Genomic DNA, 144,179 nt, shown 5'->3' with positions numbered 1-144,179 from the left:
CTTCCGTGCTGCCGTTTCGCGTGTAATCATAATCAATTGGATCGCCAACCTTCGGAGGGAGACGGCGTCATAAGAAGAAGAAGGGCTCTAGAAATCATTTCGTAAATTATTAAAAATCCTTATTTTAAAATTTAATGAACTGATAATTACCAATTTCTCAGAAACTAACGTCTTAGGAAAATGAAAATTATACATACTACAAAGGATAAGCATAAGATCATTCATTAATTTTTTAAGAACTTGAGTAAAATAGTTTGGTAATTATCAATTAATAAAGTTTTAAAATATGGATTTCTTAAAACTTACGAAATAATTTCTAAAAACACTTTATGCAAACTGTCTAGCTACAAAAATGGCGTTTGGAAGAGATAATCAAGCTCTATGAGCCACTAAAAGTTTACTGTCTTATCATGCATATTTCTTGAGATAAATGTACCTAAATCAGACACATTTAACATTGTCAGTATACAAGGTACAATCTCCCCTTAAAGGAAAATAACAAGTGGCACGGTAAACAATTGAGAATAATAATCCAGACTGAAAATGGCACACTAGCTGGAAAAGGTTCGCCATCCCTGTTCTAGGAGGAATGGTGAATATTCATTGATGTGACGGGAATGGTCATTTGGAGCAAAACCTTCATATGGACATGTGCCATATTCCGAATAGTTTCCGAAGATAGATTTAATGTACGGTTTTGGGCTAGTGAAGCACACGTATGTGTCTTACCCACCCAACCTCTTTGACGTTTTATTCCAGCCCAACCTACCTCGTTGCTTCCAACCTCTTTGCTCCGGATGTCTTTCTGCCATTAAACTAGCCGGTTGTCCATGGTGTGTTGTGAGTGAAGTAGGGCGAGAGGTTGAGAGCGTATTAGAGAGAAGCATCGGTTAACTGTCTTTGTACGCGCGCTGACTAAAACGCCACACATCTACACCAGTGACGTCTATGCTGTGGAGTCAATGGTAGTCTTCTGAGCGGACGCCGGGAGTGCAGGCCTCCTTCAACCAATCGACGGGAAATTGTTCTGGTCGATATTGGAACAGCCAGGGTGTCTTGCACATGCTGAAGAATGGCGGTTGACGTGGCGTGCGGGGCTGCCACCGCTTGCCTCGCGTGCTGACGTCACTCGGGCTGCGCCTGGACCCCTCGCACGTGCCACATGTCCCTGCGCCAACCATCTTCGCCACAGGCGCTGCACCGTGGACACATCCCTATGGGTATCGGCTGCGATTTGACGAAGCGACCAACCTGCCCTTCTCAGCCCGATCACCATAGGCTACCCCTCGTAAAGTCGTCTGTCTGCTGGAAATGCCTCCGTTGACGGCGGCCTGGCATTCTTAGCTATACACGTGTCCTGTGGCACACGACAACACGTTCTACAATGACTGTCGGCTGAGAAATCACGGTACGAAGTGGGCCATTCGCCAACGCCGTGTCCCATTTATCGTTCGCTACGTGCGCAGCACAGCGGCGCATTTCACATCATGAGCATACCTCAGTGACGTCAGTCTACCCTGCAATTGGCATAAAGTTCTGACCACTCCTTCTTGGTGTTGCATTTGCTCTGTCAGTCAGTGTATATAACATAAGAGTTTTTTCTGTACATTGCTCAGAATTTAAAAAGGATGGTATTTCTGTATCAGTCATGCTCACAGTAACAAGGAAATCCACTTTTTACTTTTCCGTAATGTCTGTCTGTCTGTCTGACTGTCTGTATGTATGTATGTATGTATGTATGTACACGCATCACGAAAAAACGGCGCATTTGACTGACTTCGATGACCTATATCAACTCGTTCTCTCCTTGGCACTGTAATGAACACTATAAAACGACACGGAATTGCTTTCACAGTCACTGAATTCTGTCGAACTTACCTTGAGAACTTTACAATATTGAAATTTGCGGTTATGTCTAAGCCTGCAAAGCCAATTTATCTTAATAGAATGGCGGATGAAAATGAATGTTTGCAAAATTTAATTCAGTTCGCTTTAATTAAATATATTCTCAAAAATCCACTACCCTTTTCTTTACGAAAGAACGATTTGAAATGTAATAAATTTCACGCAACAGCACGGGATGAATAACAGTAGTTGTACTATGGTGCAGCTGTTTCGCAGTGTACCACGAGCGCAATCTATTGAAAGTAATCGGAAGTGGCAATTCCTATACAAAATTACCAATTTCGATTTTTCGGCTGTTCCTTTGGGTTGTTCGTAATGTTTTTTCCTAAACCACCACAGCATTAAGGCGAACAAAACAAAAAGAATTCAAATCGGTCGGGTCATTTTCGAGGTTTTGTGAGACTAATGCATATATATATATATCGGAAATATGTCTTCACTGTTGTATAACTTACATACAGTATATGTAATTCTTGGCGGATAAATGGTACAAGTTGACAGCATCTTGTGAAGAGCTTGTATCACAACTTCACGTCTCTGATCGATTTTTGCGTCCATGACATCCCCTATGCGAGTACTCTACAATTTCTAGAAAGGAAATGGTGCGTTTAATGCTTTTCGTGAAAATATACCTGTGTGAGTGTACCTTTATGCTCTCACACAAATGAAAACGAAGTACATAAATAGAACTAATGTAGAGGCTGAACATCGGTTCGAGTGACTACGCTTGTAAAACAGCACCATTGATCCAACAACCCCATCAAGTGAATTTTCCAGATCCAGACTGTTGTAATTCTTAGCCAAGTATTTTATACAGTAAACTATGTTCATGTAAATAAAGTTACATCATGTAAAACAAATTCAGTAATTCACAATTATAATACAAGAAATGCTAATAATACCCACTGCACTGTTATCCATCAAAATAAATATGGAAGTAATTCTATATGGCATTATTGTGTTAGTCTTTACAATAAAGTGCCGGAGGATACAAAGAACGCCTCTTCAATACAAATGTTAAAAAATAAGTTAAATAATGATATTAAGTAGAAAAAAATTAGATTTAAAATAAATTTTGAAACTGAGTGTTACATTTTCCTTTTTGTTTATTTAGCAGTTTGTTTATCTGCTTGTTTACTCTTACAGTGTATCATTATGAAACAATTCAATTATATAAAATAAAACATATATGATTATTTTATAGGATAAATTACTATTTTAGGATACTAATGTAACTTATGTGTGATATGTAGTACTTAGACCTATTCATGTAACCAAACTTATTATTAACTAATTTGATGTAACAAACTTATATTACTGGAGTGTATTAATTTACTCTATAAATACTCCGTAGCCATGATCATATCAGAATGTACTGCACCACACTGACCTTTCGCTCAATGCCTCGGCTAATAAATAAATAAATAAATAAATTAAATAAATAAATAAATTAAATAAATAAAAAAATAAATAAAAATAAATAAATAAATAAATAAAATAAATAAATAAATAAATAAATAAATAAATAAATAAATAAATAAATAAATAAATAAATAAATAAATAAATAAATAAATAAATAAATAAATTTAAAGTTAAAGTAAAGTAAATATTATTTCTAAATTATAAGAATACAATCAAATATGGTAACAATAGGAAATTATGTTTTTTGTTCACTGAATTCAGTATTATGTTCTGTGGCTACAATTCTGCTTGGACGTGAACACTTATATGCTAAGAGGGGCTCAGTCACAAAAAGTTTCGGAAACCCTGATTTAGATTATTACAAGTTAGAGGCCAAGTTTATTCAACCTCAGTTAACAGTTAACTGCAAGTTAAAATAATTTAACAGTGAACTTAACCTAATTAGCAATTAATCAACATTTGTTAAGGCTAACAATCTGTTAAACTCTCAGTTAACTTAACTGCCCAGGTTCAAGCAGTTAAATTCTCTGTTCGCTCGAAATATGGCAGGTGAATTAGATGCAGAACTTCTGTGATTTGAATATGATAGGCCTTTTCCAGAAAGAGAAACAGAAGAGATGATTTTGATACAGTTCTTCTTCTTCTTTTGACTTTGCTTGCGCACTACGTCAAGTCACTGGTTTGATTTAAGTATTACTATCCAAATAATAAACGGAAGTACGAACTATTTTATAATTTGGAATATCATATCCTTTTAGGGTTAGTAACAAGTAGGCCTATACATTTGTTAGTTATATTTATTTATCACAGGGACATAAGGTTCTACATCTTCACGCCAGTGTGACGTATCACGGCGTCTTACTACAACACACAAACATGATCAGATCACAAATAAGGGATTCAGGATCTTTCATATTATATCGTGACATTACAGTCTTGTTTCAGTTGTTTTATCGTTCGTTGGCTAACGACACGTTTACAAATTGAATTCAACACAAATTTTCTGCCAAGCGTTACCTTTAGCTTTGAGCACGTTTGCTTACTTTATATAATAGGTATATACTTGGAAATACTTTCCAAAATAAGGGAAATTTCAACCACGCATTCTCTTCCCGGCTTTTTTCATATTTGTCAACTTCTTTCATATTTGTCTACAGAGCAACAGGAAATTCACAGTTTGCGCGCCTTGGTTTACAGCTGTTTTTAAACAAAAGCGTATCGGAGCGCGCTCAAAACCTACACAGTTCTGCCACTGCCTTCTAGTTCTCACTGATCATGACTCTCGTGAGAGTTAACACTGTGTTAGCTAACAGTTTCCAGAAAATGTTTGGATAAACGCAAGAATTTTAACATGCTGCTAAATTTTTAACGCTATGTTAACAAACAGTGCGTTAATGTTATTTTAACAGAGACTGAATAAACCGGGGCATAATTTCACCGAAATACTTACATTTAACAGCAATTTTGATTTCATTTTCATCAATAATAATTTTATTTCCAAGTGGTAGATCAGTTAACACGATTTCAGTTTTTTAAAAAATTTCGAAGATCTATTTTCTGTGCTATTTACTGGAGAATAGATAAATACAAAATAGAGTGTCTGGTAGTGAAGTTCATTTACAAAAAATGTTCATAATACTCCCGTCAGCACATGAGCTTAGGGAATGACAACAAGAAGTTTGTAAATTGAAGCTATTCATAAATACCTGGACGTGAGCTCACCGAGTATTACTTCACAGTAGCCGTGCTGATGTAGCTCTTAGGTTCGTGAATGGTCTTCGCCAACTTCCGGACTGTCTTACATAACACGTTCAAGAAGATTACAGTTCACCGATATTGTAATATTTTGAGAAAACAGAATTAAATTATTCCGGTAACATTAAGCAATATTCGTAATATTCCCTGTATTGTGCTGGTGAATTGAACGTCATGAACCACCACGTATTCATCTGGAGCTGTACCGTGATCTACACGATTATATTGAGTGCGCAAGTGAGTAGAAATTCAAGCAGAAATGAACATTTACCTGGAATTATTTTTAGATTAGGACTATGCAATATGAGAAGAAAACATGGTTTAATAATAGTCAATATTAAGTAATTAGTTGTTTCATGAGTGTATAAAATTATTTCGTTCAATCTCCAATTCTACGTTTCTATTCCATTCTGTATCTGTTCACATCATTTTCTCATAATCATGTCCACTGTTATCATATTTATATCTTGATCTCCTCTACCATCTTCTTCTTCTTTTCTTCATGGGGCCTCTAAATATTGATTAGTTTATAATTAGCATCGACCTGTAAAATATATTTTGCTACCATGTTTTTCCTTCATTCCCACCTAGATATACCTGCTCCCTTCACAAAGCTGCAGGTTGTTCTTATTGGGTCTTCCTGGATTTCTTTTTCTCTCTCTTCGCCTGGTAGTTCTAGAGTGAAGGGTCTGATTCTACCCAGCGCCTCACATTCGAAAAGTATGTGTTCAGCAGATTCCTCTGTTTCATTGCATTTCCTACATATGTTGTCTCTTATTACTCCAATTCTATGTAGGTGTTTTTTTCAGATGGCAGTGTCCTGTCAACAGTCCTACTATCCATCTTATATTTTCTCTGCTGAATTTCAACAATTCTTTAGCATGCTTCTTGTTTGGTCCTTTTATTAGTTCTTTGCAAGCCTACATCCTGGAGTATTTTTCCAGTTTTCCATTTGTTTCTTTTTGTACCCATTTTCCTATATAGTATCGAGCTTGTCCATAGGAAATCCCGCATACGGGTTTTGGGCTTACAAAATGTGTTTCTGCCCCTTTCCTGGCCAGTTTATCTGCCTTTTCATTTCCTTCTATACCTGCATGCCCTGGTACCCATATTATTTTGACAATGTTGTACTTTGAGAGCGTCAGGAGAAGTGAGTGGCAGTACCAGACAATTCTGGATATTATCCGGACTGCCTTAATGGCCGCTTGGCTGTCCGTAAAAATTTAAATATTCTTATTCCTATAGTTCATTTTCAGATTTTCTTCAAGACATGTTGTGATAGCTATCATTTCAGTTTGAAAGACTGTGGTGTGTCTGCCCAAGCTCATCTGGATTGATCTCTCAGGTCTTCCCCCGTTAATCCCTCCTCCTGTGCCATCCCCAGTCTTTGAGCCATCAGTCCACCACACTATATTTTCTTTTTCAGTATTCCATTTGTTGATATACCAGTCTTCTTTTTTTATTATCTGGGTCGCAAACGCTTTTTCAAAGTTGTACTTTGGTATCAGATGATCAGAAGGCATGTGTAGAACTTCCTCTGTTATTACTCTGTTAATTTTACAGTGTCCTCCTCTACCATAGTCACGTTCATATCTTGACCTGCTCTATCACAGTCATATTCATATCTTGACCTGCTCTATCACAGTCATATTCATATCTTGACCTGTTCTATCACAGTCATATTCATATCTTGATTTCTTTTTCTGGTTAAATTTAGCCAAATCGTTTTCCTCTCGCCAATTCGATTCAGTATCTCTTCATTCGTGATTTGATCTACCCATCTCATCTTCAGCATTCTCCTGTAACACCGCACTTCAAAATCTTCTATTCTCTTTCTTTCTGTGCTGGTTTTCGTCAAGGTTGCACCCACACTCCAGATGAAGGTCTTCAAACACGTCTTTCTAATTCCTATACAAATGTTTGAAGTGAGCAAATTTCTTTTCTTCAGAAAGCTCTTCCTTGCTTGTGTTAGTCTGCATTTTATGTCCTCCTTACTTCTGCCATCGTTAGTTGTTTTACTACCCAAGTAACAATATTCATCTACTTCCTTTAAGATTACATTTCCTAATTTAATATTTCCTACATCACCTGACTTCGTTCGACGGCACTCTATAAATTGTGTTTTGGATTTCGTATTTATTTTCAACTTGTAGGCCTAATCCTTCCACAAGATTGAGTTCATACCATTCAGCAATTTCTCCAGATTTTCTGGAGACTTAGATAAATTAACAATATCATCGGCAAATCTCAGAGTTTTGATTTCCCCTCTTTGGATTGCGATTCCCTCTATCATTGTCATATTCATATGATGGTCTTTCTGGCACTGATGCCGTTAGAAGATATCAAACTGGAGCGTGTGATCCTCTTCAAATATTAGTATAGGATGTATTTTTGAAGATCATCAGTATAGTAGAACTGTGGCGACAATGATTTTCGTTTTAAGCGATGACACAAGATAATTATATCTTCGAAGCATTAACTGAAGGAGGGAGACCACTCCTTCGAAGAAACCGCAAAAGACCACGAAGAACATGAAACTCAATGGCTCAGTACTCTCGGGATCGAAAGAGAACCGCAATGAAGTTCGATATAAAAGATAGGGAGTTAGGAGGTAACCATAGTAAGTGGAAAGAACAACAGTTTCACAGCTTGGCGCTTAGAGTGTCCCAACCTATGCTCTCTCAACTTGAGAGCACTTGAAGATAATCCCTCATGCCTCATACTTGCCTGTTACGACTTACAAGTAGTGACAGCATAATCGATTACTTTTAATAATCGAATAACCTCCATCCAATTGTTTAAATAATCGAATTCAGTAGAGATGGGGAGATTCTGAACGAGTGATTCATAATGAACGAATCATTGCACTGAACGATTAAATCATGATTCAGTGAACGAAATGAATCGACTCGCTTGTGAATCGAAAGGTGAATCGATAGATGGCACTCGCAACTCGTTCCTTGGTTCCTCATTCCTCGTTCGTTCTGATTCATTTCGTCAAATTGGGTATCCACCATTTTTGAATCAATGACAACTTGTGAAGAACGATTCTGTTATTTTTTATTTAACCTGAACTAAAAGTCCGGCTCACAAGTCAAATACTTCTAAAGTAAACTTACATGTAAATAAATAAATAAATAAATAAATAAATAAATAAATAAATTAATTAATAATAATAATAATAATAATAATAATAATAATAATAATAATAATAATAATAATAAATTATCACATCGTTTCAAGTCACTTCCAGCTTATTGCGAAATGTTAGGTTAAGTTTACTTCAAGGTTCCCGTTCCCGTTCTCGAGAACTACTCTGAACTAACGCGTGGAACATGGCCACAAAAATGTTCGTATCTACTATAAATTTCAAATTCGATAGTCGTATAGTTTTGAATGGTAGCTACTTAAGTTTAGAAAGTATTAGTCGGACAGTTGTGTAGCATTTTTCGACTATAACCTGTAAAAAGGAATGGTTCATCTGTTATTCTGTACAGAGTCTATGGTTTCGCCAAGACCGACTCCAATCCTCAGACCTTAATGCTACTCTCGATCTTCAAAGATGGTGAATCGAGTAGCCGGAATTGTTGGAAATGTGGGTTTGCTTTGGTTTGTTGTTATCGTATGTAGTCGGTGTAATTTAATGAAAGTTGACGATAAATGTTAGTTTCTTTGTAGAATATAAGTGTGCGAGTGTATTTATATGAGTCAGTGGACACATAGGATCTGTAATTGTACGCAGTAATGTGAGAATATGCTTGTTTTGATCGTGTTTTTACCCATTAAAGAACATGAGTTTGCACTAGGTGAACCAGGTTTTTAGTCTAACTATGGCAATGCCTCTCATACAACTATTCTTAAGTTTCCTACGGAATAGAACATTAAGAGAGAAATGGATTAGGAATACACATCGTGATTATTTTGAAGTCCATGACAAAACTGTAGTGTGCCTACATCATTTTGAGAATAAGTCTGAGGTTAGGGAAGCCATTTCTCTACTTCCAAACTATTCGTGTTCCTCGAAAAATATTAATTTAGATAGAATATAATTGATATTGTGTTATTCCGTCAGTGTCTATGTGCTTCAAAATGTCGAGCGATTTATATGCACGTGTATTTTACAATAATCTGTGCTTTGCCTGCGGAAATGTTCGGCTGGATCTTGGAGTATAACAAAACTTATAAGTGTGACAGGTGGAGCAATGTGTATCCTGTTGTCTGTCTGCCAGATCATCAGCCCAGAGGCTGGTTGTACACAGAAGAAATAGTGACTTAGAGGGATTAGCTGGGTTTGTAACGTAGGGTTTTACACTACCAATACCTTCCGATTCATGCTGTGGTTATCTGTTATAAAGCAGACTGCGTCGAACTGAGGCTCGTGCATGTGGTTAAATATCAATGTTTAGTCAATAGAGTTGTTGCAGTCATGTTATTTAATGGGTAAAGACCTATTAGGGCCTATATATTTAGTGTCTGAACGTTTCATTACGAAGGTTACTATCATTGCGTGAAGTGCTGCTACGCCATATGTTAACATTACCAGGGCCATTCATTGGGTTAGCATAATCATTTCGGGTGTACTTGGGCTGAGTGGCTCAGACAGTTAAGGTGATAGCCTTTTGACCCCAAGTTGGCAGATTCGATCCTGGCTCAGTCCGGTAGCATTTGAAGGTGCTCAATTACGTCAGCCTCGCGTCGGTAGATTTACTGGCACGTAAAAGAACTACTGTAGGACTAAATTCCGGCACTTCGATGTCTCCGAAAACCGTAAAAAATGTAGTTAGTTGGACATAAAGCCAATAACATATTTCGGATGTACTTCCCATTCATCGGGTGCTGAATTTAAGAAATTGTCCACCACTTCAAAACTAAGGCAACAAATATGAAACAAATATGTTTCATAGTTCTCATGAGAGCGAATAAATCGAGAAATTTCGCACTTTAATTTATTTTGAAATATTCAAAATGATGTTAGAAATTTCATTTTAACAGTTTTATCATGTATTTTCATCTATCCAACAAAGTGAGGTAAGGTAAGGGTTATTCTGCCCGAAGGCAGGTCCGAACCTCCGCAGAGGTGTTCCTGAGCCGGAGTATACGTGCGGTAGGGTGGCCAGTTCGTTTCCGATCCTCCATTCCCACCTACAGCGCGTGGCAACCCATCCAACTTCTGACCACGCCCAATGTTGCTTAACTGCGGAGATCTCACGGGATCCGGTGTTTCAACACGGCTACGGCCGTTGGCTAGCAAAGTGAAATCTAAGAGAAAACGTTATTTCACGAATTGAAATTTCTAAATAATCAGCTTGTTAGTCTCTTTTCTAGTAGGATAGCCTATATGTGATTCTAGTTGATTATATGTGGTGCGTACTTGTTAGCAATGCGTTTTCATACTTTTCATACGTGTAGAAGTGATTTTCCCTATGATGTTACATTTATCATGTTAAATTACCGCCGTTTATATAATATGTACCTGATATTTCCGTGTTAGCCAGTACCAGCAATCCGGCTACTTCGGCCGCCATGTTTTTTTATATAACGGTCTGAGGACTGCAGTAGGTCTTGCTCGTTCCTCGTTCGTTCTGATTCATTTCGTCAAATTGGGTATCCACCATTTTTGAATCAATGACAACTTGTGAAGAACGACTCTGTTATTTTTTATTTCACCTGAACTAAAAGTTCGGTCCAAAAGTCAAATACTCCTAAAGTAACCTTACATGAAAATAATAATAATAATAATAATAATAATAATAATAATAATAATAATAATAATAATAATAATAAAATAAGAAATTATCACGTCGTTTCTAGTCACTTCCAGCTTGTTGCGAAATGGTAGGTTAAGTTTACTTCAAGGTTCCCGTTCCCGTTCTCGAGAACTACTCTGAACTAACGTGTGGAACATGGCCACAAAAATGTTCATATCTACTACAAATTTCAAATTCGATAGTCGTATAGTTTCGAATAGTAGCTACTTAAGTTTAGAAAGTATTAGTCGAACAGTTGTGTGGCATTTTTCGACTATAACCTGTAAAAAGGAATGGTTCGTCTGTTATTCTGTACAGAGTCTATGGTTTCGCTTTCGGCTCTCCGTCATGTAGTAATCGAATGAACGAATCAAATGAACGAATCATTTTGGTGAATCGTTTCAAATGAATCGGTTCTTCTAAATGAATCAGATTCCCGATCTCTAGAATATAGTAATCGAATGAGTTTTAAATATCGAATACTTTTAATATTTGAATAACCTCCATCCGATTATTTAAATAATCGAATACATAATCGAACAAAATAATCGAATGAGTTTCAAACTTCATTCACTTGTATCGCATAGAATATTCGAATGCGTTGTGAATAAATATTTCGGTTTAAGTGTGTCGGATCGATAATCGATTGAAATAAGCGAATAGATGAACTCATATGAAAAATCGAAATACGCCTCTTCCCAACTTATCTCCGAATGTTGAAACTAAATGCGTGAATTAACTGTCTTAATAACATTATTTCAAAAGCATTCAATATTCAATTGTCTCATTCATTGTAATGCAGTTCCGAATAAATAATGGAAAAATTAATCGAATCGAAAATTCACTATTCGATTGCCTCATTTTTTCGAATGGAGTTTCGAATGAATAATCGAAAAAAGAATCGGATGGACAAAATATTCACTATTCGATTGCCTCATACATTCCAATGAATATTCGAAAAATAATCGAATGGGAAATATAATCGATTAATCAAATAAAATGAAATAATCGACGAAGCGAATATTTTGTATTCGATTACCCCATCAGTACTGACAGGGCTTTCCAACACTATTGTTATATATAATAATTCGACAAGTAGTGAGGATGTAAAGAAGAGGGCATATAAGTCTCTGGTAAGATTCCGAGTAGAGTGTGGTTCCAGTGCATGGGGCCCTCGGAAAACTGGAAGAACTAGAAAAAATACAAAGAAAAGAAGGTCGATTTGTTCTGGGTGATTTCCGACAAAGTAGTAGCGTTACAAAAATGTTGCAAAGTTTTTCCCTTTAATTGTTTTTTTTGTTTTTTTTTTGCTAGCTGCTTTTACGACGCACCGACACAGATAAGCCTTATGGTGACGATGGGATAGGAAAGGCCCAGGAATGCGAAGGAAGCGGCCGTGGCCTTGATTAAGGTATAGCCCCAGCATTTGCCTGGTGAGAAAATGGGAAACCACGGCAAACCATCTTCAGGACTGCCGACAGTGGGGTTCGAACCCACTATCTCCCGGATGCGAGCTCACATCTGCGCGCTCCTAACCGCACCATGTTGCAAAGTTTGCGCTGGGAAGACTTGGGAGAAAGGAGACGAGCTCTTCGACTAAGCGGTATGCTCCGAGCTGTCAGTGGGGAGATGGCGTGGAATGGCATCAGTAGACGAATAAGTTTGAGTGGTGTCTTTGAAAGTAGGAAAGATCACAATATGAAAATAAAGCTGGAATTCAAGAGGACACATTAGGGCAAAATTTCGTTTATAGGAAGGGGAGTTAGGGATTGGAATAACTTACCAAGGGAGATAAATTTCCAATTTCTTTGCAATCATTTAAGAAAAGGCTAGGAAAACAACAGACTGCCCTAAATGCAGATCACTAGTGATGATGATTGGTTTACCTTTTTTTTACATCACACCGACACAGATAGGTCTTATGGCGACGTTGCGATAGGAAAGTCCTACGAGTGGGAAGGAAGTGGGCATGGCCTTAATTAAGGTACAGTCCCAGCATTTTCCTGGTGTGAAAATTGGAAACCACGGAAAAGAATTTTCAGGGCTGCCGACAGTGGGATTCGAACCCACTATCTCTCAGATGCAAGCTCACAGCAGCGCGCCCCTAACCGCACGGCCAACTCGCCCGGTGAGTGGTGTTTTTAAAAGGTAAGGAAGATGTCGATATGAAGATGCATTTGGAATTGAGGAGGACAAATTGGAGGAAATAATCATTTATAGGAAAAGGAATTGGGGATTGGAAGAATTTACCAAGGGAGTTGTTCAATAAATTAGCAAATTCTTCGCAAGTGATTGAAGAACCGTTACCACATGCGCGAAGAAACACGAGAATCATTGTGTATTACAAACACATAGACACACAGTGTACTTTTTAGCTCCGTTACCTGATACGAGGTCGGGGACGAGGTGAGATGAAATTATATAGCATATATTTTACGGCCGGATGCCCTTCTCGACGCCAACCTGAGTTGATGAGCTAAAGAATGATGGTGAATGAAATTGTATGAGGAGGTCTAAAGAATCGGATGTGGCCTGGCATTTTCCTGAACGTGAAAGCGGAAAACTACGGAAAACCATTATCAGGACATCTGACGGTGGGTTTCGAACCCACGCGTCTCCCGAATGCAAAGCTAGGTATCCCCTGCCTGTCGTAAGAGACGAATAAAAGGCGCCCCAAAGGCTCTGAACTTTGGAACGTGGGTTGGCGACCATGGGGCCCTTAACTGAGTCCTGGCATTGCTTCCATTTACTTGTGCCAGACTCCTCACGTTCGTCTATTCTATCCGACCTCCTTTGGTCAAATCTTGTTCTTTTCCGACCGCGACGCTATTAGGGAGTCTTTCATTTTCGCGCCCTTCGTGGCCCTGGTCTTTCTTTAGCCGATACCTTCATTTTCTAAGTATCGGATCCCTTCCATTTTTCCATAACAATAACCACCACCACCGCATGTTAAAGGAGTGAGCAAGGTCACATAATACAATAGAGCAAATTAAATTTTCATTTTCATGAAAATGTATTATTATTTCTTTTTACAAGCGAATGGACCACTAAGGATCACGCTACAACTCTATTTCTTTCTCTTCGTGCGGAGTTTTCTCTGTGTCCAATACTCCTTCATGCGTTCGCTGGCATGCTTCCGTTGTTCATCTGTCCAGGCTCTTCCGGTCTTCCTAGTTCTTCCTGCGGCTTGAACACCTTCCAGATTCTTCAGTGTGTTCCTAAACGTATTCCTTTCTAACAGCTGGTCTTCCAAGATGCTTAACCTTTCCATATTATTCTTCGTTTCCTTAATCCATGCTGTAGTGGTCTTTTTTCCCTCCAGAAGTAATCAAATATCTGTTTGCGTTCATTCTGTACAGATATCCGAGAAACGCCACCAGTCTCCTTTCCTTAGTCGTCTCTGAGATTCTTTCCACATTATTATTATTATTATTATTATTATTATTATTATTATTATTATTATTATTATTATTATTATTATCATCGTCATCATCAACATTGATAGGTCACCGCGACGGTTCGGATGTCCAGGAAAATTAATACTTTTTCCCGTCTTCCGTTTTGGCTATTTGTTGGAATAAAGCACGAATTGGACGTTTCTGATCATATTTAGCTGTTTTAAGAGCATATTTGGGCGATTTTTAGATCTTAAACACCCGAAGCCTTTTTCTTCTTTCTACTTGTCTAACGTTGCACTAATGCACTGCAGGTTTTCGGCGAGAGGAGAGGGAAAGGGGAAGGCAACGGCCGTGCTCATAATCAAGGTACTGCCGCAATACTGGCCTGGTGTGAAAATGGGAAAACCACGGAAAACCATATTCAGGGCTGTCGACGGTGGGCTTCGAGCCTACGACCTCACGAACGCAAACTCACAGCAGCGCGACCCTAACCGCACGGCGAACTCCGAAGCCTAATCATCACTGCTTTCATTAGACTGTCGAAAAGGAGCTACTACAGTAGCGGTGTCCTCCCTAGAGAAAGAAAAGGAAGACTGTTCGGCAATATCGAACTTAGGTGACTGACTTTCAGCGCGCAGTTCACTGGTAAATGTTTCCAGGTTCAAGATAAGGCACGGCCTTTCCAGCTTCCGACCGATGACATAGTGCGGGTGAGGGGGTTGAGATGTAAGGGAGAAGCGCGCTGCTGGATGGTTTCGGGGGAGAGGAAGGGTGCGGGAAGAGGCTATCACTTGGGCAGAGTCCGTAGCAGTGTAGCAGTAAAGACGTCCTCACAAACCCCTATACGAGCATGCGCCAGCCAACTCTCCATGGTCACATGCAATAAAATTAAATAATAATTTATGACCATGTTTGCCCTATTATTTATATTCTAAGAAGAAAAATAATAAATAATTATATTGATATGTAATATTTAAGACGAGTAATTTTGTTTCAAATTGGGCCTCTGGCTTGCATGATAGCGCTGGTACTGGTCAGCAGCAAATAAAGAGTTGGAAAAAGTACTGTGGCCGCCCCCCGACCTGGGAGTCCATCGGCCACCACTGAGCTACTATGGCTGTTTTTGGATTCACGGCAATAAATTGTTTTCGGTATTCAATATTTATGTACTCGGAACCTTATTTTCTGATTCTGGACGACCTTGTAACAAAAGTATGAGGTGAACGTGAATAACAGTTGAGGAGACAACATGTAGCGTCATCATAATATTAACCATGCGTGTTCTGACTTGACAAACAATCAACTCCCAGTGCCACAGAATCGTCATACAAAACAACAAAACATTAGAAGTAAATATACAAACAGCTTTGAAATACCTCCTGATTGTGCAAGGTGAGCTTCTTGCTATACAAAACACAGCGTGTTTCCTGGACTTTCGCTGTTCAACTGACTTGGCTCTATGTGACGGAGTTGTATTTCCAAATAACTTCTTCTTCTTAATCTGTTTACCCTCCAGGGTTGGTTTCTTCCTCGGACTCAGCGAAGGATCAAACCTCTACCACCTCAAGGGCAGTGTCCTGGACTTTGGGTCGGGGTTACAATGTAGGAGGAGGAGCAGTACTTCGCCCAGGCTGCCTCATCTGCTATGTTGAACAGGGGCCTTGTGGATGAATGGGAAGATTGAAAGGGATAGAGAAGGAAGAGGGAAGGAAGCGGCCGTGGCTTTAAGTTAGGTACCATCCCTGGAGGAGATGTGGGAAAGCACGGAAAACCACTTCGAGGATGGCTGAGGTTTGTATCGAACCCACCTCTATTTAGTTGCCCTCCCGAGGCTGAGTGAACCCCGTTCCAGCCCTCGTACCACTTTTCAAATTTCGTGGAAGAGCCGGGAATCGAACCTAAGCCTCCGGGGGTGGCAGGTAATCACACTAACCACTACACCACATAAGCGCACATTTCCAAATAACATCTTCCATTAATAATAATAATAATAATAATAATAATAATAATAATAATAATAATAATAATATACCGGGCGAGTTGGCCGTGCGCGTAGAGGCGCGCGGCTGTGAGCTTGCATCCGGGAGATAGTAGGTTCGAATCCCACTATCGGCAGCCCTGAAAATGGTTTTCCGTAGTTTCCCATTTTCATACCAGGCAAATGCTGGGGCTGCACCTTAATTAAGGCCACGGCCGCTTCCTTCCAACTCCTAGGCCTTTCTATCCCATCGTCGCCATAAGACCTATCTGGGTCGGTGCGACGTAAAGCCCCTAGAAAAAAAAATAATAATAATAATCGTATGGCCTCAGCTACCGTGTGCAGACATTTCAATTTTGACGCCATCTGGCTGTCTGCTCGTCAATTTCGACGTTCCGTTTTACTCTAGGCCCACTAGATGGCAGATCGAGTAAACCGAAAATCTCTTGGGCGTCTATGGCTGAGATTTAATGAATTTTGTCGGGTAAACACCAAATGTGTCACCAGAGATCTTTTACATGCCAACATCTTCCATTATTTCCTTGGAACTACATGTTTTCATTCCTCCCCTGAGGGTGGAGGCGGGTCTCCTAGACGGCGACGCCGTCTCTCAGTCCAGGAGTTTTGTATCGGAGAAGGTGAGGGGGTTGGCGGCCGTGCCCTATACTAGGAACTGTGCTGGCATTCACCTTGGTGCAGGAGAATGGAAAACCATAGAAAACCATTCTCAGGACAGCCGACCGTGGGGACAAGCTCCTCTCCGTCTCCCGAACACAGAGACGTGGCCACCCCTCCTCTGTTCGGTTGGCCGATCGGAGTGCAGAGCTGTCCGACCAGCCGTAGTCACGCGTGGGCCGAGACCAGTCTGACCAACTGTTGAAGGAAGGAATGAGGGACAAGACAATAAAAAAGGGGGTCATTCCACAATTTTGGGGGACAGCTACATTATTAGCTGTAATTTTAAAAGGACAGAAATGTTAACATTGTCAAAAACATTGTGTTGCCAGTTTAGCACTTCCTTTTGACCAAGAGTACTCTTACTGAAGTACATAAAACAAACCCCATGGCGCAACAGCGCTGAAAGGCCATAGCTTACCAAGCGACCGCTGCTCAGCCCGAAGGTCTGCAAAATTACGAGGTGTCGTGTGATCAGCACGACGAATCCTCTCGGCCATTATTCTCGGTTTTCTAGACCGGGATTCATCATCATCATCATCATCATCTGTTTACCCTCCAGGTTCGGTTTTTCCCTCGGACTTAGCGAGGGATCCCACCTCTACCGCCTCAAGGGCAGTGCCCTGGAGCTTCAGACTCTTGGTCGGGGGATACAACTGGGGAGTATGACCAGTACCTCGCCCAGGCGGCCTCACCTGCTATGCTGAACAGGGGCCTTGTGGAGGGATGGGAAGATTGGAAGGGATAGGCAAGGAAGAGGGAAGGAAGCGGCCGTGGCCTTAAGTTAGGTACCATCCCAGCATTCGCCTGGAGGAGAAGTGGGAAACCACGGAAAACCACTTCCAGGATGGCTGAGGTGGGAATCGAACCCACCTGTACTCAGTTGACCTCCCGAGGCTGAGTGGACCCCGTTCCAGCCCTCGTACCACTTTTCAAATTTCGTGGCAGAGCCGGGAATCGAACCCGGACCTCCGGGGGTGGCAGCTAATCACGCTAACCACTACACCACAGAGGCGGACTAGACCGGGATTACTGAAGTAATAACATTAAAAATAAAAATTTCACTCATCTTTACAATTCTTTTCCAGTCTGCGGGTTGAAGACCATTCATCTAAATGAAAACACTGAACGTCTTCTTCCAAAGTTCACAAAACGTCTTGTGGACGTTACTTCTAAAAGGAGGTAAGTATCGCGAGTTGGTTTCCCACTTCGCATTATATACACATACGCGTTTAGTTTTCCCTTTACCGGGCGAGTTGGCCGTGCGGTTAGAGGTACGCGGCTGTGAGCTTGCGTCCGGGAGATAGTAGGTTCGAATCCCACTGTCGGCAGCCCTGAAGATGGTTTTTCGTGGTTTCCCATTTTCACACGAGGCAAATGCTGGGGATCTGCCTTATTTCAGGCCACGGCCCCTTACTCGAACTCCTACGCCTTTCCTATCCCATCGTCGCCATATTACCTATCTGTGTCAATGAGACGTATAGCCACTAGCAAAATAAAAAAAATCCCTTTTGTCTTCTCGGGTTTAAATGATGGCTTTCTTTTTTGTGACCAAGTCGAAATACAGTCCCCTCTATCCGGCAACGAATCAATTTCAAAGTTCACAAAACACCACTTAATGCAACGTCTATGTTGATGCGCTTCGTGCTACAGAATGGCCATGGACTAATGGTAACTCGGAAGTTGGAAGGCAGATCCTCAACACTTCTCCAAAGATGCTGTAACCTACTTCTTTGCACTTTCAAAGATCGTACTGTTGGCAACGATTAAGCTATGTTTAGTTGAAGTTACGTGGCAGGACAGTTACGTATTGTGAACATTCGTACCGATGACAATAACACTAAAATTCGTCTTCTTGTTTATAATTAATGGGCTTCGCTGAAACAAAAATTCTTCTTCTTGTTTATAATTTAATGAGCTTCGCTGAAATACTAACATTCTTCTTCTTATTTATAATTTAATGAGCTTCGCTGAAACACTAAAATTCTCCTTCTTGTTTATAATATAATGGACTTCCGCTGAAATACTAACATTCTTAATCTTGTTTATAATTTAAAGAGCTTCGCTGAAACACTAAAATTCTTCTTCTTGTTTATAATATAATGGGCTTCACTGAAACACTAAAATTCTTCTTCTTGTTTATAATTTAATGAGCTTCGCCGAAACACTAAAATTCTTCTCCTTGTTTATAATATAATGGGCTTCACTGAAACACTAAAATTCATCTCCTTGTTTGTAATATAATGAACTTCACTGAAACACTAAAATTCATCTTCTTGTTTATAATATAATGGGCTTCGCTGAAACACTAAAATTCATCTCCTTGTTTATAATATAATGAACTTCACTGAAACACTAAAATCCATCTTCTTGTTTATAATATAATGAGCTTCGCTGAAACACTAAAATTCATCTTCTTGTTTATAATATAATGGGCTTCACTGAAACACTAAAATTCTTCTTGTTTATAATTTAATGAGCTTCGCTGAAACACTAAAATTCTCCTTCTTATTTATAATTTAATGAGCTTCGCTGAAACACTAAAATTCTCCTTCTTGTTTATAATTTAATGAGCTTCGCTGAAATACTAACATTCTTCTTCTTGTTTATAATTTAATGAGCTTCGCTGAAACACTAAAATTCTTCTTCTTGTTTATAATATCATCGGCTTCGCTGAAACACTAAAATTCTTCTTCTTGTTTATAATATAATGGGCTTCACTGAAACACTAAAATTCTTCTTCTTGTTTATAATATAATGGGCTTCACTGAAACACTAAAATTCTACTTGTTTATAATATAATGAGCTTCGCTGAAACACTACAATTCTTCTTCTTGTTTATAATGTAATGGGCTTCGCTGAAACACTAAAATTCTTCTTCCTGTATGTAATATAATGGGCTTCACTGAAACACTAAAATTCTTCTTGTTTATAATATAATGGGCTTCACTGAAACACTGAAATTCTTCTTGTTTATAATATAATGGGCTTCACTGAAACACTAAAATTCTTCTTGTTTATAATATAATGGGCTTCACTGAAACACTGAAATTCTTCGTCTTGTTTATAATATAATCGGCTTCGCTGAAACACTAAAATTCTTCTTCTTGTTTATAATATAATGGGCTTCACTGAAACACTAAAATTCTTCTTGTTTATAATATAATGGGCTTCACTGGAACACTAAAATTCTTCTTGTTTATAATATAATGGGCTTCACTGAAACACTAAAATTCTTCTTGTTTATAATATAATGGGCTTCACTGAAACACTAAAATTCTTCTTGTTTATAATATAATCGGCTTCACTGAAACACTAAAATTCTTCTTGTTTATAATATAATGGGCTTCACTGAAACACTGAAATTCTTCTTGTTTATAATATAATGGGCTTCACTGAAACACTAAAATTCTTCTTGTTTATAATATAATGGGCTTCACTGAAACACTAAAATTCGTTCAGATAGAAAACGAAACAATTGCGGGGAAAATGACGTCCCGCGCGGGACATTTATGAAATACCTTAAGATACGGAACAGTTGGTCACCCTATCAGGGTCTTACTAGAGACTTATTCGCCCTCTCCTTTACATCATCCTACTTCATCATCATCATCATCATCATCATCATCATCATCATCATCATCCCGTCAAGTTTCTCACATCCTTAAAGTATGTAATCCTTGGTCTTCCTCTTCGTTTCTTCCTAATATTTTTCCTTCAAAGACATTTACTAGGAAGTCATTATGTCTCAGGATATGACCAACAAGTTTTAACTTCCTTCTTTCCATATCCTTCATCAGTCTCCGTTGCTCATTGACTTCCTTTAGAACATTTCGAATCGTCTATTTTTAAGTCCACAAAGTCCTCGTGATATTCGTCGAAATCCCATTTCAGTAGCTTCCAATGAATTTCTTTCCTTTTTCCCAATAGTCCATCTCTCACAACCATAAAGCAAGACACTCCAGACAAAGGATTTTACAAAAGCCTTTCTTGTTTCTAACCTTATATGGTATTTGTCAAAAGGTTTCTTTTATTTTGAAAATCCTGTTTAACAAGAGCTATTCTTCTTAGTACTTATTTCTCAATATAAATACCAATTTCATCTGACCCCTCAGCCCTTTTGTGAATATGGTCACCCCGACGGAGATGCAATCATATTTGTCCATTAAATCATTCAGCACGAGAAAGTTTTTTTCAATCGCCTTGTACAGCTCAAATTTTCTTTGCCTACCAGCGTTTCTTGTTTACTCTATAACCTGACACCTAATTTAATTACTACTATTAACACATCCCTTGATGTTCCAACCTCACTTTATAAATCTATAAACTATTAATCTTTCAATTTTCGTGTTTGTACACTCTTGACTCCCTTTGTGTATACAACATTTTTTTTTTTTCATGTGACTATCCACCAATTATGATAACTTCCGTCTAGCACTGACGTCATCACGTAGTTCCTCTACGGAGGCGGTGTTACTTGCTCAGCTCGGGACGGCTGTTTGTCACATGGCAGGAGAGCAGCGGACAGGCGGGTTGCATACCGTGCCCGTACTATACCTTTGCGCCACTGGTCTTCAGTACGTACTACGTCATGCACTTCCCCTACTTGCTCGCTAAGCTGCTCTCATTCCTCGAGAGTGGGGAGCAAACTGGCTCCGAAGGTATTTCGCTCTCTATTGACGATGCCTGGTCTAGCACCTGACACTCAGGAGCCGTCATCGGCTATACTCGCTGTCACTCGGCTCATGGTGCCGAACGCATCGTGTTGTCACAGGTCCCGCTTACCTTTGATTACTTGCGAATCTTGAAGTGAAACAAATCAAACTAGTGTATTATTTAATTCTAAAATAGACAAGAATAACTTCCTGTGCCCAGTATGTTCTACCCGTACTTCCTTTTATTATAGACAAAACTTTCTTTTCTTTCTTGTAGTGTACGCATTCTAGAAGATCCCGCGCGAAAAGATGCTTTCAATCAGTAACCTGCAGCTTGCGGTAATGAGGTGAAGTTTGTTAAAACGTGGACTTGAGTTTTTTCTTTGAGAATTTTCAGTGCAATTATTACTTAAGCTAGTGTATTATTTAATTCTAAAGTAGTTGTGAATAACTTGGTGGGCTCAGTATGTCAGTATGTTCTATATCCTTTAATTATAGGAAAACTTGAATCGTCATTTTAAGACGAAACATTCAGGCGAAGAAGTGATATTTACAAGTCACTTCTTCACCTACAATATGACATGGTCCTCCATCATAAAGATATAAATATGATAATATTAATATTTGTAAGTAGATGTAAGTGTTTCATAATAATATTAGCCTCTTAGTTTCTCTTTAAGGTGTTAGAAATAATGAATGTGTACCAAGTAGCATTAGAACCGATTACAAATTGGGCTCGCGATAGCATTGTGGGCGTTCAATTATATCACTGAGCCTGTAATTCTGTTCACAATAAACTCTGAACTCGAGAAAAGTGAAAAATCGTAAGTTCTGTAAAGCTCAATCAGAGGGAGAGTGTGATTATTATTATTATTATTATTATTATTATTATTATTATTATTATTATTATTATTATTATTATTATTTAATGTGTATCTTTCAAATATGTGTATTTAGCCGTCGCGGCATGGTAACTCTAATAGGAACTCTCATTATTATGGATACTCTCTAAATTTTATATACTCTCTATATTTTATTTGGGACTAGTGTGTTTCGATCACTCAGTTTATCTCCCGGTTGTGTACGTGACGATTCTCCGAGCGGGTGTTTACGTGTTGACGGAGCTGAGGTGGAAAATTCCAGGAACTGTGCTATTTTAGAATGTCCTTGTGTGGGCTTGGACTAGCGTGGAGCAAGCTAGCGTCTGGTCAAGATTCTCAAGTTGGAGCTTGCAGTGCGCAGATGTGATACTTGCTTTCGTTCGGAGTGTAATAAGACGTGGTTTGAACGAGTTGTGGGGAGATGTACCAAGCCATGTTGGGAGTTCGAGATCTGCTGTTGACGGAACCAGGGAGAGAGATGCTGGAGTGTGACAACATTCTATGATTATGAATGTCTACATAAGGTAACGTGTTGGGCCTTTTCCAAACTATATCAACGCTATCAGCAAAGTGGAGTCAATTCTTGTAAAAATAGTCATGACTGCGTGTGAAAATTTTGCGTTTCGGAATAAACTGAGTACCAATTATTGAGAGAGAGTTACTTCATAATTAAGACATTAATTATTTATATCAATATTCTGTTTATTTTGTTATATATGTTCAAGGGTGTATCACGACGAGCTATGCTCAGATTTCAAGGTAAATACTGGTTTAATTGACCAAGTAAATTGTATGAGATTAAGATATATTCTGTTTAATTTCTATGGGTGGGGGAAATTACCAGATGGACTCCTTTTCCAATATTATTTTTCAGGTATCAAGTGATTCAGATCTCCTTGTCACAAGGCAACGACCCTGAAGATGAGTTTCAACAGCCGGCAGTTTTAAGAATTATTTATTTATTTATATCTTTCGATGGCTCCCAAATTCCTTTATTCATTATCAGTTATTATTTATTTAATAGAAAAAATTTCAGTGGTGGCTAAATATCCTGCTACGACGATCATGCACGAACATAGCCGATGACGGCTCCTGAGTGTCAGGCGCTAGAACAAATATGTTTCACACTAGCTTTTGGAGTTGCCCACTACGCGCCTCTTATCCATCGTACCACATAAAGTTACAATCTTTTATCAGGTCAATAGTTCGTATCCCATTATTTTGTGCATAAAGCAGTGTTACCCTCGGATGTATAGGCTATACAGTGTATATAAAGTGTTCTACATTATCCCAAGATATCTGACTGGGAAAAAAATTAAAGGGAGCCCAGAAAACCTTTCACGAAGAATAAAAAGAAGCTATTCTTCTTGTAATTTCCTTGGTGCATCTATTGTCTTCAGTTATAAAGATCCTTACCACAACCTCAAATATCTTCTCGAGCGCGCTACCGCCAAAATGGGGTCTTATTGGCGGCCATCTTGTTTTGACGTCACAATTCTTTTGGTGTCCAATTATAGTTTAAGAGTTCGTCTTTGCAACGATATAATTATAATGGCGATGTATTAAATGGGCCTTCGTGATACGTTTTGAAACAGGCGTTTCACCGCTGGGCCAAAGAGAACAACGTTTTCGAGTTAAAAGAAGAATGAGTGCATGGAAGCGCCTCACAGTTACATTCTTTTCTCAGAAACAACTGAACCTACAGATGTAATGTTAGTTGTGGGTGTCCACAGGGTTTGTATCTATAAGGCAGGTGAATTATAATTTGATAATATTAAAATTAAGGTTGATGAAATATTGAATGCGAGTAACATCAATAGCATGTGTTCATTTTTTCTGAAGTGACTATCCATGGTTATATTTATACCGTTTTAATTTATAACTAGTGGACTCGCGCTGCTCCGCAACATTCCATAGGAATAGGTCAGATAACTCGTCTTGATATGTCTGGCGCAGTCATATTGTTTTGCCTGCCCTTTTCAATAGTTTCATGAGCACTTAATACCGGTACATAATAACTCATTCATTCGTAATATAGTATCAAACACTTCTTTCCATACAATATTCTCTATGCTTCGACCATTCGGCCGTATTTGGATCTTAATATCTTCGAACGATTTTGCCCAAGATAGTGCAACAAACAATTGGCTGTCACTGAATACCGTTTCGGGAAAGTAGACTATCAACTTTTTCAAGAGTTGGTCCCTGCGCTTTATTAATGGTCATGCAGAGAGCTAGTCGACTTGATACCTTTCCGTCTGTACCAAGACCAACTACAATATCTCAGACCTTAACCGACCTATTGAAACTGTCCATAATGGCGGCAGCTGGAGTGCTAGCATGCGTTTGTTTTGACTTGTGTAAGCCGTGTTGTTACCAAATATTTATGGAAATTTGAATATTATTAATCGTACATTATATTTATTTATAGTCTTAAGAAGATTATAGATCCTCTTTCAGTGCCGTAAGAAGCTGTTTGTTCTCAAAGAGCTTATTTATTCCAACAATGTCGGTGGTGATTGGGTTAATTTTGATTCTCGTGTTCTTCTCCGAAAGTACTTTCTTTATTTTTAGTTACCTATGCAATATGTTTATAGTTCAATGTGCTGTGTGCCTGGATGTAAGTAAGAGCTCAGTGTTCCCGTTTCCAATAGACCTAGTATTAAGGCAAAATTGGGTTAAGAGCATTCGTAAGGAAAACTTCGAAACGAATCATAGGACTAATAATGTTGTGTACATTAATGATTTTATCATTTTCGAAATCAAATGTATTCTGAGGGAAGACATATACCTATGGAAGGTGGTGATCTAATTCCAGTGCCGCGCAAACTTCCGAAGTTAAAACTAATGATGCCTATCCTAGCATTTACCCTATCAGCCAACGTACCTTATTACAAAGAAAATTAAGTCAGTCCCAGAAAGATCCGGAAAATCATGACCAAGATTTATGATTTAGAGACTAAATTAATCTTAAACGGTGGTGCAAGAATGATGTAACTTAATTAATTTTCAACGTTTTACAGTGAACATGCGTAAACTAAACCTAACCCCATTTCCCACGAGTTAACGTGAGGATTATGTTCTTTTTTATATAAAATACAATTATGCCATCAATTCCGATGAGTTTTAAGGTGACGAGTGCTTTAGACGGTCAAGTTTATCATACAAATATCGCTTGTACCTACTCAACAATACAGGTGGATTTTGGAGGGTTGAAATTTTGTTGGGGAAATTTATTTGCGTGTTTTACATGATGGGCTGTGGTTAATGGTGGTGTTACATAGTATTTCACGTAAGGTTAATAATGTACTTTGTTGACATCTATATATCGTATTTGCTGACCGGAGATTCATATGTGAAATATTTTTAGACTATGTGTTTCAACCTGACGTTAATACAATAATTCTTCCTTCGTTTTTTCCCCTCTGAAATTTTATTTAGACTTACAATACGCGAATACGCTACTTATGGTGTTTAATTATTCATATTTTGAGTTAGTGAGTTGCATTTCATGAGGTTCGACTTGTGATATTTTCTTTCCCTCAACCTCTCATATCGCACGCCGATGTCCGCCATGTTTTTTCTGCATTAGGGTCTGATGTAATTGTAGTTGGTCTTGTCTGTACGTACGTCGATTGCTTTCTCTTAGCTAGAGGCGCAAACTATCGACAGTTATCGATAGCAACCACTATCGTCATACATCGATAGTCAGTTGCCCATTATCGATAGTCAAAGATAGTTCTTTTTTCCCCGTCATTGGCTTATTTTTCGCGCTAACAGTAATTGTACAGCTGTTTGCAGTTAACTGGTGAGGAATTTGCTCCAATTCATAGGTGTGCATTTAAGTATCTCTGCGTAGCTGCGACTTCAGTGCCGGCAGAAAGACAATTTAACATTTTGGAAGGTGGGATTCTCCATTCAACCTAACCTTAGTTGAGTTTAATGCCAATACGGGACACCAAATAGATTTGTATGTTGTCAGACACTGTATGTATTATTTGAAGTAATTCCACATACTGTATATGAGTTGACTATGTTTGTAAGTATAGGAGATATTATAAGTAGAATTTTGTAAACAATATAAATTTATTAAGGATGATCTGTTTGTTTAATAGAAAAAAATTGTTAGTATAAATTGTATATTATTGTATTCTAGAAAAAAATCTTCTCTTGTTAATTTAAAATTTAGTGCTTGACAATAATGTATTTTAGTGTACCATTTGCCACCTCATTTGCAAATAAAGAGATTTTGATTTTGATTTGATGTAGGTCAAAGACTTCATGAAAGCAATTGAAAACTCTCCTGCCGTCTATTGAGAATGCTGTAAAACAGTTTTCCAAAGTTAACCCGAGAAAATGTCGGGCAATCGGAAAATGAACACTGCAGCTGAACGAGAATTTCTCGGGAGGTCACGTTATGGGCAAGCGCGTGCAGATAGAGAATGTCTCGGACGTGCCGCTGAAGAGATTTATGAGTGATTCCGATTGGAATTTCAGAAATTACATAGCATGAAATAGTTGTGCTTTCTACTGATTTTTTTTTTTGTGGATTGTGTATAATAAATGTTCTATTTTCGGGCATAATGATATGATTCGTTCCACTTTTTGAAAGCTATCGATAGTAATCGATAGTAGAGCTCATAATATCGGAAAATATCGATGGCGATTGTTATCGATAGTTTGCCGCATCTACTCTTAGCACCATATAAATTATTAGGAATGTTCTGCCATCTGTTGAGTATATTCAGAAGCTGGAGAAGTTCAGAGAGTCAAATAATATCTAGCAGAGAAAAGTATTCTTCCATCAAGAGAAGAAGTGTACACTCTCTGGCTTGACAGGCAGTAGTCAAACATGGCTGCTTGCAATGACATTACTAAGGATGAAAATCACATAATTAGATCAGAATATTAATGAAAGTGTTAGTCATTTAGCAACCTGCTAAGTACAGAATGTATTGCAGGTTAGGGTAAGCCTTCGCCTGCAATTATTGGAGTGATGATTTAATGATTTGATTTGATTACTAAAAGTTGGCCGAACTTTGAGACATAAAAGTGCCTCATGATTCACGGGCAGGTAATTCCGGAAGGAATAAAACAGAAATGAAGCAAATTGGTCCAGTGGAAGGGACGGTCGGATGTAGCAAAGCTGTTTTTAGTAAACTCTTTTAATTTTTTTTTTTTTTTTTGCTATTTGCTTTACGTCGCCCCGACACAGATAGGTCTTACTTATGGCGACGATGGGATACGAAAGGCCCAGGAATGGGAAGGAAGCAACCGTAGCCTTAATTAAGGTACAGCCCCAACATTTGCCTGGTGTGAAAATGGGAAACCACGGAAAACCATCTTCAGGGCTGCCGACAGTGTGGTTCGAACCCACTATCTCCCGATTACTGGATACTGGCCGCACTTAAGGGACAAAACTCTTTTAATATATAGATAGCTTGTATGTTAAAGCAGTGCTTCTGACATAAAATACAAGCGGGTTCCGCCCGCAATGTATCACGTTGTTCATGTTGTAAAGTTGACGAAGTCTGTATAGGTCAGGGATAGCAAACCTTTTCCCACTTACGTGCCAATTAAGTTATTTTTAATTAATTTTTGCTGTCTAGTGTGCCACCGGTTATACTTACCTAAAATTATCATAAATCCCTCATTTCACTTCATTTAGGTATTAGATTGCATAACATATAAATCCATTCGAGTGAATGTTCCATTATTTTATTTTGCAAACATCACTGAATGTTTTTGCTTTTACCTAATACAATTTGTGAAAAATATGGCCATATAATTAATTGCGACACATTTCTTTATTAATTTATTAAAGCGTAATATTAATATATGCTATGTTGGTAGATTTTTGACGTTAAAAACATTGGTGGTATTTGTGCAGGATACAGGTTCGCCATCTGGTATAAATTGTATAACCAGACTTAAGAAAATAAAGTAATCAGTAAGTACTCATTCCAGACAATAAATTGCTATTTTGGTATCATAGAGCCAAATCTAACACCTCTAAGAAATCATTCGATACGCATTTATGGAAATGAGATTTTATCACAGAGCAAAATGCAGGCAAGTACCAACGAAGAGTTTAGTCCTGCACCTGTATATGAGGTTTGACCATATTTCTTGCAATTCTATTCCATGCTTTTCGCGTGTCAAGTCTATTCCTTAAGAGCTTTGGTATCAAAAATGGTGTCAACGCATAAACCCTTCTACCCCTATAGCTGAGCCCACGAGAGTTGAAGTCTGACGTCTAGCGCCACCAGCGAGAAAAAGTTGACCAACGCTGCTCGAAAATGGTCTGTTGCTATGGCAACGATAACATAGATGCCACATTTAACAACGCTATCGCCACGTGGGTTGGCTTGCTCTCAGTCACTTTTGTGGTATTATTCGTAGTAGTACTGAGTTAGCTGCGTTAGTTGTTGCTGGTTTACTTAATATTTGAAGTGTTTGTTTCCTGAATATTATTTTCGTTCTTAGTTTATTTCTTGTAAGTTCATCAGTGGCTAGTTCTACAGTTCTATCCTCTATTCGACATGTGCATTAGTTGAGGTTATTGTCGGTTTAGTGTATATGAAATTTTATATTTATCGGCAATGATGTGTTCTGTCTTAAAGGCCGGAATTATTAGCACGAGCTTAGGAACGGGTCAAAGTTTATTGAACTGCATTAGGCCAACATAAGTTTATTAAATATTCAGCCTGTATGAAAGGGTAATATGTCGCAGAGTGAGGTAACTATGACAACGCAGCGTACTTCGTAGTTACTGCGTTCGCCGCTCAAATGTCAGACTTCAACTCTCGTGGGCCCAACAGTATATCACATATTATGACTATTTTTTTTATCATTAAATCTTTGACGATATACTGTAATTATCTCTACGACTCGACCAAGTGCTTCGTGAGCAGGGGAGGCGTGTAGATTTGTATAACAAACAAACTTATTTTTGAGTTTATATAGATGTACTGACCAGATGTCACTACAAGTTCAATAAAGAGATTGTTTTGTTCCAGCTTCTTGCAGACGGACTAGTCATGGAGTGCAAAGCTGTCGATGGCGAAGTCTGGCGGCCGTCAAGGGACACTGGAGAGTCATCTTACGAGGTCGATGTACGGCGACTTCGGCAGAGAGTACACGACATGGAGGATACAGAGGAATACGACTCGTTCGAATCGAACAGTATCGAAGTGCGCGACAATCGTGTTGAAGGACAGAGAGCCATCTATGATCTCATAATCGGTGTCCTGGACACACTACGACAGTCTTCGGAACGGACCTTGCGTCGGCTCAAGCGGAAGAGGGAAGAGAAATTTTTAAATAAGCTACGGAAATAGGACGTTCAGTGGAGAATAGGACATGCTTGAAAGAAAACTATCAGCTGAGTTCATGTCTGGCTCCATAGCTAAATGGTTAGTGTGTTGGCCTTTGCTCCAAGGAGGACCTTCATTGGTTAATGCTGATGGTTTGGGGGCTGGGTATGTGTGCCATCTATAGCATTAGAATTCATCATGAACAGGGCCCCATCCTTACTGGTGCGTAGGTCGCCTATAACGTGTCAACTACAAAGACCTGCACCATGCTGAAACCACCTACGTATTATAGGAAACTCGCTTACCAAATTTAGGTGCAAGTTTTAATTGGGAGGTTCCGAAGTCGAATGTTGAATATGTCACATGAAAGCAGTGAGTTAGCAGCAGTTGAACATCCTTGAACACTTCTATATATGTCTTTCCACAAGAGTTTAATCCTGATGTAAACATGGCATGTCCACGCCTCCACCAAAGAAAGAGTTGTGATTCGCTGAGCGTGTAGTACCGACCTCCACGCCGTCAACGTCTCGTGTTCGGACGTACAGGGCTGCGCATCGCATACGACAACAGTGCGAAGATCTGAACTTAAACGACTAAACCTGGATTCTGTTCACTTAGTTTATTGAACACATTCACAATGCACTGCCTATGGTCACTTCTGAGCGGTTTTCCTCTTTTGTGCTCCATTACACGCGATGGTCCTACCTCTTGCTCCATTTCTCTCACTATGAATACTGACACTGACTGCTGCTGCAGGATGCAACACCTTATGTCCACGCTGTACAGCTTGAGACTTTCCCCCGCTGTATTACACCACGCCTTGTGCCTTCATTTCTCGTTATTTAATCACTATTTTATATTTTAAAAACACATATATACCGGTATATATGACAACCATATTATATTTGATTACGTACCCTTCCAAACTCTCTAAATGTAATAAACTCAAATAATATAAAATAAATGCAACGCACTACTTTTCTTCGAGTTCGCCTATTATCGGCGCACTTTTTCTGGATAGATTTGTGTACGGGGGTGAGGAGTAAAGAGGGAGCTCTCCTGGTTCTGGTAGTGCTGCCAATTGAATGAAAATGAAATCTGAATTGAATCGAGAATATGATCGATCGATATGAAGTTTCTAAACCGTTATTATCTAAGCCAACAACTGTGACACACACACATTATATACCATTATATAACATTTCTCGATGCGGATCTTGTTCCTAGCATGAATTCTATAGTTTGGCTTTGCTGTGTAAACAACAACAGTACTAGTACGTAAAGTGTACGCCAGATGTCACACAGCGATGCCTAAGCGATTCTTGCCAGTACGAATCTCGAAGATTGCCTAAGTCGACCGATTCAGCACTAGAGTGTAAATCTATCCAGAAAAAGTGTGCCGATAATACAGTCGAGTGAGTGCGACGGTTGCTTCTCGAATTAACTACGTCTATATCCACGTGTAAAGGCAAGGTGCTCCACCTATTTGTTTACATCAGGATTAAACTCTCGTGAAAAGCGGTATAGATACTTGAGCCGTGCAAAGCAAATTGGAGCTCATTCCGTCTCTTCTTCTACTACTCAGCTCGTTTGGTCACAGAACGAACTGCTGCTAGAACGAACAGAGAGAGAGAGACTCGAACCAGACTCATCGCTGCTCAGTCGCAATGGGTGATTTTGAACAGTGAGCAGTGTGAGTCAACCTAAACTCGATAACAGGCTCGGAGCAACAGAACACTCAATTGTCTAAGTCACTTGGTGGGTGATCAAACTCCGAGCTGTTGCTATTTTGCTGCTTCTGTGCAAGAAAGATCTGCGGAGAACGAATACATGTGAGTCACCTGAACTTCCAAGCTGCTCGACCTGTCCAGACTCGTTTCTGCTCATTGTGATCAGATAGCGTGGACAGTTCGCTAGACTCATTTCTTCAATTGAGGTTGAGCGTCTTCCAAACACTCATAGAACAGAGTGCTCGAGAAGGAAGCTCAGAACGAGTCTAGACTGAGCTCGATCCATTCCTTGTCTACACGTCATTTTGCACAACTCTACTAGACACGCGAACAAAGAGTATATAATAAGATCGAGATGAAACTCAATAATAAATTTCGGTTCCAAGCCAGATGGCCATCGTAGTTTCGGTCCGCAATCAGAGATTGCGCCACAATTCGTACTATGTGCAATACCTTACTAATTATAATCAACCACTAACGTTGCCTACGTGATGTACAAGGCCTGGAAATGCTGGCCAGCTGATAGGGTCGCGGCGAGTTTGAAAATATGCCGCTAGATGTCATCTTTATGGGCTGACCTACACAATGCTCTTAAATGGAAAAGAACACTAGTATATTGGTATTCATTTGATAAACTCATAAAAATTCTACAAGGAAGGAAAAATTTCCAAAAAATAAATTGGTTTAAATCGCATAATACTTATTTTCGTACCTGTCGGTCTATAATATTTTGAAGAATAGTTTAAATTTGCAAGATGTTCCAGTCTCTTCGTTAGTGTAGCCAAGGTAATTTTAAATGTATTCCTGTGTGGAAGTTTTAAGCGACCATCTAATTAAAATATGACCATTAGGTGCTTTTCTATGCCACAAAACAGTTTTTTATAGTAGTCTCACCAAATTTGACGTTTTTCTTTCCGTACGGGGTCTAGCAGATCTACTTTCTTCTGGATTTTGTTGTTGTTTTAAGCGACCATCTAATTAAAATATGACCATTAGGTGCTTTTCTATGCCGCAAAACAGTTTTTTATAGTAGTCTCACCAAATTTGACGTTTTTTTTCCGTACGGGGTCTAGCAGATCTACTTTCTTCTGGATTTTGTTGTTTTCGCCTTCTTGTTCTCAGATTTTAATTCTTTCAGTTCTGACGAGGCTTATGAATTACTTTCTTATGCCATTTATTGATGGATACAGTACTTTTGCATCCATCTCTTGGCACAGGCCAGAGCAAAGTGTAGTTTCCACTGAAGTCCCAGTCTCACCCATGCCTGTGACAATATGGAAGCTGCTGGGGTGTGGATCGTGCTGAGTAATGACATTCAGAGCACAACCAGTGCGTCTGAGTGATGTGAAAGGTGTTGCTCATAGGGTCAGTCGTACTACAATAGCACTGCCTGGCCCAGTGAAGAAAGCAATGGCAAACTACCTCACTCCTCGTCTTGCCTAGTACGCCTCATTTAGGTACTGCCATTGGTTTTTGTGGTTTTCCTAAAACTGCATAGGTTTTGGTGGTTCTATTTGAGGATCCAATCAACCTCTGGGCTGATGACCTAACAGACAGACCCATCAATTGACTTCCTCAGTAAGATAAGTTTCCTTCTGCTTCTATTGTATTTAACTATTCGGGGTGCTTTTGTAGTTGGGTGGATAGCAGAATTGCTACTTTTGTCATAGGAGGTTGAGGGTTTTGTCCGAAGGTGAAGCTGTCATTGATTAGATTCTTCCTCATTTAGATGAGTCTAATGTGGGGTAGGATCACTTCTGCGTTCGGCACATAGGCCTATTTGTTTATGAGTGAGGTAACCACTAAATATGGATGATATTTTACTTGGAAGACACTCCGCCTCCCGATTGCAGAGCTGCTAGGCCTCTCTGTTCAGTCAATATGAATTATTTGTCAGGCTAACACTAAAATCAGATTCAAGGAAATGCTTGCTATACAACTTCAACGGTCTTGTTGGTAACCATTAAAAAACCTAGCTTTTTGCCTTACCTCAAAACGGCAAATTTCCACTTCTCTAGTAAGGTTGGACCAGTAAGAAACAGATGGAATGTCACATTTTTCTTTCTTTGCGCTGTTTGAAGTACATCTTTAAACAAATCAGTGCACCATTTTTAATACTTTACTCACATTCCCATGTTCTACACGAAGGTACATTACATGACTTGGCCCTGCAATAATGATCACAGTATTGATAGTAACACCACACTATTCGTGGCTGCCACAAAAATACTAAAGGAAATCTTAGTGTTTTGGTACAGAAGTAGACGAAGAAACAACCTATATATTTTTACTACTATTAAACGTTTCCATTTTGTGCCCTGTGTACCCCTATTCCCCTTATGGGTGCACCTGATTGAGTAAGGCGGGCCTCTTTGAGGGCTACCGGTACGCACGTTCTTAGGCCAAGGAGATTTGAAGCCGTGATTTATGGTGCGGAGATGTTGATGGGGTGGAGCCAATGGCCAATAAAAAGATATGTACAAAGATTTGCCTTTAGTGCAGGAGAATGGAAAAGCACGGAAAACCATTCTCAGGTTCGCCGACGGTGGGAACCACACACTCCGCCTCCCGATTGCAGAGCTGCAAGGCCACTCTGCTCAGTCAATATGAATAAATTACAAATAAAATAGGGGCCGATGGCCTAGATGTTAGGCCCTTTAAACAAGAAGCATCATCATCATCATCATCAAACTACAAAATAACCAAGCGGATCAAAACCAACTTATAGACTGAATAAGGTGTAACATTATTAACGTTGTAATAAATTGAAAGAAACGATAACAGGATGCATCTATAAAAGTTCTATAATCCGTACAACTATAGCACGCCAAAAGACACAACGAAAATCATTAATAAACTGCAAACATATCACATATTTAATGCGAATCTTATACAAGTTACGTCTCTAATTCACCGACAACAGCCCATAACCCTGACATCTACCGGTAAGACTAGAAACCTAAATGTTCGCGCTATTCTGGCGGAAAATCGCCCGTTCTTCCAGGCCTTATAGATTAAGCAGGCAACGCCACTAATTAACAGAGAAGTGATTTACGCCTTAGTGACGTACATCCGGTTATGCTCACCACAGCTCATGCCTCCCTCCCTCTACCTTCTATGATGATTATAATGCATCTCTACTATTTCCATTCCCAACACATTATAATTCATATATTTTGATTCTCACATATTTACTATGTTGTAAATAATGATTCTACCAGCCCTGGCATACGGTTTGGAGCTAATGTGGGAGCATCTAACTCTATCTGACCTTGGAGTTATTGAGAATGTCAAGGCTAGATTCTTGAAAAGAATTTTAGGTATTTCCAAAATGTCACCATCAAGATTTGCTTATGAGCTAGCCAGAGAAACCTTCCTTATGGAAGACACAAGAATGAGACTACATTTACCTTCCACACGACATGAACAGGAACTACTTCAAATTAGACTAAGAAAACGAGCGGAAATTGACTTGGAATTTCACAGGACGGACGCAATGATTAATCGAAGCTGGACTGAGCCGAACAACGAACGAACTGAGGAGTGCTCTGAACAGACTGGCCATACATGGTTTCCATCACAAACTGTGCTTTTCATGACCCATCTATGCAGTGCGTGTGTGTGTTATGTAACAAACGATGTGATCGATACCATTTTAGTGAATGCTGTAAAAGAACAATTTCCTTATTGGATTACTTTAAAATGTAATGTGCGCAAATTATCTTATTAAATAATGATCTGATACCCCTAGTTCGTATGAATACTATGTTATTGAGAGCATAACATCAACCATAACCTCTCACCATAACGTAGCTTTACCTGACACATTAACATAAAGACTAATAATACATCCCTTCAAAAGCAAGAGAGCAGAGCACAGCATACGCAAGATATGGGTATAACATCATTATCCAAGTACCGTAATTATGAAAATGAAAATAACAGAATTAAATGCACTGAGACAGGACATATATAGAAATACATTAATAGAACCATTCAGCTTCTAGCCCCTGAGGTGTACTCAAACATGAAATACAGGATTTCAGGAGGACTTGAACAAGCCCAAGGAACAAAGATTTGCAGCACAGGCACACGGGCACTTGGAATTCAAACAATACAAATGGCATCATGAGAACTATCGCTTAAAATCGATGAGTGGATCGATCAAGATTAATCGATTGGGTAAAGTAGGATTCAATGAAATCCAGCAATATGATCCCCACAATACTTGATGTTATATTACTAATTCTTTCTCAGAAGGGCCCGCTGAATGAGGTTAGATTTTGAAATACTTCACCTCGACTCAAACAGCCTCTATAAAATCCCTCATGTCATGCCTACTTGTCTGCCATCTACAGAACCTGACTACAACTATCAACACGCTGTGAACGACCTCCAACACGATCTAAGAAAAGTGACTGGAACTACCTGAAGCTTGGAACCACTAGCCCCATTTACAGTTTCACCGGGGTGCAGGCGAACGAGTGGTGGGTCACACGTTTGATCTCTGCATGTGTTCCGCCAGTAATCGAGAGCTGTCCAAACGTAACTCTGCCATACCAAGCAATTATACTGTTATGCTTCTCAGGATTTCCCTTTCGATTTCGGAACCTTTCATTTAAAATTTGGAACTAATTTTGACATAAATATGTCTTATGGCTGGCTGTCATCTGAAATTAGCAGACGTTGATGGATGGCCATGACCGGGAGACATATTATTAAAGAAGGACGTTAGATGTGGTTGATGTGATCTTGCAGGCTGTGATGTGAAGTATTGATGGATAGCCATGACTGAGATCATCAAAAATGGGCGTTAGAGTACAGATGGTCGATGTAATCATGCAGGTTGTGATGTGAAGTATTGATGGATGACCAGGACAGATACGTATGGAAGAAGACTCTTTTATCCAAGAGACCTCATCTCATCAAATTCCAGAGAACTAACTCTTTCATTTGTGGCAGTTTCATAGGTTCTGCGTCAATTGCCTACTTTCGATGCACTGCACTACACTTGTAGACTCCAAATTCCACACAGACATCTCTCAAAAACATTTCGTTAGAGACAAATAAATTAATCGTTACTAATTTGAGTTTCCCAAAGAGAAATTAGAAAACATGTTTTAGTACTTTTTACAGCGGCAGATCCTGAACACATTTAAGAGAAGGCCCAACGTGGGTATGTTTTTCTCTCTCGAAAACTTGCGCACTATAATAGGCGGTTCTTTAGTTTGTTTTTTGAAAAAGCTGTCTTGAAGAACTATTTTACACAATATGAAGTTTACAACATATGCCGGTCTACTTTGTATGTATTTTTTCTCCAGTATGAACCCCAAAGTTGTGTGGTTCCTCTTTCACTTCACGTATATTACCTGGCAGATCATGTACACACATAAAGAAAATAAAATACCTCTTTATTGAGGACAAGTAGAAAGGTCCAAAGGAAGAAAACTGTACTACCATTTCGAATTTTCGAGGTTACCCAGAGAGTTTCAAATATCTACTAAAGTTACTCACACTCGCGAGGAAACAAGCCTTCTATTTTGGAAGATAAAAAGAATCTCCCAAGTTAGAAGAAACTACCACATCACTAATTTAATTTCAATTTAGACAGCTCCCTAAACACGTTACATGTAAATATCAGGTCTGATGCAAGTTTGATTTTTAAATGTGTTTATAATTAAATATAACTAATGTTAAACACACAATCAATTTATTAAAGAATATACATGCGTGTTCTCATGTTTGTTTCTACCGTTCTTTTTTCCTTACTCCATGTCTCCTTGATCTCGTGAAATGATTAGTTCTACGAGTTTCTATATTTTCTTTCATAGGGCCAAGACGATACAAGTCTAAACAATTCACGTTTAAAACAAGTATTATAACAAGTGTATTTTCCCGATTTATAACATAAGCTCACCGGACAAAAAATTAGTCATCCTAGTTCACACGCACAGATGGATCAGCGAACGAGTCCCATGCTCGACCGCACAAGGCAGTGAGACACTGATGTATCAAGCGGATGGGGACATGGGGAGATGTAAGAAGAATGTGGCAGAGTGGCAAAAAGGGGTAATCGTGTTTGGCCGTGCGGTGCGTCAAGTTGCTGGATTTGTTGAAGTTTCCCAGCAGACTGTTCAACGTGTCTAGAAGCAGTGGTGTACGGTACTACACGTGACGTCAGAATTGTGGTCGGTGAAAGATCCTGGCTGAGAGAGAACGTTTCACGGCTTGTGAATGAAAAATCGCTTCCAAACCCGACATAAATTGCTGCAGCCAGTGAATGAAGGTCCATCCCAACTCATTACTGAGAGAAAATTGGAACGGGAACTGCATGCAATGAACATTCGCAGTCAGTCACCTCGCAAGACGCCACTGCTCACACAGGCACGTAAAGATGCGGGTCTTCAATGGGCTAGAAATCATCGAGCCTGGACAGTAGCTGACTGGAGGTACGTAATATGGTCTGACGAATCGCGTTTTTGCCTTATTCCAATGATGCACGTCGTCGAGTGTACCGAAGACCAAAAGAAGCATTTCATCCCGGATGTTTGAAAGGTCAGGTTCAAGCCGGAAGTGGGTCTGTGACGTTTTGGGGCTGTTTTTCGTATCATGGATTGGGCCCGATCAATGAGATGCCCACTAACATGCCCCAGCATGTTCATTTAAACATTCTGGCTCAACAGATGTTGCCTTTCATTCAATATCTGTATGATGAGTATGCTAGTGATACCCCGATTTTTCAAGATGACAACAGCAAAGTTCATTGGGCTGGACGCATATGTGACCGGTTTAATGGACACTCCCCCACCTGGACTGGCCAGCAAAGTCACCTGACTTGAACCCTACTGAATATCTGTGGGCCATGTTGGAACAGCGGGTAAAACACCAACATCGGCATCCCCGAAATTTGATGGAATTGCGCGATCAAATCCTCAGCGAGTGGCTTAACCTGGAAGCGACAACATTGTGAACTCACTTCCTAACTGAATCCAGGCGGTTATCAAGTCCAGAGGCAGAGTTACGCGGTATTAAATGATGCTTGTAATGATTTCTCCCCAGCGATGACTATTTTTTTGTCTGGTGGGTTTAAGTGGCAAGAAGCCACAAGGAAGGAGCCTGGACCTCGAGCGCAAAAGAGATGAGGGGCCCTTTGTAAACCTTTCCTTAATTTCCATCAGTCACCATCCGTATTGAAGTGGGATTACAGTAAATTAAAATTATTTCAAGATCCACCTTTTCACCTATTGTATTGAAAGAATTATAATTTACTCTACTCAAGCGTCTATGCCATCTCTCCACTGACAGCTCGGAACATACCACTGACCGTAATCGAACATCTAGTCTCGTTACTTCCAAGTCTTCCTAGCCTAAAGTTTACAACCTTTTCAAAACACAACATTTTTTGTCGGAAATCACCGAGAGCAAATCGTGCTGTTTTCCATTGGATCTTCACCAGTTCTCGTGTCAAGTAATCCTGGTGAGGATCGCATGCACTGCAACTATACTGTAATTGGGGTCTTACCACTGATTTAAACGCCCTCTCCTTTACATCTTTACTACAACCTTTTATTTACAATCCCGTTTATGTGATTACCTCGATGAAGGTCTTAACTTATATTAACACCTGCAGTGATCCTAAGAGGTACTATCATCCCATCAACATAGTAATTAAAACTGAGAGGAACTCTTGCTCTTGGTCAAGCATTAGCACACGTACAGTGTGTGACCACAACGAACCTGATTTTTACAAAAATGCAAGAAGACGTAATGTGACAATTTGGGGAAAAAACTATTCATATGCACAAATAAAACACTCTCTGGATTCATACTTTACGAAATGGAACACATCCACAGAGGATTATCGAACAAAGTGGTCCTAATGAATATCCCGTACTGCTCCGCAAGATTCATTATAAATAAGTGAGATAATTCGTCTGTTATGCCTGTCGTTGTCACATGGTTTTGTTTACCCTTTTCAATGGTTTTATGAACATTTAATAATAAACGCGTTAAGGTATGCAGCAGTTCGTAGTCAGAATTCATCCATTCTGTTGTCATCATAATGTCTGTGCTCCCAGGTAATGTCTAGGGCGTACCTTACATGAAGATGGGGTCTGTTTGCACGTAGACTTTTTTTCTCTTAGCAGCATGCAAGTTATTAAGAACGCCCTGTCATCTGTTGCTGGGAAAGGTTAGAGAATCAAAGAGTGTCTAGCAAAGAATAGTATTCTTTCGTGATCAGAGGAAAAGCATACTCTCTGGCTTGACAGGTAGTAATCAAACATGGCTGCACGCAATGACATTACTATGGTTGAAACTCACACGTATCAGAATATTAATGGAAGTGTTAGTCGCTTAGCAACCTGCTAAGTACAGAATGTATTGCGGGTTAGGATAAGCCTTCGCCTGCAATTATTAGAGTGATCATTTAATGATTTGATTTTATGATTACTCAAAGTTGGCTGAACGTAGAGACCTATCAATGTCTGATGATTCACCGGCAGGAAATTCCGGAGAGATTAAAACAAAAATGTAGCAGATCGGTCCAGTAGAACAGACCATTTTAATTTATAGATAAAGGTGTATAACAATTGTTTCAGAAGTATCCAGACACCAGTGGGGAGAACAAATTGGTTTAGAAACCATACTGGACTAAGACAGGGAAGTGTATTATCTTCACTTATGTTTATAATGATTATGGATGGGATTCTAAAGGAAACAAAGGAGGGGATGTGAAAATATTGTTGTTTACGGATGATATAGTGATCTAGGGAGTCAACAATACAGAAGTGCAAATCTGACTAGAGGCTTTAAATGACAATAGTGGTATAAAAATCAGTGTAGAGAAGAGCAAAACAGTGGTGATGACAAGAGGAGAAAGAGAAGGAAAAGGAATCGTTAGTATCAGGAGACAAACCCTTGAGGTTGTTGAATGCTTCAAATATTTGGGAAGTGAAATAATGGAAGGTTGGTTAAGTAGATCAGCAGAAGGTTACACAAGGGAAATACGTTCTACCAGAATGTAAGGAACCTGGTGTGGAACAGAGCAGTTCCTATGAAATGTAAAGAGATAATGTACAAGATTTACTATACCCGTATATTAATGTATGCATGAGAGGCTTCGACTTTGACAGAAAGATATGAAAGTAAAATTCAGACAAGTGAGATGAAGTCCCTGAAGAGTACGGTAGGGAAGACAAGGAGGGACAAAGTAAGAAATATTCAGGTTAGAAAAGAGATAGGAGTAGAAAAACTGAGTGATAGGATGGAGAAGAATAAGTTGAAATGGTTTGGACATGTTATGAGGATGGAGGAGGGAAGGATACCACAACAAGTGTTGGAAGTTAAGATAGAAGAAAAGAGGGAGGCCCAGAACAAGGTGGATGGACTCTGTCAAGTACAGTATAAGAAAAAAAGAAGAGTGGACTCGAATACAATTACTGAAGAGGAGTGGTAGGTTATACTATACTATTTATTAGTTTAATGAATCTTAGTATTATAACTTAGTAGAGGAGTGGTAGAAGGAGAGGCAACGGTGGAGAAGTACCATCAACACCCCGATCTGGCAGGAGCTGGACAAATGGAAATGAAGATGATGATGAAAGGTGGTGTTGCAGAATGCTTAACGAGTCTTTGATAATGCCTATTATGATGTTGTTGAGTGTATTTCTGGGGATACCAAACCCTTTCAAAATGTTCCAGGTGTATTTTGTAGTACATCCCCTGCTACCAAAAAGCAATCCATTAACTGACCAATGCTCAAGTCAGATGTTGGAATATTTGCTTAAATATGGGAAGCATGGCTCATAGGTATCTCTCTTTTCTGTGTCAACCCCAATCACCTGCTCAATGACTCTTTCTAAACGAATAGTGGGATCCAACACTAAAGTCGTGATGAATGGCAATGATGTCGGCTCTTCTATTCGACCCCGTAGAAGGCACATTGTGGACTTCTTCGTAAACTTGCCACTTCATTTCTTTCAATGCTGAAGCCAGAGCCGATCCAACCCTGTGATGGCGAATATAGAACTTAACACAGCATGACAATCAGAACTTATTCTCTTCTTTCTGTATTTATTTATTTATTTGTTCTTCTTCTTGGTTAGAATTGGCCTACTTTGGACCACGTCTGATCTTTGCCCGGTATTCTCGCATTTTCTGCTGGTGTGATTCCTTTCTCTCATCTGTCCAGGAGGTACCTTCCTTCCAAGGTTTTTCCTGAAGTCAATGGACTTCTTTCAGGGTATGTCGTACAGACCGTCTATCGTGAAGATTTGGTATTCCCAGTTCTTCATTGTCCTTCTGAGTTTCTGTCAGCCAAGTGGTACGAATCTTCATGTTCTTCCAGGAGCTGAGCAGGCGATCGATGAGTGTTCTGGGAGGAAGTCCTACTATATGGACATAGGAAAGCTACTCTCCTTTTCCTAGCACAATCAGAGAGCCTCTGTACATGTTCGTAGAGCTCAGAACTGTACCGTCTACGGAATTTTTCATCTTCCTTTATCCGACCTTAGATCTTCCTGACAAGTCTCCTCTTTTGGACTTCCAGTTTCTCCATCAGACCTCTTCGGTTCAATGAAAGACACTCCATGGCATACAGGGCGTCCGGTCGTATGAGTGACGTGTAGTGCTTCAGTTTCAGATTGCGCGACAGGCGCATTATTTGTTATAAGTGTTCTTTGTCAGTCGATAGGCCAGTTTCAACTTGTTGACTCTCATGGATGTTTATTTATGTATTTATTTATTTATTTATTTATTTATTTATTTATTTATTTATTTATTTCTCTGTGTATGCCGAAATGGTGTGGCTAGAACCGTTTCTTGCTGAAACTAGAGGGACGCCAGCTAACCTCACTTAACCTTGCGTTCGTAACCTTTGCACTTTACGTGACCTAGCAGTCACCTTCAAGAGCGGTACTTATCGCTCACTAATGTTAATCTTCTGAGAAGCAGCTAGTAGTGTAAGACCGCACAAGTGGTATCGTAATGAACCAAAGAATCAATGCAATAAACTTCTCAATTCCACTAGTTTTCCTCAAATGTCCTGTACTTCAGGGAATACAGATCAAGACTAGATATTTTTATATGAGCCCATCATGCAGTTAGTGCATGATGATGGTCATCAATCTCCGAAACTTGGAGGCCAAGTATCAAAGTCCTCCTCTGAGTGACCTTCTTGAATATAAATAGTCGTTATCTTTCAAGACCTTGTTTATTGACCGTCTCTCCGCTAGTAAGAGAGATCATTTCCTACCACCAACAGTTACCATGGCGTTCAAGAATCTCGTCTTTCTCGTAGCAGTCGCTATTTTTCTGCAGGTAAGGTCAAACAATTGATTACAATTTTAACTATTTGTATATTACTACACGACATATCAAATAGACAGGAGAGAACTTGGCTTCCTCCATAAACTTGCAAATTTCATATAAATTATCCCATTGCAAAGGCATTTTTGCAAGCATATCAATTTGTAAAAATCTTAAGACTTAACCCTTAAATGCACAACACTGTACACGCGTAGAGGTGAATTTACTTGCTTTCAGTACATCATTAGTCAGTAGAGTATTATTAATTCTGCCTTACAAGTTTGCAAAAGTGCGCATTTACTCCTACCTTGCAGATGAACTCGCTAGGTGCCTCTAGTGTAGCAATTAACAAATCTTTTGTTTCGAGTCTTTTCATGCTAACTAGCCTGTGTGAAGCGTAATATTTGAACACGGAAGGCAATCCCCCCCCCCCCTCCCTCCTTAAATCTCAGAGCATTCGTGAGTGTGGACATTTTGTAAGGTTGAAGAGTGGAAGACGACTCTGTACGTAACTGCGCAGTTTCGCATATTTTGACTTTCACTCCTGACAAACATTAAAAACACATTTTTCATAATTATCCATTGATTCTGCAGTGAAAAACACATACATTTGAACGAAATAACAAATTGGTCGCTTAACAGTTGAGGTGCCAATTATTGTCCATAACAAACTACAGTATAAGAGAATGATTTCTAGAAAGGTATACTGTAATTGATTTCGAGTAGGATACGCGTTTCCAAATACTGTATTTTATTTAAAAATGTAAAATGAATGTTTCAGTATAAAGGAGAAGCGTTAGGGATACAATCATTATCGCCATGAAAATGAAGTTCATCCTCGTGCATTATACAGTTCATCTGATTACATGAATAGACTTAAACAACGGATAACTTCCGTTCTATCTTTCAAATAATTTTGAGTAGAACAAATTGTTTTAAAGATAATAGTCTTTTAAGTGGTTCACTAAACATAAACTCTCTTAAGGACAAAATAATCACGACAAAGATGAAAATATCTTCATGAATTTAGGGATGGTTATCGTCCCATTGAAGCAAAATCACCATGACCATCGCGATTTTATGTGTGATTAATATGATGATGCTTGTTATTTACGAGGGCCTAACATTCAGGTCATCTACCCCTATTTATGCGTTACACAAGAGGTAAAGTATTGGAAACCGTGAACCCTACCTCTCTTTATAAATATGATTCTTTTTTGAGAATTAGAAGTGGCTATACATTTCCTAATGCCTCAAGGTACTCCCCTCATCCTTATACCATTTATGGTATGTATTGTAGACATGTAGACATAACCATTCTTAAGGTAGGAATGCAAAGTTATAACAACGAATTAAAGGAATTCATAATTATTAATATACTAATTACAACCTAACAATTGACAAACTATACAAAACATACGAGCATATTTTTAAAAGTATTTTGAGAAATTACTTTGAACGGCATAAATATTTTACAGAATGTGTTTTAGTTTATAAAACGACGTTAATGTGTCAGTATAAATAACAACCTTTTTGGAACTCGACTAAAATATACAATCATAAGTTATATCATATAAATAATTTAATAATTTGAACTTTTTCCATATATATATCAGTTAGTAGCGAAGAAATATTTTTGTTAACGAATTCTATAATGTATAATCAGTTTCTATGAAGAAAGTGTTCGTTGGCCACTAATTAAAATAATACAACATTATTAATGTACCAATTAAAACAAAAATTATTATACAAAGCATAAAAAATACTTTGTAGAAGAAGCTTTATAAACAATTTTAAGTAGTATAAATGCTCTTCTTAATTAACATTTCTGTAAAGATAAAAGGATAGTAATACTTCAAGAAATAAAAGGTAAAACGTTACTGCGATAAATGTATAAAAATAGATGAATTTAAAGTGAATAAGAAGCTTAATACAAACTTACTTATAAACGAACATTTGGACAAAACCAGTCTATAAGTAATTTTTTCGTCGTTTTGCCGTTTTTTAAACTTTTAGGTCATTTCTTTCAGTTTTGCCTCATTATTTTGTCATTTTCAGCAATTCGTTATATTATTTTTTGTATTTAATTCATTTTTCTTAGTTCTGCGTTATTATTTAGTAATTTTTACGCATTTACGTTGGATAATAAAAATATCTGAATATCATCCGAGCTTTCAATAAACGAGCATATTCAATCATCAAACAGTTCAGTACTCAGTTAGAAAAGTATGCAGTAAAATAACCTTCTTCAACTCTTTGGAAACCCACATCTGTAGAGAGCAATGACCCATTGCTTCTAATCTAGACGGGCTTGCGATCAGAGTGGAAGGTTTTGTCACTGCAGTAGGTACAAAATTCACATTTAAATTAGGTTGTTGAACTGACCGAGTAGTAATATACTGCACGTGCTGGTTAATTTCGATTTATACAGTCTGAGGTTGATTTATTAGTGTGCGATTTCCTTAAAGTATTAGAATGCTAATGCTAATAATAATAATAATAATAATAATAATAATAATAATAATAATAATAATAATAATAATAATAATAATAATACCGGGCGAGTTGGCCGTGCGTGTAGAGGCGCGCGGCTGTGAGCTTGCATCCGGGAGATAGTAGGTTCGAATCCCACTATCGGCAGCCCTGAAGATGGTTTTCCGTGGTTTCCCATTTTCACACCAGGCAAATGCTGGGGCTGTACCTTAATTAAGGCCACGGCCGCTTCCTTCCAACTCCTAGGCCTTTCCTATCCCATCGTCGCCATAAGACCTATCTGTGTCGGTGCGACGTAAAGCCCCTAGCAAAAAAATAATAATAATAATAATAATAATAATAATAATAATAATAATAATAATAATAATAATAATCATGTAATAATTAAGAGGGAAATCCTTCAAGACAGTATTAATGGACATTTATGTTTTCTTATATATTTAAATGATGTGAGTAAAGAAGTGGAATCAGAGGTAAGGCCTTTTGCGGATGATGTTATTCTGTATAGAGTAATATATAAGTTACAAGATTGTGAGCAACTGCAAAATGACCTCGAGGGTAGGCAATGATATGAAAATAAACGGGGTTAAAAGTCAGGCTGTGAGTTTCACAAATAGGAAAAGTCCTCTCAGTTTTAATTACTGCGTTGATGGGGTGAAAGTTCCTTATGGAGATCACTGTAAGTACCTAGGTGTTAATATAAGGAAAAATCTTCACTGGGGGTAATCACATAAATGGGATTGTAAATAAAGTGTACACTCTGCACATAGTTATAAGGGTATTTAGGGATTGTAGTAAGGATGTAAAGGAGAAGGTATATAAGTCTCTGGTAAGACCCCAACTAGAGTATGGTTCCAGTGTATGGGATTACTTGATCCAAGAACTGGAAAAAAAATCCAAAGGAAAGCAGCTCGATTTGTTCTGGGTGATTTCCGACAAAAGAGTAGTGTTACAAAAATGTTGTAAAGTTTGGGCTGGGAAGACTTGGGAGAAAGGAGACGAGCTGCTTGACTAAGCGGTATGTTCCGAGCTGTCAGTGGATATATGTGCGTGGAATGACATAAGTAGACGAATACGTTTGAGTGGTGTCTTTAACAGTAGGAAATATCACAATATGAAGATACAGTTGGAATTCAAGAGTACAAATTGGGGCAAAATTCGTTTTTAGGAAGGGGAGCTGAGGATTGGAATAACTTACCAAGGGCGATGTTCAATACATTTCCCATTTCTTTGCAATCATTTCAGAAAAGGCTAGGAAAATAACAGATCGAGAATCTGCCACCTGGGCGACTGCCCTAAATGCAGATCAGTCGTGATTGATTGATAAAAAGCCATCTAAAGTTGTCCATTGAAACAAAATTATTCCACAATTTGGAGAGGATATTTTTTATGCACATGGACAGATACGTTTTTGAGAAATATGTGAAATGAAAGAGGCAGCATTCAATAACATGGAAGTCGCGACAAACAAGTCGTATCTAGAATAACAGTGGATTGCAAAATATGCCAGTAATGACGATATATAGATGCCCAGTCATTTTGATTGTAAAACAAATAATTAGTCCGCCTCTGTGGTGTAGTGGTTAGTGTGATTAGCTGTCACACCCGGAAGCCCGGGTTCGATTCCGTCCTCAGCCATCCTCGAAGTGGTTACGCGTGGTTTCCCACTTCCAGGTATGGCACCTAACTTAATGCCACGGCCGCTTCCTTCCCTCTTCCTTGTCTATCCCTTCCAAGCTCCCCATCCCCCCACACGGCACCTGTTCAGCGCAGCAGGTGAGGTCGCCTGGGCGAGGTACCGCTCCTCTTCCCCAGTTATATCCCCGACCAAGTATCTCACGCTCTAGGACACTGTCCTTGAGGTGGTAGAGGTGGGATCCCTCGCTAAGTCTGAGGAAGAAACCAACATTGGAGGGTAAACGGATTAAGAAAGAAAGAAAGAAAGAAAGAAAGAAAGAAAGAAAGAAAGAAAGAAAGAAATGCATTTAAAAATGACTGAAATATTACTCTCAGGAGTTTCTAAACCTATTATTATTATTATTATTATTATTATTATTATTATTATTATTATTATTATTATTATTATTATTATTATTATTATTATTATTAGATAATACTTATTAACTGTATTCATTCCGTTACGTGTTAAAGGTAACGTAGAAAATGCGCATACGGTATTTATTATTTAAAGTATATATAGTTCCTTCATATATTTGGGTCACATCTTCTCGCTCATTCTTGAGTTATTTTTCGAGGATGTGTAGGTCGTTTTATGGGATATTTTCGTTATTTATTAGGTCATCAAAATCATCAGAAACACTGATGGCACGTCTGAGCGTGAAAATCCGGAGTAAAATAAGAATAAGATGGAGCAAGTTAGGGACAATGGTGTTTGTAAAGATATGGATGAAGCAGACAATGACTGTAACAATAATTAACATTGGAAATATTAATTAGCTAAGTCTGAAGAGTTATGCAGCCTAAATCCCGGAGATATACGGTACCACGAGCACATATAAGTTGTTCATTGTATACAAAAGATTAAAAAATATACTAAACACATCTCTGAAATGGAATTGGCCATAGCTTAGTCTACATTTAACCAAAGAATTGGAAAAATGTGGGCACTTCAAAATAGAAGTTAAATTAAGTGAAGATGAAGAATGAAACAAAAATTATCCGCTACACAGAAAATATGAAAGTCATGGAGATGTCTTTCTGCTTAGAAGATCATGAAAGCGAGTTCATATTAACAAATCTATATTTTTTCGTGTAGTGCGAGCATCTGTACGAGATTACAGGAGTGTAGAGGTTCAATTTAATATTCTTCGCAAAGAATGAGTTCTTATAGTAATGCATATAATATTATACTACTAACCTAGCACACTGATCACGAAGACTGATTGTGTTAGGTTACGTTACCGTGTGTAAGGGGCTTTGCTGTGACTAAGACGAAACGCCAGTCTTTTTCACTACGCGGTTTGTATCTACCATATATAGAAGGCAAAGTTCTGACACGCAGTAATAACGTGAGGGAGAAGATGACGAAATGACTGAGAAAACTCTGCCGCATTCAAGGACGTCACTTATTTCAATTTCTCCCAAATATCCAATTACCCGGCGAGTTGGCCGTGCGGTTAGGGCCACGCAGCTGTGAGCTTGCATCCGGGAGATAGTGGGTTCGAACCCCACTGTCGACAGCCCGGAAGATGGTTTTCCGTGGTTTCCCATTTTCACACCAGGCAAATTCCGGGGCTGTACCTTAATTAAAGCCACGGCCGCTTCTTCCCAACTCTTAGGCCTTTCCTATCACATCGTCGCCATAAGACCTATCTGTGTCGGTGCGACGAAAAGCAAATTATAAAAGTATCCCATTAAAGCCTTTGTTCCATTTAAACCAATATACATGACGTCACATTTCAATAATCATTCGCATAAGGTTAAATCATGCTTGAGTTGATGGATGAAGTTGTACGTACAAACCGGCTTCGGTGGTGGGGTCATAAGAGGCAATTAGAGGAGGATAGGTTACCTCGAGAATAATGGACTCTGTTATGGAGGGTGAGAGGAGCAGAGGGAGACGAAGACGACGATGGTTAATAATAATAATAATAATAATAATAATAATAATAATAATAATGTTATTTGCTTTACGTCCCACTAACTACTTTTTCGGCCTTTGGAGACGCCGAGGTGCCGGAATTTAGTCCCGCGGGAGTTCTTTTACGTGCCAGTAAATCTACCGACACGAGGCTGACGTATTTGAGCACCTACAAATACCACCGGACTGAGCCAGGATCGAACCTGCCACGTTGGGGTCAGAAGGCCAGCGCCTGAACCGTCTGAGCCACTCAGCCCGGCACGACGATGGTTAAACTCAGTTTCTAACGATTTGAAGATAAGAGGTATAGAACCAAATAAGGCCACAGCACTAGTTGCAAACATAAGATTGTGGCGACATTTTGTAAATTTACAGAGGCTTGCAGACTGAACGCTGAAAAGCATAACGGTCTATAATGATGTATGTTCTATTGACGAATCATTATGAAAGCGTCTTCTTTCTCCCTTTTTGAGTTGTATTTTCCCTCTCCCTTCTAATGCCACTTGCTTGGTGCTACATCCTAACATTCAGATAGCTGAAATTCTCTCTCTCTCTCTTTCCGAAGCTAACGTTCATATCTAAATTTGCAGTCCTTAAATGTCGGTATGGTCAAGTTTACTAGTGCGAAACTATTGGAACCTATCTATCCCTGTCTTATTCACACTCTACCTGTTCACCTATATTTTAATTATAGTATCTCCTATTTAATTTTCCCCTTCTTTAACTTTCTGATAATTATATAAAGGTATTTACCCTTTAATTTTTATATTGCCTACGGTAAAAATTTGTGTCTGGACGGAGGGCGCAAGCAATGTCCAAAACAAAACCAAGAATACGGTAATAATAATAATACGAATACTTAGTACAAATGACGAATTGACGAACAATGGTTGACAGGTTACCGCGGTAACGGTTTTCTGTCTACGCTAATGAAGTATTGGACAGATTGCTGCTCTTTTCTCTCTAGTAGCAGTAACAGCAGTAGTAGTAGTAGTAGTAGTTGTTTTTGTTGTAGTAGTGTTGAGGTTGAGAGTAACTTACCTTGTGTCGTTCTCATGGGGACATGTTTCGATTTTCCCTCTTCATGAGTCATGTCTGTGTTCCTCACATACCAACTAGAACCTTTTCCCGCTAGCTTCAAACATGAAATATCTAGAACTAGTGAGTAGCCTAATCTTCGTACGAATATTATTGTCACACCATAAATAAAGTCCAATAGACCGTAAGTTTCTTCCCAGGATAGATTTCTAAAGCTAGAGTAGGCCTACGGACTTGCAGAACAACCGTAATGTTGGCATTCATTATTCACATTCTCATGACGTCAATGGCGAGTAATAACATTCTGCAAAAAGTCACTACTTTAAACCCAGTCAAACAAATAAACTTACATTTTATAATCATATATATCATTAAAATTTTATAGAGAATAATTATTCTCGCCAATACATTTGATAACAATGCAAAAATAAGCAAAGAATAAAAGACAAAGAACTATCAAACATACCTCTAAACCGTAGGTGATAGTCACTCGCCGTTACTAAGTATATATACAAGTTAGAGGGAAACAACTGCTGTACTCGCTTCGGCGGTACATATACTAAAATTGGAACGATACAGAGAAGATTAGCATGGCCCCTGCGCAAGGATGACACGCAAAATCGTGAAGCGTTCCACATTTTTTCCGCTTAATTACAAACTCTGCCGGGGGAACGTGTTCTTTACATCGCTGGATACTTTAGGGAATATGCTCTTTACGACACGACGCGACACGACACCTGGATGTCAATCGTTAAGGCGTCACTGTCTGACACTGTGGTTATCCGGTTCAAATCCCGTTGGTCGAAAATATTTTCACCATCAGAATATTGGTTGGCAGGGATGGAGAGGTGGTGGTATACAATTTCTAATCGCTAGATTGCGTGCCAGAAGCCTGAATTAAATTCCGAACATCTCCGTAGTGTCCATACGGAGTGACGCTGTTGACGGTTATTCGTCAGTCGGATGGAGACATTAATCCTTGGTGCTGTTCGACAGGAGTAGGCTTTGTGCCCTCTCCCTTCCTACTACCATATATCATTTAATTCATTTCGTATCATTAACTCATCTGATGAGCTCGATGTCAGGAAGAACAACCGGTCGCAAAAACTCACTAACAGGATTCATCTCACTTAATACCCGATCCGGTAGATGAACGGGGCAATGGTTCGAAACCTTCTCCCCCACAAACACACAGATTCAATGTTATACTAACCACCATATCGATGAAAAAAAAAATGAAATGGCGTATGGCTTTTAGTGCCGGGAATATCCGAGGACATGTACGGCTCGCCTGGTGCAGGTCTTTTGATTTGACACCGTAGGCGACCTGCGCGACGTGATGAGGATGATATGATGATGAAGACGACTCATACACCCAGCCCCCGTGCCAGCGAAATTAACCAATGATGGTAATTTTTTAATTTCGTGTGGCTATTTCTAGCCGAGTGCAGCCCTTGTAAGGCAGACCCTCCGATGAAGGTGGGCGGCATCTGCCATGTGTAGGTAAAGGCGTGTTATTGTGGTGGAGGACAGTGTTATGTGTGGTGTGTGAGTGATGTTGGGGACAGCACAAACACCCAGCCCCCGAGCCACTGAAATTAACCAATGAGGGTTAAAATCCCCGACCCGGCCGGGGATCGAACCCGGGGCCCTCTGATCCGAAGGCCAGTACGCTGACCATTCAGCCAACGAGTCGGACACCAATCATGGTTAAAATTCACGATCCTGTCGGGAATCGAACCCGGTACACCTATGACCAAAGGCCAGCGCGGTAACCATTTAGTCATGGAGCCGAACACTATATCGATAATTATATACCGTACTACACATTAAAACCACTGAGCGAGTTAGCCGCGTAGCTGCATTCGAGAGATCATGGGTTCGAATCCCATCGTCGGCAGCACTAAAAATGGATTTCCGTGGTTTCCCATTTTCAAACCAGTCAAAAGCTGGGGCTGTACCTTAACTAAGGTCATGGTCGCTTCCTTCCCACTCCTAGCCCTTTCTTATACCATCGTCGCAGAAAACTTTTGATGTGTACTTTCTCTGCTTCTCTGTGATGGAATATTTGTAGGTATATTAACCATATGCTCCATTAATTTATTGCACTTGCTTCGTCGGTGTGTTATAGTGCAACGTTAAATAAAAATATATCAGAGCAGGCTACTGCTTTAAGGTAAGGTAGGCCAACAGAATATACGCTTAGCTATTCATTTAACTAACAAAAGCATTTAAGATTGAATGTAATAAAAAACTCGTAGACTGTCTCTCTTACACAAATTCTCACTTATCATCTGACCCCATCTCACCAGCGCATGAACTGTAAGGTCCCGATACCAAAGATCTTTTCCACTTTTATGTATAATTTTCTAGCTAAGCATGATACCATGTGGCTGTCTCTTTTTCTTCTTCTTCTTCTTTATCTGTTCACCCTCCAGGGTCGGTTTTTCCCTCGTACTCAGCGAGGGATCCTACCTCTACCGCCTCAAGGGCAGTGTCTTGGAGCTTCAGACTCTGGGTCGGGGATACAACTGGGGAGGATGACCAGTACCTCGCCCAGACGGCTTCACCTGCCATGCTGGGCAGTGGCCTTGCGGGGGGTCGGGAAGATTGGAAGGGATAGACAAGGAAGAGGGAAGGAAGGGGCCGTGGCCTTAAGTTAGGTACCATCCCGGCACTTACCAGGAGGAGAAGTGGGAAACCACGGAAAACCACTTCGAGAATGGCTGAGGTGGGAATCGAACCCCCCTCTACTCAGTTGACCTCCCGGGACTGAGTCGACCCCGTTCCAGCCCTCGTATCACTTTTCAAATTTCGTGGCAGAGCGGGGAATCGAACCCAGGCCTCGGGGGGTGGCAGCTAATCACACTGTTATGGCGTCAATCTATCGATTCATCGGACCTCGGATAAATCTTTTTCCAACGAACATGAATTGTAAGGTTTGTTTTGATTTCTCCTGTCCGTTTTTCCGAGATGCTATTCCGGTTTTGTGCACGAGTATTTATTTATTTATTTATTTATTTATTTATTTATTTATTTATTTATTTATTTATTTATTTATTTATTTATAGTTTAGGCGGCAGAAGAAATCAAAGAGGAATTTGGAAAGGGAGTCACAATCCAAGGAAAGGAAATCAAAACTCTAAGATTAGCTGATGATATTGTTATTTTATCTCAGACTGCAGACGATCTGGGGAAATTGTTGAATGGCATACACAGTATTGGAGAAAGAGTAGAAGATGAAAGAATATAAATCCAAAACAAAAGAGAAAGGAGTGGAATCGAAGTTAGGCGACGCAGAAAATATTAGATTAGGAAATGAAGTCTTAAAGGGAGTGGGTGAATATTGTTACCAGAGTAGTAGACGAACTAACGATGGCAGAAGTAAGGAGGACATAAAATGCAGACTGGCATAAGAAAGGAAGGCCTTCTTTAAGAAAAAAAATTTGCTCACTTTGAAATTTGAATAGAAATATGTTTTTGAAGATTTTCGTCGGGAGCGTGGCATTGTGAAACATGGTCAAGAAGAGCTTTTGAGATATGGTGTTACAGAAGAATGCTGAAAGGTGATTTCATGAATGAAGAGATACTCAATTGAATTGGTGAGAAGAGAACCATTTGGTGAAATTTGACGAGAAGAAGAGACAGAATGATAGGACACATCTTAAGACACCCAGGACTTCTTCAGTTAGTTTTTTTTTTTTTTTTTTTTTTAATTTGAGGAACGGTGTGGGTAGACCAAGACATGACTATGACAAACATCTAGGCTAATCTGTTCCAGAGAACTGGCACATGAGGTGGACACGGGTTTTAACATACATGGTTTTACAATTCTGAATAATAAAAATAGTTCAATAAAATTTGATGATGTTCTTTCATTAACGAAACATTATTATATTATATTATATTATATTATATTATATTATATTATATTATATTATATTATATTATATTATATTATATTATATTATATTCTTAATTAATTTTTTTGTTTTTCAAACATAATGTGCTGCTAAATGTTGTTAAATCCATACTCCGCGATCATTTGTATAGCATTTGACGAGCTGTAGCCTACATCATGCTATACTTCCAAATTTGTTTCTGAGCCTTGTGATTTTTGCTATTTCTGTCTGGCACATTCTAACAAATTCACCAATGATTCATCTTCATTATAGACCGATGTCTTTCACCGTTCAGTCTGCAAGCTTCTGTGAATGTACTAATCGCCGCCACAATTCTCTATTTGTAACTAGTCCTGTGGCGTCGTTTAGTTCCTATACCTCTTATCTGTAAATCGTTAGAAACTGAGTCTAACCATCGTCGTCCTCTACTTCTCTTACCCTCCATAAGAGAGTGCATTATTCTCCTACGTAACCTATCCACCTCCATTCCCCTCACATGATCGCACCACGAAAGCCGGTTTATGCGTACAGCTTCATTCATCGAGTTTATTCCTAACTTAGCCTTTATCTCCTCATTACGAGTACCCTCCTGCCATTGTTCCCGCCTGCTCGTACCAGCAATCATTCTCGCTACTTCCATGCCTGTTACCTTCTAACTTATGGATAGATATTCTGTGTCTACCCAGCTTTCACTCCCGTAAAGCAAAGTTGGTCTGAAAACAGACCGATGTAAAGACAGTTTCGTCCGGGAGCTAACTTCCTTCTTACAGAATACTGTTGATCACAACTGCGAGCTCACTGCATTAGCTTTACTACACCTTGATTCAATCTCACACAGTAACGGTGATTGGGATTTAGAAGTAGGGAGGGGGAGCGGCAGGTTGAAAACTTTAAAGACAACAAAAAGTATCCGGATTTACGGGAGGGAGGGAGGGAGGGAGGGAGGGAGGGAGGGACAGGAAGGGTGCGGGGGACATATACAGTACATCAAAACTTGTTTTAAAAGGCTACAAAGTTGTAAGTTTTCTGATGCTCTCTGAGCGAATTTCGACAGAGGTAAAGGTTGACAGTTATCTATTTATTTATTTATTTATTTATTTTGCTACTTGCTTTACGTCGCACCGACACAGATAGGTCTTATGGCGACGATGGGAGAGGGAAGGACTGGGAGTGGGAAGGAAGCGGCCGTGGCCTTAATTAAGATACAGCCCCAGCATTTGCCTGGTGTGAAAATGGGAAACCACGAAAAACCATCTTCAGGGCTGCCGACAGTGGGGTTCGAACCTACTATCTCCCGAATACTGGATACTGGCCGCACTTAAGCGACTGCAGCTATCGAGCTCGGTGGTTGACAGTTAACCAACTTAATTGAGGTAATAATAGTTTCTTGAGATTTTGATTCAATACTATAGAATAAAACTTTCACCAAAGGAACAATAATACACATTTATTACAACTGGCGTGATTATACAGTTTAAAATCATTTACTATTTTACTACACATTAAGAAACTAACAGGTACTAACTGAGACTGCCAGACTGGCGAATGCGCGCGGCAAGCGGGTGAATTACACCTCACTTGTCCATGACCTTGGCTACCCTTCCCCACAGCACATGCAAAGTCTCCACTACTTGCTGTAGTGCTATCCAGTTCGGTTAGCCGCGACGAACGATACTTTTGTGCGTACTTCCGCTAAGAATTTTGTTCCTAATTACACACACAAAATCAATTTGTTTTACGTCGCGCCGATACAGATAGATCTTAGGGCAACGATGGGATATGAAAGGCCTAGGAGTGGGAAGGAAGCGACCATGGCCTTAATTATGGTACATCCCCAGCATTTGCCTAGTGTGAAAATAGGAAACCACGGAAAACCATCTTCAGGGCTGCCGACAGTGAGACTCAAACCTACTATCTCCCGGATGCAAGCCCACAGCTGCGTGCCCCTAACCGCACGGCCAACTCACCCGGTGTATTAATAATTAAATAAATTAAACGAAAAAAAAATACCTGAAAATGCAAAAGTGTTTGTACATTTTCCTTTTTTTTTAAATAATTCATATAATTCCTAGTTTCAGCTGGCTAAAGTGGAATAAGAATGTAAGGTTTTCTCCATAAAGTGTGTGTGTGTTGGGGGGGGGCTAATCGCCGCTACTCATTATCACTTACTGTACTACCACACGGGCCGGCCCCGCGGTGTAGGGGTAGCACGCCTGCATCTTACCCGGAGGCCCCGGGTTCGATTACCAGCTAGGTTAGGGAATTTTACCTGGATCTGGGGGCTGGTTCGAGGTCTACTCAGCCTACGTGAATAGAAACTGAGGAGCTACCTGAGTGTGAGATAGCGTCCCCGGTCTAGAAAGCCAAGAATAGCGGCCGAGGGGATTCGCCGTGCTGACCACACGGCACCTCGTAATCTGCAGGCCTTCGGGCTGAGCAGCGGTCGCTTGGTAGGCCATGGCCTTTTAGGGGTGTAGTGTTATGGGGGGAGGGGTACTACCATCCTGGGAGAACACACACCCTGAATACTTGAAATTATCTAATGTTCCAGCTTTGTATCCCCAATCTGACATTCAATTCTCTTGGATGACATAATATTTTTGTACTCGCTATATCTTGTCGTTGTGGCAGCCTCCTCATGGGGGAAGTTCACTCAGTCAGTCACTACTGATCTGCATTTAGGGCAGTCGCCCAGGTGGCAGATTCCCTATCTGTTGTTTTCCTAGACTTTTCTTAAATGATCGCAAAGAAATTGGAAATTTATTGAACATCTCCCTTCGTAAGTTATTCCAATTCCTAACTCCCCTTCCTACAAATGAATATTTGCCTCAATTTGTCCTCTTGAATTCCAGCTTTATTTTCATACTAGCTGATGTACCCGTGCTTCGCTACGGGATTCTCAGAAAGACTGACTTTGTGGTTTTCTTAACCTGAAATCAACATAGGTCATTGACTGGGCGAGTTGACCGTGTGGTTAGCGGTGCGCAGCTGTAAGCTTGCATCCGAGAGATAGTGGATTCTAACCCCATTGTCGGCAGCGCTCCGTGGTTTCCCACTTTCACACCAGTCAAATGCTGGGCCTGTACCTTAATTAAGGCCTAAGGCACTCCTAGCCCTTTCCTATCCCATCGTCGCCATAAAACCTATCTATGTCGGTGCGACGTAAATCAAATAAAAATACTCTGTACGCAGCAGTAATCCTATCTACCGGAGATGAAGGGCAACAGATGACACAAAGCACATCACGACAAACAATGGTCAATGTAATGTTATTGTTGATCAATGTTATGAGCTTTCTATATTGTAGCTTTCACATTTAGTTTTCTTTCGACTCTGTGATTTGTAAAATATTATATACCATAAACTGAATTTTCTTATTCTCCGACTTTACATACCGATTTTCATTAAATACTGTGTATCCATTTCTGGTTACTCGGCGCTGATATGGACTTAGTAACAAAAATCCAAAATCATGAATATCTTTGTGATCATAGCCAGTACGGTAACAATGTATAAGACATGAATAATAGGAAATTTAATACTATATAACCCTAGTTATGTAGCATTCATTGATTACACCTCTTAATAAGAAATATTTGAGAATTACATTTTAGGCATTCCCCTAAACTACCATTTCACTCAGCGTGAATAAAATAATTTACAGCCTAGACTATAGCGACTTATTTCCTGACTTTGCATACCGATTTTCATCAAGATAGGACTACTAATAACAACAATATTTGAAAATTATATTTTAGGCCTTCCCCTAAACTACCATTTTTCTCAGCGTGAATACAATTATTGATAGCCTAGATTATAGCAACTTATTCCCCAACTTTGCATCCCCATTTTCTTTAAAATACGACCACTAATAACAAATAGTTGAGAATTCAATTTTAGGCCTTCCCCTAAACTACCATTTCACTCAGCATGAGTAAAATGATTTATAGCCTAGATTGTAGAGGCTCATCCCCTGACTTCACATACCGATTTTCATTAGACCACTAATAACATAAATATAGTTGAGAATTCAATTTTAGGCCTTCCCCTAAACTACCATTTCACTCAGCGTGAGTAAAATGATTTACAGCCTAGATTGTAGAGGCTCATCCCCTGACTTCACATACCGATTTTCATTAAATTATCTTCCACCGTTTTCTCGTGATGCGTGTGCATACAGACAGACAGACAGACAGACAGACAGACAGACAGACAGACAGACAGACAGACAGACAGACAGACAGACAGACAGACAGACAGACATTACGGAAAAGTAAAAAGTGCATTTTCTTGTTGCTATGGACATGAACGATACAGAAATACCATTATTTTCAAATTCTGAACAATGTACAGACAAAACTCTTATTTTATATATATAGATTGTGATCTTTCCTACTTTTAAAGACACCACTCAAACTTATTCGTCTACTAATGTCATTCCATGCCATCTCTCCACTGACAGTTCGGAACATACCACTTAGTCGAGCAGCTCGTCTCCTTTCAATTCTTCCCAGCCTAAACTTTGCAATATTTTTGTAACGCTACTCTTTTGTCGGAATCGAGCTGTTTTTCTTTGGATTTTTTCCAGTTCTTGAATCAAGTAATGCTAGTAATCCTAGTGTATTGGATTGAGTGGTATTAATAATAATTTTTAGGTATTTTTCTACATGTTATTTAATTATAAATTAGTTCGAACAGAGTGAAGAACTAACATTTAGAGATTAACGAAGTAGAAACTGGAAGGAAATAGCTTCCACTTTAACAAAATACTGTCGCTATTATGTGAATCCCCTTAAGTAAGTTCTGAGCGTGTACTAAGTTGTGGTCTCTACCACCAGAGTGCCGTGGCGGACCCAGTGCTGATCCGGAGATGGGGAGCCGCAGCCACCAACGCGCCAGAGGAGAACGAAGTCCTAAAGGTCAATGGACAAGAGATAGTGGAAACGAACTACGTCAATGAATTCTCCGCAGACCCTGACCCCGAGATTGCCGAAGTGGATGTTGACGTGGTTCCAATCCCTCAGTTCACAGACAGCGAGCTGATACGATTCGTGCACGACTTCAATTACAACAAAACTGCAATAATCGATCCGTATCGGCAGAGGTGTTTCGTCATGGATCTCGATTACGATCGATATGCCCTACCTTCATCTGTCTTCGATTTGTTTTGGAAAATGAACACCAATTACTATGGCGTTGACCTGGAAGTGATCAGGGAGAACATGAGAGTGCTACTTCCCCAAATTGAAGATACGGAAGGACTCGGACCTGTTATACAATGGAACTGTCTCGACTTCCACACTTACATGCTTATCAGAGTCGAAATAGAGGCTATGGTTAAAAGGAGCATTTCTGAGGAATTACCAGCTTTCAGAGAAAGAGTTGGCGAACGATTGTTAGAGTTTAGAATTGTTAACATGGAAGAAGTAACAGATTACGAGAAAAATATGTAATTAGATGTAAGTTATACAAGAAATGTGGGTACTATATATTAGAAAAAGACATGTTTTTTATCTACCAGGTTTAGTAAATTTCATACCAAATAACCTAGTTCTTTGTCATTTAAAACACACAAAAGGCGGGGGGGGGGGGGGGGGGGGAACGGGACGAGGCGTACTGGCCTGAAACAACTGAGACAGTTAATACTTTACGAAAAGCTCAAAATTTGGTTTACATTGAGCGGTTATTTTCGAAATCATTGCTCTTTCTTTCCAATAAATAAATAAATAAATAAATAAATAAATAAATAAATAAATAAATAAATAAATAAATAAATAAATAAATAAATAAATAAATAAATAAATAAATAAATTTGGTCTTTTTTTCAAAATGCTCCCGGCGCCATTTGTTTGTTCTATGATTTGAGACTTGGTTGTTAAAGTTAGCAAAATAAAATGAGTTCTTTGTTGTATTTTGTTTGTTTTTAATGAAAACCACTTACATGTCTATCAGAGTCGAAATAGAGGCTGTAGTTAAAAGGAGTATTTCTGAAGAAATGCCAGCTTTCACAGAAAGAATTGGCGAACGATTGTTAGAGTTTGCCGGGCTGAGTGGCTCAGACGGTTAAGGCGCTGGCCTTCTAACCCCAACTTGGCAGGTTCGATCCTGGCTCAGTCCGGTGGTATTTGAAGGTGCTCAAATACGACAGCCTCGTGTCGGTAGATTTACTGGCACGTAAAAGAACTCCTGCGGGACTAAATTCCGGCACCTCGGCGTCTCCGAAGACCTTAAAAAGTAGTTAGTGGGACGTAAAACAAATAACATTATTATTATTGTTAGAGTTTAGAATTGTAAATATGAAAGAAGTAACGAATTACGAGAAAAATATGTATTCAGATGTTGGTCATACAAAGGAGTGGGTACAGCATTTTACAAAAAAAACCCATGTTTTTTATCCACCAGGATTAGGAAAATGACGTCATACCAAAAAACTTAATATTTGGCCCTTAAAACAATAAAGGAGAAAACTACTGAATTTCCTGTCTTCGTTAATGATAGCGATTATACGCCAAATTTGGTGAGACAGTTAATACATTACGAAAACTCAAAAATTTTGTTTAAATTGAACAATTATCACCAGCCACCACTGATATGCATTTAGGGCAGTCGCCCAAGAGGCATATTTCCCATCTGTTTTTCACCTAGACTTTTCTTAAATAATTGCAAATAATTTGGAAATTCATTGAACATCTTCCTTAGTAAATTATTTCAATCCCTATCTCCTATTCCTATAAATGAATATTTGCCCCAAATTTGTCCTCTTGAATTCCAACTTTATCTTCATGTTATGATCTTTCTTACTTTTAAAAACTCCACTCAAACGTATTCGTCATTCCACGTCAAGTCTTCACTGACAGCTCGGAACATACCACTTAGTCGAAGAGCTCGTCTCCTTTCCCCCAAGTCTTCCCAGGCCAAACTTTGCAATTATTTTTCGAAATTTGAGGCTCTTTCTTAAAAAAGAAAGTGGTCTCCTTTCAAAATGCTCCTATGGCCATTGTGTGTTTGTTTTATGATTTGAAACTTGGTTTTTAAGATTAGTCAAGTAAAATGGGTTCTTTGTAGTATTTTATTTGGTTTTAATGAAAAGCTTATATCTTTCAAAATATATTTGTTAATAGGTGGCATCTGATTTTGATTCTTTTCTTTGCATTCACTCAAAATATTTTTGAAAGTTTTCAACCATTAAAAAATTTATGTACAGCAAATTATGAACAACATACTGTACTATACACACTCGTTCGTGCAAAGTCTGAAGCTAATAAAGTTAAGACAGGCTTGTCTGAAGCATTTCGAATAAAGTTTATTGTGAGATAAAAGTACAGCTGGAATGGACGCACTAAGAAGAAACATCATACCTGTATTTCCCAATGTTTTGTTCGTCTAAACTTTTATATTTTGGGTGCACGCGATCTATCACAACGGATCACTACGATGACCAAGAATGTATGAAACTTTCACCAAATCAGCATAAAATAACTGAAAAATGTCTCCTAGCATTTTTTGTTTACATTTATGAAAAATAAAGGGTTCAAAGATTAAACTCCTTTACAGTTCCAGGAAATTATATGAGAAAAGTACAGACATATATGAATACTTTACCCATTTTCAAGGAAGACGCACACATAATGTCTTAAGCAGCCAACGCCTTCATGGTTTCCTATGTCCGCCATAAATCTGCGTTTGGTTCATCCCACAACGCCAGTTCTGCTTTACAAAAAGTGGACCACTTGGCACTCCGATCCAAGAAATACATCACGCGGCTTCAAAAATCTTTTAATGGCATACGGCACGTTAAAATTGTCAAAATCATCATATTTTATGTTTTTATATTTTATGAATCACTGAAGTCTACCCTTTAAAATGATGTATTGCACCGTTCCTGTCCTCAAAATCCGACGAGACTCAGGGGTGTGGTAGAGCGCGTGATACGTTCCGAATGAAAAACATAGGCGACGTAAAATTATCTCTAAAATAGATAGAAATCCTAACAAGGATATGGACAGGATAACGACTATATTATACGTGAATAAGAAACGGATATAGGGCTAAAATAGATTTATTAACTAAGACTTAGATTTAATTCACTCTACAAAAATCACAAATGGAAAATAAAATCGTACACTTCGACCAAAAATGGTCATGAAAGTCAATAGAATGTGCCGCACACATGAACAAAGTTCAATTAAACAAATGAAAGACAACAAAGTCAAACGGGTAACGACCCGGAAATAAAATACAAACACAATACATTTGAAACTTGGGGGAACCCTACATTCGGATGGTGAATCGACTCAAGCCTTCGTTTCTACGTCCATGCCTCGAAGGATTGCGATAATTAAATCGTTCTTAAACTGCCACGGTAAAAGCAATAACACTAGCATTTGATCCAACATATTTACAAACATACATTCCGATAACATCGGATACAAAAATAATTCACAAACTTGTTCAGGACCATCCCTATCTTCCTCCAAAATATCACTGAATTTACTATGGAACCGTCCCATACGCAAATTGGATGGAACAGAAGCCGTCATCCCTTGAAATAGCCTTCGAGCTATGAACCAAACACTTAATCAACGCAGATCGAAAATGACACACATATTTACACGAAAAAATAAAATCACACACAGAAAAAAGAACAAACAACACATGAAGAAATCTGTAATAAAACATGAATTTAAACACAGCGAGAGCTTATTGGAAGTATACATCCAAATAACGTGGGTGCTGGCTCGTGTCTACCCCAGAGACACAACAAATCGTTCTCTCTCACTCTCCACGTAGCCGGGGAATCACCTGTGAGCTGGGAAATGTCATTCTATTTAGCAAAAGAAAACAGTGGCTTACGGGAACATACGGTCTAACCTTAGGACTCTCACTAGAAGGAGGGGGGTGGCCAGTCAGCTGATATACTTGCTCTCGGGAATCAATACTGTCGTTTCTAAGACCTCGTCTTTCTTCTACACAAAAACACTGCCTTCCCGCTAGCAGCTCCATTTCTGCTATTACGCAAATTCAACAGCTGTCTCATAATCTCACACAACTCTGCTTCAAGCAGATACAAATGGCCTCGTTTCTATCTCACATAAACGCGGAAATCGCAAATTGATCCTGGGCAATTTAGGCCTCACCATTGATAGCTCCAAGGTTCGATTCTCCCCCTTATTCGCACGTATAGGCATCTCAGCCCTTTCTACTGACAGCTCCAGGGTTAGATTCCCCCCTTGTTCACACATACAGGATGGTATGCCGCAGTTTGTAGTCAGAATTCATCCATCCTGAAAATCTATCCATATATTCGCTTTTATTATAATGCAGTTCTTGATTAAAGCTTGATATTGTGTCGTAAAAGGCAAAGGTATTTTAATCGCAGTTCTTCTATACAGAACGGTTATCTTGTGAGCTCTGAGGTTAGTCGGTTAGTCTTGAAGGAGCGTTTTTTTTTTGTTTTGTTTTGTTTTTTTGCAGACAAGGAACTTTTAAAAGATACATGGCCTTCACTCTTTCTAGTGTAGCTAGGTTTTTCTTTGGCAGGCGTTCCCATATAATGTCTAAGGCGTATGTCATTATGGGGTCTGTTTGTACGTAGGCTTTTTTCTCTTAGCAGCATGTAAGTTACTGGCAACACTCTGCCATCTTTTGAATATATTTGGAAGCTGAGAAAGGTTAGAGAATCGAAGAGTATCTAGCAGGGAATAGTATTCATCCGTGATCAGAGGAAGTGTATACCCTTTGGCTTGACAGGTAGTAATCAAACATGGCTGCATGCAATGACATTGCTAAGGATAAAAATCACGTCTATCAGAATATTAATAAAAAAGTGTTAGTCGCTTAGCAACCTGATAAGTACAGAATGCATTGCGGGTTAGGGTAAGCCTTCGCCTGCAATTATTGGAGCAATCATTTAATGAATTGATATTATGATTACTCAAAGTTGGCTGAACTCAGAAATGAAGCAGTTTTTAGTAAACTCTTTTAATATATCGATAATAATAACAACAATAGACATGTCAAGAAAATATTTAAAAATATAGATGTGATTTCGTCTATGGCCTCTATTTCAATGAACCAACACAACCACTGTCCACCATCTTGACTGATGTTGTATCCTTACACCACGCAGGTCAAAGCTCTGCTGTCTGTAAACCAGCTTGAAATTCAACTGTAAGACATAAGATGACAGCAGAGCATAGAGACATGACCGTACACCCTATTTCCACTGAAATCTCACTTCTCAAAATTTTCTTGGTTACATCCTTATTAGGGGGAGGTCTTCGATTTCTGGTTTCTAGGACGCTGTAACATGCTGCTGCAAAATGTGGTTTTCAGAAAGCTTAAAGATGCTAGCAGCCTCAGTTGGGTGGTCAATCCAAAATACATCATTAATGTTGATTTCGATACAGATATTCTGGATATATCTTTTTCACGCATCGCTTCCATTTATTTCTCGATTTATCTCGGCCACTCGTGACTTACGGATTCCTTTCCAGAGCTTTGCCGACGATATTCTTCTTCGTAAACATCTTCCTCATCAGCTGTGATTCCTATATTGTAGTCACCTCCGAAAGAAATATAATTGGCATTACTTCCTCAGCAATCTACATCAGGTAGACGGTTTCCTTAACCAACGATCTTCACTGTTTGAGGAGTAAATAATAATATTTCCCTTTCCTCACCTGTTTTATACTCTCTTGTAAATTACAATTAATCAAATGACTACATGGTAGAATACGAAGCTGCCCGATTGATCTTCGAAAAACGGTGTTAATGGCTTGCATTCTTGTGGTCACCCCTCCTTCGCTATAACATTTCACTGGCCAAAAACAAAGCTTATACCGTTATATACTATATTTGATTGTTGAAATAAAGCAAGAAGTGAGGCAAGGCTGTGTTCTATTTTCACTCATCTTCAATATCTACTCTGAAATGGATTTTCTAAAGCACTGAAATGAAAACAGGAGGGTATAATTGTTAATGGGTTCACAATAAATCATCTTCAATATGCAGAGATACTGTTCTGTTTGCAGCAAGTGCTGAAGATCTGCAGACATTACTAAACTGTGCGGTTGAACACGTTTAAACACGAAAAAGACCAAAGACATGGTGATAAGTTAACTTGGCGCATCACTGGAGAAAGTCCAACGCTTTATAAGTATCTCGGCCCCAGGGGCTCTGAACTTTGGAGCGTGGGTTGGCGACCACGGGGCCCTCAGCTGAGTCCTGGCATTTCTTCCACTTACTTGTGCCAGGCTCCTCACTTTCATCTATCCTATCCGACCTCTCTTGGTCAACTCTTGCTCTTTTCCGACCCCGACGCTATTAGGTTTGCGAGGGCTAGGGAGTCTTTCATTTTCACGCCCTTCGTGGCCCTTCTCTTACTTTGGTCGATATCTTCATTTTTCGAAGTATCGGATCCCTTCCATTTTTTCCCTCTGATTAGTGTTATATAGAGGATGGTTGCCTAGTTGTACTTCCTCTTAAAACAATAATCACCACCACCACCACCTTTAAGTATCTCGGCTGTGTGCGTGATCACAGATGGAACAACGCTGTTGAAATTAGGTTGCGCATTGAATAGGCAAGCACTGCATTCAAGAGAATGAGCAAACTTCTCTGCATCGGGGACTCAATCTCCGTCTCTGTTTTCTTCTGTGTTATGTATGTTCTGTCTTACTTTATGGTGCAAAGACTTGGACCCTGACAGAGAACACCACCTTTGAGATGTGGCGCTCCCGACTCCTGCTCTGGCTCCTAAGGGCCGGTATTATAATGAGGGTTTAAACTGAAGATTGAGTTAAACAGTAACTTGAGTTTAAACAGATGTTGCGTCTTATAATGACCGGCCTAAGTTAAACTAAGGTGGAGAAGGAAATATACGATCTTGGTAGCAGTGACTTGCGAGAAAAGAAGACTATCGATAATGTTTTGTTTACTTCTTGTAGGTAAAATGGCGGATAAAAGCAATGGACGTTGTCCGAATTTTACTTGTAAGGAAATAGAATTGCTTGTGCAATTAGTACAGAAATATTTATATAGTCCGTGAAACAGTGACTTTATGAATTCCTCCGAAATCTCCCATTTTAATAAATATACTACGGGAGGCATAAAACCGCAATGACATTCAAACAGTTCAAAACATTTTTACCTTTTCGAAGCATGTTTTATCCTAGCACCAATTTGTTGAAATAGGGTTATGAAAGTCTGTTTTGTAATCCTAAGCCTATTTAAAAATTATTTTTCATTCCATATATCAAAGTGACGACCCCTTGCTCGGAAAACTCGTAGTGCCCGTGGTCGTTCAACAATTTGAACCACTTCTTCGTCATCGCTTAGTATTTCTTCAAACACCTCAAAAGTATGTTCGAGATCCATTCGTTCTGCCATGTTGTGAGGTTATGTATTCTTAAACTTCAGTTTAAACGGTAGCTGAGTGGCAGTAAAATTAATCTCTAGTTAAACTTAAGATTAAGTTTTATAATACGCGATTAACAGATAAACCGAAGTTTAAACTGAACCAACAGTTAAAACCTCTTAGAAGTGAAGCTTCCACGGTGTGAAGAATTATTTAATTTATTTTCCGGGTTGAACCGTGTTGTGCTTGTACGCATATTACGTACAGTTTGCCGACGTTTCGAATACATTGCAGTATTCTTTGTCAAGGCGACTGAGATACCCCTACTCGATCCGAGGTAATCAGTCTCCCAGGCAGAAATTACACTACTAGAGTGGCCTTGATCTTGGCCTTTTATATCCTAGCCTTTCTGGCTGACGTAAGCCCTGGCTGTCTCGCGAGGCTTCTGGAAAGAATATGTCACAGCCAGGTAGTGGGGGCTTGCCCGCGCTGTTATGTAATGGGGTTGAGGCCCGTGTGTTTATGTTGTGGTCTGTATGTCTTAAACTGTGAATGATGGGCATCCAAGAATTACTGATTTTGTATCCTTCTTCTAAATTTATGTTATTCGGATGTTTCTTGATTTCGATAGCCTCGCGGATTTTCCTTTCCAGATTCCAAGGGATAGCTGCTAGGATCTTGGTCTTGTCAAATGATATTCCGCGCCTAGTTTCGTAGGAATGCTTGGCTACTGCTGAAACAGTTCAAAACATTTTTACATTCTTACCTTTTCGAAGCATGCAATTAGTACAGAAATATTTATATAGTCCGTGAAACAGTGACTTTATGAATTCCTCCGAAATCTCCCATTTTAATAAATATACTACGGGAAACCAAGCATTCCTACGAAACTAGGCACGGAATATCATTTGACAAGACCAAGATCCTAGCAGCTATCCCTTGGAATCTGGAAAGGAAAATCCGCTAGGCTATCGAGATCAAGAAACATCCGAATAACATAAATTTAGAAGAAGGATACAAAATCAGTAATTCTTGGATGCCTATCATTCATAGTTTAAGACATACAGACCACAACATAAACACACGGGCCGCAACCCCATTACATAACAGCGCGGGCAAGCCCCCACTACCTGGCTGTGACATATACTTTCCAGAAGCCTCGCGAGACAGCCAGGGCTTACGTCAGCCAGAAAGGCTAGGATATAAAAGGCCAAGATCAAGGCCACTCTAGTAGTGTAATTTCTGCCTGGGAGACTGATTACCTCGGATCGAGTAGGGGTATCTCAGTCGCCTTGACAAAGAATACTGCAATGTATTCGAAACGTCGGCAAACTGTACGTGATATGCGTACAAGCACAACACGGTTCAACCCGGAAAATAAATTAAATAGTTAAAACCTCTATTATAATACCTGCCCTAAGTGTCTTAAAGCATCTAGTTGCCAGCAAAAATAACTCCACCTACAAAGGGGACTAGGAAAGTTTTGCAATACACAAAAACGGTTGGATGGACACCCCTGTTATGGTGAGGGATGGTAAGGTAAGGGTGTATTCTGCCCGAAGGCAGGTCCGAACCTCCGCAGAGGTGTGCCTGAGCCGGAGTTTACGTGCGGTAGGGTGGCCAGTACCTTTCCCCCCTCAATTCCCTTACCCCCCACCAACAGCGCGTGACAACCCATCCAAATGTTGACCACGCCCAATGTTGCTTAACTTCGGAGATCTCACGGAATCCGGTGTTTCAACACGGCTACAGCCGTTGGCTGAGGGATGGAAAGAGGGGTGAAAACCGGTCTAGAAGAAGCAAAGCGCGACCTTCACACCAGTTGTTACCAAGCAGTGGGATTGAAAGCAAGTTAAGATGTCAGTGTGGTTTAAAGGTGAATATCGTGCAATTGTCCGCTACAATTTTGTTCGTGGATTAACTGTTGACCAGTGCCTGGAGGAAATGACTCCTGTGCTGAGAAAAGACTGTCCACATCGGACAACAATTTTCCGCTGGTACAAGGAGTTCCAGAGGGGAAGTTTTGGGGTTGAAGACGATTCTCCTTCTGGGCGACCGTCTGAATCAGTGACTGAGGAAAACATTGAAGCTGTGAGGAAAATGTTGCAGCAAGAGAGGAGGTTGACATATGGGCAGGTCTTAGAGACCCTCCATATCCCTGCACCAACTATTCATTCAATTCTACACGACCATCTCCATGTCAGAAAGGTTTGTTCCCTTTGGGTGCCCCATTCACTTTCAGAGGAACAAAGGGCATATCGAGTGAAATGGTGCCGAAAAATGCTAAAACAGTTTGAAAATGGGACTTCGCGTAACGTCATTAGCATCGTTACAGGTGACGAAACTTAGCTTTATTATTATGATGTCCCAACAAAATCCCAGAACAAGGTATTGCTGTTTGAAGATGAGGGTGGTACTGTGACTATGCGAAAGTCAAGGTCAGTGAAGAAAAGGATGATTCCAGTATTCTTCACTAAACGGGGCATCCTGACTCGGGTTGTGCTAGAAACACAAAGGACAATTACTGCGAAGTGGTACAGTGAGACTTGTCTGCCTCAGGTCATCCAGTCTCTCAAGCAGCTCCATCCAAGGTCACGGCTTAACACTCGGCTCTTGCATCACGACAATGCTCCAGCACATCATGCTAATGTAACAATGGATTTTCTTGCCAGATCAGGTTTGATCACCCTCCATACAGTCCTGATCTTGCCCCATGTGACTTCGCGCCCTTCCCTGAAGTGAAGATGAAGCTGAAAGGGCAGTGTTTTGCATCCGACGAGGAGCTTCTGGCAGTATATTAAGTGTGGTGGAAATTATTTTGAAAAAGTCTAAAGCGTTCACTCACATTGCAAAACTTTCCTAGTGCCCTTTGTACTGTACACACCTTGAATGTCTATTATCTGTCGTGAGCCACAAATGGGAATCAGTGAAGACTCAATCAGGAAATCAGTTTATGAAAAATAAAATCATGTTAGATGTAATCTATGAATTATAAGAAACAAACAAGACGTCTAACATAGAACGAACGGAAAGACTCCAGAAAGCATACAAACACACATGGTCACATTATAATAAGAAAAGCATATCAAGACAGGCCAAACTTAGATACTACAAAACAGTCGTATTACCAGAATCATTGTATGCGTCAGAAACGACCACAATTGGAGCATCAGGCATCTGAGAGACAGAAAAAATAGAACATAAAATTCTCAGGAAAATATTTGGACCAATACACAGAGATGGCATACGGATGAAACGACCTACGGAAAAGCTGTACCAGCACACTGACAGTCTCTCAGACATGATCAGGAAACGCAGACTAACTTTCTAGGGGCACATGCAGAAAATGGAGAACAACAGACTTACAAAGAAAATCTTTGATGTAGTAAACAGTTCAAGCAAGAAAACAAATTGGAATCATGAAATAGAGGAAGACTTAAGACAGGTGGGGATCAACAGGCAAATGTTAGGAGACAGAAAATAATTCAGAAACAAACTTAGGAAACAGGAGCACAGCGAAAGAATGAACAGATTTGAGGAAGAGAAGAGGAAGAAGGGAAAGAAGTGAAAACTGTGTCATCATGAGATATTCAATGAATGAATGAATAAGAAACTGAATAGTATTTTTGATTTATGGATTGTCTAAACACACGACTTAGAGCTTTTATAAATAAATAAATAAATAAATAAATAAATAAATAAATAAATAAATAAATAAATAAATAAATAAATAAATAAATAAATAAATGAAGAAAGAAAGAGTCCGCCTCTGTGGTGTAGTAGTTAGTGTGATTAGCTGCCACCCCCGGAGGTCCGCGTTCGATTCCCGGCTCTGCCACGAAATTTGAAAAGTGATACGAGGGCTGGAACGTGGTCCACTAAGCTTCGGGAGGTCAACTGAGTAGAGGTGGTTTCGATTCCCACCTTAGCCATCCTGGAAGTGGTTTTCCGTAGTTTCCCACTTCTCCTCCACGGAAATGCCGGGATGGTACCTAACTTAAGGCCAAGGCCGCTTCCTTCCCTCTTCCTTCTCTATCCCCTCCAGTCTTCCCATCTCCCCGGAAGGCCCCTGTTCAGCATAGCAGGTGAGGCCGGCTGGGCGAGGTACTGATTATCCTCCCCAGTTGTATCCCCCGATCCAGAGTCTGAAGCTCCAGGACACTGCCTTGAGGCGGTAGAGGTGGGATACCTCGCTGAGTTCGAGGGAAAAACCGACCCTGGAGGGTAAACAGATTAAGAAGAAAGAAAGAAAGAAGGTAATAATTTATTTCACCCGATGGCCATAAATTACATAAGAACGTTAAACAGATTTTTTTTTATAATTTGCTTTACGTCGCACCGACACCGATAGGTCTTATGGAGACGATGGGATATGAAAGGCTCCGCTACAGATAGAACATTATCATTTCGTGTTCCACAAGGTGTACGTGGAAGCCAGACGAACAGAACAACAGAGTGGGAGGCTGTCACTAGGACTACCACTTTACAATGGGCACAGATACTGGAAAAAATACTGGTATCTTCTTTTTTTATTGTATTCAGATTATTAGAAGAACAAGGGGTACTTCAAACAAGATTCTGCCGATGATTCCTTAAACGACATAAAATATGATTTTGGTGTCAGGGTTATTTGTAAAGGACTACGAACCTCCTCGTCCCCTCAATTTTACTGTGTGTGACTTTTGTTTGTGGAGGAATTCTAAGAAGTAAAGTTTAAAGGAATAATCCTTGCACTATAGAAGTACTGCAGAGGAATACAAATTAGGAACTCGTGTGCGTAAAGGTAAATCCTTCGAAAAATGTCAGAGATACTTGACTGCAGGTGGAGATGACTTTCAGCGTCGCCTATAGCAAAGTTGTTATACAGAAAGTGAACACTGTCCATGCTGTCAACAGGCTGACCGGGAGGTTACACATCGAAAGTCTCCGCTAGTGACAGGCCGTCACGGGCAGTAAATGCATGCGCTGCTCCGGCCCAAGACCGAGCTAACCGCTCTGTAGAACTTGCTTCTGAGGTCTCTTGTAACTTCCTCATTGTTACAGTTTGCGAACCTGGTGTGGTCGAAGCCCCATGAACTGGAGAAACGTGATACAGCCTCTTCAGGACCAGGCGACGGCGGTCCCATAACTCTGTTTGGAGCCATGGAGTATATGAGAAGTGAACTGGATGACTTAGCCTCATACACAAACATGACTTTATTTCGTGACTTGTCGCACGTGGTGAACTACGTGGAAGGCTTAATGGCTGGCATTTTATTGGGCGTAGGCTACGCCATGGAGGATTTCAAGTGCAATATTGGCCTGCAGTCACACTGTGGTTCTCACTAGGAATTCTTGTAACAGACAGATATATTCTACAAAGTTTGTTTTAGGGACACTGGATGTTCTTCCTCTTTTATGCGAAATATGTCAGCATCATCAGCATCAATAATCAAATTTATAGGGCTCTCAACAATGTAGCACATTCTCCATCAATTGTTTACCTAAACAATGTTTAATAAAAACAACTTTGTCCGCTCTATTGTACCAATTTGCTTCATTTTTGTTTTATTTTCTCCGCAATTACCTGCCGATGAATCATCAGGCATTGATGCAACTCTAAGTAATCATAAAATCAAATCATTAAAATGATCACTGCAATAATTGCAGGCGGAGGCTTACGCTAACCCGCAATACACTCTGTACCTAGCAGGTTGCATACTGTTAAGGGAGTGGCAATTACTTTCACAATTGGGAACATGCATCATTTTCAAAAATATTTTTTTTGAAAAGTACACCAATGAAATAGTACGTAAATGTATTACATTGTGGTATGTTGCCTTGTTTTCTATCATTAAAAAAATATTTAATAGTGCCTTTCCGCAAGGCGGGTGAAACGGCCTCTGACGTAAGCGGCGCGCTGTGACGTCACGAACCAGTACCGCATGGAGCTCTACCAGCCGTTGTGCATCAGCCGTTGCTAAAAGCCGATTGTTTATTATTCATGATCGCGAATAACTTCAAAATGACAGAAGAAAGGTTCAAAACAGCACAATCAGACAATCTATCATGTGTAAATGTCATCATTCTTGAAAAATAGTGACTTTTGTGGCCGCAGAAATTCGTGGATAACAAGCAAGTTTGTAAGTGGCGTCTTTTATATACGTGCAATGTACTGTAACCTATAGTATTAGGATAACAACAAACCTGGATAGGTATCACATCACTTTCAACATTTCCTTCTAGACTGATTCCCCTATTAAAGAATAACATTACATTTTCGGGCTTTCAGCATTAGTAAAGTAAGAAATCGGATTTCAGTACTAACATAAACATATAGGTAGCATTATAGTACTAGTCCGCTTCTGTGGTGTAGTGGTTAATGTGTGCCACTCCCGGAGGCCCGGTTTCGATTCCCGGCTCTGCCATGAAAGTTGAAAACAAATAGTACGAGGACTGGAACGGGGTCTACTCAGCCTCGGGAGGTCAACTGAGTAGAAGGGTTTCGAATCTCACCTCAGCCATCCTCGAAGTGGTTTTTCGTATTTTCCTACTTCTCCTCCAGGCACCTAAGGCCACGGCCGTTTCCTTCCCTCTTCCTTGTCTATCCCTTCCGATCCTCCCATCCTCCAACAAGGCCCCTGTTGAGCATAACAGGTGAGGCCGCCTGGGCGAGGTAATGGCCCTCCTCACCAGTTTCATCACCATACTCCAAGTCTCACGTTTCAGGACACTGCCCTTGAAGTGGTAGAGGTGAAATCCCTCGCTGAGTCCGAGAGAAAACCAACCCTGAAGGATAAACTGATTAAGAAAGAAAGATAGAAGAAAGAAAGATCATAGTACTATAGGGCTATAATCTATCATTCCCCAAAAATATATATATTTATGGTTGGGACAACTGGCCTACCCACTTCCGGGGCCCATGAAAGAGAATTAAATATCTTTGTGGAGGGAAAGAGTTAAACATGATAAAGATAAATATGACTTCATCTAGTTTTCACAAGTCGGGCTGAGTGGTTCAGACTGTTGAGGTGCTGGCCTTCTGACCCCAACTTGGCAGGTTCGATCCTGGTTCAGTCCGGTGGTAGTTGAAGGTGCTCAAATACGTCAGCCTCGTGTCGGTAGATTTACTGGCACGTAAAATAACTCCTGCAGGACTAAATTCCTCCACATCGGCGTCTCCGAAAATCGTAGAAGTAGTTAGCGGGGCGTGAAGCCAGTAACATTAATTACATTTGGCTTTTAACAAGCTGAGCATATCAGGAAAGAAAAGTGTCCTGGTGACATTTTAGTCGCTCAATACAGGAATGTCTTTGGGTGCTGTGACTTTTACTTTTTTTTTTTTTTTTTTTTTTTTTTGCTGTTTGCTTTACGTCACACCGTCACATATAGGTCTTATGGCGACGATGGGACAGGAAAGGCGTAGGAATGGGAACAAAGCGGCCGTGGCCTTAGGTACATTTTTTTTTTGCTAGGGGCTTTACGTCGCACCGACACAGATAGGTCTTATGGCGACGATGGGATAGGAAAGGTCTAGGAGTTGGAAGGAAGCGGCCGTGGCCTTAATTAAGGTACAGCCCCAGCATTTGCCTGGTGTGAAAATGGGAAACCACGGAAGACCATTTTCAGGGCTGCCGACAGTGGGGTTCGAACCTACTATCTCCCGGATGCAAGCTCACAGCCACGCGCCTCTACGCGCACGGCCAACTCGTCCGGCCTTAGGTACAGCCTCAGCATTTGCCTGGTGTGAAAATGGGAAACCACGGAAAACCATCTTCAGGGCTGCCGACAGTGGGGTTCAAAACCCACTATCTCCCGGATGCGAGCTCACAGCTGCGCGCTCCTAACCGCACGGCCAACTCGCGCGGTATTTTTACCCTTCGGTTTATTGACTTGGCTTGTATAACCTAAAACTTGGGCTAAGTTGGATAATATTTTAAACACCTACATCACTATTTTCACCTTGTGCAATTATGTTATTTATTTCATTAATATTATGATAATTATTATAATTGAGCATTGTTAACTTATAAGACCCCAACAAACAAGCATTGGTTTTGTGTAGAGTTATACATTTGTTAAATTCACGTTGTGTCCTTTCATGATGTACACGCCTATTCTTTGTTACATTATAGAGTATTTAGATATAGCCTAAATTTGTTTACCAATTTTGTTTTGCTTAGGGGCTTTACGTCGCACCGACACAGATAGGTCTTATGGCGACGATGGGATAGGAAAGGCCTAGGAGTTGGAAGGAAGCGGCCGTGGCCTTCATTAAGGTACAGCTCCAGCATTTGCCTGGTGTGAAAATGGGAAACCACGGAAAACCATCTTCAGGGCTGCCGATAGTGGGAATCTTTACCAATTAAGCTCTTCAATAAAGACATACATAACTGTCCCATGCCAAGATATATTGGTAGAATTAGAGCTGTCAAAATGGTTCATAACCCCTTTGATTTATTATCTTGACATGGATCACCCAAAACATAGGTTAGGTTTGGAGAATACTTTAATAATAAGCATTATTTCATGCACTGTTTATTACTTTCATATTCCAAGATGTAATTGAAGCACTTGAATAAAGCATCATACATTAAAATTTAAAGTTTTACCACTAGAACAGCTGACATGGACAAGTGATTTGAAAATTCAAACAAATTCATCTTACGTTAAAATCTTCAAAAAAATAAACTGTAGACTTTTCCGATATATCACCAGCATTTCTCCAGCTCGCCAAAATCCATTTCTCCCTAGTTTTAGCGTCTTTGGGACGTTTATAAACAATTTGTTTGGTATTGAATGCGATGTGCTATTGCACATCAGAACTCTACACCATTTCTAAGTTTTCTGCCTCACTGTCTGCGCAGGATTCATTTTAAGTCTAAAATATACCACTCAGATTATTATCCAATGTATAGACCTCGAATTTAACCATACTAGACACTAACGTAAAGTAGAAATACGCGAAGTGTATCCTGCTTCTCACAGCACACTATGTGTTATTTCGTCTGCTAATTCAGTCAACCTGTACGATGACGTCAGGCCAATGAGATCGCGTACTTGCGTGACGTGATATTTTCGTAGATTTTTATCATGTTTGGAGTTATTATTTGTACATTCTGATCACATTTTTGAATTCTGCATGCAATTTTGAATCAGATTAGCATATTTTTAATTAAAACCCCGGATCATGCATGTTCCCTATTGCAACAGCCTCAGGGTTTCGTAGACTTATTTATTAAATTGTTTCCGCTGTTTCAGCTAACCTCCAACAGAGCGCGACAATGAACACAGCGCCATCTTATAACAGAGTCACGACACATATTTAGCACAAATTTTCCTTTACTTTGAAGCCTTTTTTTATTTATGAAAATTGCGTTTCCGATTTTCAATTGTTTTTTTTTTCCAACAGGTAGCCTCCTTTTTTTCTGTCAATTGAGGCATTAAACATAATCGTAAGTTAAATACTCTCAGCGAATTACGCGTTCTACCCAAACACTAAAAGCGTCTTAAAATGTTCCTTTCCTTGTATCCATTCTCGAGGAACGGAAGTCTACATTAAAATCATTCATACCGACCAATATTAGTTTCGAATCCATACTTTTCGGCGTCACAATAAAGTATTTCTGGGGTCACTGGAGCCTCCCAATCTATTTTTTTTTCAAGTTGCTTTACGTCGCACTGACACACATAGGTCTTACGGCGACGATGGGACTGGAAAGGGTTAAGAGTGGCAAGTAATCGGTCATGGTCTTTATTAAGGTACAGCCGCAGCATTCGCTTGGTGTGAAAATAGGAAACCACGGAGAAACATCTTCAGGGCTGCCGACAGTGGGACTCGAACCCACTATCTCCCGAGAACTGGATATGGATATTGGCCGCACTGCAGCTATCGAGCTCGGTAAATTTGGTTTTGGCCCAGCATTAAGTCCGGATGCCTTTTCTGATGCTACGTGATATTCTTCAGGTGAAAATTGCAACCCCGGCTCGGACATCAACCATCGCGCTAGAAAGCCTACAACTAAGTCAACATCTTAACTTATTGCGAACGTTCGTGCACAGCTTCGTTGTTCTATGTCAAACATTATTAAACCTAGACTTATTTCAAATTTTCTTTGTTCTATGTAAAACATTAAAAATGCCAGAACAATTTTAAAATTTCTTCTGTCTTTGTCTATCATTACAAAAGAGAGCTAGAACAAAGACAAAATTTCATTGGTCCATGTCAAACATTACATAACCTACAAGAAAATCAAAACGTGATACGTCTTTGCCAAAAACTAGAAAAATTTCAAGATTTCCCTGACCTTTGTCAAAAATTACGAAACCGAGAACAATGTTAAAATTCCCCCGTAATTCAGACATTGTCTCTAGTTAACGAAGGCAGTAAAAATAAATGGCGTATGGCTTTTGGTGCCGGGAGTGTCCGAGGACATGTTCGGCTCGCCAGGTGCAGGTCTTTCGATTTGACTCCCTTAGGCGACCTGCGGGTCATGATGAGGATGAAATGATGATGAAGACGACACGTACACCCAGTCCCCGTGTCAGAGAAATTAACCAATGGTGGTTAAAATTCCCGACCCTGCCGGGAATCGAACCCGGGACCCTTCTGACCAAAGGCCAGCACGCTAACCATTTAGCTAAGGAGCCGGACAACGAAGGCAGTAAACTGCACACACTTTTCAAGTATTCAACATATTCAGTATAAACTTTGGATATGTAATCTGCAAACTTGAACATTCCAGTTAATAAAATATCAGTTTGCATGCGTGAGATTTTGGGCGATTGAGAGGCCCTGGTTTAGTGCATATACATATTTTAAGAAGATTGAAAGTCCGCCTCTGTGGTGTAGTGGTTAGTGTGATTAGCTGCCACCTCCGGAGGCCCGGGTTCGATTCCCGGCTCTGCCACGAAATTTGAAAAGTGGTACGAGGGCTGGAACGGGGTCCACTCAGCCTCGGGAAGTCAACTGAGTAGAGGTGGGTTCGATTCCCACCTCAGCCATCCTGGAAGTGGTTTTCCGTGGTTTCCCACTTCTCCTCCAGGCGAATGCCGGGATGGTACCTAACTTAAGGCCACGGCCGCTTCCTTCCCTCTTCCTTGCCTATCCCTTCCAATCTTCCCATCCCTCCACAAGGCCCCTGTTCAGCATAGCAGGTGAGGCCGCCTGGGCGAGGTACTAGTCATACTCCCCAGCTGTATCCCCGACCAAGAGTCTGAAGCTCCAGGACACTGCCCTTGAGGCGGTAGAGGTGGGATCCCTCGCTAAGTCCGAGGGAAAAACCGAACCTGGAGGGTAAACAGATGGTGATGAAGATTGAAAATGTTCCTCAACTATCCATTCAAGTTAGTCTAAAAACCAAGACCAACTACAATACCTCATACCTTAACCCACAATGGTGGCAGTTGGAGTGCTTTATTTGTGTAAGTCGTGTTGTCACTAAATATTTACGGAAATTTCAATATTATTAATCGCAAATTATACCCATTTATAACATCAAAAATGCTATAGGGCCTGTTTCAGTGCCGTAAGAAACTGTTTCTTCATAAAAAGCGTATGTATTCGAACAATTCAGGTGGTGATAAGGTGATTGTCGTCATGTTCTTCTCGGAACATGTTTTATTTATATTTACACTTACCTGTGGGTATGTTTATAGTTTAATTAGATGAGTCGTATGTGATGTGTGCCTGGATATACTGTAAGTCCAATTATAGTGTATGTTTAGTACTCAACCCGAAGGCTGGTTGGATCCTCAACAGCTCCACCATCAGCTGTCATAGATGGCCTAGGCATCACTGAAGAGGCGTACTAGGGAAATGAGGAGTGAGGTAGTTTCCCGTTGCTTTCCTCACCGAGTCAGAAGTTGCTATTACATATCACTCTGCCAAGCCCACTGAAATGTATGCACCAACCGACCCTTTGAGCAATATTTTCACACCATTCATAGCAGGGACTGGCTGCAGAAGGAATGGCATTACTAGCATCACTCATACCTCAGTCAGTTTCATTTTGTCAAAGCCAAGGATAAAGCTGAGACAGATCAATGAAAGTAACAAGATTGCTCTAGCCCATACCAGAAGACATAGTGCACTGTAAACACTAGGTCCCTCCAATTATAGGGCCAGAGCAAAAACTTCAGTGTTCAGATTTCCAAAAGACCTAGTATTTAAGCAAATTAGTTAGGTGCATTCATAGGGAAAACTTCAAAGCAAGTGATACTAGTGTTGTGTGCATTATTAATTTGATATCAAATGTATTGTTAGGGAAGATATTATACCCATAATAAGTGTTTATCCAGTTCGGGTGTCACGTAAACTTCTGAGGTTATTTAATGATGCCTATCCTAGCATTTTCCCCAATCAGCCAACGAAATCAGTCCCGGAAACGTCCGAAAAATCGTGACTCAGAGTTACGACTGAGATATGAAACATTTTTAAACGGGTACAAGAATGATGCAATTGAATCTTTTTAGTGTTTTACAACGGAGGTACGAAGTCTAATCCCATTTCTCGTGAGCTGGAATGAAGTGGATTGTGGCGAGTTGAAATTGTGTTAAAGAAATGCATTTGTTTGCATGTTTTACGAAAAGGTCTGTGGTTGATAATGTCATCCGTTGACATCTGTTTGTCTTATTTGCTGTCCGGAATTTCATGCGTAAAATATTTTTATAGTGTGCGTGTTTTTCAACCCGACGTTGATAAAATAATTCTCCCTTCGTTATTTTCCCTCTGAAATTACAACTACGCGGTAACGTTGCTTTTGGTGCATAACTATTCATATTTTGTGTTAATGAGTTGCATTTTACGACGTTTGTCTTGTGATGTTTTCTTTAGGTGACTCAGAATAACGATACATAACATTACAACGTACAACCTCTCTTATCGCCCACCGATGTCCGCCATGTTTTTTCTGGGTTACGGTCTGATGCAATTGTAGTTGGTCTTGGTCTAAACCCTACCTCTCTCCCTCTACGTACGTCAAGTCTGCTTGGCGCTCGTAATTTACATGTAATATCACCTGATTTTTGTTCTGTGTGCAGAATACATAGCCCTCGTGTACCATAAGGTGTAGTTTACCTCTGCCCCTCCTTAAAACAGCAGGGGTGGTCGAAGTGACGTATATGTCCTGTAGTTTAAGGGAAGGAGAAACTTCTCTTAATATCTACTTCCTCACTGTTACAGTTTGCGAACGTGGTGTTCTCGAGGCCTCATGATCTGCGGAAGCGAGATACAGACTCTTCAGGACCTCCCGACTATTCCTCGAGTCCGTTCGGACCATTACGCAGGATAAAATGGGAACTGAATGAGCTGGCTGCATATACAAACCTGACGTTATTTACTGACTTGGCAAATGAAGCTAACAAATTGGAAGGTTTATTAGCTGGCATTGCATTGAGCGTAGTCAATGTTATAAATAATATATATACTACTCTTGGTCTCAACTAAAATTCCACACTTTACACTAGGATTTCATATAATAAGAAGACGCATTTGATATGCGAGACCTGTTCAAAAATTATAATTTGATAATAAACTCTGTACATGGCTTGGAAATTAACAGAACAGAATACTAACATCCCATAGTTTCGGATCACATGAAAGTAAGACACTGTCATGGGAAAATGACTAGTTTTGTGGAGAAATAACACATGATACTCCACCATGTCATTGTGCCATATCACGCATCAATCTTTTATGTGAATATTTGATTAACATGAAAATATATGTTCCCACATCCACCCAATTCGCCTGATATAGCCGCGAGTACCTTTTGACACGGAAACATCTCTAACTTCTTTTTTCAACACAACGGCTGTACAAATAAGCAAGACTGTAACAAAAATCACATTCTTGAAGATTTAAATGACCTAAAAACGCCATAAATAAATAATGTAAACCGTGATACGAACATTTTTACTCTTTTTGCTCGGCCAGATCAGTAGCGGCGATTAGGGGGGAGGGGGATAGTAAACCGTGATACTAACATTTTTACTCTTTTTGCTCGGCCAGATCAGTAGCGGCGATTAGGGGGGAGGGGGATAGTCACCCCCCGCCACTTTGTGGAGGAAATATTACATTTTTATTCAATTTTAGCCAACTGAAACTATGAATTATAGGAATGCATACATAGATTACATACATTACCATTATAGACCGTCATGCTGTTCAGCATTCAGTCTGCAAGCCTATGTGAATTTACTAAACGTCGTCACAATCCTCTATTTGCAACTAGTGCTGTGACCTCATTTAGTTCTATACCTCTTATCTTTAAATCGTTAGAAACTAACTCTACCATAGTCGTCTTGGTCTACCTCTACTTCTCTTACCCTCCATAACAGAGTCCATTATTCTCCTAGGTAAACTATCCTCGTCCATTCCCCTCGCATGACCCCACCACCGAAGCCGGTTTATGCGTACAGCTTCATCCATCGAGTTCATTCCTAAATTAGCCTTTATCGCCTCAGTCCGAGAACCCTACTGTCATTGTTCCCACCTGTTCGTAAAAGCAACCATTCTCGCTACTTTCATGTCCGTTACTTGTAACTTATGAATAAGATATCCTGAGTCCACCCAGCGTTAAAAAAAAATAAAAGCAATTTGTACAAGCCCCTTTATCTTACCAGCTAATTATTTCTTTTTCTTGAATTATTAACAAAATTACTAGCGGAAATATGCACAACATGTTGTACGTCACGGCCAACTGATTTGTATAGCGCCATATTAAGTAGTAGAGACTTTGCATAAGCTGTGAGGAAGGGTATGTATGTATGTATGTATGTATGTATGTATGTATGTATGTATGTATGTATGTATGTATGTATGTATGTATGTTCAGTCCGTCAGCGATTCCGCTGGTGGGATCCTCAGCTGTCATAGATGGCCTAGGCATCACTGAAAAGGCGTACTAGGGAAATGAGGAGTGAGATATTTTCCCGTTGCTTTCCTCACCGAGCCAGATTTGCTATTACATATCAGTCTGCCAAGTCTACTGAAATGCATGCACCAACCGACCCTATGAGCAACATTTTCACACCATTCATAGCAGGGACTGACTGCATAAGGATTAGCATTACTAGTATCGCTCATACCTCAGTCACTTTCATATTGTCAAAGCCAAGGATACAGATCAATGAAAGTAACAAAATTGCTCTAGCCTATACCAGAAGACATAGTGCACTGTAAACACTAGGTCCTGCCAGCAAAGGCTTGTGAGGAAGGGTAGCAGGAGTATATTTTTCTGCTAGGGTTATGTATAGGGCCCGGATTCATATGCACTGAAAACTCCAAAAATATGCATGCACATATGCACTAAAAATGAAATACACTTATCAGACGCATCATTTAATTTTAACTCAGTGTTAAATTGATAAATAGAGCCCGGAATTTTATGCATTAATAGGTTAAGATGCAAACTTACTGAAGCGAGTAGCAAGTATAGTCTGCCTTCACAACGACTATGCTATGGGGTTTGCATAAACATTAGGGGTACGGCCCATCAGAACCCCTATAATTTATGTTACTCTTGCTACATTATGGAAGAGCAGGTAGCCGACACTTCCTACTAACCAAATTAGTTTGCAATCTAACCTGTTACTGCATAAAAATCCGGGCTTTATTGATTAAAATGTTTAATTCCTTGCAAAATGATGCATGTCAGTAGGTTTCAATGTTTTCAGGAGTCAATAACTTTCTGTTGTCGGCCTGAATTAATTTATACGCTAAAAATGATCGTTCTGCGTCGACGGATGTAAGTGGGTAATACTTGAACACTGGCACTGACTGCTCGGAACATTCTTCTTTCTTTTCTTTTTTCTTGCTAGTGGCTTTACGTCGCACCGACACAGACACGTCTTATGGCGACGATGGGATAGGAAAGGTCTAAGAGAGGGAAGGTCTTAATTAAGGTACAGCCCCAGAATTTGCCTTGTGTGAAAATGGGAAACCACGGAAAAACATCTTCAGGACTGCCGACAATGGGATTCGAACCCACTATCTCCCGGATGCAAGCTCACATTTGCGCGCCCCTAACCGCACGGCTAACTTGCCCGGTGAACATTTTTCTAGCAAAATCTTTAGGCATGTTTACAGTTTAATCTGAAGAAACACTGCAGTAGACGAAGAGCAAGTCAACAGATGGACGCACTTGTTTAAGCAAACCTCGGGAGGTTACTGTAAGGAAATGGCTATTGTGAAAAGCGTCATTATCCGTCTACCTGCTTGTATTGCGACACTGAAAGCTTTTTCGTTGATCAGGGAAGGCTTCTCATGTTGCCAAGGGATGTATAATATACACAGTTCATTAGATTTTTCGTTTCGATCAGAAATCTTCGATGATCAATCACATATTACAGAAAATATATCTGTATATGCACTAAGGCTCAAAATATGCATTAACGCTCAAAATATGCATTTGCATATGCGCATATGCATTTTTATAGATCCGGGCCCTACTTATGTATGCTGAGGTGTGATTCAACCGCTTGCCGCGCGCATTCATCAGTCTGGCAGTCTCGTTAAGTTCCTTTTAGTGTGTAGTCAAATACTAAATAGTTATATAATCGCGTCGTACTTGTGTTAAACTATAATAAATGTGTCATTATTGTTCCTTTGGGGAAAGATTTGTTTTATGGCACTGAATCAAATTCTTAAAAAAAATGTTAATACCGCACTCAAGCTGGTAAATTGTCAATCTTTACCTCTCTGTCGAAATTCGCTTAGAGAGCATCAGCAAAAAATTACCACTTAGTAGGGTTTTTTTCACTCCTGATGTAGACCTATATACCCCGGTCGTACCCCGCTAGATTGGACAAACGTTTTGTTCCCTGTACATTAGCCCCCAAACTACTGTACTACTCACAGGAGAAGCCCTAGTAGGCAATTTCGGGGATCACACGCAATTATGGCGCGTTTTTCAGTCTAATCCCTTCAGTTGACTTGAAATATCGATCTACCAGGGTGAACCTGAATGTATACTTTTAGAAGTTTGGGAAGTGGAAAAATCGGCGGAGGCTGACAAAAGGGTGGGATTTTTCAGTTTACTTTTTTTAATTTAAAACTGAACTTTTCTCTTTAAATGCTTGTTAATATCTCCCAAAACTTTCGGAGTTATGACCGGAAACGACAAGCCCTATCACCCAAGCAAGCCGTAAGTTAGCTGGTCATTTCCCGTAACTTTTGTTTATCAGAACTGTTTCCCTGAGAACTCTGGAAATTTTTAAAATATTAAGATTACATTTTTCATGCATGTATACTTCGTAGGGAAGAAGAAGATATATTGGAATTATTGAGCTAGCTTCGTTGGTTAAGTCAAAACAAAAATATTTTCAAATGAAAATTAATGAAAAATTGATACTTGAAAATCACTTCATGAAGAAAATATTTATACTTGATGGACTTGTAGCAGATTTTAGAAGGCAGTAAGAGCAAGAGACAAAGAAATAAAAATTATTTTTTAAAAAAAGGAAGGAGGAACCCGATATGGAGAATTCATTAAGATGTGTTTTTGCTTGTAAAGTGTTATTTTTGTACATGCAGCAGAGTAGTTAAATGTATTAAATACTGGTTAGTGACCAGGAGTTATATGTAAGTAAGTAAGTAAGTAAGTAAGTAAGTAAGTAAGTAATTCGTCTTTATTCGTGGCGAAGTTAGGGCTCAAGGCCCTCTCTTACACTTAACCACAATATTTAAAATGATTAACGTACATATAATATTTAAATACAACAGATCTTCTAAAATAATATGGTACTAATAGAAAATTCTATAACTATTATAGAATGTACAACACTACAATCTAAGTGTACATGATAATAAATATATATATATATTTTTTTGCTAGTTGTTTTACGTCGCACCGACACAGATAGGTCTTATGGCGACGATGGGACAGGGAAGGGCTAGGAGTGGGAAGGAAGCGGCCGTGGCCTTTTTTAAGGTACAGCCCCAACATTTGCCTGGTGTGAAAATGGGAAACCACGGAGAACCATTTTCAGGGCTGTCGACAGTGGGGTTCGAACCTACTATCTCCCGAATACTGGCCGCACTTAAGCGACTAAAACTAACACTAGTGATAATAAGAGACGGAAACACAGAAAAAAAACCTATAACTGGCAAATATATTTCTAATTTTTATGAATATATGCTCATTCACGCACTCATTCACACTACACACATCGAAAAGTCAGCTAGAGGTATTCAGAAAGTGATTTCGGCAATCCATCTTAAATCTCCTACGAGAACGCAAATCCCTAATGGTAGCAGGTAGGGTATTCCACAGCGTCGCGGCAGTGACTACAAAGGAGCGGTTGTAGGTCCTGGAGTGACTGAGAGATATTGTTAAACAGGAGCCAGATCGTGTATCGTGGTTATGATAGGAGGAGAGGTAATTAAATTTTGAAGAGAGATAATTCGGTACACCTGTGTTTAGAACTCCATGCAGAAGAGACAACATGTGGAGACTGCGACGCTCATGAACACGAAGCCATGACAACTCCCTGTAATAAGGTGAAATGTGAGAACCATATCGCAGCTTAAATATGAATCGAATACAGGTGTTCAAACTCCGTTCAAGCATCTTGTTACTGTCTTGAGATATGTCCGTAAGTACAGTGTCGCAGTAGTCTAGAATTGGTAAGATTAGGGATTTTACCAGTTGTATTTTAATATTTTTTGGAAATATAGTAGAGTAGCGTTTGAGAGGAAAAAGGGATTTCTGCACTTTACGGCATGTATTTGTCACTTGTTCAGTCCAGTTGAGGGTCTCAGTCATTATAACGCCTAAGTTTCCTACTGACGTACAATAGGGCACGACAATGTTATTTAAAATAATTGGGGGTACATGTCTACTTTTTAACAAGTTGAGGTTTATTTTGGTACCAAATATTATAGCCTGAGTTTTGTTAGGATTTATTAACAAGCTGTTATTTTTTGCATAGTCATTCAGTCGTCGTAAGTCAAAATTTACTCTGTCAATGGCTACATCTATGTCTTGTGGATATGAGTGATAATAAATCTGAAGATCATCTGCATAGATATGGTACTTGCTATATTTCAATGCGTCCCCTATGTCGTTCACACTAACAACAAATAAAAGTGGGCCCACGGATTCTAGTATATGTTGTAATTATAACATTACTAATCATAATAAAAAAAATCATAGAATAATATTCATGTGTCTGGAAATGATCCAGGGAAACGGTCATGATACACTGCCATTTTGAATAATTAATTATATATAATGGCGTAAGTTCATATGATTTCTAAATAAGTAGGCATATTATTAAGGAATAATACTTTTGTCATACTAAGTTTCCACTGCTGCGGGAAAAAAGTATAATGCACCCAATTGTTTTATGTTCAAAACTGTAAATCCCCTCTTAAAGGCGTGAAAGTTATAAAACAAATTACTTTAATTTTGTGATTTCTTTTATCCTCCATTTCATCATACATTTATATTTTCTATACTTCTGCATTTTTATTTCATTATTTCAACAAACATTTATTACATACAATGATATGGCATGTATTAAGTAGCGATTGCATGAATGTTCCTAGAAAATGTTAAATCTAAACTTTTCTTGTTTTTTTCGCGCTCAATTTTAGTCCTGCAGAACTGTTTTCTGTGCATCTTTTTCTTTAGAATTTAGTCTTATTATTAAAGGTAGAGTAAAAAGACATTTTTGCTTGCCTTGTTCTGGTTTTAAGTTGGACATTACTGAACTAATTAGTTTTCTGGGATCTTATATAGGCTTCTAAAAAACACTTAAACAAAACTAGTTCATCACTGTGTGACCCAAGGCATGGGGTAACGTTTTGGACAAGCACCACAATTTCGGTTTTCGGAACATTTTGACTTAAAAACTCCGTAGGGTCCACCCCGCCCCGTTCCATCTCTGTGGTGACTAGAGCCCGGATGTTTATGCATTAATAGGTTAGAATGCAAACTTACTGAAGCGAGTAACAAGTATAGTCTACCTTCACAACGAGTGTGCTATGGGGTTTGCATAAACATTAGGGGTACGGCCCAATCATGACCCCTAAAATTTATGTTACTGTTGGTACATTGTGGAAGAGCGGGTGACTGAAACTTCCTACTAACCAAATTAGTTTGCAATCTAACTTGTTAGTGCATAAAAATCCGGACTGTAGTAATGATTTAATCGTCCTAAAATAAGGGAAACCAACTTGTTTTGAGTGATGTTGTCATCAACAAGATTTGCCTATTTTCTTCTTTTTCTAATTTTTCCTCTTTGAAAATATGTCGTTGCGTTAGCTCTAATTGCAATGTAACTATGTCCTCTCTGCGATTCAACTGCGAATTCAAATCCATTCCATCAATGTTTTGAACGTAACCAAATTTAAATATGTTTCCACGACAAAAGGTTTCCACGGCAATGTCAGGTGAAAAGGGCGGATGTCTTCATGTTAACCAAACATTCAAAGAAGGCACTGATGCACGATCTGATTCTCAACAAACTTGGTCTTCATCTCCTGACAACTTCTCTCAGACGCCTCACATAAGAAGATCACCATTTGACTCTCAGGAAGGAATTCATGCAGGACAACATCGTTGATGTCAAACAAACACCTTCGCGTTCGACCTGATATGCCAGACTCTCTTCCCCCTCGGCGATTCGTTTTCCACACCACTGCTTGTTTCTAAACGCGGTCCCCAGTTCGAAACAGAAGTAATGACATCTATATCGTGTTCGCAATGTTCAAACATCTTGACAATCGCAGCACACACCCACCCACGAACTGACAGATAAACAATTGTTTCGGAAAAGTCTTGGAAATGACCAGTTACCGCTATATATCACAGCATTTTTGTGGTATTCTCATAGTTTTTTTTTTGAACGGGTCTCGTAATGTCTGTAATGTCTTTTGAAAATGCTCTTTTGTCTATAAATTCCGACTACATTTTGTTGTACACGAAATGAACAATAAAGGAATTTCAAAAAAATGCGTATTTCTTTTCATTTAAATGATACATCGACTCTTTCGTCTCTCGCTTGATCTCAAGGGGAAAGACATTAAGTGAGGTGGTAATACAACAACTGTGTTGAAGGTAATTATTGAAAAAATCAAAAGTAAAAACATTGAAATAAAATAGTGGAAGACACTAAAAGACTGAATACTTATGAAATTTTAAATTTGCATGGATTATGTAAAACATGAGCAGACGAAGGAAATTTAGCACACGTGTTCACAGTACGTTAAGCATCGTTGATATTAAGCAAACATGTTTTATTTACACTGTAATCCTTCAGACTGTGACATTCAGTTTTTGACACAAATACATCTTATGACTGAGAGTCGTCTGATAATTTGCGTTACGGAAGTTACCGTCACAAAATATGTGACAGAAGTGTTACCTAGCAACCGTGCAGGCTGTGATCTAAGGTATGGATGGATGGCAAGATAATCTTACCTAGAAACCGTGGTGAACTACGTGGAAGGCTTAATGACTGGCATTGTAATGGGCGGAGCCTACGCTATCGATTATTTGAATTTTCATAGCTTTATTGGCCTGTTCTCATCTTGTGGTGAAAATGAAAACCTACAACCTGTTTTCCAGTCATTGACCGGGTCAGGGATGTAATGAATGAAGCATATATAGGCTGTTAGTACGATAGGGTCGCCACTCCCAAAGTGATATATTAATGACTGATTGATGCTATGAAATGAGAATGGAGAGTGTTGCTGGAATGAAAGATGACAGGGGAAACCGGAGTACTCGGAGAAAAACCTGTCCCGCCTCCGCTTTGTCCAGCACAAATCTCACATGGAGTGACCGGGATTTGAACCACGGTATCCAGCGGTGAGAGGCCGACGCGCTGCCGTCTGAGCCACGGAGGCTCCTCACCTTGTGGTATTGAGGATAAAAAAAGGTCTGACCGAATGAGAAAAAAGAACTCGGAGAATTAAGGTAGCTGAAGCACGATCTGATCTTGTAATGATTAAGAGGTGACTTCCCCAAGGCAGTATTATTGGACCTTTATGTTTTCTTATATATATATATATTACATGTTATAATTCTCATATTTTGGTCCGTATTGAATTGTACATTAAAGTCAAAGAAATATTAATGTTTATTTAATTCCACGTATTCAATACATAAAGAGTGATTTTAACTACGAATTAAATCTTATGAAGTAAATTATAGGGCGTAAATGAATTAACTTCTGTTTGTCATCATATCATTGCGTACCGTCCATCTCACAACTTTATCGAGGTCATTTTGCAGTGTCTCACAATCTTGTAACCTATATATTTTCTATACAGAATAACATCATCCGCAAAAGGCCTTATCTCTGATTCCACTTCTTTATTCACATCATTTAAATATGTAAGAAAACATAAAGGTCCATTAATACTGTCTTGTAACTACTGTTGGATATTTGGCGTTTTTTCGAATTCAAATTTCCGTCGAAATGAGGTGCAATAGGGCTCAAATTCCTATCTTGATGGTACATCTTTCGTATTGCTCCTGTATTGGACGGATCTTGTGCTCCTGCAAAATCAGTATTTACTTCCCTTCGTTGAATACTATCTTTCCATTTGTCCTGTTATGTACCTAATCTGAGTTTTCTAAGGTACTGATCTCCTTCCCTTCTCCTCTCTTCAGATCCATGCCAACGATCAGGACGTCTGGAATTATCATAATTATCCCATCTCCTATTCGGTTCGTTCCCACGATGGTATCTACGGTTACGATCTGAGCTTCCCTGATTCCTTCTCCACTGCTCACGGCGTCCATCCCACTCTTCATGATGATACCTAGGCTGTTCCCAATTCTTTCTGCGCTGGTTTGGTCTGGTTTCGAACCGTCGCCCACTGTTTTCATATCTGGGTGTCTGTGAAACCTCCCCATCTGGCATATTACTTTGGCTATGGTTAACCACATTAACCTGGTGTTTTGTCTGCCTTGCTACCCGCGGTACCCATTGGTGATGATGGGTATTGTCTAACTGACGAAGTATTATCTCTGCCTGCATAGGTGTTTCGGCTTTAGCAGCGATTAATACCCTCTGAATGTCAGGTGGAAATTGCTTCTGTATCGCCTGAACGAGTTCGTGTTGGCTTGGAGCTGATTCCAATTCTCTGAACTTAACTAATTGCTTCACACAGTACTGAGAGAATTTAGGCGGTCCTGCAGTGTTATATCTGCGAGAATACAGCTCTAACCTCAAATTCTGTTAAACCTCAGAATTCCAAAATTTACCTAAGAACGCTGTCTGGAATTCATCGAACGTATCAAAATTATAACGGAAATCTTTGTACCATAATAGAGCAACTCCGTCTAGATATCGCTCGACAGTCATCAATTGTCTCTCTTCAGGTATTCTGTTATCCCTACTGTATTCCCTCAATTCTTTCAGAAATCCCTTTGGAGTTTGGGGACCAATACCGTCGTATTTCTTAGGTTGATCTTCCGTAAGCCGAATCATATTTATTACATTTGTGACATGCTCTCCCTGAGAATGGGTAGAATTGTCCCAACGTCCATTCCCCGTATGATGCATAGGACTACTAGTGTTACTGGGATTACTGAAGGAAATGTCTGGGGTGTTATGTGATTTACTAATCACCTCATTCATTTTAGCCTGGACTCCCACGATGTTACTCAATAAACCACTCAGTTCCAGTTTCTGGGCGCTGACTTCCCCCTTAAGCAAATCTAATTTCTTGTCCGTCTCCTCATGAACAGATATTAGTTCGTCACACAAAGTTATGACTCTGTCTTGTGTATCCTTACGTTGTTTGGACAAGTCTAACCTCGTAACACCTAAGTCGTTTCCTATTTCCTCTACGTCTGCTTGGACATCCTTAATATTCCTAGCCGTTTCTTCCTAAGATGCACGTATCTTTCCTATCTTTTCCTCATTACTTTGGAGTATTTTCCTATCGACCACTTCAATATGTTGGTCTACAGCTACTTTAACATCTTCGGCTATCGGGTCTCCTCTGGTGTTAACCATAGCTATCTCTTTAGACAACGCCTCATCTTGTTCCTACATTACAGTGAAGATTTTAGACTTATCATCCTTAGGCAAAATGTTAAATTTCTCCACCCCTGTTTTTAGATCGGCCCTAAGTTCAGTTTGATTCAACATCAACTGCTTGTGTAACTCTTTACTTTCGGTTACGTGCCTATCGAGGTCTCCCCTAATTACATCCTGATTTTCACTAAGAACACTATGTAGCTCACGAGTTTGTACAAACTGTTGGTTAATCTCATTTTTAAAGTCAACCTGAGCTTTAGTGTTCTGTTCTAACTTCAAATTCAAGTTACTGATATCTTCTTTAATATCATCACTTGCTTCCTTCTGCGAGTCCTGCACTTTAATGTCAACGTTTTGCACGACCTCTTTCATGCCTTTCAAATCTACGTCTGCACCATCTAATTTACCATTCATAGCCTTCATACTCTCACTCATGTCCTTTAACATCTGGAGAAACGGACCCTGGGCCACTATTCCCTCGTCAACCGACATTATTCAACTGAATATAAAAATGTGAGGTTACTGGTGAACCTGCGACTTCGAACGACGTACTTCACGAAATGTGAACAATAAACAACATAATACTCTCCTATTTGCAAAAATATAAATTTTAACAAGACACTATCTTAACTTATTATTGAATAAAAATATAACATCCAATGTTTACTTGTTCAGTTACGACTCCCAAAACCAGTATCTCAATATTCGAAAAGCTATCCTATTATAAAATCTAATTTACTGTATACCTCTCATTTAATCAATAAATTCATATAATCGTTGTGTCTCCTAGCCGTGCTCAGCGGGCGTTTATCTACTTTTCTCGAGTTCACTCTCAGTTGTACTACATTTGTTCATCGTGGCTTTTACCTCAACGATGATATCTCATATCCTTTATTCATTGTTATTGTTATTTATGTCTCAACTTTGGCGCACAATAGAGGCGGAAAACTATCGATAGCGCTATCGATAGTTATCGATAGCGACCACTATCGTCATACATCGATAGTCACCACTATCGTCACACATCGATAGTCAGTTGCCTTTTATCGATAGGCAACGATAGTTTTTCTTTCCCCTCAGCTGTTTGCAGTTAACTGGTAAGGAGTTTGTTCCAATTCATAGGTGTGCATTTACGTATCTCTACGTACCTGCGACTTCAGTGCCGGCAGAAAGACTATTTAGTATTTTGGAAGGCGGGATCCTCCATTCAACTAACCTTAGTTGATTTGATGCCAATACGGGACAAAAAATGAGATTTATAAGTTGTTAGAGACTGTATGTAGGCGAGGGAAGATAAGGCACATTTTAGGTCAAAGACTTCATGAAAGCAACTGAAAACTCTCCTGCCGTCTGTTAAGAACGCTGTAAAACATTTCTCCAAAGATATTACAATACCCGAGAAAATGTCGGGTGATCGCAAAATGAACGCTGCAGCTGAACGAGAATTTCTCGGGCGGTCACGTTATGGGCAAGCGCGTGCAGCCCGAGAATGTCTGGGACGTGCCACTGAAGAGATTTATGAGCGATTCCGATTTGAATTTCAGAAATTACATAGCATGAAATAGTTTTACTTCCTACTGATTTTTTTGTGGATTGTGTTCAATAAATCTTCTATTTTCGGGCATAATGATATGATTAGTTCCAGTTTTTAAAAACTATCGGTTACTATCGATAGTAGAGTTCATAATATCGGAAAATATCGATGGCGATTACTAGCGATAGTTTGCCGCCTCTAGCGCACAATGTTACTATCTATAGTGTGGCATAGCCTCAACATTATTTTCCATCTCTACTGGTGCGCAACATGTCTAATGCCTCACAATTAGTAATCAATTTACTGATGTAAACCAATAGAATTGTTTCGAAAGAACCGAGAGTTTCACAATACCATATTTAAAACGGTTAAAGTATCTTTTATAGGATAGAAAACCTCAGTCGCCATTTTCTTTTTCAAAAATGAACAAGAATAGACAACAGGGCAGATAAAAAGGAGAAGACTAGGCAGAAATAAAGAATGACGAATCTAAGAGCGAGAGTCACCATCTGTCCACATAGAGATGAGTTGTTTGATAACACAATAGATCGCAAGGCGCGATACATGTCAAAGAAGGGAAATAGTACAATGAATAGTCAGTAAGGTGTGGTTGAAGGTCTACAATAACAAACTTAACCTAATCCAGTTACAAAAACAATCCCTAGTAAAATAGTAGTGTAAATAAGTCAACTAACTTAAATAATTATAATTATAAAATGAGTCATGAAGTCTGAGAAGAATCCGAAATCGGAATTTTACGTACATTAACAAGCAGCCTAGTTAGGAAAGCGTAGTAAAATAGTTAACAGACTAAACGAAGTAATTTGAATGATTATAAAGTGAGGAATTAAATCTAAGAAGAGTTCAAGAACGGTTTTAGCCTATGGGGTGAAAGTTCCTTTTGGGGATCATTGTAAGTATCTAGGTGTTAATATAAGGAAAGATCTTCATTGGGGTAATCACATAAATGGGATTGTAAATAAAGGGTACAGATCTCTGCACATGGTTATGAGGGTGTTTAGGGGTTGTAGTAAGGATGTAAAGGAGAGGGCATATAAGTCTCTGGTAAGACCCCAACTAGAGTATGGTTCCAGTGTATGGGACCCTCACCAGGATTAACTGATTCAAGAACTGGAAAAAATCCAAAGAAAAGCAGCTCGATTTGTTCTGGGCGATTTCCGACAAAAGAGTAGCGTTACAAAAATGTTGCAAAGTTTGGGTTGGGAAGAATTGAGAGAAAGAAGAAGAGCTGCTCGACTAAGTGGTATGTTCCGGGCTGTCAGCGGAGAGATGGCGTGGAATGACATTAGTAGACGAATAAGTTTGAATGGCGTTTATAAAAGTAGGAAAGATCACAATATGAAGATAAAGTTGGAATTCAAGAGGACAAACTGGGGCAAATATTCATTTATAGGAAGGGGAGTTAGGGATTGGAATAACTTACCAAGAGAGATGTTCAATAAATTTCCAATTTCTTTGAAATCATTTAGGAAAAGGCTAGGAAAACAACAAATAGGGAATCTGCCACCTGGGCGACTGCCCTAAATGCAGATCAGTATTGATTGATTTGATTTGATTTGATTTGATTTATATGCATAGAAACAGACTTGACCGAATCCAGTTTGAAAATATACTACAAATTAAAGTTTAAAAACATAATTATCGAAACTTTTGCACTTGAAAAACGGGAGCGTATTTCTGTTATAGTATGCCGTGCTTTGAGAACAATAATGTCCTTTTTCTGTGTAATACAAAGACCTAACACTGAGGACTGTATTGTTATTTTATTCACTTGACTCGCATTTCGGAACATGACGCGTCTATTAACGAGTGTCAGCTCAGCTTCAGGGCAATGTCACGTGGAGTTATTCTATTGAGACGAGGGGATAAACGAAGCACCTGCAAAGTTTCAAAGCTTGCTGTTTCGAAGCATCGATACAGCTGATATGTACGGAACGACTGGACTTTCTCTTCACCACGCGAAGCAATGTCACTTATTCGAAACAGTGAAGCGTTGTTGTGTCAAGGCATTTAGACAGCTGATTTCGCCGTCTTATTGTTTAGGAACGTAGACACACCGGCCAAGTTTAGAATACAGAGGCGTAGAGCCACGGTAGAACCGTGTTCACCATTTCTCTGCTCGGTTGGCCGCTCGGAGTTCAGAGCTGTCGAACCACTTGCGGGCCAAGACCCACTCTGTATCCTCCGACATGATGTTATTTTGATATTGAAGCTAACATCTTCTGTTTAGTCAAGCTTCCATACAAGCAGGGGATGTAGGGTTATTGTATTACCATCAACAAAGACTGAGACTAATTTTTTCCACAGATGTTTATTACTCCATTTCAATCCACTTTTTATAGCGACTCTGTCAGTCCTTGAACGCGTGCTCCAGACCATTCTTTGTCAGGTCCTTGAGAATCGCCTCACTTTTCTTGAGCACTGCTTCAGAATTATCAAATCGAATGCCCCTAGGCTGTGCCTTTAGTGATGGGAATTTTAAAGAATCACAGGGTGCAAGATCAGGGCTATAAGGTGGATGCGGCACACAGGTAATGTTGAATCGAGCCAGAAACTGCAGGACTTGATTTGCGACGTGAGGCCGTGCATTGTCATGATGAAGTCGCCACCCAGTCCGAGAAAGCTCTGGTCGTTTCTTTACAATGTGCTTCCTCAGTGTAGCCAATACTGACGTGCAGTAACAGTATTGTGAGGGGGAACTGCATGCTGGTAAATCATTCCATTACAGTCAAAAATGTGATCGCCATCACTTTCCGTGCAGATGGAACAACTTTTGCCCTTTTTAGCGATTTCCACACTTCTTGGCTTGTTTTCCTTCAGGATGATAATGATGATTCAGATATTCGTTTCAGCGCCTGTATGGTTCAAACGAAAACAGAATTTGATTGCACTGTACTGCTCTTCTCGCGTCACCTCCATTGTCTGGTATGCGAAATGCACGTAGCGTCTACACAATAGAGCATTACTACCAACCTACCGATACGAGCATTATACATAAAAACTCGCTGTTTTCAAATACTGTATTTATGTTACAGATAGGAAACTATCACGGAAGCTACAGGAAAAAATCAGTCTCACTCTTTTTGATCAGCCCTCGTACTATACCGTACACAGACACAAACTCTTAAATTTCTTGTGCTGTGTTATAAAAAGAATAGTGTTTAATCAATTAAACTTACCTAGGTACGCGTTCTTTAAAACTTTACTCTCCCAGGTGGCAGATTACCTTTCAGTTTTCCTTAAACGTTTTCAAAGAAGTTTGAAATGTATCGAACATTACCCTTGGTAAGTTATTCCACTCCCTTCCTCCTCCCCCTATAAATGAATCTTCTTCTTCTTTTCCTACCGCTTTTTCCCACACCTGTGGGGTCGCGGGTGCGAACTGCATAGCACATATTGATTTGGCCCTGTTTTACGGACGGATGCCTTTCCTGACGCCAACCCTATATGGAGGGATGTAATCACTATTGCTTGTTTTCTGTGCTGGTTGGTACTGTGGTATGTTGTCTGGATATGAAGAGGGGGGTGTTGGGACGGACACAAACACCCAGAAGCGATTAAAATCCCCGACCCAGCCGAGAATCGAACCCGGGACCCTCTGAACTGAAGACCAGTACGCTGGCCATTCAGCCAGTCAGTCGGAACCTCGTCCTATAAATTAATAATTGCTTCAGTTTGTCCTCTTGAATTCCAACTTAATCTACAGTACATATTAACTTTCCTACTTTTAAATGTACCGGACGAGTTGGTCATGCGGTTAGGGCCGCGCAACTGTGAACTTGCATCCGGGAGATAGCGGGTTCCTACTCCACTGTCGGAAGCTCTGAAGATGGTTTTCCGCGGTTTCATATTTTCAACTAGGTAAATGTTGGGGGTTGTACCTTATTTAAGGCGACAGCCGTTTCCTTTCCATTCCTAGACCTTTCCTATTTCAACGTCGCTGAAAGCGGCGCGACTTAAAGCAAATTGTAAAAAAATTAATAAAACTTTTAAAAGCTCCACTCAAGCTTATTCTTCTACTTTTATCATTGCACGCTATCTCTCCACTGACGGCTCGAAACATACCGCATAGTCGAGCAGCTAGTCCCCTTACTCCCAAGTCTTCCCAGACCAAAATTTGCAACATTTTTGTAACACTACTCCTTTGTCGGTAATCACCCAGAACAAATCGAGCTGCTTTTCTTTGGATTTTTTCCAGTTCTCATATCAAGTAATCCTGGTCAGGGTCCCATACACTGGAGCCATACTCTAACTGCAGTCTTACCAGAGACTTATACGCCCTCTCATTTACATCCTTACTACACCCTTTTTGCAATCTACAACCTTTCTTAATAACATCGTCAATGTTACCTACTTATGGATTTTTTTCGTGGAGATACATTGAACTTTTGGTCACCAGTGAGTACAGTCTTACAGAGGTTTGATGTCCCCTGTTCTATAGGCCATCTATTTTATTTTGTACCTCACTAAATGCATGTTGCATCAAATGTGATGTAAATGCAACCAGGAAATTCTTAACCACTCCCTAAGAGAAGGATAGCAAACACACTTCAGCATCCAAAACACTTCTGGAGGTTTCTTAAATTTTGGATTCAGCTTAAAGTTCCACAGTGCCTCCTGGGTAATCGATGATGATGATGATGACGTTTGTTGTTTAAATGGACCTAACAACTAGGCCATCGGCCCTTAATGGTAAGAGGTGCAACGAAATAAAACGATAGTTACAACTTCAAAATGTAACCACTGACTAAAATGTAAAACGATATTGGAAAAATGATCATGAATGCAAAGCAATCAGTGGATCCAGTTCACAATGCTTCATATTCTGAGCGCTTGTTATCCGGGTCACTGGCCTCTCATAATTGTACTGATCACTGGTAATGCACAATCCCGTGGTGTTCCTCATATGGTGGTACCAAATACAGTAGAGACAATACGCGACACTCTGCGAGATATCGAGGGAAAGCGATTAGAGCTCTGTCTAGCGGAGTGACCTGAGACTTAACTGATTCTGTCATAAGAGCACGTGTATTTGTTTGTGAAGTTTTTGGTGTTATTTATGCGTTTGCATTAAGTTGACATAAGTAAATAGTAGCGTGTGTCATTCCTTGATATCTCCTCTCAATATGAGTGGAAAGATATGTGCTGTGTTTGAGTGCAATAACTATGAAGTGCGAAAGGATTCGCGGTCTTTCTTCCGTTTCCCTCGTGACAAGAAAATCTAACTAAATATTGCGTTTGCATATATATATCCTTCAAGTTACAAAGAGATTTTTTTAGTACTTCCTAAACTTCTGACCCACATTTTAACTGGCTTAAAATATATACTAATAAGCTTATTTTATTGTATAGTGCAGCAGTTAACCTTCAATACCGATGTGTTGTTCTAGGTGTGATCTGTGGGTTTGATTTAATTCAGGAAAATACATATGCATATGAGTAATATGGAATGCCGTAATGCGTTATCAAGCACTGAAGAAAATATGGGTGGTTTAAGAAATGTACATATTTTGTTGAAACAATATGATGATGCAAATTTTCTTTACCCTAATGTAATGGCATTATTGCAAGTATTGCTTATAGCGAAAGTTTTAATGTTTTTGTTGCTAAATTTATAGATTTTCGTTCTGTTAGTAGGCTTGAAGTTAAAAGGAAAGGTTCAGGATATAGAAAGTGAATGGGTGGCATACAGGGATGCTGTAGTAGAAACAGCAAGGGAATGCCTAGGAACAACTATGTGTAAAGATGGGGAAAGGCGAACATCTTGGTGGAATGATCAGGTGAGAGCAGCCTGTAATTGTAAAAAAGAAGGCTTATCAGAAATGGCTACAAACAAGGGCCGAGGCAGACAGGGATTTGTACGTAGATGAAAGAAACAGAGCGAAACAAATAGTTGTTGAATCCAAAAAGAAGTCATGGGAAGATTTTGGTAACAACCTGGAAAGGCTAGGTCAAGCAGCAGGGAAACCTTTCTGGACAGTAATAAAGAATCTTACGAAGGGGGTGAAAAAGGAAATGAACAGTGTTTTGAGCAATTCAGGTGAACTCATAATAGATACTAAGGGAATCACTGGAGAGGTGGAGGGAATATTTTGAACATCTTCTCAATGTAAAAGGAAATCATCCTGGTGGTGTTGCAAACAGCCAAGCTCATGGGGAGGAGGAAAATGATGTTGGTGAAATTATGCTCGAGGAAGTGGAAAGGATAGTATATAAACTCCATTGTCATAAGGCAGCAGGAATAGATGAAATTAGACCTGAAATGGTGAAGTATAGTGGGAAGGCAGGGATGAAATGGCTTCATAGAGTAGTAAAATTAGCGTGGAGTGTTGGTAAGGTACCTTCAGATTGGACAAAAGCAGTAATTGCACCTGTCTATAAGCAAGGGAACAGGAAGGATTGCAACAACTATCGAGGTATCTCATTGATTAGTATCCCAGGCAAAGTATTCACTGGCATCTTGGAAGGGAGGGTGCGATCAGTCGTTGAGAGGAAGTTGGATGAAAACCAGTGTGGTTTCAGACCACAGAGAGGCTGTCGGGATCAGATTTTCAGTAAGCGCCAGGTAATTGAAAAATGCTACGAGAGGAATAGGCAGTTGTGTTTATGTTTCGTAGATCTAGAGAAAGCATACGACAGCGTACCGAGGGAGAATATGTTCGCTATACTGGGGGACTATGGAATTAAAGGTAGATTATTAAAATCAATCAAAGGTATCTATGTTGACAATTGGGCTTCAGTGAGAATTGATGGTAGAATGAGTTCTTGGTTCAGGGTACTTACAGGGGTTAGACAAGGCTGCAATCTTTCACCTTTGCTGTTCGTAGTTTACATGGATCACCTGCTGAAAGGTATAAAATGGCAGGGAGGGATTCAGTTAGGTGGAAATGTAGTAAGCAGTTTGGCCTATGCTGACGACTTGTTCTTAATGGCAGACTGTGCCGAAAGCCTGCAGTCTAATATCTTGGAACTTGAAAATAGGTGCAATGAGTATGGTATGAAAATTAGCCTTTCGAAGACTAAATTGATGTCAGTAGGTAAGAAATTCAACAGAATTGAATGTCAGATTGGTGATACAAAGCTAGAACAGGTCGATAATTTCAAGTATTTAGGTTGTGTATTCTCCCAGGATGGTAATATAGTAAGTGAGGTTGAATCAAGGTGTCGTAAAGCTAATGCAGTGAGCTCGCAGTTGCGATCAACAGTATTCTGTAAGAAGGAAGTTAGCTCCCGGACAAAACTATCATTACATCGGTCTGTTTTCAGACCAACTTTGCTTTACGGGAGCGAAAGCTGGGTGGACTCAGGATATCTTATTCATAAGTTAGAAGTAACAGACATGAAAGTAGCAAGAATGATTGCTGGTACAAACAGGTGGGGACAATGGCAGGATGGTATTCGGAATGAGGAGATAAAGGCTAATTTAGGAATGAACTCGATGGATGAAGCTGTACGCATAAACCGGCTTCGGTGGTGGGGTCATGTGAGGCGAATGGAGGAGGATAGGTTACCTAGGAGAATAATGGACTCTGCTATGGAGGGTAAGGGAAGTAGAGGTAGACCAAGACGACGATGGTTAGACTCGGTTTCTAACGATTTAAAGACAAGAGGTATAGAACTAAATGAGGCCACAACACTAGTTGAAAATCGAGGATTGTGGCGACGTTTAGTAAATTCACAGAGGCTTGCAGACTGAACGCTGAAAGGCATAACAGTCTATAATGATAACGTATGTATTTATGTATCTTAAATGTAAATACATTGAATCATGTGTGTAAGGAATGTGCCGATATTTTTGTTGACAAGTGTTTTAATGTGATGATACAATGCTTTTAAATGAGAAAAAAGACTAGCCATGAACGTTCAGACAGGAATGCTAAAGCTAAAAATGTAATGCATAAATGAAAGATCAAGCCCTTTCACAGCAGTCCATTTCACAACTTGGTTATATGTCTAATTTCAGTCTTTAAATAATAACCTGTTAAATAATTCTTCATTCATTTATCCAGAATTTCTTTAGCAGCTTTGTAGTTAATATCTTAGTAACACTTTTTTTCTAGACGTAATTTATTTATCCATTTACGTATATACATTTCCATTGATATTTGAATTTAGCGCGAATTTTCAGGTCATGCCACTAGGAGCGCCACTTGCGACTTGTCTCCCATTTTAACAAGGCTAAATCCGGAAGTGTCGCGTATTGTGTCTACTGTATTTGGTGGTACTGCTCATGGTTAACGCAGATCCATTCTGAACACAGGGGGCACGGCAGCTACTCCCGTACTCACCCCAGTCCGTGATGCCCCGTACCTTGGTCGCCACTTTAAGTCGTCTATTACGACAGGCAGCAGATACCGTGGGTGTATTCTTCCTCTGCATTCCCCACCCACAGGAGGTCCCTGGATAATCCCACCGCCCACTATGGGTACCCGTAATCTCTCTGTAACAGTTACAACTGCCTCATTGTTACAGCTCCTGTGTTTGGCGGTGTCGAAACCCCACGTGATGGAGAAACGGAACACAGGGCCTACCCAGGAGGATCTTGATTCCATGCTGAATGAGACTTTAGAATATCTACGAAGTGGAATGGCAAATCTAACATCATCTGCCAACGCCAGCCTGTTCAACCAACTATCAACTGAGTTACAAACATTGCAGAGAACTCTCAACGAACTTGCCAGAAATCTCACCGCCACACTCGAGTCTCTAAGTCCAACCTCCACTGTTTGAGATGTTGTGGAAGTGTGGCTAGTCAGGTTGTATCTCCTAAACAATAAATCATTTTTGAGAAACTGAAATAGAGATCATTTTATTTCTTGGGGCAGAATACCTCTTTTCTTAACTACCATCGTTGGGAGCAGGGCCGGATTAAAGGGGGGGGGGGCTAAAGGGGCTGCAGCCCCGGGCCCCGCTCGCAAAATATCGAACACGCACTCTTCCTTCCATCTTATCAGCTGTCCGCGTTAGTATTTCATCACTGCTAGAATCAATTACCGTCCGGAGATACGAATCGTCGTTACTTACGCACTGTAATTATTGTAAAGGTTATTGTTGACGAAAATTTAAATCTGGCAGCTTGCGAGTACGGGCAGAGGGGGGGGGGAGCGGGGAAGAGGTCTAGGAAATGAGCGGGAGGGGACAGGGGAAGCACGGTGGAATGCGCATGCTATACTATATCTTTGTATCAGGAAGAGAACTTCAAGTTCACCTCTGACTGTTGAACCATTCGTAAGTTATATAACTGTAATGTTCTTGTAAAAAAACGTAAATTAAAAGAAAGATTTGAAGGAAATTGAAAAGTTGCCGAAAATATCAACATTTTTTGACAGGAAGTCTATAAGTGCATTATGAAATATTAACGTGAAAAATTGTAGTCTATTTCAACACTTCCCTATTCATCAATTTAAGTGAAAGTAGTTCTATAACGACTTCAGTATGCCAGTCTTACGTGATGTTACGAAGAAGGGGCCCCATATTTTTAAATAGCCCAGGGCCCCCAAACACATTAATTCGGCACTGGTTGGGAGAGTAAGAGGAGTTTGACTGCGTGGCTGAAGGTGGAAGCACTCGCCGAATAAAGACCAGCGCGCTGGACAGGGCCCCGCCGTACGTTTCGAGAAGGGTCTGCATCAATCGGGAGCTGAGAAACGAAAATCAGGAGCCCACAAGAAGCAAGCACGTAATATCAAAGAATATTAACCTTCGACTGGCGTCGAGGGGTCTTTAAAGATACCACTGACTTTGTACACCCCTGGCGCTCCCTCTGCATTCCATTCTGACTATCGCAGTTCACTCTAGCTGTCATTTTCACAGTTTGAGTTTAAGCCAAAGCTTTCGTAAGCCACGCACACCGCTTAAGCAAGGCTTACGCTTTGGCTTAAACACTACGAGTTTCACAGTAGGGGGACCATGTGTAGCTTTACTAAGCTGAACATCTCCGAAGTTGGTAATGCTTGCGCATGCGCAATGATTCAATTCTCATCTTTGTTTACATCCGTAGCCTATGATTGATTGACTTGTAGGTTATACATCGTTTATCAGCCAAGATAATTTAGAAAAATGAACGGAAAATGTGATTCCAATAATAGTAACAAAAATAAAGTTTAAAAAAAGGTCACTCGCCCTTTCTGCTGACACGTATTACCACTACAGTCTAAAATGGCCATAACTTCTGAACCATTCATGCAAACAATGTCCTGACAAGGTTATTGTAATCCTTATAAAATACTGGAGGAGGTCAAACAATTTATTTCGATGAGGAATTCGAGGATAATATCGAAATATTTATTTAATGTTAAGGAGTTATATTTTTTTACCGCTGAGTATAGCATAAAATCGCTTCTAGAGGGCAAACGGTTGGAAATAGGTATATACCATCGCGGACCTTTTTGTAGAGGTTTCTGTGCTCTACAATTCGTACACTTACACTTGGGGTCTATCGTTGATGGTTCACGCAGCGTAAGCCAAGAAAGCAAGTGACCGACCGACATTTTTGTCTCTTTTACTGTATATCGGAACACGGAAACTGTATTATTTCACGAGCCTCGAAATATATTCAGAAATATAAGTTATTTAATGTTAATGTTATTGGTTTTACGTCCCACTTAACTATGAATTTGAGCACCTTCACCACAGGACTGAGACAGGATCGAACCTGCCAAGTTGAGCTATAAGAAGGCCAGCGCTCTACCATCTGAACTGAATCCTTAGCTTAAACCTCAGTTTCATACAGCTTAAGCCAGTCACAGATAAGCTCGGCTTACCACTTGCACTCCCCACTATGAAACTCGTCCACAGTTTAAGCTCCCGCTTAAGCCCGATCCAAGGCTTAAGCGTATACTGTGAAACCGGGCCTTAGTGCAAAGTCAACTGCTATCTTGAGTTGTAGCTTTTAGTAAATATTGGTTTTCTCAAGAAATTGATTTAAATATTCTACTGTGCCGTTTACGACCCCACAACGGCGCTTGTGTTCGAAGTTTGTCGAGACTTAAAATTTTGTAAGTGTTCATAATATTTCATTCGAAGTGCGTGTTTGATACTATTTCTTCGTGTAAGCCTTGCTATGGCACGTCAGTGTGTGATCCTGGGATCAAAACTCGCAGATGGCCTCTCGCGATTTTCTTCAACATCCTCAATATTATTGGAATAAATTATTTCATTGTACAGACATCGCTCAAAAACTATATGCCTGTCACTAACTTTCAGTTTCTGAAAACATCGGATGGACAATTAACTGAACCCTACCTCAATGAAAGACTTGTCAATGACCGACTTCCAATAAAACTGCGAAATGGTAGTGTCAAGAATTTTTAATAAGAAAACCGTACCAAAGGCGCAATCATCTAATCGAAACTCAGAAAAGGAATTGATGTGCACTGTATCCTCGCTACAAATCAGTAGGCCTGCTGTGTGAAATGTGACCGTCCAACCTGCCAAACTTGCCGTTCCGTGATGTGTAAGGATTGTGCAGAAGACATGTAGTGGGTTTTAAGTGGGAAGTGAGTGTGAAATTCAAACGTTTTATGAGTTTTGTATAAGTTAATATAATATTTCAATGTACCTTTGAGTTTGCTTTGGAGCAATGAACATTTTAAATTTGTTTTCATTAAAATATAATTCATGGGAGTGCGATTTTCTTTTAAAATCAATGACGGTAAAACAATAATCAGTAAATATGTTAATTTCTTATTGTAGGTGATGTAAAACGTATAAGGAAACATAATTGACGTGTATTTATTTTTGAAACTTAAATAAAAGGTGTTTGTGGTCATGTATTCTATGGTATCATTTTCGACCCCACAACGTCATTGACGTACCAAAGTCTTCACAACGCCAGTCGAGGGTTAAAGAAAGGGGCTGATGTTTGTAAGATCTCCCACCAAGCGGGCTAATCTACATATATAGGAAATGAAGCCTTAAAGGATGTAGACAAACATTGTTACTTGGGTAGTAAAATAACAAACGATGGCAGAAGTAAGGAGGATATAAAATTCAGACTAGCACAAGCAAAGAAGGCCTTGCATAAGAAACGAAATTTGCTCAATTCGAACATTGATATAGGAATTAGAAAGGTTTTCTGAAGACTTTCGCCTGAAGCGTGACATTGTATGGAAGTGAAACATGGACGGTAGCTAGCTCAGAAAGAAAGAGAATAGGAACATTTGAGATGTGGTGTTACAGAAGAATGCTGAAGGTGAGATGGATAGATCGAATCACTAATGAAGATGTACTGAATCGAATTGGTGAAAGGAGATCGATTTGGCTAAATTTGACAAGAAGAAGAGATTGATAAGACACATCTTGACTTGTATCATACTGGGGATGCATATTCCGCTGCAGAGTAACATAGAGCAATGCAAGAGGTTCTCACAGTATTCGGATGTGCCCCTCAGGTAGTACCCGTTATCTTCCTTATAATATTATTTCTGGCTGCCACTTTTTGGTTGGTGTTCGAGCAGTGTTTCTGGTAAGTGAGAGCACGATCAAGGGTAACTCCAAGATATTTTGGTGTGATGCAATGTTCTAGTATGGTTGCTTCCCAAGTGATTTTGAGAGTTCTGTTTGCCATTTTATTTTTGAGGTGGAAGGCACAAGTGTGAGTTTTACTGGGGTTCGGTCTCAGATGATTCTCTTTGTAGTAACCAGACAGCACTGAAGGTACATTAGATAATTTCTGCTCAATAGCGTCAAAGCAGGTGTCTTGAGTGGTAATGGCACAGTCATCTGCATAGATAAAGCTCTGTGTTTCTTCGGGTTGCGGCTGCTCATTGGTGTAGATGTTGATCAATGACGGAGAGAGCACACCTCCCTGAGATAATCCATTCCTCTGTGATCTCCACCTACTTCTTTTCCCCTGAAATTCAACAACACTAAACACTAAAAATGCATTAGTATTAGGAATTATAATAATACAGAATAAGAAAATATTGAGGAGTCTTAACAGTAGCAGGGTTGGCGAGACCTTGAAGTTATACAAAAAGCTGGTGTGTCACCGGCCAGGATAATACTCTTATTACCGGAAAACTTGCTTTGATAAACTTGAGAAGGAAAATAAAGAAAAATGTTTCTGGGCACATAAGCAGGAAACATTAAAGTTAGGTAGTTTGAATATTTTGAATATTAGTTTCAATGAAAATTGCTGTTTATTTTTCCATGTGTTAATTTTGCTAAATGCTACTTTTACTTTCAAGGAAAGGCTAGGAAAACAGCAGACAGGGAATCTTGCACCTGGGGACTGCCCTAAATGCAGATCAGGACTGACTGACTGACTGACTGACTGATACTGCGATTTATTGGGTGAGTTAATAAAAAACAGTACAGTAGTTTCATCTATTATCATTTGTCTGTACTTTCAGTACACCGGCTCTATTTTTAACTTTTTCGTTTTAACCGCGATTTTACTTATTCGGAAAGCCTTTACCCTACATTATCGCGGTTAATCGAGAGTTGAGTGTAATAACTTTCATTGCTTAGTCCGTATCAACACCGAGGAAATATCGTTCAGTCGTGTTGATTGGCGATGGTTTTTGTCGTGATTGTCTTAAGGTTAAAACGGTGTGACCATCGGTCCATGTAGACAAGGAAGTAAGGACTCCCTCTACATTAGATGCCGTAATATCAGATTCGGAAAAAAATATCTAAATTTGAAGACCTGCAATATCTAAAGCTCATAAAACTGGTCAACAATAACATCACATTGACTATTGTTGTGATGTGATTTGTCTCCTCTGCTGCCACTCATCTCCGATAGATGGGATTATTGCTGTGTCTCAAGTGAAACAGCCTGCCTGAATTAGATAGATAGATAGATAGATAGATAGATAGATAGATAGATAGATAGATAGATAGATAGATAGATAGATAGATAGATAGATAGATAGATAGATAGATAGATAGATAGATAGATAGATAGATAGATAGATAGATAAATAAATAAATAAATAAATAAATAAATAAATAAATAATACTTTTTTATTGCATTCAAATACCTATAAAAAGAGAGGTAGAATACACTCAAACTGCGCACCTCCGCCTTGTATTACGTGTTCTGCAATTGATTTTGTTCTTTAGCTGCAGATTTCTATGTGGTAGTGTCCACAGGAATTTCCACATACTTCACATTCACAGGTGTCTGTAGGTTCATGGTAAGATGTGTTCGCGCAAATAATATGGTGAAAACCATGCAGTGCCTCATCTCACAATTGGATATTGTCTACGTTCCATCTATCATGGCCCCAGTTCCGTAGAATGCTGGACCTATGTCTTCTCTTTCTTTGTTGAGTGATGTTGGTAGATTTTCTAACGCTAAGTAGAGGCAAAATAATTCGGAGATCTTCAATGAGGAATGATTCTCGAGGAGGAAGACAAGTCGTGATCTTGTAGTCTTTGATCCTCCGATCGCTATTCTTATGTATATGACTTTTACTGCTTCCAGTGCTGATAGGTTCTTTTCTATGAGGTATGACCATATGATTTCTATGACATACGTTAGTATAGGCATGATTTTAGTTCTGAACGGCGCCATAGTGTCTCTAAGCTGAGGGTTCTGATGTAAAATAAATACATAAGAGGCCGGAATAAAAATATGACATAACATAGAAAGACGAGCCGGAAAAAGAAAACACGCAATATACTCAAGGACTGTGTTCAGTGGCACCAGGGTATAATATGTGCATACTGAGGGGTTGTTGTCTTAGTGATTCATTTGTCATGGACAGCGCTGATCAGATGGCGTTCAGGAGGTCTGTCCGCGCGCACTCTGTTTTGACTCGGCAGGCTGTAACTATGCTGAGATTAGAAGTGAAGAGTAGGGTACAACCATACCCCGCTGACGACCACGTCCTCCTGTTGAAGAACTGCACTCATTTGAACAGGGTCGCAATTGTGGGCCTGCGGGAAACTGGAGGGACGTATCGACGGATTGCCTCACATGTTGGCACAATGTATCGGTGCTGTGTCGCTGCTTTCAGCAGTGGTCTGTGGAACATTCGTGTTACCTCTACTACAGTGGTAACACCAAACAAGGCACACAGTTAAAAGGGGAAGGTAAGAGTACAATACACAATATAAGAAAACACTACACATTTGGAAAAACAGTAACTAGCCTTTACGCGGATCTCCAACAAAACAAGTACGTAACTATCAGTAGGGCCAACTAGTGAACGACAAAACGGGAAGATGGAAGGGCTGGGAACCTACCAAAGGCATGGACATGGCTTAGATAGCGGATTCCGAAATGAATCACCGTGATCCTTAGTTTTTAAAATATTATTTACAAGATAATTCTACATATTCATTCCAAGTTATGAGCTATAAGTTCAGTGCTATACATAGGTTGTTCGTAGCAGTGTAAATTCAAATTACAAATCAACTGTACATCTAGTTACCAATGCAGTAGTACAATGCAATTTACAGGTTATCCAAAATCTAGCGTACCTAAAGTGATACAGAACTATCAGAGGCAAACCCCAAGGAAAATACTATTAAACTACAATATACATATTTTAGTGAAACAAAACGGGAATGCCTCGGAAACGAACAGGTAAGTCTAGCTGAAAAACTAAGGCATCATAAGTAACTAATTTGGTGAATCTAGGCGAGGTTAGGGCAGACTCCTGTATGAAAAGCAAATCGGAACATTACGGAAATTTTAGCAGGAACGGAATTCAAGAGTGCTTACCCGAGGAGTGTGCCATCCCGAAAACTGGAGGGACGTCATCCAGATAGGCTGCTCGCAGACAGATAAACCGAGACCGACAGAATTCAGGATACAGAATTCATTCGAACACTGCCTCGCTCACTATATATATAGGAATTACTGGCCTTGGAGGCAACCAATCAGCGTGCACGTGTTCCCTATTGCCACCTAGACTCACCAATCACAACCTTACTTTCGATCGGGAACTCTGACTAACATTCTAGAATACGCATGATCGCGAAAGTCGTATTTTTCCAGAATAGACAGAACACACTTTCTAGAACACATACCAACAAAGTAACACACCCTGTACAAAAGTTATGTAAACTTTCTGGATCGTTCCAGGAACTATAGACAGAATTCTACTATTTACAAATGCCTATGTTACAACATTATACAGTACAGGTTAGGTCAATAAAAATAAAACATCATATCGTATTTTTCAAACAAGGTCTTAAAAAAAATACATTCCACTCACATTACATAGTTCACCTGTAACAATTCGCACACCCGTAGACCAGGTTCCGGACGTCCGCGTAATACACACACACGTCAAGATCGAAGCATTGTGCCAGCAGCGATGGCCGACCGAACATCATCCAGGAACGAAATCCGATCACATGTTGCACATGCCGTGTCACCAAGGACCATTGGAAACAATCCGCTTGCAGCGGGATTACGATCACGTGTCCTCTGTCCAGGCTGCCAGTGACACCACGACACCACCAAGCACGGTTACTCTGGTGTAGTGAAAGAGTCGACTGGAGAGAGGATGGTGGTCTGGTGTCTTCAGTGACGAAAGTAGGTTCTGTCTGTATGCAAGTGATGGACGTACACGGCCTATTCCAGAGTGCATTCGCCCACTCCGGGCTTCATGGTGTGGTGGGGAGCCATCAGTTACAACTCGCGGTCACAGTTGGTGACGTAACCAGTGCTCAGGTTGTTGTCCCGTGTTACTGCAATTTCTTCCACACGAAGGTGATGTGTTTTTCTCAGCAGGGCAATGCACGTACACATATAGCTGCTGCGACGTAACGTGCCTAACGTGGTGGCCACCTGGATCACCGGATCTCTCGCCAACTGAACATGATGAAGCAGGAACACACGCGTTCTGCAGATCCTGCAAGAACCATTCCCAAATTGCATCAAAAGGTGCAAGATGCTTGGGACAATCTATCGTAGGATGCCATTCGGTACCTTTATGATCGCTGGCATGCGCGAGTCAATGCCTGCATTGCCGCCAGAGGATGGGTGTGTATTGATGCGAATGTTTGAGTGTTTCATTTGGTCTGAATTTGTAATTATATACTACCTGTCACAATGACCTTGTTCTTGAGGATGTTTCATGTTTTGTTTCGCAATGTATAACTCTAATAACCCCTTACTTGTTACAGTTCGTGTGCGTGGCCTTGTCGAAACCGCATGAGGTGGAGAAGCGGGATGCAGATTCTTCAGAGGAACAAGACATTGGTGCCATTTTCTCCGATGCCCTGAACAGTCTGAGAAACGCAGTATCTAACCTCACTGGAAATCCTCAAATTACATCAGAGCTTACCAATCTGCAGAATTCTCTCAGTGATCTTATGAATAATGTTTCGTCAGCGATCCAATCCTTCGGTGCCACACCAGCACCTTGATGACCAAAGATATGAAAGAAATTTACATTAAACTTATGTCCTAATATTATTCTCATTTAAGTAAATATCGTATGGCTGTATGTTATCTAAGATTAGAAATAAATGATGCTATCCTAGCTTAAAACTGATGTTCTGCAGCAGTCTATTCTCCTCCTACCAGTTGTATAACAAAATGTCGTTGAAAAGAAGGGACATAGGGTCAGAATTCACACCTTCCTATAACTATCAAGTTACAATACACTACTTGACCTAACCTGACCGAAACTAACCCAACCTAACGTAACCTAATAAAACCTAACCTGTTTAAAACTTAACAATTGTAACTTAACCTAAACCAATAATCTAACCCAACTCAACCTAACCTAAACTAATCGAACCTAACACATCTAACAATCTAATCTAGACTAAACAAAAATAATATAATATAATATAACCTAATCAAACATAACCTATTTAAAAATTAACAATTCTAACTTAACCTAAACCAACAATCTAAGAACCTAACACATCTAACATAACCTAATCTAGACTAAACAATAATAATATAACATAACCTAATTTAACCTACCCTGAACTTAACATGACCTAGACTAAATTTAACTAACGTGGGGAACCCGCCAATTGCAACAACCCGATTTCCCAGAAACTAACTTTATAAATGGCGTCAAATTTCCCTATAGGAAAATCAAATTATCATAAATATATTTTATACTTGCTGATGTCCCCGTGATTCGCTACGGAATTCTAGGTTAGGTAGTGTACACGTTGTGAGTAAAATTCTATTAAATTGCATAGCTCTTAACGTCGCTCCAGAAACGCGACGAGGAAGTCACCATACGTCATTTACCATGTGAAGACTGGGTTAGGGAATTTTCATTGTAATGGTAGGCACGATCAGTCACAATCAAGTTGGAGAATTTTCATTCTAATGGCAGACACTCGCTCTCCACGTGCCTTTTTTACAACCTCAGAAAGACTGGTTTTCTCAGCTGAAATCAACACAGGGCATTACAATGACGTCAGTAGGAATGTTGCGATTAAATGAAAAACCGCACATTTTCTCACTTTTAACGAAGGGTACTACGCTGCCAATCCCTGTATATGACCACCTGTCTGCCCCTCCGGAGAGATAGGTGGTTTGTGAAGTACCTCCTCTGTCGGTCTGTATAGGTTGGTTTTATCAGTAAAAGTAAGTTTTATCAGTACAATTAAATTGTGTTATGTTTTCTGTATGTATGTGTCAGTGTGCAGTGATGTGTGTGTGACCGGGAATCAGGCCATATGAGCGTTGGCTGGCACAGTAAATTACCAGTGTTCGGTATGGGTAGTCATGGGTGGTCACCCATCCAGGTACTGACCACGCCCAATGTTGCTTTTGGGACTGCAACGGGACTGTGTCGTAGGTGTTGTGCAGTGACTGACATTTTAGTTCACTGATGCGTTTACTTTAATGTGAGTGTGCTGTGTGTTGTTGAAGGGGAGCGTATTAGCGGTTGCAAGTGGGTTGGGTATGGCCTTCCGAGAGGGGGGCGCCCACCGCAGACGCGATCAACCCCGCCACACGTTTCGGAATCGCGACACATCGGCCGAACACAATGGGTGGGGTGCCACGTGCCCGAGTGCGGACCACCCCGCATCCGCCGGAACCATGAATTTCAGTACCGTCGCGGATCCACGAGAGCCATGAGAGGGGAAGGTCATGGGTTCAGTTTACCAGTGATGACCTGAGAGGGAGGATCCACGATACAGGGCAAACTGCAACAATTTGTACCTGGGAAGAGGTTCCATGGGTACTGGGCATTTCCCCGTGTGGCCTGTGATGGGGATGGTGGGGTGTGTGCGTTTGAAACACCAGAAGGGTCAAACGGACTTGGCGGACCGACCTAAGTGGCAACTTGTTGCCTGAGTCGTGACGAATTGCCGTTCCAGCGAGCTTGGAGCTGGAGCTCGTGATGTTGATAGCATGTTAGCTGAGTTGAGTTGACGCTGAGTGTGGACTTGGGTACTCCACGCTGCTGGTATTTGACGTGGCGGGTATGGTAGCAACGCAGAGTCTTGGTTTAGGCCCCTTGACGACTTGTCTTGGCTGCTGACAGGCTGTAGGCGCTGGTTGGTCGCTTGATAGATGAGAGTGAGCAGTCTGGCACAAGTAAGTGGAATCAATGCCAGTACTCAGCTAAGGGCCCTGTCGTCGCCAGCCCACGCTCAGACAAGTTCAGAGCCTCTGGGGCATTCGATGCTTACCATATAAAATTAATTAAAAGTCGGCCATAGACGCCCAAGAGGGATTTGGTTTACTCTGTTCTCTAGTAGGCCTAGAGAAAAACGAAACGCCCGAAACTGACGAGCAGGCAACCAGATGGCTTGCACACGGTAGCTGAGGTCATATTATTATTATTATTATTATTATTATTATTATTATTATTATTATTATTATTATTATTATTATTATTATTATTATTATTATTTTACTGGACGCAACTTTAATATCAGATACTCCGACATTTCTGAAAAACTCAATATTCTATTCGACTTCCTAATTCTTCTTCCCAAAAATGCTAAATCAATCAATATCAATCAATACTGATCTGCATTTAGGGCAGTCGCCCAGGTGGCAGATTCCCTATCTGTTGCTTTCCTAGCCTTTTCCTAAATGATTGCAAAGGAATTGGAAATTTATTGAACGTCTCCCTTGGTAAGTTATTCCAATCCCTAACTCCCCTTCATATAAATGAATATTTGCCCCAGTTTGTCCTCTTGAATTCCAACTTTATCTTCATATCGTGATCTTTCCTACTTTTATAAACGCCACTCAAACTTATTCGTCTACTAATGTCATTCCACGCTATCTCTCCGCTGACAGCTCGGAACATACCACTTAGTCGAGCAGCTCTTCTTCTTTCTCTCAATTCTTCCCAACCCAAACTTTGCAATATTTTTGTAACGCTGCTCTTTTGTCGGAAATTACCCAGAACAAATCGAGCTGCTTTTCTTTGGATTTTTTCCAGTTCTTGAATCAGGTAATCCTGGTGAGGGTCCCATACACTGGAACCATACTCTAGTTGGGGTCTTACCAGAGACTTATATGCACTCTCCTTTACATCCTTATTACAACCCCTGAACACCCTCATAACCATGTGCAGAGATCTGTACCCTTTATTTACAATCCCATTTATGTGATTACCCCAATGAAGATTTTTCCTTATATTAACACCTAGATACTTGCAATGATCCCCAAAAGGAACTTTCACCTCATCAATGCAGTAATTAAAACTGAGAGGACTTTTCCTATTTGTGAAACTCACAACCTGACTTTTAACCCCGTTTATCATCATACCATTGCCTGCTGTCCATCTCACAACATTTTCGAGGTCACGCTGCAGTTGCTCACAATCTTGTAACTTATTTATTACTCTAGAGAGAATAACATCATCCGCAAAAAGCCTTACCTCCGATTCCACTCCTTTACTCATATCATTTATATATATAAGAAAACAAAGGTCCGATAATACTGCCTTGAGGAATTCCCCTCTTAATTATTACAGGGTCAGATAAAGCTTCACCTACTCTAATTCTCTGAGATCAATTTTTTAGAATTATAGCAACCCATTCAGTCACTCTTTTGTCTAGTCCAATTGCACTCATTTTCGCCAGTAGTCTCCCATGATCCACCCTATCAAATGCTTTAGACAGGCTCCTGCGCTTGGCGACCATCTTGTCTTGTGTCTTGGCTCTCTTGTCTGCTCGCTCTGCTCATATGCTCGCGAGGGCCTCAAGGCTCTCGGTTGTCCCCACTTCCTTCTGAATGCGTGTTTGTTACTCCACCCATCAGTGAACGAATGTGAGTGAGTGCGCTACCAATCTATGCTATTATTCCGTTAAGTGTGCACAACTGTTCATTCCAATCAGCGCCTCAGAGTACGGATTGTATAGCTGGAATACTTTGTATGAACCAGAGGAACGGCGGAAGTTATCTATCTCCCCAGCTACTTCCCGCAGTTATTCAGGCAGGCTGATATACTTCGTACGCAACAGTAACCCCATCTATCGCAGATGTGTGGCAGCCGAAGAGACAAAGAATATCACACCAAACAATGTTCAATGTAATGTTATAGTTGAACAATTTTATGAACTTTCGATATTGTATGCCGTTAGATTTAGTTTCCTTCCGACTCTGAAATACCACTCGTATCACAGTCGGCATGGTAAAACTGAATAAAACATAAATGATCGGAAATTGTACTCTCTATAACTCTTCGATAAGACCAATAACGTAGGATTTAAAAATTACAGTTTAGACGCCTTCCCTTAAACTATCATTTCATCCAGGGTGAATAAAATTATTAATAACCTAGACTGTAGTTCCTTATTTCCCGACTCTACATACTGATTTTCATTAGATTCTGTCTACCCATTGTCTCGTGGCTCGGCGTTGATATGGACTTAGCAGCAAAAATACAAATCATGAATATCTATGTTATCACAGTATATGTACAGTATAAGACATAAATTATTGAACATTTAATTCTATATAATTTTAATTATGTATTATTTGTCCTTAGGACCACTAATAACATAAATATTTGAGAATTACACTTTAGGAATAGATTGTATCAACTTACTCTCCGACTTTACATACAGATTTTCACTCAATTCTCTTCAGCCGTTTTCTCGTGATACGTGTACGTACGTACATACATAAAGACAGGCAGAAATTACGGAAAACAAAACAGTGCATTTCCTTGTTACTGTGGATACGACTGATATAGAAATGCCATTCTTTTTCAATTCTGAGCAATGTACAGACAAGACTAATTATATATAGAGATGACTCTCGGCTATGGCAATTCATCAAGGGTTACTAATTCCACATTACAGCAAGCCATAAGACATAACCTGCATGGTTGTTAGGTAACACTGTCTAGCCACCCACTGACGCAAGTACAAATAGACAGGTATAACAATATTCTTTAACCCATGGGTAAATAATGCCAATATCGAACTCGAATGATTATTATTATTATTATTATTATTATTATTATTATTATTATTATTATTATTATTATTATTATTACTTGTGAGCTATGGCTATGAAGTGTTTACATCCATTTATTAGTATTATTATTTACGTACTTAGGTACGGACGATCATATTATTTGTGAGGTTATGTCATGAAACATGTGCTGTATATATATATTAATATGAGTTTAGTTAATGTAAGAATCAGTAATTAACAGTATATAATTTATTATTACCTGCATATATGCTTCTATTATCCACTACAATATTGTGCAACACACCGCAATATCCAGAATATACGACTAGAACTACGTAGAACCTTCCTTACATTGTAACTATGCTATTGAACACTCTAGAATTTACGAGATGATAGGTTGTGACATATCCTTCTAGAAGCCTGGCCAGGCTACATATATAAGGAGGCGGTCTTGATGGTGGAGTGGAGTTAATGTTTAGTTGGAGTTGTTTTCGTGAGCTCGTGGTGTGATTCCGACGACATGTTATTGTCACAGTCAAATGTTTTTCAAGATGGCACTCGCATTCTTCTTATTCTCCGTAGTCGTGTTTTGTTTACGATGGCAGTTGATTAGGTTATGTGTGTATAATGTGAAAATAAGTTGTAAATAAATAAATGTACACAAATGACAGCATTTTGTGTGCGTCTTTGTGGATATATCACCATCCATACCTTACATCACAGCCTGCACGGTTGCTAGGTAAACTTTCCGTCACACATTTCGTTATACACATTTTCAAATGAACCCTAGTTCTGAGGTATATTTATGTCAATAAATTTAAAATAGTAAATGTAGAACTATTTAAAAAACAGACACCAAATTAATCGGTATGTAAAAGAAGTAAAAAATATCAAAATTGGTCTGTTTGTACATCTATGAATCCTTCGCGTCACATTAACCCACTAAATGCCATTTTTCTTTGTAATCCAAGTAGTTTCCGAGGTTTTAATAAAGCAGATAATTATAACACTTAGTACACATTTCGAATTATTTTCCTGAGCTGCAAATGACAATCAATCATGTAAGTATCCTCCACGATAGCATTCTCCTCTACTATAGCTATATTCATATCTTTCAGCCACACGATCTTTTTCCAAAGTACTTGCATGGAAGGATTCGAAATCCAAATGTGATTTGGACCAGGGTGCGAAAGAAAGTGTTTGTTGGGGGAACAGGACTCTGTTAATAGGTATATATGATGCTTCACTGGCATTCTTGAAGGGAACAATGCTAGGATTAAGGTGTTGAGAGAATTTAGTATATAACACATGTGAACATGATTGGTGCGTGCTGTGAAATAGACAATTTACGCATGAGAAAGTCAGATATAAAATTTGTAATAGATTCCAGGGAAGCTAGGAAATTAAAAAGAAACCAGAAGAGGGCCAGAGATGACGAAGACAACCCAGATGATCCAGAATATGGGCCTGGTGGAAATTAATGTAATATTTATATTTAGGGCCATTTTTCTATATTTTACTTTTACCTAGACAAACGTTGCTTTTTTCAGGCAGTACAGTATATCACAATATTTAACAATCGATCCGCGAGGCAGTATCAACAGGGTTGATACAACTTATCTAAAATAGCTCGCTATAACAACTCATTGTCTGGAATTATAACACGCTTGCTGAGCTCATCACATACAAAATATAAAGTAGTTTAAGAATATATTAATTAATTTCGTGTGGCTATTCCTAGCTTGGTGTAGCCCATGTAAGGCAGATCCTTCAGCGAGGGAAGGCGGTATCTACAATAACATCGAGAAGTCCTTGGTAAGTTCCTGTTCTACAATTGTCTTCTTGAAACGAGTTTGTCACCACTGCGGATAACCTAGGCCTAGGGCGTAGGTTTCCAACCGGTGTGCCGTGGCGCCCTGGGGTGACTTGAATGACTTCAAGGGGAACCGTGGAGTTTTCTGTATTAGTGATGAAGAAACCAGCTGTGTTAACTTGCAAAGAATTACCTTTTTATAATTTTCCATTCACTTTTGTTTTTGTTTTCCAAAATATTAGAAAGAGAACATAATCTGCTATGTTTTTCTATAACTTAGTACAGGTTTTTCACACTGCAGTTTGTGCGCACGAATGTTTTGAAATAATAATAATAATAATGTTATTGTTTTTGAGACCCACTGACGTTTTTGGGTAGTGATGGGATAATCGAATACTTTTAATAATCGAATAACCTCTATCCGATTATTTAAATAATCGAAGAAGTAATCGAATAAAATAATCGAATAAGTTTCAAATATCATTCAGTTGTATGCATAGAGTATTCGGATGCATCATGATTCAATTTTTCCACTTAAGTGGGTCGGATCGATAACCGATTGAAATAAGCGAATAGATGAACTCTTATGAAAAATTAGACATGCGCTTTTTTCCAAACGTATCTCCAAATATTGAAACCAAATGAGTGAAAACTGTCTTAAAAACATCACTTTCCGTTCTATTATTTTGAAAGCATTCACTTTTCAACTGCCTAATTCATTGATTGATTTTAATGGAGTTTCGGGTGCATAATAAAAAATAATAGATAAATAATCGAATAAGCGATAGACTTGTTCGTTACTGTCGGATGGAGACGTAAAGCCTTAAGCAGAGTAAAACTGGGTCAGACCCCACACGAAAATTGCGTCTGTGTGGTTAGGCTTGCCCTCGTACGCAATGGTATGACTGTGACGTCACGGCACTTGCCCATCGGGTGGAGACATAAAGCCTTAAGCTGACCACTTTTAAAATCACAGATCGCGACTGTGAAGTTATGCCCCTCCAAAATGGCGATGAGGTCAGGCATGCTCTCTTATGCGAACCCACATTGCCCTACTACTCAAAATGGTGTCGCGAGAATCTCCATTGCGATACTACTCAAGAAGGCGTCTGGAAGGGCATATGGGCGTAAAAGTGAGGTTAGGCTTGCTCTCTTGTGCGAATCCAAATTGTCCAACTACTTAGGATGGCGTCGCTAGAATCCCCATTGACCTAATACTCAAGATGGCGTCGGGAAGGGCATCTAGCTGTAAAAGTGAGGTCAGGCCCCTCCACGATGGCTACTGTTGGCGTCGGAAAGGCCATCTGCCCATAAAACTGAGATTAGGCCGCTTCCAAGAAGGCAACTGTGAGGTTAGGCTTGCTCTCTTATGCAAAATACGCGTCGAGAAGGGCAATTGGCCGTAAAAGTGAGGTCATGCCTTTCAAGATGGCGTCTGTGAGGTTAGATTTGCTCTCTTATGCAAAATCCGCGAATCGGCATTGCACTACTACTACTACTATACTAGGGGGTCAATGACCTCGGGTCAGAACCCGCATAGGTACACTACTAGTGGTCAATGACCTCGTGGGAAAATGTTGATTCAGCTTCCATTGTTTTAGAAGCCGCCTTGTTCTACTACTATAATATTAGCACCGAATGAAGTCATCTAAAAACATAAACTGTAATTTCTTATGTTTTTGAGGAAATGTTTTAAATCATCAATATTCCATTCAACGAACTTTTCAGTGGTTCTTTTGGCTGCTCAGTTTCAGGTAGCTTCACTATCCTATATACAGCAATTCTTACCGTGTTATAATGATGTAGCGTAAGTCGTCTCCTAGCGACAATCCGTCCATCAAGGTCGATTCAATCTTGGTGCGGCTTTGTAATTAAATTAATTCCATAAAATTACTCATTATAAGAAACTACCTATCCGATTTCGTTCAAACCACTTCCTAAACACGCTTATATTCAAATCCAACGTTGTGTCAAAATTTCAAGCCATTCGACCAAATACTTTTAGAGTTTTGCGATCACAGACATACGCAGGATGAATTTTTATGTATAAAGACTAGCTCTTACCCACGGCTTCGCTCGCGAGGATTTCGTAAGTTGATAAGAATTAATTGTTCCTCGGTACTGCACTGAAAATCTCTAAAGTATAAAAACTCGCCGAAAAATTGTATTTCATTTACGCCAGAACCTCTTTGTAAACCACGTTTGTGGCATTTCCTTTTGGGGCTAAGATGACCAAGCTACTGGCAGAGGTAAATCTGGAACATGCGACATGGAACTCTACATGTGAGAAACAGCAAAAAAAAAAAAAAAAAAAAAAAAAGGGATTTCTTTATTTCTGAAGTAAATTACAAATACCGATTTTCACGTCTGTTAAGTTCATGAGGTATACTGTATATATACTGATTTTAAAAACTGCCCCACTTCTTGGCTAAGAGTTCATCGTCGAGGCCTTCGATTCACAGAGTTCTAGTTTCGATTCCGGGCTGGGTTGGATATTTTAATGGTGTGCGATTAATTCTTCTGGCTCGGGGACAGGTTGTTTGTGTTTGTCCCAACACTCTCCTCTTCATATTCACTCAACACACCAGATTACCAACCACAACAGGAATACGCAATAGTAATTACATCTCTACACATAGGGGTTGGCGTCAGGAAGAGCATCCAGTCGTAAAACAGCGTCAAATCCACATGTGCGACACAGTTCGTACCCGCGACCTCACAGGTGTGGGAAAACCGGTAGAAGAGAAGATAATCATTTTAAAACATCACACGCTTTTTAAAAATTTTCACCTAAAGTGGATTTTCTAGAAAAACTGCGGTTTTTTTAATTTTAAAAGAGATTCCAAGTACGGCCTACCAATTTTAACGTTTGTAACAGCTTCCATTTCTGAAATATATGTGTCCTCATATAAAGAATTCAACTTCTTCCTCACTTCTTTTCAACCCTCACCCCTTAAGTGGATTTTCTGAAAACAAAAATTTGTGTTTTTATTTTATTTTAAAGGAGATTCAAAATACCAAACGTTATGCCTGTAACATGTTAAGTTTTTGTGATATATTGTAGATAATCTCGCTGCTGTAAGCATACTGGAGCTGATGTTGCCATGGTTACGGCAGTTCATTTCTTTATCCGATTCCTAGAGCAGGGGTAGTGTGGTGCCAATATCTCCATAACGGTGTCTTTTAGGGCCTTAAAACATGGTTTTCACCGAGTTTTGTTTTTTGCGTCAAGGGGCTTAACATGAGCTTTGTCTCGTCCTTGTATGACAAATTCGATATTTCGCCTATATTAGCCTAGTATTTTTATATCCCCCCACGTCTCCACCCCACCTCCCCCTCGAATTGTCTTGAAAATAAAATATAGCCTATAGCACTCGGAGATAATGTATCTTTCTATTAGTGAAAGAGTTTTTAGAATCGGTCTAGTAGTTCCTGAGATTAGCCATTACATACATACAAACTTTACCTTTTTATATATTCGTGGAGATAATTCCTGTAATTCCTAGTTTCTAAAATGAAATAAAAATGTATTCTCCACAAAGTAGTGCGCGGGGAAGCGACTACCTCCGTCGCCCCCCCCCCCCCCTTAATCGCCACTACTGGGCCCTTTAATTGTACTGACTTGTATTATTAATTGAAACAAGCCTGGTCATCCCGTCCCTCACACAACTATTGACAGTGACAGTATTGAAGCTCTGGATGTCTGTTTCAGGTGACCGCCATGGCCACATCCACGCCAGCGGAAGAAGAGCCACCTACAGGTTCTACGACAGAGAGCACCCAGAATGCGTTACACAACATCTTTGAGAACATTCGTACTCGAGTGAGGAACCTTACAGACAACGAAGATCTTCGCAACAGGCTGAACGATCACCTGCGGGAGATCAAGAATAAGATCGATGACATTATCGAGAACGCAGGCGCACGCTAGCTACTAGGGTTGATATTCTACCTCGAGACAAATAGTGTCACTTTTATAATGAACCCATGAAGTAGTAATTATTACCTATAATGTAGTAATAAAAGAGAACATAAAATATATATTCCACTATCCGTCCTTCATCCTTTTTTTTACAAAGTTTACGCAACCTTACTGAAACAATTGTAGTTTCTAGATGCTTTCACACGAGGAAAATGAGCCCTTAATTAAAGCCATGGCTGATTCCTTCCCACTCCTAGCCCTTTCCTGTCCCATTGTCGCCATATGACCTATCTGTGTCGATGTGACGTAAGGCAACTTGCAAAAAAAAGAAGAAGAATTACCTGAAGAAACTGTGGAGGCTGGTTCCTAACCCCAAAGCAAGGAGAAAATGTCCTACAAACATACACCCTGAAATGCTTCATTCTTGAGTTATTATTAGCTAAAGTACATGCTCTTCGTACGGATTTATGAGCAAGGATTAAATAGGTTAAATTAAGGTGACTTGCAAGTATATGTGTATTTTAGAGCACGCCCTTGTAGACAATATTTATGACCTCATCGGGTACAAAGATTAAATATATAGGTTATATACCCCCCCCCCCCTCCGACACTTGAGAACACGGTACGTACAGTTGACCGTGGTTGACTGGTTATGTAGATAATGAGGCAAAATGAAATGTGAAGTTTAAACCCACTAAATATGAATCCTACACCAACACAATATTAACAATATAGATGGTGTCCAAAAAAAAACCCACAAAAAAAAATTCCCGATTAAGGAAGTACTCTGCTATGAATTTCGCTGCATCATCCGTAGTCTCCGAGACGGATCTGGTTTCCTGTAACACAAAACAGTCAGGTTTCATCAACATGTTCACAAAGATCCCAAACACCGATTGATAATATCAACAGCAATTAAAACAGAATACATTAAATAAGCTATGTGTAACGACGTTTTATGAGGTATTATACACAACCCCTGTCTTATTCATTCGAAGAAAAGAGTTAGATGCCCAAGTATTTCAAAATCCACAGTTCTAGCTCTCCAGGCAAGCAACTCAATGTTGAAAACACCCTACGATATGAGCTATGCATTTTAGCTAAATAAAATATAATAAAGAATGAGAATATATTATTTATTTATTCCTACAAATTGCGATCTCTTTCTGAATCATCGTCATCCGGTCAATTAGATTAACAGTTTAAACTTTTTCTACCACTACGAGCAATAATGTGAGCCAGTGCGTTGTTTCACTTAAGCGCCACTACGAGCGCTAATGTGAGCCAGTGCAGAGTTTCACTTAAGCGCCACTACGAACGCTAATGTGAGCCAGTGCATTGTTTCACTTAAGCGCCACTACGAGCGCTAATGTGAGCCAGTGCAGAGTTTCACTTAAGCGCCACTACGAGCGCTAATGTGAGTCAGTGCAGATTTTCACTTAAGCTCCACTACGAGTGCTAATGTGAGTCAATGCAGAGTTTCACTTAAGCTCCACTACGAACGCTAATGTGAGTCAGTGCATTGTTTCACTTAAGCGCCACAAGGAGCGCAAATGTGAGCCAGTGCATTGTTTCACTTAAGCGCCACAAGGAGCGCTAATGTGAGCCAGTGCATTGTTTCACTTAAGCGCCACAACGAGCGCTAATGTGAGTCAATGCAGAGTTTCACTTAAGCGCCACAACGAGCGCTAATGTGAGTCAATGCAGAGTTTCACTTAAGCGCCAGAACGAACGCTAATGTGAGTCAATGCAGAGTTTCACTTAAGCGCCACAACGAACGCTAATGTGAGTCAATGTAGAGGTTCACTTAAGCGCCAGAACGAACGCTAATGTGAGTCAATGCAGAGTTTCACTTAAGCGCCACAACGAACGCTAATATGAGTCAATGCAGAGTTTCACTTAAGCGCCACAACGAACGCTAATGTGAGTCAATGCAGAGTTTCACTTAAGCGCCACAACGACCGCTAATGTGAGCCAGTGCATTGTTTCACTTAAGCGCTACTACGAACGCTAATGTGAGTCAATGCAGAGTTTCACTTAAGCGCCACAACGAGCGCTAATGTGAGTCAATGCATTGTTTCACTTAAGCGCTACTACGAACGCTAATGTGAGTCAATGCAGAGTTTCACTTAATTGCCACAACGAACGCTAATGTGAGTCAATGCAGAGTTTCACTTAAGCGCCACTACGAACGCTAATGTGAGTCAATGCAGAGTTTCACTTAAGCGCCACAATGAGCGCTAATGTGAGCCAGTGCATTGTTTCACTTAAGCGCCACTACGAACGCTAATGTGAGTCAATGCAGAGTTTCACTTAAGCGCCACAACGAGCGCTAATGTGAGTCAATGCATAGTTTCACTTAAGCTCCACTACGAGTGCTAATGTGAGTCAAAGCAGAGTTTCACTTAAGCGCCACAACGAGCGCTAATGTGAGTCAATGCAGAGTTTCACTTAAGCGCCACTACGAACGCTAATGTGAGTCAATGCAGAGTTTCACTTAAGCGCCACAACGAACGCTAATGTGAGTCAATGCAGAGTTTCACTTAAGCTCCACTACGAACGCTAATGTGAGTCAATGCAGAGTTTCACTTAAGCGCCACTACGAACGCTAATGTGAGTCAATGCAGAGTTTCACTTAAGCGCCACAACGAGCGCTAATGTGAGCCGGTGCATTGTTTCACTTCAGCGCCACTACGAACGCTAATGTGAGTCAATGCAAAGTTTCACTTAAGCGCCACAACGGACGCTAATGTGAGTCAATGCATTGTTTCACTTAAGCGCTACTACGAACGTTAATGTGAGTCAATGCAGAGTTTCACTTAAGCGCCACAACGAGCGCTAATGTGAGCCAGTGCATTGTTTAACTTAAGCGCCACTACGAACGCTAATATGAGTCAATGCAGAGTTTCACTTAAGCGCCACAACGAGCGCTAATGTGAGTCAATGCAGAGTTTCGCTTAAGCTCCACTACGAGTGCTAATGTGAGTCAAAGCAGAGTTTCACTTAAGCGCCACAACGAGCGCTAATGTGAGTCAATGCAGAGTTTCACTTAAGCGCCACTACGAACGCTAATGTGAGTCAATGCAGAGTTTCACTTAAGCGCCACAACGAACGCTAATGTGAGTCAATGCAGAGTTTCACTTAAGCGCCACTACGAACGCTAATGTGAGTCAATGCAGAGTTTCACTTAAGCGCCACAACGAGCGCTAATGTGAGCCAGTGCATTGTTTCACTTAAGCGCCACTACAAGCGCTAATGTGAGCCAGTGCATTGTTTCACTTAAGCGCCACTACGAACGCTAATGTGAGCCAGTGCAGAGTTTCACTTAAGCGCCACAACGAGCGCTAATGTGAGTCATTGCGGAGTTTCACTTAAGCGCCACAACGAGCGCTAATGTGAGTCAATGCAGAGTTTCACTTAAGCGCCACAACGAACGCTAATGTGAGTCAATGCAGAGTTTCACTTAAGCGCCACAACGAACGCTAATGTGAGTCAATGCAGAGTTTCACTTAAGCGCCACAACGAGCGCTAATGTGAGCCAGTGCATTGTTTCACTTAAGCGCTACTACGAACGCTAATGTGAGTCAATGCAGAGTTTCACTTAAGCGCCACAACGAGCGCTAATGTGAGTCAATGCATTGTTTCACTTAAGCGCTACTACGAACGCTAATGTGAGTCAATGCAGAGTTTCACTTAATTGCCACAACGAACGCTAATGTGAGTCAATGCAGAGTTTCACTTCAGCGCCACTACGAACGCTAATGTGAGTCAATGCAGAGTTTCACTTAAGCGCCACAACGAGCGCTAATGTGAGTCAATGCATAGTTTCACTTAAGCTCCACTACGAGTGCTAATGTGAGTCAAAGCAGAGTTTCACTTAAGCGCCACAACGAGCGCTAATGTGAGTCAATGCAGAGTTTCACTTAAGCGCCACTACGAACGCTAATGTGAGTCAATGCAGAGTTTCACTTAAGCGCCACAACGAACGCTAATGTGAGTCAATGCAGAGTTTCACTTAAGCTCCACTACGAACGCTAATGTGAGTCAATGCAGAGTTTCACTTAAGCGCCACTACGAACGCTAATGTGAGTCAATGCAGAGTTTCACTTAAGCGCCACAACGAGCGGTAATGTGAGCCGGTGCATTGTTTCACTTAAGCGCCACTACGAACGCTAATGTGAGTCAATGCAAAGTTTCACTTAAGCGCCACAACGGACGCTAATGTGAGTCAATGCATTGTTTCACTTAAGCGCTACTACGAACGTTAATGTGAGTCAATGCAGAGTTTCACTTAAGCGCCACAACGAGCGCTAATGTGAGCCAGTGCATTGTTTCACTTAAGCGCCACTACGAACGCTAATATGAGTCAATGCAGAGTTTCACTTAAGCGCCACAACGAGCGCTAATGTGAGTCAATGCAGAGTTTCGCTTAAGCTCCACTACGAGTGCTAATGTGAGTCAAAGCAGAGTTTCACTTAAGCGCCACAACGAGCGCTAATGTGAGTCAATGCAGAGTTTCACTTAAGCGCCACTACGAACGCTAATGTGAGTCAATGCAGAGTTTCACTTAAGCGCCACAACGAACGCTAATGTGAGTCAATGCAGAGTTTCACTTAAGCGCCACTACGAACGCTAATGTGAGTCAATGCAGAGTTTCACTTAAGCGCCACAACGAGCGGTAATGTGAGCCAGTGCATTGTTTCACTTAAGCGCCACTACAAGCGCTAATGTGAGCCAGTGCATTGTTTCACTTAAGCGCCACTACGAACGCTAATGTGAGCCAGTGCAGAGTTTCACTTAAGCGCCACAACGAGCGCTAATGTGAGTCATTGCGGAGTTTCACTTAAGCGCCACAACGAGCGCTAATGTGAGTCAATGCAGAGTTTCACTTAAGCGCCACAACGAGTGCTAATATGAGTCAATGCAGAGTTTCACTTAAGCGCCACAACGAGCGCTAATGTGAGTCAATGCAGAGTTTCACTTAAGCGCCAGAACTAACGCTAATGTGAGTCAATGCAGAGTTTCACTTAAGCGCCACAACGAACGCTAATGTGAGTCAATGCAGAGTTTCACTTAAGCGCCACAACGAACGCTAATGTGAGTCAATGCAGAGTTTCACTTAAGCGCCACAACGAGCGCTAATGTGAGCCAGTGCAGAGTTTCACTTAAGCGCCACTACGAACGCTAATGTGAGTCAATGCAGAGTTTCACTTAAGCGCCACAACGAGCGCTAATGTGAGTCAATGCAGAGTTTCACTTAAGCCCCACTACGAGTGCTAATGTGAGTCAAAGCAGAGTTTCACTTAAGCGCCACAACGAGCGCTAATGTGAGTCAATGCAAAGTTTCACTTAAGCGCCACTACGAACGCTAATGTGAGTCAATGCAGAGTTTCACTTAAGCGCCACTACGAACGCTAATGTGAGTCAATGCAGAGTTTCACTTAATTGCCACAACGAGCGCTAATGTGAGTCAATGCAGAGTTTCACTTAATTGCCACAACGAGCGCTAATGTGAGCCAGTACATTGTTTCACTTAAGCGCCACAACGAGCGCTAATGTGAGTCAATGCAGAATTTCACTTAAGCCCTTATAACTACATTCAGTGTGGACATTTTTCAAAAAAATCAAAAAATGCCTGAGGGTATTGAACCAAGGAACATATGACGGAAAGAATTATGTAAATAAGCAAATCGCTAGGATTTGAAACAAAAAGAAAATGCGTAAAGAAACATGCGATGATTTTCGGAAACTACACTTAGGCCAAATGTGATTTTTGAAATGTGCTTTTTTTTTTTAAGTTTGATAGGGCTATCCAAGACTGAAGCCCGGTTGCAGAAAAGCCAATCAAAGTTTGACTGGAGACTGACTGGCAATCAGTGTGGATTTGATTGGCAAATCATCCTGTGTGAGTTGCAGAAACAGCAATCAATGTTTGATCGACGATCAATCTCCCATCAGATTTGACCAGCAAATTCATGCTGATCAAGCACTAATTCTACAATCTCCGGTCTTTAAACTCAATGATGCTTTACTTTCATGAAATACATCTGATTAAACGCTTCAATGATTAATAAATTCAAGTTCATGTAGAAAGTGCGATTTGAGTGACGTACTATTTTGTTTTACATAGTCATTATTCTCACATATAACCTCAATGTCGAACATGGAACGAGGTAATTTACATCAATCAAATCTTGAAATAAGTGCTTATCTCTGGCATATGTAAACCCAGATTTTTTGTATTTAATAAGCCAACGTGACAAAACCCCTATGACTTATGTTACTCTCGCTACAAAACGGAAGAGCAGGTATACGACAGTTCCTACCAGGTAAGTTGGTTAGCATTCTGATCTATTACTGCCGAAACATCCGGGCTCTAATCGTTAATATAAGAATTATTTCACAAAATGCGCCAACTAGCAATGTTAAAAATCTGTAACTGTACTAAAAATCACAACTAAAACAAACAATATGGCTATAAGTGGCCAAATTTGGAAAAGAAAGTGGTCAAAACACCACTAATTGCTTTTTCGAAAATGTATCGCCAACTTAACACTCCAAATGTTCAGGTCTAGCCATTTAGTCGCTAAATTGGCAACTCCGACTGCAGTGAGTACGAAATACTACCGCACGTGCTGGGAAGTTGTCCTCAATCTCTTCGTCCAGAAAGCCTAGAGGTACGAGAACTATGTTGCCGACCGAGGTAGCAATCGAAGAATCGATGTAATTGCTATAAACGCGCAGAACATTCATTCAGGTATCCTGCCTTTTATCTTCCAATATTGCCTGTCCATAGACAAGTTTTTCATCTCTGAATGAATATTTCTTTATTTTGATGTAGTCCACCATTTGATATCTTTTCCTTTTTTCTTCCTCTTCTTCTTTTCCCTTTTACCATTCCTTCTTTCACGTATCTTTAACGTCTTTAATCTTCACCGTTTCGCAAGTAACACTAACTGTACCCAACGAAAGCAGTTCTTAACATCTATCTTTCTGGAGGAGTACGCAAGAGGCTGAGATCAGGCATTCTTGTGTCGAACAATCAGGAATATGTATATTTCGAAGAAAATTGTTTCTCTGCTTTAGCTTTATATTCCTTAAACCCATGTAGTCCAAAATAACAGAAGGGCTTAATGATTTACTTTCTTACTTATTATATAATGTATGCCTTAACCTTACTGGATTTGGTATCTGTATTTTCAGTTTTTTTTTAAGTTTCTTGTTTACTTTAATACTTTAATATTATAAAAATGTAGTTACTGTTTTAATAAATCTGCATTGTATTATAAGAAGACGCTGCATAAAGGGGCTTTTCAGTCTCAGTGGCATGTAAATCATGATCAATAAATTCAATTCAATTCAATTAAACAGTCTCTCGTTAAACAATGTCCGATCCAGTTCATTTTTCTCCTTCTAATCATTTGTAACATAGTTCGTTCTTCTCCAGCTCTTCATTCCTTACTCGGTCTTCCCACTTCTCCTCCATACCCACATTTCTATTGCCTGCAATATTCTTTCCTCTTTCTTCCGCACTGTCCAAGTCTCTGCAATGCTCCAAATATAAACACTTGGCAACTCTTTTTTATTTAGTGACCCACGAAGTAAATTCAATTTTCTTCTTGAAACCTTCTTTTGCCATGGCAATTATTTTCTGAATTTATGTTGTGCAGTACATATCTTCCCTGATCACACTCCCCAAATATTTACAGTTGCTCTGTTTCTTCATCCCCTATATTAATACGATATTTTCTACCTCTTCCTCCAATGATCACACTTTTGATCTTCTTATCATTAATTCTCATCTCATATTCTTCTAGTTTCGTGTTGAGTTCATGTAACATTTGTATTTGTATAATTTCTCATGCGCAGAATCAGTGGCGGTTCGTGACAGTTTACTCTGGTAGGGCTGTGCCGTCATCTCTTTCCCCTCCCCAATCGGTCGAGCTTTCACTGACCAGCACCACGATACTTTTAGATGAATAATAATAATAATAATCCAATGACGCTGGCTGAAAAGAAATCTGTTTGCACTGCAACATTAATTAATGCATTTATGCACACACATTACCAAGCTAACAGCTAATGCAATCCCTACTACTATGGCACCGCGCTGTTTCAAACAAGCGCCATAATGCACTCACAACTATGATTGCTAAATCTCTTCATCCAGAAAGCCTAGAGGTACGAGAACTACGTTGCCGATCGAGGTAGTGAAAACAACGACATTCGTGAAAACAAATAATGTATTCCCGAATTTATCTCTCCTTGCTCAAATTTCAAAGCATGGCAACTTATTTAACATTTTGACTAATCTATAAGTAGTGCAGGTTATGGTTACATTTTGAATTTTTATTTAACTTCTTTATAAAATTGATTAAACAGTCAGTATAATGGAATTGATATTTTTTTTTAATGTTTTGCAATTAATCTCTAACAACAATTAATGTAAGATGTGGGGGGAAAACCCTAGGTACATTGCAAAGTTGTTGGCAATGGTGCTGAGGGCTCTGGCGTTTAGTACTTACACCCGCCTGCACTCTTCAATCAATCAATCAATACTGATCTGCATTTAGGGCAGTCGCCCAGGTGGCAGATTCCCTATCTGTTGCTTTCCTAGACTTTTCCTAAATGATTTCAAAGAAATTGGAAATTCATTGAACATGTCCCTTGGTAAGTTACTCCAATCCCTAACTCCCCTTCCTATAAATGAATATTTGCCCCAGTTTGTCCTTTTGAATTCCAACTTTATCTTCATATTGTGATCTTTCCTACTTTATAAACGCCATTCAAACTTATTCGTCTACTAATGTCATTCCACGCCATCTCTCCGCTGACAGCTCGGAACATACCACTTAGTCGAGCAGCTCTCCTTCTTTCTCTCAATTCTTCCCAACCCAAACATTGCAACATTTTTGTAATGCTACTCTTTTGTCGGAAATCACCCAGAACAAATCGAGCTGCTTTTCTTTGGATTTTTTCCAGTTCTTGAATCAGGTAATCCTGGTGAGGGTCCCATACACTGCAACCATACTGTAGTTGGGGTCTTACCAGAGACTTATATGCCCTCTCCTTTACATCCTTACTACAACCCCTAAATACTGAACCCGAGTGACTTAGGCCCAAAGTCAATCATGATTTGATTGATAAAATAATATATGGTACATTTATTGAAATACAGAAGTGTAGTTGAAAATATTTCATCTGTGTCGAAATAGGAGCGAAGGAAGGACGACAGACTGGAGCCTGACGGATTAGCTCGACACACCAACATTTAGCTACTTCACAGCAGGGGATCTCATTAGTTGGCGAACAAGGAAATACAGAGTCCACAAATAAGTCTTGGTCAGAAAGAGAAAGGGGATAGGTGATACAAAGGAAACTCACAACATGAGTAATGCACTGGGATATTTTTGGCAGGATGGAAATTCCGTGACGTCATGGAAAACTACAGCGGTTGCGAGTACATTCGCTAGCCTAGGTTCGGGCAGGTGGAGATTTAAATCACGTGACCGCTTGCCGGCCAATCGTAAAAATTTGATGTAAGACTCAGGGATACCATCTTAAGGAATGATGGATGAGATATTCTCGTAACTTCAAAAGTAATTAGTAATAAATTATTGTGAGTACACGGATCGATGTAATGAATTTATTAGATGTCACGCATGGAAAAATAATCAATAATTATTGGCAAATTAAATAAATTGAAGGCTGGATTTCTTGGAAACCAGACAGCTTGAATCTCATTGGCTGGACGAAGACCACGTTGTAAGGGACGCTTCTAAAGGCGCGAAATGTGAGGAGCTAAATCCACCCGTATCTCCTAAATCTGTGATCGTTAGGAGTTCATATTTAATCCAGCAAATATGCTAGCGGAGTGGATTAATTTGATGTAAATTTCAACGTCCAATTCGGAGTGCAAGTACCGATATTAAAAATCCACCCCCTCCCTAAGGGGTATGACGTCAATGAATCCGCGAGGGAAAGCTTCAGCCATATATACGGGACAAGGGATCCTCGCCAACACACTTGAAATGAATCTCTGGAGGTGAACCGTCGGTCGCAGCTAACTTCGAATTTTACGGGCATACAGTAACTCAACATTTAATGGCGCGAGCATACGCCAGTGTTTGTAAAATGTGATCGCGCTCAAGCAACATGAACTAGAAATAGTTAACGTAGGACAGTGTTTGTCAGTTATAAATATCAGTGAAGTAAATTAATTGCACTGCAAGAGAGTAATATAAATTGTACCACAATAAGTACGTACATAACAGACTGTGTGACGAACAGTACTTTAAGGGAATAATAGCCTGTACTTTGCAATATCGAACCGCTATCATGAACACTTCAAGAGTGCCGTATGAAACGGGCGTATCGCGTCGGACGACATAAATCGCGACGGGCGTAAAATTTGACACCTCGTCGTACGTGTCCAGGTCCATTGTGCGGTAATTGGACGAAGATTAAAATAGTGTAAATATTAAATTTTTGGGTCTAGGATATTAATTTGTTGTATAAAAGTTAAAGTGTTCAGTGTTAACGTTGTCAATGGTGAAGGTTTGTGATAATTAAGGTATTAGTGTAAAATGGTAATGTGCCAGGAAATCTTTTGTGGAACTACGCCATCTAGAATGGAGGAGTAAAATGCAAAGAGGGGCCGAAAGGAGCCTCTCATCTGCAAAGCTGTAATGGAATACCGAGAAACTAAGATGAGTACATAATGTAAAATATATTTGGGAAATGTTATCGTGATTGGGAAAAATGGGAATAATTTGATTAGACTTGGTTACCTTCTGTAACAAGATGAGTCGCTTAACGACCCCATCCTAAATTTGTAGCACGGACAGTAGTAAATATAACAATGTAAATAATTGGGTCTTGTATGTATTCAGTTTGTTGTAGATGTAAATTTTGTAGATATAGGGTAGTACGTTAAGTCATGCATGCATTCATATTTCTTTGTAGTCAATAATTTTCTTTATATTTGATTTTGGTTATGATAGTTAAATAGACCCGATATGTGCTTTTCTGTTTTGTCATTTTAACGAGCTATGTAATGACACTGAAGGAAAATCCAGCTTCGCCATACCAGTTGTGTTTTGTTGTGATTAGTATGTTCATATTTTCAAAGTGAAGTTGTTCAAATTTGTGAGAAGCGATAATAATAGTAATAATATTCCAAGTAAATCGTATCTGGGTTGATTAGTGCCAGAATAAATCGAAACTGTAAAAGGGGTTATGCGTTAAACATATTAAGAGTGGACTACCGTGTAACAGGCGAAAATTATTATTTTTAAATTAATAATAATAATAAATAAAAATAAAACTACTTTTTTTAGAAGAATTTTTTTAATATAATTTGGAAATAATAATAATTCATGAGATATTGGAAATTTTTAGTGATCAGTGCGTAATAATAAATTTAAGTGATCAGGTGTTGAGTTTGTCGGAAATCATTTAATGACGGGAGGTCGTTTTTAATTCGGAATTAAAGTGTGTGGTAATTTAACTTGATAAATTAATAGTATTGAAATTTAAGATCGGTGCTAATAATCCGTACATGTTAATGAACGTGTGGTTTAAATTACGGTCCAATATTTTTCTTTACGAATAAATGTCGTGTCTTATATTTGCAATTCATTAGCCGGAACATGTAGGACTAATATTACGAAACCATGATTGTCAAATTTTGGTAAATATAATTTCAAGATGTTACGATTATTTGTGGAGAACGAACTAAGGCGTAGATCAAAATGAGATAGAAATGTTAAAGAATCTGCAGTCAGATAATAAAAGGTCGTACGATGTCAGAAGTGAATAAATAAGTCAGTTGATAATTCTGTGAGAAATAAATGAATCAAGGAATATTGAGATAGAAAGGGATATAAATTCCGTACGAGAGACACTTAGGATATTGAAATGAGTGTAAAATGTGCGGGCAGTGTCACAGAGAAATACTGAGTTACGTAGCGGGTAGAATTCGGACCCGTAACAGCATGTACGAAATAAATAGACTGCACAGCTATTCGTCGAGATACTACGGATCTAAGGATAATGAGAGTTCAGAGTCCACATAAATGATCGTATATTGTAATCATTGTAATGACGAGCGATGACAATCATGATGTCGTGATAATAATAATAATAATAATAATAATAATAATAATAATAATAATAATAATAATAAATATTGCAGATAAATGATTGGACCGCCTTAATTAATTGAGCGTTGATAAAGATGTTAAACGGGAATCTAAATGAGAATATGCAACCGATAATAATAATAATAATGTAAGGACGATGTTAAATCATCGCGGTCAGCTTAATAATAATTGTCATAATAATAACAGTAATGATGCCATTGGTTGATCAGTGAAATAATTATAATTGCGACCGATATCTTAATATATTTTGGCGGAAGTGACCGGTTCATTAATAATAATAATATCTTGAGTGACGTTAATAATAATAATAGTATCTTGAGTCACCTGTTCATTAATAATAATAATAATAACCACAAGAGGGATATACTAATAATAATAATATTAATAACCATTTGTGTTTGCATCCCGTATAATAATGACGATATTAGTCAAACGTGACAGTGCCAGGAACCGTTGAGTAATAATAATAATAATAATAATAATAATAATAATAATAATAATAATAATAATAATAATAATAATTTCGAGGCTGATAATTTCATGGATAAATGAATATTTCTGACGATAGTTAATTAATTAATTGGTGACAACATCCCTCGATTCGTATGTTTGAATAATAAGAATGATACATATTATAGTCATTTGTTACCTCGTTATTGTACGGTTTCCGCACGGGACGAGTTACAGTAATACTTGGTGTGTTTGTTTACTTCGCTGGCGATGCGAGGGGAGGTCATTGTCACGGTATTTCCCACCGCTTCTCGTTATCTCATCTGTGGCAGTAGTCTACTGAGGCTACTTTGTAATATTTCAGATCATATGTAAATAAAATGTAAATGCTAATTCTGTGGTATGACATCAGCTGGACATCGTAAGATAGGAACTGTCCGTGTAATCCATTTTTCGTAATTCACGAGAAACATTACCCAGTCCGAGTACCGGTCTCGGAAAAATGTATATAGCCGGAGTACATCATCTTAGTTAAATCGAGAAGCCGACCGTAACATGGGTTATGCTCGGGCTCCCGATAAAAGGAAGCTATATCCTTGAACAACGGTTCGATTCAAATGGAATCGATCCGTAAATTATACCTCAAAATGTCATTTTATTTCAGAAGCAACCCAGCACGATATTGATACCACTTGCGGTATAGCAAGTGATTTGTTTATGTAACATGTGTGGGAATTTAAATATCGTTGCCAAATGTATCAAAGTTTCGTACGTCGGATGGCGTAATAAACTGCTCTTTCTGGCAATTATTGCAAAGGAAACCATTCTCATAATCTTTTTATTGTAGTTAGATGATGCCCTTTTTGAAAGTTAACAGTCACTTCCTAGTCCTATCATGGAGTCCTTAAATTCAAGTTTACAATCGAGCCTTCCCCATTTTAATTTTAAATTGCTCCGTTCATTCCCGTGTTCATTTATGCCGCTATATTTATATTTGATGACTTAAATAATGAACCGACACCCCTGAGATAAATGCTAGTCTGGGACTCGGGAGGTGGACGGGTGCAATACCCTCATAACCATGTGCAGAGATCTGTACCCTTTATTTACAATCCCATTTATGTGATTACCCCAATGAAGATCTTTCCTTATATTAACACCTAGATACTTACAATGATCCCTAAAAGGAACTTTCACCCCATCAACGCAGTAATTAAAACTGAGAGGACTTTTCCTATTTATGAAACTCACAACCTGACTTTTAACCCCGTTTATCAACATACCATTGCCTGCTGTCCATCTCACAACATTTTCGAGGTCACGTTGCAGTTGCTCACAATCTTGTAACTTATTTATTACTCTATAGAGAATAACATCATCCGCAAAAAGCCTTACCTCCGATTCCACTCCTTTACTCATATCATTTATATATATAAGCCCACATCATTCTTCCAGGCTCCTCCCGCACCCCACACACTTGCAAAGAATAGGGACCTACTGAGGTCTCTCCTGCCACAGTCCGAGCACCTCAAGACTAAAGAGAAAACATCGTGCTTGCTGGACAGCAGCCACGGTCTGAAATCCTTCGCCATTTTCTTGAAAATATAAAAGCAAAATGTTTACAACCAAAATAATACAGATAGCATTGTATAACTGAATATTGAGACTTTCCTAACTGTTTGACTAATTTTACAAACATTATATAAATCTGCATTTAATATGGAAATCTGAATATCTGCATTTAAAATGGAAATTATAAAAATTAACATTCATTAAATAAAATACACACACGTCGGACCTTGTACTCACACTTACTTGTTACCTGCTTACTTACACATACGTTATTTGAAGGGCGCCAGCTGCCACTCAGTGCAGCAATAATAGAATGAGACTCTTGACTATCTCTAGGGTGTGGGGTAATAAGCTTACTTTTGACAACATACCATATAAGTTCTGGGAAAAGGAGATTGGCGTTCGGTTTCCCCATTAATTTTGAGGTTAAGATATTTTACTGTAATTGAAATAAAACTATGAATTCGTTTGATAGAACAATATATATTCTTTAAATAATATATCAAAAAATAGTGAGTCTTGTTGCGATAAAACAGATGAGAATATGAAATTGTGACATTGCAACTGAAAGAAACTAGGCATGAATTTGAATTCTTCTTGACCGGACATTTAACAATTTATACGAAATATTTCCCTCACTGATTCACTTGACTGTACCTTCAACACTTTGAGTGTAATTACGACGTAATCCATTGATCTGGTGTTTACTGTAGATGTGTCACGCCTAACTTGGTGATACATCCTTGTGACTGCTTCTTCTCCATATCACCTGACTTCTTTGTAAGTCAATATGGTATGACCTCTTGGCAGGTCCAGGGTTGCCCTCTCTGACTCCATGGTAAGCCTTGCGTCCGTGTCTTCAACTAATTGACGGACCAACTAACTTTTGGCCTCACTCTCTCAATGACCAATGATTAATGGCTCACTGAGTCTTCTCCATCTCTCGTTCACACTCGTTCACTGACCAACTAAGGCCTCTTGATCTAGTAGACTTCTTCACTGTACTGCATCCGTATAACTAATGACTGACGCTACAATATGCACCCACCTTATATAGACGTTGGTTGACACCGCTACGTAATCTCCAGAAATAACAATGACATACTCCCACAACGCGGCAAATATTACATACAGTTGTGAAATCGCCCCGGGCCGGCCGACTCTCTGAGCGCATATCTAAATAAATACGATGCCGTAGCCATGGAGTGGCGATGACTTGGCAGAATCGCCAGTGGTATAGCAATATAACAACGTCACTTCCAATCTCTCATATATACAACAATTCTCACTGTACAGGTATTGAGTGTTATTCTACACATACGTATATATGTATACATCTAAGTACAATCTTGCAAGCAACAGGCAATTGCAAAATCGAATTGAATAAGACTGATAATTACAATAATAGTAATAATATCACAGATAACATAATAATAATACTGACATAATAATAATAAAATAATAAAATTACAGATATCATCTTGTAACGGGATATGAACCGTTACAATTCGCCTCCCTCATAAATAAATCGAAGAACAAAGAATCGATTGATTTATGAACAAAATTATATATATATATATATATATAACACTAGCACATATAAACACTTTAAATAAGTATACAACAATAATTTTTTTTCAGCATCCATACATTTTATAATACATCACATATGAGAATTTTTCTCGCACATTGCCATCGTAGATAACTGTTCAGTGTCCCATTCTCTTTTTCTCTCATACAAATCACAAGAGCATAGCCCTTAATTTAACACACACAAATAATTTTAAATGATTACACTACATTCTTCTTTTTTTAACATTTTGTGAAAATTCACTTATATGAGAACTTTTCTCGCATATTGTTATCGCAGATAACTGTCCAATGTCCTGTTCTCCGTTTTGTCACACAGAACATGACAATATAGCACTTATTCTTCCAATACACCAATACGACACTTGGTTCACACGCATATCGCAGATGTTAGTTTTATTTTGCCAGTTTCTCACAAAATTTAATCATCTTACTCTTATTTCAACAAATCTCACGTGAAATACTTCTTTACATATATAATACTACAAATACCGACAATATCCCCTTCCTGATCTTTTAAGGAATATGCACACTTCCCGATACGGTTCACAATAGTGAAATACCCCTGATACAAAATAATAACTTCAACATATTTCCCGCCTCTGCAGATGATGAAAATGGAACTCTGAGTAGCACTCTGTCACTCAAACTGAATCAATTTTGCCCTTGTAAACTTACATATCTCAATAGATCACATCCTCCTTGGCAACAATAATTAAAGGCTGAACACTATGGCTACAAGATGGTTCAATTATTCCGTAATCCAGCATAATGTTTATTTGTTCTAAGACTTCACTAGCATTTTTAAGTTGAATGGGGTACTTACCTCCCACAAATGATGAATGTTCATGTACTACAAATTTATGTTCATATACGTGTTCTTCCTCACTTACCACTAAATACCGCTTGATGCTTACCTAACATCGAACACAATTACTCCTCCTGTAATTCACTCAAATTACCTCACGTCACTGCCTCATACCGATTACCCCTCGGATACTGGTCGTTATAGACACGTAACACACCCAATAAAACATTTCCTCTCACTAGGAACAACTTCACTTACCTCTCATATATTTCAAAGAACACACGTCACCAACACACTTACCTCAGACCATCATAATTAACACGTACTTCTTTGCTAGATTACTCCCAGAACAAACACACACTACCTAAATTAAAGTCTACTCTACTTCCATAATTTGCAACCAAGTTAGCTCCTAAACCAACTGAATACACAAGCTTTGGTACAAGGCATGGCTGAAAGTTACATTCATTTTCAATCGTAATTGGTACCGCTATCATTTTATTTACTCACTGTGACTTACCCAACGGCTGTTATAATATCTAATAGAACCTTCATTTACCTTCTCAATTTCCATCATCGGAGTTACTACTTCACTACTGACAGTATATTCCTAGTATTACAAGTACTTACATCACTTAACAGAGCACTTCTTACGTCTAACTTACTACCACCATTAAGTACTTCATTATCTACGACTACGTCATTACTTAAATATCTCACTTAACATTACTTAGGTCACAATCACACTACTCTTAAATCTACTTTCACTACGTAACTACTTATACTAAATACCTGTTCATCTACTACCTTCAGCCTATCCACTTAATTTACCCGATTCCCTGTGAATCTGAAATACTCTGGCTTAATAACGACACCTTGATAACATTCATATTGAGACTATCATAGTCTCTCTGATAACTCAAATCCGTACGCCTCCCATCTTCCGATTCTCTCTGATTACTCTTCTGACCTTCTCTCTCATAACTCAAATACATACGCCTCCCATCTTCCAATTTTGTCTGGTTACTCTTCTGACCCTCTCTCTCATAACTCAAATACATACGCCTCCCATCTTCCGATTCTCTCTGATTACTCTTCCGACCACTATCACCATCAACACAACTATTAATCCTCTGCGGATCATGATTACTACCTCTTCTCTGAGACACGGCTAACATTTCTCCTCCTCTCTCTACTATACTACTTTCCCCAGATATCATGCGCTCTCTCTCTCGCGCGCGCCCTTCCACACATTCCTTCCAAAGCCTGTAAATGAAATATTCTCTAAATTCTCCCAAATTAGACATATTATCCCAGTACACTCGAAAACATATTTTACTTTCACCAATGAAAACATTAGACAAAATCTCCAACACATATTCCCATTCAATAGCATTATTCCTCAACTTACTTGCAAATCTTTTCTCAACTACTTTTACAAATTCTATCGAATTAAACTGTTTTCCAGAAAACTTGTTTAAATCACAATCCCTACTGAACAAACCACTCGCTATTATCACCTCACACGCCGACTCACCTGTACCTTTCTACCGTATCACTCCCTGGCAGTTCACAACTTCTTCTTCTTCTTCCGCTGCTCTCTCAGCATTCTCTTCCACTATTCTCACTTCTTCCTTCAATTCTTCCTCTCTTTCCCTTACCTGCTGTGATAACGTTTCCTGTTCGTTCCGTAGTTCAGTGACCTTCCACAAGTTTGCTTTCAACTTGACCGGGCGAGTTGGCCGTGCGCGTAGAGGCGCGCGGCTGTGAGCTTGCATCCGGGAGATAGTAGGTTCGAATCCCACTATCGGCAGCCCTGAAAATGGTTTTCCGTGGTTTCCCATTTTCACACCAGGCAAATGCTGGGGTTGTACCTTAATTAAGGCCACGGCCGCTTCCTTCCAACTCCTAGGCCTTTCCTATCCCATCGTCGCCATAAGACCTATCTGTGTCGGTGCGACGTAAAGCCCCTAGCAAAAAAAATAGCTTTCAACTTGCTCATTTCTACTAATCTGTTCCCCCATCTCTTCCCCAACTGCATTGCAAATCTTGTCCAATCTCTTCTCGACTACCTCATGAATTTCTTCCCGATTACTAGAACTTTTATCACTTAATTCTTTGATATTCTCTGTACAAGTTCCTTTGACATGCTCAATTTGAGTATGAATATTGCTCCGATCCAATTCTATTTCACCTTCCATTTCAACACACTTTTCATTTGACTTACTTTCTAACTTAGATGTTTGATTATTTATCTCTAATATCTTAGTATCTATATTACTAATGATCACATTACAATTTTGGTTATTGCTGCTAATTAATTGATCCATTTTGCTACTCACAGAGTTAATATGTTTATTAAAATTTTCATTACTACTATCAATTAATTCTTCCATCTGTTCCTTATTAACCATTTGTTTCCTGAGCTCGGTCATTTGGGCCAACAGCAAATTTAGAATATCTTGGTTCATCCCCCCCCCCCACGATTTCCTTTTGAGTTTCAGTGTGCTTCTCAATTTCTGCACTTTCCTGAATTTCCACAGAATTTTCCATCGTATTCACCTGCTCCCTACTCTGAATTTCACCTTGGATGTCCGCAGAAGCAATGACCTCGTCGTCACATGACTTGTTATTGTCTTCCTTGTCCATCTTTGGTTCACTAGTGATAGTACGCGATCTCAAATTAATTTCCCTCTTCAAATCCCTTGACATATCCCCAAAATACAAATATATATCACAAAATTACACTCTTGACATTTACCGGTAATAATTCCGTTGGCTTAAATGTGCATACTCTTCCCAAAATGAACCTATGATATGCTGTCATTCAGAACAGATTCTGAATTTATTCGAGTCCCACGTTGCGTCGACACTTTGAGACTTTCCTAACTGTTTGACTAATTTTACAAACATTATATAAATCTGCATTTAATATGGAAATCTGAATATCTGCATTTAAAATGGAAATTATAAAAATTAACATTCATTAAATAAAATACACACACGTCGGACCTTGTACTCACACTTACTTGTTACCTGCTTACTTACACATACGTTATTTGAAGGGCGCCAGCTGCCACTCAGTGCAGCAATAATAGAATGAGACTCTTGACTATCTCTAGGGTGTGGGGTAATAAGCTTACTTTTGACAACATACCATATAAGTTCTGGGAAAAGGAGATTGGCGTTCGGTTTCCCCATTAATTTTGAGGTTAAGATATTTTACTGTAATTGAAATAAAACTATGAATTCGTTTGATAGAACAATATATATTCTTTAAATAATATATCAAAAAATAGTGAGTCTTGTTGCGATAAAACAGATGAGAATATGAAATTGTGACATTGCAACTGAAAGAAACTAGGCATGAATTTGAATTCTTCTTGACCGGACATTTAACAATTTATACGAAATATTTCCCTCACTGATTCACTTGACTGTACCTTCAACACTTTGAGTGTAATTACGACGTAATCCATTGATCTGGTGTTTACTGTAGATGTGTCACGCCTAACTTGGTGATACATCCTTGTGACTGCTTCTTCTCCATATCACCTGACTTCTTTGTAAGTCAATATGGTATGACCTCTTGGCAGGTCCAGGGTTGCCCTCTCTGACTCCATGGTAAGCCTTGCGTCCGTGTCTTCAACTAATTGACGGACCAACTAACTTTTGGCCTCACTCTCTCAATGACCAATGATTAATGGCTCACTGAGTCTTCTCCATCTCTCGTTCACACTCGTTCACTGACCAACTAAGGCCTCTTGATCTAGTAGACTTCTTCACTGTACTGCATCCGTATAACTAATGACTGACGCTACAATATGCACCCACCTTATATAGACGTTGGTTGACACCGCTACGTAATCTCCAGAAATAACAATGACATACTCCCACAACGCGGCAAATATTACATACAGTTGTGAAATCGCCCCGGGCCGGCCGACTCTCTGAGCGCATATCTAAATAAATACGATGCCGTAGCCATGGAGTGGCGATGACTTGGCAGAATCGCCAGTGGTATAGCAATATAACAACGTCACTTCCAATCTCTCATATATACAACAATTCTCACTGTACAGGTATTGAGTGTTATTCTACACATACGTATATATGTATACATCTAAGTACAATCTTGCAAGCAACAGGCAATTGCAAAATCGAATTGAATAAGACTGATAATTACAATAATAGTAATAATATCACAGATAACATAATAATAATACTGACATAATAATAATAATAATAATAATAATAATAAAATAATAAAATTACAGATATCATCTTGTAACGGGATATGAACCGTTACAATATCACACCACATATGTTCGACTTCGCTACATTTGTCCGTCTCTTTATGTAATCAATTACAGAGTGAAATAACGTTAAATGTTTTTGAGAAGGCGGTGAGGCGGCCCCCAAAAGTCCCCCATGCACGAACCGCCACCGCGCAGAAGAACGAAACCAAAATTACTGATCATATCATCAGATCTTCGGTATCTCAGTCACTTGACGTTGACCCAAATGCTCACGAGAAATGGTCATCGGAATGGACTACAAAGGGTCTTCAAAAAGTACGATATTATGGCGAACTTCAAGCTAATATTCCTAAGAAACCATGGTTCGACAGCATCAAACTCGCCAGACGTCACCTTACATCACTAATATGCATGAGACTTAGACATGGATGTTACGGCGGTTCTCTATGAGTTGCGCCGAGTAAAATTTGCGCCGTGGAGATTCCCCGCCGGGAGTAGAAGTGGTTTGACAGCTGTCTTAAGCATCTGCTACCTGCGCTGCACCGCAGGGGGTTATTTCCAAGTTCAAGTAATGTCTGTGGATATCTGTAGAACTGAGATTTTGACAACACTACAAACAATGTCAAGAAGTGAGGCTGATGATTCGGAAGTGCGGGGCTCTTGCCTTCTTGAAGCCTGAAGATGTGGAAGAGGGCTGGCTGTATGTCCACGAAAAAGCGCCACAGAATCCTAAACTTGTCCAGTTTTTGGACTATTTTGTGGAAGAATGGCTTGAAAATCATAATGTACCACAAGCAATCTGTGACTGCCACGTAAGACGCCACAGAACAACAAATGCTGTTGAAGGGGTGGCACCACAAAATTAACAGTATTTTAGGGAGACCGCACCCACGAGTTAAAGATCTCATTTTGTGTCTCAAATCCGAAGCAGAAAGCTCGAATTTTAAGATTGCCAGGAATGAACTTCATCTTGAGGGCAAAAGAAGAAAAAGAAGTTACGTGCAATTAGACCAAAGGATCTTGAGAGCAACGGAGGTCTATTTGGAAAGCGGTAATGTAATCATTCTGAAACACGAAACTTCCCTGTGGAATTCCCAAACAAGACCTCTAGTTCCTAGAATGATTAATGACCACGGCGCAAGTTTTACTCGGCGCAACTCATACGACACCGTTACGGCAACCATTTCCACCGTTGGACTTCCCCAACTGTGAATACGACCCCCCGTGAACCATACTGTATTTGTTTGTACCAAGTACAGTGTAGCACGAACAGTAATTATCACAAAACTAAACTCCACTCCCTATCAGTGTGCCAGTCGTACTTTCTCCGTTCAACCACAATGTATATTCACGATGAATAAGGACTATGCCAACAAAGAATAATCAGGGATGCTCTTCCTGTTATGTTAAGAACGATTATGCAATCGAATTAGAGGAGAAAGAAGATTTTTCCGAAGAGAAAATTAGGTTGTGTTGTTACTTCCGGGCATGCGACTCAAATCGTTGCCTACGAGATATACAAAGGCGGGACATAGCTACTAATTTGCCGCTGAAAAGACGGCCCGGCCGAGTTCACGGTTTGGCCACTAGATGTCAGGTTTCTATTCTGCTCTCGGCGGATTTTAACATTGTGATGTGCGGAGTAATAATTCTGATGTTGTGTTGATTTTATGTAATTTACTGTGCGTATTGTCCCTGTCGGTGAGTGTCCGTCAGGTTGAAAAGCATGGTGCACTGTTGTGTACCTCTATATACTTCGGATACCGCTAAAAAGCAAGAAAATGTAACGTTCCATAATTTTCCTTCGGAGTGTGGTTTAAGAGAGAAATGCAGGCAAGCTATTTCGAGGCACGAGTATGTAGCTTGTATTTTAATACATAAGATTTCCGTGTAAGCATATCAATCAAGCGAATTCTTCCCAACGAAGTTCCTTCTGTTTTTAATGTGTATCCTGTTCACAACAGAAAAGTGTCAAACGCATGAAGGCTCCATCTCCAAGAAATGACGTATTGCCATCAAAAAGATAACGATGAACATACCATATCTTCAGCATATAACTGATCTACGTCACCCATAAACAAAAAAGAAGTACCTACAAGTCTCGTTTCTATGTCAAGGAAAGGCTACGAGTATCTCTGTTAAATCTAAATATATATTTACGAGATTTCAAATGCCAAATTACGGAAAACAGTCTTTATATTGAGAAGTAGGATACGGTAATGAAATTAGAAAAATGATTTAAGGTATTTGAATTTTTTTTTTATTTTTTTTTTTTGCTATTTGCTTTACGTCGCACCGACACAGATAGCTCTTATGGTGACGATGGGATAGGAAACATCTATGAATGGGAAGGAAGCGGCCGTGCCCTTAATTAAGGTACAGTCCCAGCATTTGCCTGGTGTGCAAATGGGAAACTACGGAAAACCATCTTCAGGGCTTCCGACAGTGGGATTCGAACCCACTAACTCCCGGATGCAAGCTCACAGCTGCGCGCTCCTAACCGCACGGCCAACTTCCCGGTGGTATTTGAACTTGACCAAAATGTAAACCAAATTGAAAATAATTGTACAAATGATCATTTAGGAGCTTTGAAAGGGTGAAATACGGAGAAACGACGCTAAAAATTTGCGCCCTCTGGCATAGGAAAGCACCTACCGGCTACAGATTTGAGATCCTTGCACTGCTTAACTGTACCACATCAGAAGATGCTGAAAAATGATATGGGATTTTCTAATGGCGAAACGGGCATAACATCGCTCTCCAAACAGCGGCTTCAATACGAATGTTGCAACATCAGATGTGTGGAGGAAAAGGTAGGACAGCTGATAATTTATAAGATGGTGATTAAACCCAAAGTTATTTATGACCGCAATCTCGATCAGTTTATCGGATACACTGAGGCAGAATTAGAGAAAATGGGAAGAAGTGACAAACTCAGTAATAGACTTCTCTGCTTATTTCGTGAAATACTTATTTCGTTTAAGCAAAGTGTAAGAAATACGTTGTAGAAAGTAAGTCATACAACTGCTCTTGGACTATTTTTTAATCTCACATCTGTTTGGTGTCTTGCGAAATAGCTAGTTTTAATGAATTTTTATAGGTTTTCGTACTGCAACCTCTTTCAATGAGCGGGGAAGACAGCTCAGTAAAGAGAACTCTAGCGGCCCTTGTCGGAAGTACATCGAGGCCGAGTCTAGTGTGCTGTATTTCCCAGCACGGCCGACTTGATGCGTCGCTCTAGCTAGCTCCTTACCGGCCTTGACAATCGGGTCCACGCACTGTAATCGGAATAGTTACACAACTCGACACGTGGCGCTGGCGGCCGACCTATTTGCGGTAGAAATGCAGACTTCTTTATGGAAAATATATTGACTTTGGTTGCCGATTTATCGTAATTTAGAGCTATGGAGAATATTACATGGGTTAATACTGTTAAAATGATTAATATTAAAGGTTACTTTCGTTGATATTTGCCAAAATGATGTCGTGAAATGAAACTGCGGGGAGATGACTTAGTCCAGCTGACGTTCTGATATTGACTCTGATTGCCGATGTATCTTAATTTAGGGAGT

The 144,179-nt window shown here is 39.6% G+C and overlaps 1 protein-coding gene and 1 non-coding gene across 5 annotated transcripts; both read left to right on the top strand.

Annotated features, from left to right (window-relative positions):
• The first annotated feature begins 42,629 nt into the window (after positions 1–42,629).
• On the top strand, positions 42,630–119,883 carry LOC136886050 (integral membrane protein 2B). 4 transcript variants are annotated; one of them, XM_068230512.1, is made up of 2 exons: positions 42,630–42,782; positions 108,791–109,161. In XM_068230512.1, exons 1-2 carry the CDS (start codon positions 42,732–42,734, stop codon positions 109,031–109,033), a joined length of 294 nt encoding a protein of 97 aa, XP_068086613.1. In that variant the 5' UTR covers positions 42,630–42,731; the 3' UTR covers positions 109,034–109,161. The 4 variants fall into 4 exon arrangements, with proteins under 4 accessions (XP_068086613.1, XP_067014877.2, XP_067014879.1 ...); XM_067158776.2 differs by lacking the exon at positions 108,791–109,161 and adding an exon at positions 58,643–60,936 and having other exon boundaries at positions 42,634–42,782; XM_067158778.2 differs by lacking the exon at positions 108,791–109,161 and adding an exon at positions 119,555–119,883 and having other exon boundaries at positions 42,654–42,782.
• On the top strand, positions 50,438–50,544 carry LOC136886906 (U6 spliceosomal RNA). The gene has a single exon (XR_010861870.1). It is a non-coding gene; the product is annotated as a U6 spliceosomal RNA (small nuclear RNA).
• Positions 119,884–144,179: the final 24,296 nt, after the last annotated feature.

The sequence above is a fragment of the Anabrus simplex genome, chromosome X (assembly GCF_040414725.1).
Source record: "Anabrus simplex isolate iqAnaSimp1 chromosome X, ASM4041472v1, whole genome shotgun sequence".
NCBI classification, from domain to species: Eukaryota; Metazoa; Arthropoda; class Insecta; order Orthoptera; family Tettigoniidae; genus Anabrus; species Anabrus simplex.
The sequence above is the reverse complement of the archived record's forward strand: the minus strand, read 5'-3'. Positions and strand labels throughout refer to the sequence as shown.

Coding starts and splice junctions, on each gene's coding strand:
- LOC136886050 (XM_067158776.2), top strand. CDS start 42,732: ATGGCGTTCAAGAATCTCGTCTTTCTCGTAGCAGTCGCTATTTTTCTG. Junction 42,783..58,642: donor CAGTCGCTATTTTTCTGCAG/GTAAGGTCAAAC, acceptor CTCTACCACCAG/AGTGCCGTGGCGGACCCAGT.